Here is a 130,436-nt window from a genome sequence, read left to right as displayed (position 1 = left end):
CACAGAAAGGCCCCGGCCAGGTGGTGGAATCGAGCTTACAGAAGATATATATACAGAAATATCCTATCTAATATAAATAAATCGTTAATTGTTAAGCAGCTGTTCACTCTAGAGAAATCTAACCATATGACATGTTAAAAGTACCATCAAAGTAATACTCTGTGTGGAAAAATACAGCATGTCTGAAAGGTTACATAAGCCAGTATGGAGCTTTTCATTCAGTAAGTTCAGGTTGATACACAGAAGTAGCAGCGTCCTATTACTATAAATAACTTTGAATTCAGTGTTAGTTATAGTAATACAAATAACTATTTATAATTATTTATCATATTGTTTGAACCTCAGTTATTGCTCAGTTATTCAGCTTGGGTACTGTTATGATACAGCAGTTCTTTTCTCAAAGCAAAGAACTTTTAAATCTAACCACTAAATTCACACATGAAACAGAAGTAACTCTGGCCACCTTTTATGGGGTAAAACTTCCACAGCAGAGTGGAAGTACGTTTCTCACAAGACGAGACGCTACCCTCTGCATCCTGTCAGCCATCGTGTGCAAACAGAACACCTTAGACCTGTGGCGATAGCATGCAAGACTGCAACTTAAAAGCTCATTTAGACAGTAGCAACTTGTAATGTGTTACTGCAATGTCATGAGGGGTTTTGTGGTATGTTCATCGAAGCTTTAGATGTGTTTATTATCGTTATGTTTTGACTTCTGTTTGATTTTACTGCTGTTGGAATCATTTTAATTTTAAATTATTGCTAGGATTGAGATTTTTGGTTGATTCTAGTTTTTTGAAGGATTACATATTTGAGTCATGATTTCGTTTCTGTGGAATATGCAGCCCCTTCTTCCTTCTGTCTTTCTGTATCAGTTTTACTGTCCTCCTGTTCTATCTCAGTGAGTCTGTGTTAAGCTTCATGTTTTAATACTTCACTTTGATGCTCTGTGTTAGTTTTACTTCCTCCTTTGTGATTGTCCCAATTGTCTTCATCTGTGTTTAACTTCTTTCCCTTGTTTCTCATTCTCCAAGTTATCTATCCACCTGGGTTTCGCTGAGAAATCAGCCACACAGGGAACAAGACTGTTGATCATCTGTTAATCTGTTTCTCTCTGGTTAAAGTGGCAAAGTGAATGTCTTTGCCTCTTTTCATGACACGTTGGCTGCTGCTGTGACCCTTAATGACTCACGTGATTGCAGTTGACCTACTGTTGGTGATTTTCAGTCTGATGGATAGACTGCAGGGCCAGGTGCATCTCTCGGGTGTCAGGTCTTTGCTAGATTTAGTTTTTTTCATTTTTAAAGACTATTTTAAACTGTTAATCTGCTATATATGTTTTTAGGCCTGCTGTTTTTTTCCTTTGTCCTTCATTTGGGAGACTTCGCAAGTTTTCAGGCAATAGTCCTTTGGGAAAAATCCAAAGATTTTATGCAATGAAATGGTATTGGGCTGCTAATAATGAAGTGCCTGAAGATACCATTTAAAATTGTTTCTTTGCTGAGTTGTCTGCTATGTATAAGTATGTATATGACACAAAACTGTTTCATCGTTTGGGTTCGGTTCCTTTTTTATGCTTGAATGGTTCATAGGTCAGTGTTAAGCTTTCAGCAAAAAAACAAAAAAACCCCACCTAACCTCAAGGTTTTCTGTTTCAAAATGATACAAGAAAGTCTGGCTTCTTGGAGGCATAATATAAACAACTGAGAGGTGGCCTGTGACCTTTGCACAGTACTGTATGATTCATTTACAGGCTTTCATTTTTACTGCCAGAAATGCAGTTTGATTCGGTAAAACTACTTTTGTTTGTGAGCGCCTGCAAAATCACGTGTTTATCTGAACAAACTGGAACTTGAAACAATCTATGTGTTCATTTAAAAATAAAAAACATCTAAGGACTTGCACAGAGAACCACAGAATGAAGTTACACCCCAAGTATCAATATGCACAAACTGCTTCAGAGCAGATTTTATGTGCCTAAATGTACTGAGGATGTCTTTAAATCTTGAGAAAGAGGAATAAAATGTCATGGTGATAAAACTTATATTATGGTTGATGCTGTCTGTCAGTCTATACTATTTATTGCCACAGAGAATCGAAAACAGAAGTAATAGAAATTACTTTGCATTATCAGGAAATACATTTATAAAATGTAACCCATTAATCTTGGCCTTTGAAAAGATTTAAATCAACTTTTACTCAGGGTTTAATTAAGTCAAGCTTTCTTACTTCATAGAGGTGAATCCTACAATAGGTATAGTAGCACCAGACCCCGTAGGTAATGACAGACAGGTCAGTGTTAGTCAGTATTGCCAGGATTAAAAAGAAAGCAACCCTCCACCTGTGGCACACACTTCCTGAAAACCAGAGGCTGGGTGATCTTGGCTCGTTTTAATAGGAGTTTAAATTTTGCTTGCTGTGACTTTTTTCTTGTCATACTGACCACTCAAAGAAATTTTGACTATAAATCACATTCTAACCGTATCTTCATACAGCACTTCATAAACTATCCATAGCTAATTTAGACTCAATGGTTAACCTAACATCCATGACTTTGGACTCTGCAAAGAGGATAAAGTACCCGAAGAAAGCAGGCAAACAGGAACATGCAAACTCCCCACAGAACGTCCACATTGCGATTTTATCCAAAAGCTTCCTTCACTCACCACTCCACTAACACGCAGCCTGTGATTTTTAATCTACTCAAGAAAGAAACACACATAGTTTGCCAAAACACTTTGATTTATTCGTAAAATCTCCTGTTATTATTGAATGACAGTGTTTCTCAGAGATTAAAAGCTCATTTTGATCAAAAATAACACATCAATCTTTGGTGTCTCTCACATTTATTTTTTGCACTTTAAAAATACACAAGTTTTCCTTCTTTTTAAAATGTAAAAAATATAATCTTATTCAAAAGCCTGCAAATTAAAGCATGTTAAAAAAAAAAAAGAAATCAAGGTTTAGAGGAACTGTGGTGCTGAGTATCAAGTCATATATGGGTCACCAGATCCGATTCGATGGTTTGTCATCTTTATTTCTATGAGGTAGACCTCCCTAAATTTTTGGCACATCATTCACTGCTGGCAGGGTTACACCTACTGAGTATTAAAATCATCCTTTCTCAGTAAAAGCCAAAAAACTCTGCCTGAGTAGGATAATAATTCAGGTCGGAATTCAAAGTTCAGTGGACGGTTTCCTCGGTTTTGCCTCGTCCTCATTGCGCGGCACATGGAAGTCCACATATGGACACCATTTGCTGTTGAGACACACCAGTTTTTTCAGAGTGGCCGTCTTGACGATATTAAAGCCGGTTTCTCCTCCAAAGGTGCTGGGCTTCCAGTATTCAGGCGAGCAGATTGGGTTTCCAAGCAGGCCTTTCAGTGAAAAGGGAGCACCCATCTCCACCATGCTCTCTCCAAAAATGGCATTAGGACGGATTTTCTCTAGCATTATGCCTGGGTAAAACTCCAGGGCGTCTATGTCACCATAGAGCTCTTCTAAACCTCGGGCTATTTCAGTGTTGTCTGTTTGGAAACAGAAAAATGGCAGGAAATTACTGCAGTGGTTTCATTTAATTCTTGTGTTGCTATAAATGTAAAATAAAAAGAGTGATTTTCTGTTGCTGAACCAATTTTATGTACACTTACCATAGTCTTAATGCCAACAGTTTGAAACTAGTCAAACACTGATTTCATTAGCTACTGGTGCGTTCATTTAATTGTATATAAACATTCATACAAGCACGAAACCCTCAAAATCCACTGATTCTCCAGCAATCTACATGAGGCAACTCAAATTACTCAACATACACTAAATGGTTGTACTGTAAAATTTCAGGCACACATCTAAGTTAGTTTAAATAATTTTTTCATCCAGCACTATCAGCAGAATATTTCTGCTGCTTTGGTTTATAATTTATATTTTTCTTGTCAAAAAGTGTATCCTGCCTCTCACTCAGCTGGGACTACTGCAAAAGGTTTTATTAAAGAAGTTTCAAAAGTGAGTATTTGCTTATATAACACTTTTCTACTCTAGTTGAGCACTATATCCTTTTATAAGCACTTTCTTCTAAAGTGTTTTTTATCTAACACCCACATTTACACTTCAGTGAATGCAGGTTTCTTTCCCAAGGACACTTTGGCATGCAAACTGGAGAGTGGAGCAGCCAGGGATCAAACAACCAACCTTCTAATTATTAGATGAGCTGCTCTACCTCCTGAAGTACAGCCACCCCAACTACTAAGTATCACAATAGAATCAAATTATCATTCTATATGGGATGTGTGAATTTACTGATCATATGTTCAACACAGGAAAAATAAATATATCTAGTAATGCTGTGTGAAAATGCAGACAGTGCCTTGAAAAGCACAGTCCAGTGCTGTTTACACATATGTGCTATGCTGCTGTGTGGTTGACGAAAATGCATGCATACTGTATATTGCATTTTGTGTCACATATGTGTAATGAGTAACAAAAGGGGCATGCATGTGTTCATATTTCTTTAACTTACCAGTTAATTCACCAAAGGACGTGTAAGGCTTCAGGTTAAACCTCTTCCTATATTCATTGAAAGGCTGCACACGTGTAGCTCTGGATTCTCTGATGACCATTTCTGCAACTTTAAGCACCACTTGATGAGAGTTGTGACCTCCTCCTATCTAAAAGTGTGAATATAAGCCACAAAAATGTTTTTTCATGAGCAGTGAGTGACAAACTCTGCTGTTCCATGACAGCTTGCAACACATTCTCAGCCTTGCAACACACAGAAGTACTATACCACTTTGCATTAATCTAATGCTGCTAAAAGACATAACTTGATAGCATTATCACTAATCTCAATTTAGGAAGTAATTGAGAGTTATGAAATGTAGACGTTCAGTGTTTGTGAAAATGTATTGCACTGCATCATCTGTCATAAGTAGCTGCAGTTTCATAACACAGTGAGAACCGATGATTATTGTGATTTATCTTTATTTATAAAACGATAAAGTGTATGAGGCTGATGGTGCTGCTTTCTGTTAACTGATTGACAGCAGCAATGATAAAAATATACATGACCCGTTTCCCGTTTTCTGACTTCTATAATTCTGTTACCTGTCCTGCAATCTGTCGAGAGAATGCATCCACCAGCCTTTCCACCCCGTAATGCATCAGGAGGGAGGTGTTGTATAAAAACTGAGAGTATGGTATTTCTTCTCCCTCTATGACAATGCTGTCGGGCATCAGAGGGTGCCAGTGGTACAGGTGGCAGAACTCCAGGGCGATTCGATTGCTGTACTGGAAACGTGTATTGAAGAGCAGCTCTGGGTCAAACTTCAAGTCCAGCATGTAGCCACTCAGGTGCTGCACATACTCTTCTATTATAATGTTGATGATCTCACCTGAGGGAGAAATACAAAAATTAGCTTCGATTTGTGGAAAAATAATATTATTTATCTTCATGTTTAGTAATTAACGAAACACTGAAACAGTGAACAGTGTCAAATTCATAAGTGGTTTGTTGGTGAATAAATGGCGTCTTCTTGTGGTTTGAACAACAAAACAGTGATCGGCAGACACATCAAACAAAGCCAGAAAAAGAACAGCAACCGTGCACATGTAGTGATCGTGGCATCACCTTCTCAAAGCAGAGCACAAACCTTTAAATTTACAACCTCAAACTTCAAATCTCACAGCGCTAAGGCTGAAGCACTGCCATAAACAGGACACAGCAAATGACTTTAATAAACATTAAAATAACTCTTAGACCTGCCTTTTGTTGTATACTGAGAGTATATGGACATTTTTCTGATTTATGCCTCAGAATTGAATCAGAAAACACCCAAGCTCATATGTGGCCTTTTATCTTAATATACAGCGGGGAAAATAAGTATTTGACACATCAGCATTTTTATCAGTAAGGGGATTTCCAAGTGGACTATTGACACAACATTTCCACCAGATGTTGCCATCAAGCCAAATATTGAAGTCATACAATCAAATCAGAACATATAAGTATACAAGTTAAACCATAATAAATAAAGTGAAATGACACAGGGAATAAGTATTGAACACACTTTATTCAATACTTTGTAGAAAAGCCTTTGTTGGTGATTACAGCTTCTAGACGCCTCTTGTATGGATAGACCAGTCGTCTGCATTGCTCAGGAGTGATTCTGGCCCATTCTTCCACACAAACGGTCTTTAAATCTTGAAGGTTCCTTGGGCCTCTTTTATGAACTTTAATCTTCAGTTCTCTCCATAGATTTTCTATGGGATTTAGGTCAGGTGATTGACTGGGCCATTCAAGCAACTTGATTTTCTTTCTTTGAAACCACTTCATTGTTTCCTTGGCCTTGTGTTTGGGATCATTGTCTTGCTGAAATGTCCACCCTCTTTTCATTTTTAGCTTCCTGGTAGATGGCAGCAGATTTTTATCCAGAATGTCCCGGTACATCTCTCCATTCATCCTGCCTTCAATAATATGAAGTCTGCCAGTACCCCTTGCTGAAAAGCAGCCCCAAACCATGATGCTTCCACCCCCAAACTTGACTGTTGGTATGGTGTTCTTGGGGTGGTGAGCAGTGCCATTTCTTCTCCAAACATGGTGTGTAGAATGACTGCCAAAAAGTTCAATTTTGCTTTCATCTGACCATACTATAGTCGTCCAATAATCCACAGGCTTCTCCAAATGCTGTTGCGCAAATTTTAACCGAGCCTTGACATGCTTTTTGTTCAGCAATGGAGTCTTGCGTGGTGAGCGTGCATGGATGCCATGGCGGTTCAGTGCATTGCTTATAGTTTTCTTTGAAACAACAGTACCTGCTGATGCAAGGTCTTCCTGAAGTTCTGTCCGAGTGGTTCTTGGCTCTTGGAGAACCCTCCTGATTATTCTTTGGACTCCTCGGACAGGGATCTTGCGTGGAGCACCTGATCGTGGCAGGTTTATGGTGAACTGATGCACTTTCCATTTCCGGATAATGGCCCCCACAGTGCTCACAGGAACATTCAGCATTCTGGAAATGCACCTATAACCATTCCCATCAAAATGCTTTTCAACGATAAGATTACGAAGATCTTGAGAGAGTTCTTTGCTTTTACCCATCATGAAGTCTTTCCTGTGTGCCTTCTGGGTAATGAGGAGCCTTTATAGGCCATCAATTAGGACTAAAGCAGCTGATATCAATTAGTACTGATAGGGGACAGGATTTCTCTATCAATACTGACAGATTTCAGGTGATCTCCTGGCTTTCTATGTCATTTTGCCCCTTGTTATCTCCATGTATTCAATACTTATTCCCTGTGTCATTTCACTTTATTTATTGTGGTTTAACTTGTATACTTATATGTTCTGATTTGTTTGTATGACGTCAATATTTGGCTTGATGGCAACATCTGGTGGAAATGTTGTGTCAATGGTCCACTTGGAAATCCCCTTACTGATAAAAATGCTGATGTGTCAAATACTTATTTTCCCCGCTGTATGTGTATCATATGAAAAATGTACTGGCCAAGAGCCTGAAATATGTTTTGTGCTGAGTAACTGTTTTGGTGTGTGGCCCTTTCACTCAAGTAAAATCATAATCCTGCTCAGGTGATAAAATTGATGACACAATAATATTTCTATACATAATTTAAGGTATAAATTAGGTTTGACTTAACATTTTGACTTAATGTAGACAAGTGATAATTACTTTGCATAGTCCCTAAAATGACAAGCTAAAATATAACCTTTCATTCAAGTGCTTCATCCAGGCTGTACAGAATTGCATACTATTCAACTGATTCAATCATATTCAAGCAGAGCCATTTAGGACATTTAGCTATGAATGTCTGCAGAAAACTTCATATCAGTCTGTTTTACCAGCAGCGGTTCAACAATAGTCACAAACTGTAGCCAATTACCACTGTAGCCAAAAAGGAAACAAAAAAACAAAAGATATCAACTCACAGACAAGTAGCTGATAAAGATGTACAAAAAGTGAAAAGACTAGTGTTTTGAATTTACTGTGTTTCACTTACTTTGTGTGTTTCAGTCATTCTCTGATTAAATATTTACTTTTACTCACCAATAATGATGAGTCTGGCTGTCTGGAAAAGCTGCTCATCATCCCAGGTGGGATGTTCTGCCTTTAGGATGTCACAGACTCTGTTATGTTCCCGCAGCCATATGGTGGCATACATGGTTAGACCCGGCAGGATGCCAAATACCTCCTGACCGATGGCCAGACGCTTGTCTGCTGGGATGTTTTCAGGATACACCATGTGCACTGGGACCTCAGACACTGTAGGAGGGTACACCTCACCATTTACCAGCTGTGGGTGGAAGAAGAGTTAATTCCAGTGATTTCTTTATTATGTTTACCGACTATATTATAGAAATTAACATATACTAGTGGAATTCATGTAAAATAAAATTAAAAAACAAAAACAAAAATCTGATGGACTATATTTGTAAAGCAACAACATCAAGCTGTTAGATGAAGATGGGTAAAATAAAGAGGCTTCTTAAACTGTTCTGAAGACATGCTGATAAGGTGGCAGTGAAAAAATGGTCACCCATTGAAATTTTGTTTTAACCACTTACCACAGGCATCTAGAAAATGTTCTCACAAGTTAACATGCTAAAGGAAGTGCAAGCAATCTATATCTGACTCAGTGAACATATACAACACAGAGCTCTGGAGAGTTTTCTTAAAGATGAGGAGGTAAATTTGAATGTAGTATGTTACCCGTATTAGGTACCAACCCTTACAAGATATTGCTGAAACTTACAGGTATTACTTTTTTAAACATTTTACTTGAAAAATAAATATGACTGACTGGAGTTAATAAGTTCAGCATTTGGAAGAAATTTTTTGCTTGTCTGGTACATTAGATCAGATTAACTTCCAAGACTGTCGGTGGTCATGGTTCTCACGGTGACAGTGTAAATCTCATCTGTGATGTTATGCTCACTCTAACCACCTAAATTCAAAAGTGTAAGACTCAAAACCCAATGTCTAATTTTCTAACATATAAGGCTGACAGATTTTCACCTTAAAAAGGACGAGACTCAGAAATCTAAAAAATGTCTGAAAGACCTAAAGACATAAAAAGATAAAGCTTGACATGTTAGACAGCTCAGCTAATTTAGGTTAGGCCAACATTTCGGTTATATTGCCATCTTGTTGCTGTGGCATGGTCTTGATAGCACTTATAATTTTTCTGCTTTTTCATGTGGGTGAAGAAATTTTCTTTAAAAAAAATACACGTGTATGTGTGGACAAAGCTTCATTTTCTGGTGAGAACACCAAGTGAGCATTATATTCCTCATGCTTTCTGAAGGTCATTATCCTTAAAAATCTGAGGAAACTGGGCAAGTGGAAAACAGAAGAAGTGTCAGGCTCAAAAAACAAAAGTCATGTCCTTTAAAAACTAGGGGGAAAAAGAAAGGAAAAAAAATCCAACAAAGATCTAATACAGGACTATCCACTGTTTGCTGAAGCCTCATCAGAACTAGTCTCAGTGTGTGGCTGTCAAGAAGCCATTCTTAAAGGGAGGAAAGGCTGATCTATGCCAAACTGCCAAAGAACTGGACGGAATATCTGTGGCAACAGGTCGTATGGAGCAGTTACTGCTAATTAGAAGTTTTTGGTTCAAACCTTCGCCAATATGTATGGAGGAGGTCAGATGAGAGATACAACAAGTATCTACACCCCTCTGTAAAGCATGGTGGATGCTCTTTCATGGTCTGGGGCTCAACCAGTGGTTTTGGAGATTTCATGAAAATTGATGAAACTATGAACACAGAGATGTTCCACAATATGGAAACAATGGTATTCCTGTTCAAGTATTATTGGAAGTTAATTAAAAAACTAAGCTAAATAGGTTTTTGTTTTCATTCAAGTTTTTAAAAAAATCTTTTTTCTAAATGAAATTAAGTATTTAACTGTGAGTATATAACTATGAATGTATATGACAGTGTTTACAGGTTTGTAGATAGGTGTATGCGTTTAGCTAGTCATACTAATTATGTATGCAAGAAAGCTCAAGCACTTTCTTTTTTCTCTCTAACTTTTTATAAGGTTCTCCCTTTAGTGTTTATATGCAGCTATGTCAGACACACCTGATACTTCAGCTTTCCATCTTTATGAAGCCGAAGTTGATGTTGTCTCACAAGATCTTCTCCATAGATGTTGCTTGCGTCTACCTGTGTGGGTAAAAGAAAAAGAAAGAGGAAAAAAGGCTTACATTTGGTGTAATGAAATGATGTACAACACACATCTTTGTTATGTAGAATGTCAGAAACTCACACCATGCCCCAAACCCTTGGTGAAGCCCCCCTGAACTTTATGGTCTGTCTTGAAGAACTGGTGCGTGAAGTGTTGAGCCATAAAAGCAAACATCAAATTGGTTCCCTGAGGATTTGGCCTAAACTTCTGTCTCTTGAAAAACCTCTCAACTAAGACTTTGGCATCAGGAAGAACAGGTTTACCTGCAGAGAAAGAAACTCTTGAAGCTTTCCACAGAAACACAGTTATGTCTCTTTAGCTGTGTAGGTCTCACCTTTAGCACCCATAGGCAAAGGGCAGTCTTCAGGTATAGGAGGAAGGATCCGAGTGTAGTAGGAGATATTAGAGTAGGACTCCCAGTTAATGTATCCATATTTGGTATTGTAGGTGGGAGGGCTTGGAATAAGGTCACTCCTGACTTTAGGAATAAATGTCAAAGTCATAGGTAAAATGTCTTTATTAGATACATAAATTTAGCTTTATGAACTCTTCTTATATCTTGCAGGCTTTGTTATTTGCAGCTGTTTATCTGGAAATAGGAAATTGTCAAATCCCTATAACGTGAATTTTGAATGAGTTTTATGTGTCATGAGATTTTCTGGGACCTTCTCATTGGTAAAGGAATTATCTAAACATTTTATAGTCTGCTGACTGAGTAACTCATTTAAGAACGTTTATTTCACCTACCTGTCAACACTAATCTCATGAAGGTGTCTCGTAGGAAAGAGTTGTTTATCAGGCTCCAAAACCACGGGAAGTGAGTAAGGATGAAGTGAGTCACGGAAGGACTGGGTTTCAGCATGAGTCGAATTCTGGTCCAAAACTCCGCTACGCATAAAAAAATAAAAGTAAAAATAAAAAAAAACAAAAACAAAATTGTTTTTCATCCTTTAAATGCCAATTGTAAGCCATTTATAAATATATCACTAATGCCTGTATTAATGGGAAACAAATAAATGTATATGTATAACTTTTGTAACATTCGTTTTCTTTATTCATCACATGTAGCAGGTTTAGCCAAAAATCTATCTCTAAAACAACTTTCATAAAATCTAAGCAATGGGGTTGACATTTTGAAAATTGATGTTTCCGAATGTGACACATGCATGCCAACTAAAAACGTTGATAAATATCAGTAAGAATCGCTTAACAAACAGGTTTTGCATTTTGTTTCTTTCAGTGACTCTGACTTCCTCCCTTCACACAAAACCTAAACCTACTCATCTCAACCAAAAACAAATATTGAGAAGATGGTTTCTAAATGCAAAACATCAGCTCTTTTATCTAGTTACTCATGAGTGTTTCCTTTTGACTTATCTATCATAGCTGTGCACAGATAGGATTATCTAAACAAAACTAAGATAAAGGGTTAGCTGTGTACTCCAGATCAACTTGCTCAGTTTGTAAAAAAAATGTTGTACTCACGAATAGTGCAGTTGTCTCCATAAAAGCCAGTGCGAGTGCAGTCACATTTGAAACTGTCTGTACCAAATCGCACACACACTCCTGCATGTTGACAAGGGTAGTAGCAACAGGGATTCACTGCAAACAAGAAAAAAAATCAATGAATAACTTGAAATAAAAAAAAAAAAAGCTAAGCTAAATGATTCGTGGGGTGAGAGTGTGAGGGATACTTGGCTTATTAACATGAGGATATCTATATGAAGCAACGGTTGACATTCAAACAATTAAATGCATATACAGTGTTGTGAAAGATAAAGTTTTTGCATGACTCTATACAGATGGGGAAAATTAAGTGCATTAAAAGGTAACAGTAAGATGCTACTAATTACTGTAATTACTTCACTGTAGAGTAAAAATACCACTGAAACTTACAAATAAACCAGCAATTAATATCAGGGTTGGTGCATCTCAGATCTTAGTAGTGAGCAGTTTTGTACATGTACTGTAGGTATGTCTGTAGAAGACATGGAGTTACAATATTTGGATGTTTTTTTATTACACTAAACAAAAGTCTTTAAATTACGGTTAATTAATTCTGAGAAACGGAACTAGACTTGAGCTTTATCTGCACCTACATTCAAATAGCTTCAGAAAACCCACTGAATATGATTTTAAAAGCCCATTTTAATTAGGCACAGACAGTGTGAAAGTGCAGGATGAATTCAAATACAGCTGCATTTGTGCTTGTTAATGTATGCATGTCTCACTAAGCTTTTCACAGTCCTTAAGCTAAACATTTGCTGAACTCACTTCCCCAAAAATGTAACCAGAGGCATACAGCAAAAGAACCAAAAACAAAACATCAGTGAATTGGGGTGTCCTAGGACAATTAATAAAGGACAGAGTTTGCATTTAGCTTTTAACATAGAAAACATCCCATGTATGAACTGTGAAACTAAAGTTTGACTTAATGGTTTCTAAGCATATAATGTCTACGAATAAACCCAGCAACCTCACTGTGACTTTAACGCTTGCTGTAATATCGCTTCCTCCCCCCCCTTCCTGCTTGCAGAAGTTCAATGAGATAATATGACACTGAAGCATTTTTTCCTCATTAGTTGGAAATGAGTGGATAGTTAAGCATGTCTACCCTTGAATGAACAACAGATAGACTTAGGCGTATCAGTGTGACTTTGTCAAAAAAGTGTGAGGTGGCTCTACACTATTTTTAACAATAAAGTTATTAAAATACTTTAACAATTTACAAAAATACTGCACAGGAAGTATAACGCATTACTCCCGCATGAGTTTGGCAGCACAAAGAACTTCCCCTTAGGTCACAAGGAGGTTGTACCATGTAAATTCTAATGCTATGAGTTGTAAAAATCTACACAGTGGCAACAACATTAAATGTGCACACAATGATAGCGAAATGCGTTTTGTTAGTGCCATCGCTCTAAATGTCACCCTTTTCCCCAGTGTACTGGAGGAAAAAAGCAAGGTCTCCCCACGATCAATAAATTCATGTCCGAATAGTCAGTAATTTGCCCTGTGTACGTCTGTAAAGAAAATGCCCTTGTCTGAAACCAACAGGGGTCAACATTTGTGAGTTTAGGAAAAAGCCTTCTTTTCATCCCTCTGATCCAAAGTTGACCTAATTCATGATGGGTTATTAAATAATTCGTTTTTTCTTATGCATGGAAGCACATTCAAGATAAGAACATTTGGAGATTCCCTGTTTACTGTTGCTGACTATAGTAACTATGTTGCAAGAAGTTTAAATCTGTATGCCTTTGTTGACTTCCTTCCCAAATACCTTCCCTTATCTTGGCTTTCTAAACCATTTTTTCTTTCTTTCTTTGTGCAGAGTACCCTGCCAAATTTCACATGTGCATACAAAACCCTTCTCAACCATATATGAAACATACTAAACAGTGGAACTTAAAGCATTGTCAAGCTCTCAATAGTTCCTCCTGATCTGAAGCTCTCTCTGCACCCATCGTCTTCTGCTGTTGAATGAATGATGAATGAAAAAGGAAACAGATAATTTGCTAACCATCATGTGTGGGTAATGACTGTTACCATGCAACTGTGCTCTGCAGCACATCAATTAAAAGTCATGATAGAAGAATGGATGTTACTCAGAAATGCTGAGATACTTTCATAAATATTGTTTAATAAGCAAACCACTGGCAGAGAGAACACAATACGGGCAGCTTGAGATGTTTGTGAACAGCTGAAGTTTTGTGAGGTGTTACTTTCTGGCAGGAATACCAGGAGTATCAGTGCACTTTCCAATGTGAACTTTCCAGAGCCCTGCAGAGGAATGAATGGAAAAACTAATTTTGGGTCCCTCAGGCCCCAGCTTTGACTCTTTATGTGCTAAATGTTTAATCAGCAAATATTAGAGTTGGTTTGGTGGTTGCTAATATGCTTGATTAACCTTCATGTAGAAAATGAACAGACTAACACAACAAGAAACGATATGGGAGAAATGATTGTTTACTGAAAATCAAAAGGTCATCAGGATAATCAATCATCATGTCCCATGTTGTAATTAAAGAAACTGCTTACCAACACTTGAGTCACCAGCACATGATGAACTCTCCAGCAGCAGCAACAGCAGCAGGGTGATGAACACCCAGATGAAGATGCTAAATGCTACAGAAGATAATAATAATAATGACACTGAGTTGATGTTTTAAAAACGAGCATTAAGTTTAGATAATTTTAGAACTTACCTTTCATGCTGAGCTAAATAAGAGTCTAAATGTTCTATTACAGTGTTATTCTGCTCTTTCTAATATGTTTGAGAAACAGAGATAGGTTGCTGTCTTCATAACGTGCCATTGAGACCATGCTGATGCAGCTTCACTGGCTTTATAATTAACTATCGGGAAATGGGCGGTAACAAAGCATCCTCCACTTCCTCTATTTAGAATTTCATAGAAAACCCACAGTGTACCACTGGCTTCAAAGCTTTCTGATTGGACAGTCTTACACAGACTGGCAGAAATTCTAACTTCAAAAACTGAAATAGACCCTTTATATATATACATATGTGTGTGTATATATACACACACATATGTATATATATATACCGTTCAGATCAATGCCGTGAAACCAAACCGCTTTGAGAAAGTTTCAAGGTGTTATATCCCCACCTGCTGGTAAATTTTATTTAGCACCGCATTGTGTGAACTAACAGGGGACATTAGCTCTGTAAAATCAACGCATACTGTGTATACAACCTTAACACCGCATTACGTTTCATTTCAGTGACAATTATGATGCAAAACTGTAGTCAAGCCGCCATTGTTTTTTTTAATTAGCATACACAATTATTTGCACTTCCTGTTGTATGTTCTGTAGTCTAATTGCACCTATCAAAACATAAATAGCCTGCTAGAATTTGACAGCAAAATAGTTTGTTTTGTTTTGTTTTTTCTAAAAACTTGAATTTGGGTGCATAGTTACTTTGTTAGCTTAAGCAACCCTAATCCTAACCCAGGATGTTTCACTCACTGAAGTATGACTAGGAAACAGTGGAGTCACAGGGGTGTAGTTTGTGGAGTGGTTCGTGTGCTTCATAAAACTCATAATGAAACAGTGGTACACGTCTTCTGAAACTGCACCCACACAACAATCTTTTAGAAAGATAAGACAAACATTTTCATAACAAAGTTAGAACCATATCTTTGCTGGATAAATTTGTATTATTTGGTTTATTTGGTGCATAATTTGGTATTGTTTGCTCTTAAGGAGCTTAAAGGCAATGACACACTGTATTTATTTTATTTTATATATATTATGGTAAACATCAACATCCATTCAGGCAGGTTTTTAACCAAAAACCAAATACATTAATACATACGTACAGTACAGCCCCAAACATAAATAAAGTAGTTTACTCAGGTAAAAAGTTGATTCTTCAGTTGTTTTCACTTGTATTACCAGTAAAGAATTTAAGACTGCCTAATCATCATACATAAAAATAAAATACCAGAATATGGGCTTCTCCTAAACTTATTATTGGCCCTTGTGTTTAGATAAAGTTTGTGTTTCTTTTTAATTATTGTGAATACTTTAGTTGTCCGAGAAGTAAGAAATGATTATAAGGATCTACTATTGGATAAACATATGTATTGACAATACAAAATATAACTGCCATAAGTACAAGTAGTCTGCATATAATTAAAGGAAAGACTTCACTGACTTTACTGAATTCCATAAACGTTAATATTACATTTTTTGTCATTTTCTAATCAAAAACTTATTTTTAAAGTCAGAGTAAATTAAATCACACTTATAAAACAAATGTGTCAAAAATCACAGTCCTGGTAATTTTTATTTGGATGAAGGTCAAAATCTTTTGGGTTCTGCCAAATTTTTTCATGTGCATGAAACAAAAGGCTGCGACCTTAGAAAGTAAGAGCTGTGTTTATTTTTTGTAAGGCTGAGGTCACCAGTCTTACCATAAAGATGGGAACACTGTCACTGGTGTAGCCAGGTTTGAATCACTGGGGAAAAGGAAGGAAAGAAACAAATGCAGCTGAGTTTCCATTTTCCGATCTCGGATACCTTCCAGTTGAGATGCCATTTGAGCCAAACCTTTGTGAGATTTTAGCCTTTTGAAAGCACTTTTGTATAATTCCCTGCATACTGTAGCAATTTTAGAGCTAACCTGTTTGTAGTGTCCTTATTCAGATAAGTTTGATCTAGACTGAAGAATTCAGCTAAGTCTTTTACACTTTGCATACTTCTCTAATTGTGGTGTCTCGGAAGGAAGTTAATCAAATCTGTTGTAAAATGATAACGATATAAGCTATTTGTTAGCCTTATATCTAACATGTGCTCTGTAGCTGTAAATGCCTGCTAAAATCATACAGATACTTTATCCATTTTCTCCAAAATCCTCAGTGAAATTAATGTCGCTTTTTAATTTGTTATATTGTGATTGCATTAATCTAACTTATTGATTTAACTTGTTAAGTTAGAAGAATATTACTGTTTTCTAGTGATATATTTGTGTTTCCAAAAAGATTCCTGAAGGTCTACTTTAAAATGACCAGAGAATCAGACTTCTAAAAGTTGCAACAAAATAATTCAAAACAACAACAAAAGATGACATTTTAAAGTCTTCAAAGCTGGTTTTCCTTCACGAACTTAGTTACTTGTAGCGACTGTATGCCAATTTGGACAGTTATTATATTATTATTATTAAATTAATTAATGGGCACTGGAGAATAAAAATGTATAGAGTCACAAATCGAAACTTTTGCTGACTATGCCCAAAATAAGGTGTTTAAACTATTATTCCCCAGGAATTTAAACTTCTGCCTTCTTTGCTCTAGCTAAAATCTCCCATTTCAATTTAAAATGTTATGAGTGCTGTAAAAAGTCCACTTCATGTAGAATCTATTTTCCACTGTTGTTTTGATTACCTCAAAAATGGCACACATGCTAGATTTCCATATATAGTTTGTTGTCTTCTCTGCATTCGGTTGCTTTATTTTCTTCCCGAGTTCATCAAAAACAGCACTGTTCTGTAACCAAAATGAAAACACTAATTTTATATGAAATAATTTAATCCAGCTCATTCTGCTGCCTATATGTGGTGCTTTCTGAAAAAAATGCACAATTTAAAACAACTTATTGTTTAGAGGAAATCAGCGCACCTATTGTTTACAGTTGTCTGAGCAGGGTTTTTCACAGTTTTTCAGAGTTTAGCATCTTGATGCTTTGTAAGTGAAAACTGAGGATCACTCTTCAGCCAGCATTAAGCGTACAAACCAACCAACCAACGTCCGAGGCTTCAAACTGTATTTGGGTTCCATTCTGTTTCCTAGACATGATCGATATGAAGAAGAATGAGACGCATCAGGAACTAATTATCAAATCATCTTTTCCCGCCTTACAAGTGCCTGAAAAGGACCTATCTGCGCAGGTTGCCATGGAGATGTTGGCGCAGGCTGCAACCGAGGCTCGCTGCTTCCTACAGCATTCCTGGTAATTGAGATCAGATGCTCCTCTCAGTGGAACCTGGACTGGGAGTAACCTGGAAGCATTTATTTTATGGAGAAGATGTTTAGTTAAGCCTTGCTCCCGCTCTAAATGAGCCTCGGCCCAGCTCTGGTGATGAATACGATTGGTGAAAGCAGTGAAGGCTGGTTCCTGACTTCTTCCTTCCCCTGGTTCGGGTTACAGATTAGCAGACTTCCTGTCCAGTTGTGGAATAAGCCAAACCAACTGATGGAGAGGCAATAGGTGTATGGGCAATGGCATCATGTGTTATCTCAAATGGGATTTCTGACAGAGCCACACAGCATGGATCCTGAAAGTATCAACTTATTAGAAGAAGCAGCTGATTGCAAAGGAGGGCAGACCTCCTCTGGAGTCAGGTGGTGGTCCATATTAAGTTACTACATTACTTAAGTCGTCCAGCTGTACTAGTAACATTTTGTGTACAGTACAAACAGTACAGTACATTACTCATTGGACCAAATGGGCTGACATTAGCTAGTCACTAGCCAAATTGTGTTAAAAGAATAAATTTCAAAAATTAAAAAAATATTGTTTGCCAGCATCCTGTGAGGATCTAGCTGGTTTAAGTGCCAACGTGTAATTTCTTTATATGGTCAAAAAGTTTAAATGATCAGGTACAAAGAGCAGATTGAAATGAAAAAAACAAACAAACAGCTAATGTCAGTCTGTTATTCCAAAGGTTTGGGCATTTAAACAACACTTGGCTTCAAACAGTTCTTCATATAGGGCAAACCCCCCCCAAAAAAAACCCTTACTTTTTTACATTACATTCAGCTGCTGTTCTTATGAGCTCTCATAATTTGAACTTTCCTTTTGGTAATGAAAGACCTGAGCATATAAGCCAAACTGTCAATTTTCTGGTCGAGCTATGTCTCATTTATAGCCACGAACAAATAAGATCATGGATGGAAGTGTTCGAAATGAGCATTCTTCAGAGGGTGACTGGGCTCTCCCTTAGAGACAGGGTGAGGAACTCATTCATTTATTAGGGATTCACAGTACAGCCACAACTCCTCCACACTGAAAGTAGCCAGCTTTGGTGGTTTGGGCATGTCCTACAGGGAGGAGGCCCCAGGGTAGACCCGGAGTAGACACTCAGCAGAGATCTGGGAACAGCTCAGTGTTCCTCCAGATTAGCTCTGCCTAGGTTGCTGGATTAGACTAATACATGCATGGCTACCAGGTATTACTTGTAAAGCGTGTATTGTAGTCATACCACTGTCCTGCAGACAGTTGGATGCAGTTGGCATGAGAAAACAATTTACAAGTGAAACTGATGGAAATGTCATTATTTGTGCACGCTATATTCAAGCTATCCCCCGACAAGATGAAAAGTCAGGTGATCACCAAAGTAAAAATGTTTCATTTGAAAAGGGACATGTTGAAAAGTTTGAATTTGGACAAAAACTCGATAATGGTGTCTTCACTCGGAGCACAAAGAGGTACAAATATTAGGTCTACAAAGGGATAATAATTTTGCTCATTGTCTTGTATAATATATATTAATAATATGTAATAACCAAATGATGATGGAAGTTTTGTGTTTTGCTCTACTGCTATCAAGTGGTTCAAAGCAGCTGCTTTGATATATTTTCATGTAAAGCTGCAAATTGATTGAAATAGAAATGCTATATTTCTTTCCTATATAAGGATTTTATATGCATACAAAACATATCAACATTATTACTACCTAATGGTACTCGAGATAAATAGAAAGAGCCTGTCTCCTTTTAAAAATAGCGCTATACTGTAGAGATCATCTCTAACTGGGTCAGCATAGTTTCTCGTAAGTACTGTTTAGGTGGTCATAGTGCCGAGGCCTTTACACTACTTGTTACAAATGATCTGGGATCTGTGGGAGGGGCCAGATTTGGAGTCATTCATCAGCTGTCGACGAGCTGGCACAGTTCACCATAGAAAAACACAGTGTGCCCCCTCTGTAATGCAGCCACTCTGTAGTTAGACCACATTTTAAGTGTTTACACTTAGAGGCACACATGGTCGAGAAAATAAAAGCTTGCGTGCAAATTTGCCACTCTACCAGAAACTGTCTCAGAACTGGTAAATCTATAATGTGCCAACCATCTTTTTGTCTAAACTATCTCATCCCTGGCACCCTCTGCTTTACCACGCTCTTCTGCTCTTTATTCGCACTCATATGAAAACAAACTCTTTGGCAGTCCTGCTTGTGCTTCGGGTCATAGATCCTTTCCAATGCTCTCTGCTAAAACACCCCTCTGTTTCCTGCCCACCTCACCCTGTTCATCAGAGCATGAGCGTGCCCGCTGCCAGTCACCCCCACTTGACATGGCTCAAAAGTGCTGCCCTGCACCCGGGGCTGCTGGGATCAATAGAGCTTCAGGATATTGCAGTCGGCATCAAACTAAACACACAATGCATCCTGCACAAGTAATCTCCACGCTGAGTCTATTTGATGCGACAGTTTAAACACTTGAACTCAAAGCTCCCCTTTCGGGGGTGGTGGTGTTGAAGGAGGCTGGGTGGGCTGTGGTGGGGTGTGCATATGCTGACCTAAAGGGGTTTTCGTGATTAGGAGTCTCGTACACCTCTGATTGCTGCGGGTCACTGCAGGTGAGTACAAGTGGTCGGAAGGAAGTAATTTTCCTTCTGGAGCTGGTTACCTGATTGGGTAAGTAGCTGATCTCTGACACTGACCCAAGTCCTCTAACATATCTAGAGCTGAGCTGGAGCCTGTTTAGAGGCAAGATTTGGGGTAGATTAATATGTTGTGCTCATAAAATTAAAGATTTTGTAGATAATTGTCATATTTTTCCTGTTATTTTAGAGAACTATGGAATTATTGCACCTGAAGCAATTTAACTGAACTACATTAAAATACTTTTCTCCTGTTTGTTCTCAGTGAGTTGTTTTTTGTCATGAGTAGCTGTACATATGTTTGTTATTGTCAGCAGAGAAGACAACAAATAAAAAACAAACCCTTCAGGGAGGAGAGGGGTCAAATTCACGAAGTGGAGAAGTTGGATCCAGGTCAGAATCATCAAAAGATTAAAAATCCACAGCATCATGCTAATAGTTAGTCAAACCGTTTGAAATGTGAACCCAAAGCCTGATGACATCAACACTGTTTCTTTCACAAAATTTGAAAAGCTTCACCAGAGTGAGAGAAGATCAGTTCCTACACCCTGAAAATTACTGATCTTGACAGTAAAATAAGTACACAAGAGAAGTACCACAGATGACTCAATGGTAGAAAGAACAAAGTGTTAATTGAACACATGAGGATATGTAGCATGAACAGAACATGTTAGGCTAATTGAACACAGGTGTGAAGGACAACACAGGTAAGATTAGTTAGGCCTACGGTCACAAAGGAGGGAAAACGCTATGGAGACAGGAAGCAAAACCAACTTGGATACACGAAGCCCAATAATAATAATATAAAACAGGAAATTAATTGAAAGAATTCCAGCATCATGGCACACTGTCCATAATGAATAAAATAAACTTTTATTTTTAACAGAAGATTTCATGTACAGTAAATCCAGCAAATTCTAGCCTGTACTACTAATACTCAACATATATATTTTCACGAATATAATCTGAATGACAGTAGAGCTGTAGGTGTAAGCCTTGGGCAGTCTTGCATCAATCAGCATGAATTGTAGTCACAGCTTGTTGCACAGCTGCAAAGACGTCACAAAATTAACTCATTCACTGCCATTGACGTCTATAGCCGTCAATTGCAGTGAATGAGTCAATGTGTTTAACTCATTCACTGCCAATGGTTGGCAGTGAATGAGTTAAAAGAAAAAAAGTTTAAATTGCTACTTTTACTAATGCTATAAGATCTCTTGGTTGTAAATGAAATTTCACCACAAACCAATATGAGTTTGGGATAAACTTGTGATGTGTATATCTCTGCCTTTTGTCCCTGTTAGTCGGGTAAACCAGGTGCTCACTGGCTACTAGAGGGGTTTCTACTTTCACCTAGCAGAGGAAAAGGCTTTGGTCTCTTTCCTCCCTCCTGTAGTGGAATTGATCAGCTGCTTCCTGTCTGTAAATAAAGAGGCATACTGTAACCCACTTGATAAATATCAAGGAGAATACAGCAATCAGCTGAAAGCAATTTGCATGTCTGTGCTCAAGCCAGCGGCTCGTGATTTTCTCTCCTGTCATCTATCATAGACCACACGCTTGGGCCAAAATACACAATACTCCCAAATTGCTGTCATATGGAGTGCAAGGCCTGAAAAAAGCCCTTCATTTTTCCTTGTCTGTACTTCAAATAAACTTGTATTTGTTAAATAACTGGAGAGGGTTTTTTTCCTCCCCAGTGCAACTTTTCAGAGAGAGGGATGGTGTAATGTGCCATTTCCTTTGTTTGTTGAAAGCTTGGCTGCAGGACTGTAATCTAGATGGGTTTGATCTTAGAGTAGACACAGCCTGTTGAACAATGGTTGCTGCTGGATGTTAAGTCTTTAAACATAAAACTGACCTGCAACATTCACTAGCTGGATGGAGTATTGTCTTGGTCTTTCTTGTTTTATTCATGCATCGTCACATTTTCACTACTCATTGTGTAAAAAAAAAAAAAATCCCAAAACATAATTTTTCTCACATTTAAACAAACATATAAGGAGACTTCTAGCACTGGTTCCCAGTTTTCAATTTGAACTAATTTATCACGTTCCAAACGCTGCCCGACCTCATTAGGAGAGCAACTGGGGGTTAAAATGAGCAATGTTTACATAGGTGACTTCTTGCAGTTGTACGAATAAAGGCAAATCCACCACTGAACTGTTCTGAACACTTCACTTCAGCATCCTAGTCTTTGACCCAAATTTGGCACGCTTGACTTTAAATCACATGGTAGGCACTCCCTAAAATATACCCTGCTTAGTCAGATATTGCTGCACTAAACAGGATGTTATGAGTGGTGTCATATTTATGCGTTATATTACTTCATGTTCTTTATTTGTATTCTTTCTTTTTCTTAAAAAAGGGTCAGCATAGTGTTGGTGACAGTAGATGGATGCCTTAGTGTGGCCAGTGTGCATCTTACAGATGACTGGCCACCTCATATAGGGCACCAACATGCCACAGAACAGCTTTTTGTGCTGCACTAAAGAAGATTTAAACTATTTATTGAGCCTATCAGCCTGTTAGAAATGCTTGAATTCATAAACTGAGGAAATCATTGTGCCATAGATATCTCTTCTTGGTCAGTTTTCAAACTCTTTCTATCAGTCTGTGGCTTCTTCCTTTAACAGTGGGGGTGGTTTGGTGGTTAGCACTGTGCTTTTTGCCTGTAGTTTGCATGTTCTTCCTGTCTCCATGTTCTTTCCAGGTGCTCCAGCTTCCTCCCATAGTTCAAAGACATGCACAGGGTAACAGTAATGGCCTAAATTGGCTGTAGGTGTAAAAGTGACCGTGAATTGTTGCCTGTTTTCTATGTTAGCACTTCGACAGATTGGTGACCTGTCCAGGATGTGCCCTGCCTCTCACCTTATAACAGTTGGGACAGGCTCCAACTCCCATGTCACCCTGAAGTGGACAATCAATATTTTACGTTTTTCCAAGTCTTTTAGTTCAATACATGATGTTAATTTGTTAAATATGTTGACGAATGCTTGTAATTATTGAAATTTTAACATAGATGATTATTAAGCCATTTTTTAACCACGTTTTTATCTTTAGCAGCCATAAGTAAACATATAAACTACATTTCACAACTTCTCTGTTCGGTTGAGAAATTAGGGCTTTCCGCATTTACTCGGGGGTCACTCTGGTGACTACACAAGTAACCCTGTTGAACTGGTTAGTAGAGCAGATAAATCTTTTTCCAACAACATTTTAGAGCCCTGCTCTCACTCAAACTTCGGATATGTAACAATACTCACACAGAGTAGCAGAGTTTCTACAGAAACAAGATAAGAACCTACTGTTGCATTTAGGGCTCACTCCACCCTTCTCCAAACATTTTAAATTCGGCCAACATGCCAAGCAGAGCATCAATCATCCCTGTAATGTGACTTTGGCCCTGTTCTCTGTAATATCCAGATACAGAGAGTCACGAATCATGCTCACTGCATTGTGACTGCAGCTCACCCCAAAAGAATCACAGAAAACAGACAAAATCATTAAGCACAGATAACTGTCTCCTAAAGAAGAAAGTTTGCATGTTTAACTGGTTAATCCTATAATCAAAATGTATATCCTTGCTGTTTCAACAATGGCAGGAGAAATACAAAAGAAGTGATGCAACATGTAATACTGACTGTCTGTGTTTAGTCTTTAAACTGTGCTGCCAGCAAACAAATAAATGAAATCGATTTAGGAAGAAAATAACAAAAACAAAACAGTGTGCATGCAAGAGATGAACCACATGATCATTATCAATTTTCTACTTCAGTTTCATGTCATTAAAAAAATCTTAATGTTGTGACAAACAGTTGTAATTAGGTTCTTCTTCAAAAATCGGGCTCTGTATAAGAAAGATGGTCGATGTACAACAAGATAACTTTGGTTTAAGGTGACAAATTTTGTGGGGTTTTACAGCTTTGTGTGAGACTGCAACCACATCTTTAGTGAGATTAAAGAAAAGTCATTTAATTTAGTGTATCTCATAACATTTTACTCTACTACATAAACGCTACAATATAAAATTGGGAATTTCACCGATAATAACTAAAAGAAAATCATCATAACAAATTAAAACTTTATTTCAGATCTTCTGTTTAATGTGTTTCACTAAACAATCTACCAGTAAAGTGAAACTTTTGCAGGGAAAAGTATTAAATAGGAGTTTTACAGTGAAAAAACATATTCTCCATCATACGGGTTTAATTTAATCAGAATTCATGGACAACATAAGCAAACTACCCAGAACCGTCCTCTGATCCTGAGTCAAATGCTGCTGAATCCTTATTGGTGCACAAGAGTATTTGCCCTTTGCAAAAGTGAGACTCGCCCACTTCAAACCAATGTATAAAGACCGCAGACAAAACTGCAAAAACAAATATCTCTCATGTGAAATTACCACAGGGTGTAAGATTAGCACAATATATTTTGTTCGGGTACTGCAGGACTCCTTTCCTCAGACTCTGAGACAGTAAAAAGCATTCCTCACTCATAAACTTGCATGTGCACATTCGTCCTTCGACAAGAAGAATGACTCATACTAAAAATGCACTAAGACTCATATTTTGGAGACTGAGATGACCTTTTAGTGAATCGTATCAGATAAACAAAACTTCAATAGGCAAAACAATGTGTAATAGTATTAAGAATAGAGAAAAAAGGGCAAAACCAGACATATGGCAGACAGCTGTGCATTGTACATTAATAAATTATTCTGTTCAATAGACCAATCAGGGGTTTCATACATTTGTTTTGATATTAGAAAAGTTGGAAACTGAGAGAAAATATACATTACAGTTTCCTTTAAAAAAAACTGTTGAGAGCACAACTAGATCTTGTGTGGAAAACTTGGAAAAAAATGATTTATGTGCCAAGTGTGTGAGAATTGTCTATCTTTCATAACTTCATTGACTACAGGCCAGTACGTTACACAAGCATTGTTATTGGGTTATGACAAAAGGACCCCACCTCAATATCGGGTGCTTCCCAGCGTTCCTCACTTTAAATTAGACTTTGCCCTCATGTGAACCTTGCTGCACGTCCACTGCGAGTGGACAACAGACGTCATACGTTGTTGACATACTAGCTATAAAACAATCCTCTGGGGCCTACCGAGTCTAATGACTTTAGCATGTGCTGCAGTTTTTTTTTTTGTTATGGCATTACGCCGATTTCTTATTGTTTGTATAGTAGCAGTGGTGTGAAATCATTACATCCACAAAGCTGCACAGGATGCAACAGGTGACCCATCATCAGATGTTTGCATTGTCAAGAGGCTGCTGTGCATTTCTTTTTGCCAGATCTTCAAGGAGGAAATTCTGTACAGTGAGCGGGGGGTGGGGGGAGGCGAGGACAAAGAAATGAGAAGTCACATGTGTAAAATAAACTTGTTGCATAGTGCAAATTATTTTAACGCTCACTTCCTTTTCTCTCTCAGGTTGCCTCTAACAGCCTGTGGACTAATTTCTATGGAAAGAAGTAGTAGAAGATCATCAGCAGAAATCCAATCCAGTCTGACGTGTATGGTCGCTCCACAGCGCCTTGATGAAATGCCTCTGTTTTGCTCTCCTGCAGTGCCAAACATGCAAAATACTAACTTGGAAATGTGACCCACTTATTGCTGAAAAGAAAAACCATCTCCCAGCAACACTGACCACTAATGTGGGTTCTGATTTTTTGCTCGCCACACACATGATCAAGGATGCAAGCCAAGGTTTGCTAGTGAGCTGTAATGTGAGGTGACTAGCACATGTTATCTAACAGAAGAAAGCCAGTTTTAAGCATATACAGCATATACAGCATATACAGCATGCTCAGCATGATGTCACCCATGTTAGTGGCAATAGTGAAATCCCAATAAGAAGCCTTGAAATGAGATGAGTTCTGACTCAAAAAATGTTCATAATTTGCCAAATGGTCTTAATGCTCTATTCAGTATGACTAGCAACTAGAGTGTTTGCTGAGTTCAGAGAGCAAGCATTTTCAAATATTTTCAAAGGTTTCTCATGTGATGTCATGCGCACATTATTGAGATTTTTCCATGATAATGGACATGATATAGCCACTGGTTGCCAGGAAAAAAGTAACTTCCCAGTGAATCCCAACAGTGGTTCACTGCATTCGCTGGGCGAAATCAATTGCAAAGTAGCTCCTGGACCAAAAACCTCCTTGGCTTTGAGTGATAGCAAATTTACACTCTTTCCTGTAGTTTTTCATGTTTGTCTGCTAACACTCACTAAGTAATAGCTGATTGGTAGTAAAACCGGAAATGGAGAACCAATACAGTCACAAGGAGGTTTATGCTTGTGATAGTTGGGTCACTAGGGAAAGATATGGGTCACTGACCATCTTTAGGCCAGTGCCAACAGCTGCCATCAGCTTCCAGCAACCACTTGCAACTGGCGAGGTAGTTCTTGTTTTTTCCTCATTGCATCCTGCCAAATGACCATTGACCAGCTTTGATTCTACACTGTCATTATATTTGTCATGCCCAAAATGGCTGACATGTTTATGTCAAATGGTTGGCGCTCACATGTCTGCAAAAGCTCTATATAAACAAAAGGTTTTCTGCAGCCACAGGGCTCACCCCCTGGTGGCCACTGAAAACACTGCAGGTTTAAGGGACTTTAGTGTTGGCTTCAGTTTTCAGAAATAGTAGGTTTGTGCTTCGTTTATACTGTGCATGACTTTTTCCAGTAAATCATATTCGGCCAAATGGCAGAAGAAACAAAAGTTAGTATTGTCAGTGCATTCAAACAACTCTGTGACACTTTTCTTCTGGCTAATTAAAAGTAAAAGTAGTTTGCCTTTTAGTTTAGACAAGTGGCTAGCGTAGAAAATTACTAGTAAATAAGGACTAAATAAAACAAATGTTATTTATATTGAGACTGTTACAAAAAAACATTTTAACGGTTCATATATCATGTAAGCTTGCCGTCTACAAGCAATACAAAGGTGGTGTTGTGAGCCAGATAGCTAAATAAAAAGCCAGTTAGCTGCACAGCATGTAGGCAAGCTAATGCTGACAGTTTTGTCACCAGATTGACTTTGTTGTCATTACAGTCTACTTTCATATAGGTATTTGATGGTTTCTTAGTTGCTGGAAAACATACCTTTTTGGAAATGCAGGTAACAAATCTGTCATTAACCCCTGATGACTTTTTTTTGGTCTATATGTTGACTTTAGTTCTTGAACAGCAAACTAGACAAAATCTGTCATCTAAACTAAAAGACCCACTTTATTGCTTTTGAATCACAGCGTTCATCTGATTGCTCAAAATATTGACATTTTAAATGTTTGAAATTCATTAATGAGTTATTGTAGAAATATTAGTAAAATATTAGCAAAAATGACGATAAAACACACAGCTGCTGAGTAGATTATCAACACTGGCGATGCTGAAAATTTCAAAAGAAGTAAGATATACCACACATCAGGACAAACAGATGTTGGCAATCAGAATTCTGGAGTGCACCTTTATTCATATACAGGCTTATAATATTATAAGTAATATTTTTTTTTATGAAGTATTGCCTCATTTATTGCTAGTTTACAACATCTCTTTTCTTTTATCGCGACACTGTTTCAGTTGGGTGATATACAGAATTCAGTTTTTGGCTTCACACTAAGTAAACACTCCAGGAAGCATCATTGTTTGCCACTTCTCATTTCGAGGATGAAAATGGTCCTTTCAGATCATCTGTCAAACATCACTGTCTTTGATAAAAACCTCATAGTGTTCACATGGTCAGAAACTGGTCAAAACCCTCCAAAAACACGGTCACATTATCATTAAAGAACCTCTTTTCTCTTACAGCTTGACCAGCCCACTTCAAGCTGACCCTGCTCCATCTAGTAATTACAGTTAACGCAGAGAGCTTCTGAAGTGCATTACACTGACAATACAAACTGAGACAACCAGGGTTGCTTTTTAAGTGATCAATAAAAATTAAGAGTCATTGATTTTGTGGAAACCTTTACTTTTGTTCTGTTTGTTCCCCTCTCTGAAGGTGTTTGGAGTAAAATCTTATATATATATATATATATATATATATATATATATATATATATATATATATATATATATAAAAACACCCAGCACGCCCCTGCGGGCGGTTTTATCCTTCAAGCTCGGGTCCTCTACCAGAGGCCTGGGAGCTTGAGGGTCCTGCGCAGTATCTTAGCTGTTCCCAGGACTGCGCTCTTCTGGACAGAGATTTCCGATGTTGTTCCCGGGATCTGCTGGAGCCACTCGCCTAGCTTGGGAGTCACCGCACCTAGTGCTCCGATTACCACGGGGACCACCGTTACCTTCACCCTCCACATCCTCTCGAGCTCTTCTCTGAGCCCTTGGTATTTCTCCAGCTTCTCGTGTTCCTTCTTCCTGATATTGCTGTCATTCGGAACCGCTACATCGATCACTACGGCCGCCTTCTTCTGTTTGTCTACCACCACTATGTCCGGTTGGTTAGCCACCACCATTTTGTCCGTCTGTATCTGGAAGTCCCACAGGATCTTAGCTCGGTCATTCTCCACCACCCTTGGGGGCATCTCCCATTTTGATCTCGGGACTTCCAGCTTATACTCGACACAGATGTTCCTGTACACTATGCCGGCCACTTGGTTATGGCGTTCCATGTATGCCTTGCCTGCTAGCATCTTGCACCCTGCTGTTATGTGCTGGATTGTCTCTGGGGCATCTTTACACAGCCTGCACCTGGGGTCTTGCCTGGTGTGATAGACCCCAGCCTCTATGGATCTTGTGCTCAGAGCTTGTTCTTGTGCTGCCATGATTAGTGCCTCTGTGCTGTCTTTCAGTCCAGCTTTGTCCAGCCACTGGTAGGATTTCTGGATATCAGCCACCTCCTCTATCTGCCGGTGGTACATACCGTGCAGGGGCCTGTCCTTCCATGATGGTTCCTCGTCTCCCTCCTCTTTCTTGGGTTTCTGCTGCCTGAGGTATTCACTGAGCACTCGGTCAGTTGGGGCCATCTTCCCAATGTATTCTTGGATGTTCCTTGTCTCATCCTGGACTGTGGTGCTGACACTCACCAGTCCCCGGCCCCCTTCCTTCCGCTTATCGTACAGCCTCAGGGTGCTGGACTTGGGGTGAAACCCTCCATGCATGGTAAGGAGCTTTCTTGTCTTTATGTCAGTGGTTTCTATCTCCTCCTTTGGCCAGCTTATTACCCCAGCAGGGTATCTGATCACGGGCAGGGCGTATGTGTTGATGGCCCGGATCTTGTTCTTACCATTCAGCTGACTCCTCAGGACTTGCCTGACCCTCTGCAGGTACTTGGTGGTTGCAGCCTTTCTAGCGGCCTCTTCATGGTTCCCATTTGCCTGCGGGATCCCCAGGTACTTGTAACTGTCCTCTATGTCTGCAATGTTGCCTTCTGGTAGTTCAATCCCCTCAGTTCTGACTACCTTCCCTCTCTTTGTTACCATCCGACTACACTTCTCCAGTCCGAACGACATTCCAATGTCATTGCTGTATAGCCTGGTAGTGTGGATCAGTGAATCGATGTCTCGTTCACTCTTGGCATACAGCTTGATGTCATCCATGTACAGGAGGTGGCTGACAACTGCTCCGTTCCGTAGTCGGTATCCGTAGCCAGTCTTGTTAATGATCTCACTGAGGGGGTTCAGGCCTATGCAGAACAGCAGTGGGGACAGAGCATCTCCTTGGTAGATCCCGCACTTGATGGTAACTTGTGCTATGGGCTTGGAGTTGGCCTCTAGTGTTGTACGCCACATCCCCATTGAGTTCCTGATGAAGGCTCTTAGGGTCCCATTGATCTTGTACAATTCTAGGCATTCCAGTATCCAGCTGTGGGGCATTGAGTCATAGGCCTTCTTGTAATCAATCCAGGCAGTGCACAGGTTGGTCAGTCTGGTCTTGCAGTCTCGGCTGATTGTTCTGTCTACCAGTAGCTGGTGTTTTGCGCCTCTGGTATTCTTGCCAATTCCTTTCAGTGTTCCGCTCATGTATTGACCCATGTGCCTGTTCATCTTAGCCGATATGATACCTGACAGGAGCTTCCATGTAGTACTGAGGCAGGTTATTGGTCGGTAGTTGGAGGGGACCGGTCCCTTCTTGGGGTCCTTGGGGATCAGGACCGTCCGGCCTTCAGTTAGCCATTCCGGGTGTCTTTCGTTAACTAGCAGCTGGTTCATTTGTGCTGCCAGACGCTCGTGGAGTGCAGTCAGCTTCTTCAGCCAGTAGGCGTGAACCATGTCGGGCCCTGGTGCTGTCCAACTCTTCATACTGGAGACCCTTTCTTGGATATCTGCCACTGTGATGGTTACTGGACCCTGTTCAGGGAGGTCGCTGTGGTCTGCCCTCAGATCCACTAGCCACTGAGCATTGCCGTTATGGGTTGCATCCTTCTCCCATATGCTCTTCCAGTATTGTTCCGTCTCCAGCCTTGGTGGTGCTGTTCTCTTATTGTTCCCTTGCCACTGAGAGTACACCTTTGCTGGTTCTGTGGAGAACAGCTGGTTTATTCTCCTGCCTTCTATCTCTCTGGTGTACCTCCTCAAGCGGCTGGCCAAGGCTGTGAGTCTTTGCTTGGCAGTTTCCAAGGCCTCAGGTATGGACAGCTTGCTGTATTTCTTAGGCACCTTATTTGTCGCACCTTTCTGCAACTCCGTTAGTTGGCTAATATATATATATATATATATATATATATATATATATATATATATATATATATATATATATATATACACACACACATAGACAAAGGGATATATTTTTGACGTCGATGCTGTGAAATCTCTAGGGAACACATTACTTCAAGCACAGAAAGAAAGATAAAAGCATTTCAAACATTTAAAAGTATATTTTGTTATGAACATACATAAAGAGTACAAGTACCCAAATGGTAGTTAAACATCTGTCAACAAAACTTTCTTTCTACAGAAACTCAATTTTATATTGCCATGTATCAGGGGAGCTATTCATAAACCACATTTACTTATCAGCTTAGCCAATCAAACATGAATGTTTACATCATCATATTCACACAACAGCCAAGGCGTTAATCGTCCTCCATGACCTCAGGGAACCCTGAAGTGAACGTGGCAGTCGTAACATGTTGCCATTTTAACATATTTAGAAACAACATAAAACATCATATAAATGACTGCAGTTAAACAATAAAGCCTCTTAAGTATCCCTGTGGAGATGCAAGCAGAATGAGGTGTGTGATCGGTGCTGGTTGTCTGTTTGTCAGTAAGATTACGTAAAAACGACCAAGCTAAATTTCATGAAACTTACAGAAGAGGTGGAGCATAGCCAAAGGAAGAAACCATAAAATGTTGGCACTGCTTCAGTTCACTTTCTTTAAAGTGGACTTGGTAGAGGATGTGCTCTGCACGTCCCTTCATTGTTCAAATGTGTAAGTAAGCATAAGAATAGGTATCTGACTACCGATGCTTTTCAATCTTTTCCACAACGAGTACAGTACTGCAGAGTCCCTTAAATTCAAGTGTTTTTGTCTGTCATTCAGTTTGATTAAATTACCTCAGAGTTGCTGAGATTCAATCAAACTTTAATATTGTCTCTAAACTACTGCCAATTGGGCCAGTAACATTATATTTAATTTCCTGTGGTATTTCTCAGCCTAAAAATGTCAGTGCAGGTGACAAACATGGCAGCAGATCAACAGAAACCATCAGTCAGGGATTAAAAAAAGTCAAGAAAGAGCTGCCTCTCTAGTTTACTAAGTAGCACTGTGATGCTGGGAAACATGTCATCAGTACTAAGTTTAAGTGTTGGAAGTAAAACTGTTATTCTAAGCAATGAGGGGCTTTCTCAGCACCAAATCATGGGTTCACTGCAAGGCGCTGTAAAAATACTGTGTAGATTATTGGATCATTTTCTATCGTTGGTATCGGTGGAGGAGAAGCATCACAAAACCCCTTCTTTGGAGGAGACCAGTGCCAAATGCTTGAGGTGAACAAAGTTATATCAGCATGTTTCTTTTCTGACAGGCAATAGAAAGGTGTCCAAGAAAGAGCTGGAGAATTACTATCCTGCAGGGTATGAGTGAAACTTTGTGGTGGGACTGTTTAAGTCTGGGGGTATTTTCTCAGTGCTTTGCTTAGACATTTTTACAAAGTCTCCTTCATCACGATCAAGTGGTCTATTCTATGATGACATCCTCCGCCTTCTGCTTTGCATTACTGCAAAACATGATTCATATTAGTGCAAATATAAGATACCCCCAAAACAGTTTTAATACAACTTGAAGAGTAGTTGTTAACCTCACTGAACTATTTCTGGAGGAAATCATGTTTGTTAGAATATCCCCAAAATGTATGGCGTCACTTAAGTCTGTCATTAAGCAGAAGGACTTCATCTTTTCACTGAAACTTTTTAACTCACATAATAATAATACTTTTGTACCCCAACTGTATATTTTTATGAACAGTATTCACTTATTTGCTAAAGCGCTGAACATGCACTCTCTAAAAGTATGAATAGAAATCTTCTGGGGCTAATTATATGCTTTAAACTCTAAATAGACCTTAAATTTCTGTAGAGCAGCATTTCCTATATCCTATAGGATCACAAATAGATTTTTTTTCCCATTCTGATAATGCAAAAAAAAGTATACCACTTAAACCATTTTAGAAAAATTAAGAGAATTTCTACATGACTAATTATTACCACTGCAGACGTCATTAAACTCCTTACGTTGCAATCAACTCTTATACATGGAAGTGTGAAATCACTTCCATGTATAAGAGCTGATTGATGAAGTGGCCTCAAAGCTGTGACCTTTATATCCAAACGAAGAAATTCAGTTAATTAGCCGGTATTCGCTGTTTTTTTTTTTCTTTTTTTCTTGAATTAATGCGCTAAATCTACATTTTCCTGTGAGAAAGGAGGTCTGCTGGTCCAGCGTGCAGCATCACATCCTGTCTGACTAAACTGGGTGTAAACTCCGAGTCGAGGCGGGGAGGAACGGCAGAACTGTGAGACTGTATGGGAGGGTCACTAGAGCCACTGGTTTGTCCTGCAGAGTGAATGAAGTTGGATTATTATTATTATTTTGTGTTGAATGCAGAAAAACAGAAGGAAACCCTTGGGAGAACAAAAGAAACATGGTCCCCGGAATTATTTGGATATTTTACCTGTGATGTTTTGGAAAAACTTTCATCGGACGATGTTTTCTCTGCTTTTGGGAGGTTTTCTATGTATGAAGAATATGTTTTTATGTTCCCATAGGCCCTCTCGCCTCATTTTACTGCCTCCAATATTTATACCGTAGCTGGTAATTAACATAATCTTGCATTCGTGTTAATTTCGAGGAATGAAGGACAACACGAAGTCCGGATTGCCACCCAAACGCAGATTTTTTGGCAGTTTATGAATGCAGCTGTAATCACGCAGGGGAGCCTCAAGTACTTAAATGGGTCCATCATGAGAAAGAGACAATCAAGCTCCTTTATGTCTCAAGATCAGCTGCAGTTTCGGCACATTGTCTGTTATGAATAGACCGATCTCCAATTGAGCCTCTTCACGTTGAGATTTTTCGATTTTCGATTATACGGCTATTGAAATTAGGATGTGCCGCTTTTTTCTCTCTCTTAGCTTGGTGGCTTGGTTGCCTTTTTTTTGATTGACAGATGAAATTGACACTCGGGTTGCCTCTTATCAAGCGAAGCATTTCAATCTACCGCTAATTGCAGATATAGTGCCATCCTTTCTTTTCACTGCGTTTGATTGCATGGGAATACAGCCTCCTATCGTGCACAAGAGGAATGATCGATCATATATAGTTTTTCCCCTCCTAATTGCATCAAAATTTCTTTTGTTGCCAGGGTTTAAATGCAGGAGAAACTGTTATTCCTTGTTTTGGACCGGATATAGTGTGGGTTGGGGCAGAGATGCGTAATGCGCAGAGCAAGCTCCATCTCTTCTCCAAATAGGCAGCCTTCAAGATCCGAAAATGGTGAGTCACAAACATCTGGACGAGTTTGGTTTTCAACCTTTTCATTTCTTTGTCTTTCATTCACTCTCCACATTTTATTTATTTATTTTCGTAACGGGATAGAGTTAATTTGGCGGAAGCGCAGGTTTAATCGGGAGGAGATGAAGCGTAAAGACGCCAAAACTCAGTTTATTCACTTTCCTTTTGCGGTTGGAGTTCACACATTGCAACGGTTCTGGGCTGAGATACAGATTCATGTAATTTTATGAAACTTGAAATTGCATGTTGTATACAACATATACGGGTAAATTATTAGTAAATATACACAGAAATAGTTAGCACTCACTAGCTACCAGATCGAGTTTTTTTTTTTTTTTTGTTTTTGTTTTTTTATATCAATGTTTTTTCCTGGACTGGATCTTCATGTTGGCACCACGTCTCTGGTTAGGATTTACATATTTCACTGACGTTTTATTTTATTTTTAAATCTACAAGATGCAATGAAATTGTATTTGCTATAAAAGTGATTTATTTTATTTTATTTTAATTTATTTTATTTTATTTTGTTGTCTTTGCGCAGTCTAAATCGGAGGTGAAGAAGGAGTCTGGGGAGTCCAGCCCGTCGGAGGCCGCCTGCCTCTGCCCTCCTCCGGCGGCAAAGAACCAGTGCGCGAGCTGCGGCATGGAGATCCAAGACCGCTACCTGCTGAAGGTGCGAAATTAACCCATAATAAATCCTACAGTGAGAAGTAAGATTTGTTTTGTTTTTGTTTTCTTTATTTAAAGCGTAAGCTTCTCTTCACATCCCTGTCTTCAGGAAATCACTGATAATGACAGAAATGATCATCCTGCAAACGTTTCCTGAGGTTGCTGTCCATTTTTCTTCATGTCTGCTTTCTTTTCGAAAAAAATCCCAGTTAGTGTAGAATTCCACAGAAGACTGTACAGAACTGGTCAAATGCTTTTAGTTTTAGTTTTTTCTAACGCTGTTTAATTTCTAGTTGAGCATCTCGATTCAGAGAGCTATCGGAGTGTGATATGTCAGTGTGTGTGTGTGTGTGTGTGTGTGTGTGTGTGTGTGTTTGAATCTACTCAGGTCAACAACCTGAACTGGCACCTGGGCTGTCTGGAGTGTTCAGTGTGCAGAGCGTCTCTGCGCCAACACAGCAGCTGCTACGTTAAAAACAAAGAAATCTACTGCAAGCTCGATTATTTCAGGTAAGAGCTCTGATGTTTTACAACGACTGTAGTTTTCCAAAGCTGCCTGTAAGAGTCTTATAAGATTTACTTAAAATTTTAATATTTTTCTTAATATTTTCTTACTATTTTTTCTTAGAGCTTTTTCGACCGTTAAAAAAAATAAAAACTCCGATATGTAATTTGATAACAGTCACAGCACTGAAATGTGTTTATTTTTCTATAAGGCCCGAACTGAAACTTATTAATCATCAGTTATCGTTTATATGGGATTTATATTAAATTTGGCAATTATTGAAGAATGATGTATGATAATAAAATAACATTTAGTGAAGTGTAGGTCGCTTTTTTGCCTGGTCGATGAAAATCATTCAGAAAAATTAATACGACGATTTAACTGAGAATATCCAAAAACGTGTATTATTAATGAACAACACGGGGCAATATTTCCTCTTTACGGAAAAGAATACACAAATGAAAAATGTGTATTTCACTAAAAGCATAATGCTGATACAGATTATTTATCTTGCCATTTTTAACAGTACCCGCCTGTCTTATCATATCAATAGAAATCTACACAGCCAGACTCGTTGGGCATCTACATATCTTCAATTATTTGGGGAAAAAATACAAAAAATAATCTTTTAAAATGCTCAAAGGGTGGAAAGTTTTCCCTAAATGTTTTACATTTAATCCTTCATTTAATAGAGTAGAAAAAACTTCCCATAAAACATTATTGTGCTTATGTGATAAATTATTGCACCTAAATTAAATTAAGTTCTAGCTGTTTTTACAGCTCATTGATCTTTGCTCTCCAAGTTGATCTTTTGGTCTCACTATGATTTGGCTTCAAAGTCATAATTGGAAAAAAAAAACAAAACAAAAAAAACAGAATAAATCACCAGTAAAACAATGTTTTTAAAATAACTTCTTGTGTTTCTATCTGCTTACTCTCATAAAACCTAATGACCAAAAGCCTCCAGAGGAAAGAGCTTGATTACCAGCCGGCTGCCCTAAATGTCCCTTTCCATTTCAGTTAGTTTTGGCCTTTTGACTATTTGAAAATTTGATAGAAAACTGGAGAAATGTGCAAAATCAACAGTTTTACTGACTGATTTTGTGGTTCTTTCTAATGGAAGCAGTGGCTATTACTTTAATTTGAACTTCTTTTTATTGACTTTTTTAAAAATTCAATCATCTTGAGATGTAGCAGTCCATTGCCACTGCCTGCTCTCCCACATTCTCTTACCCAGCATCTCACACAAATCACTCAACGATAAAGAGGACACTTATTATCTTACACTCACTTATTCTTCAGTCCAGTTACTATAAACCGTGTGACTCACAGAAATCTCTGCGTAGGACATTTAGTTTCCAGTGGTGGGAGGAATGCCTCCACCTTTCACTTTTCACGGTTCCAGTTTTCCAAAATCTCACTGGCTTTTCTTTCTGCACCAGAAATGTTCATACACTCAGTGAGATCGTGTTGAATCACTGTTTTTGTCCCAGATTGTACCTTTCAGGCTAAATGCAGACTGTATTTGGTGGAGAAGCAATTTGTATTGTGTGTGCAATGTTTAATTACCCCAAACAGAGATGTTGGATCATGCTAAGATAAGTCATGTTCAAAACCTAAAGCTTTATTGAGAGCAGATGATGCAAGATCATATCAGTAATACGACTCCTCTGCACAGATGTTACACAAAACAGTAAAACTAATTATTTCATATTTTGCTGTTCTATTTAGTCCAACAGTTTTTTTAGTCTTTCTGTGTGTTAAAAAATTTAACAAATATATAATAGTTTGGTTGGACACCAGAATATCCCTTCTTGAACTCTGTAACCTGCAGCCAGCCTTCACCTGCTCGTGCCTTTCTTCTTCACAGTAGGTTCGGCACTAAGTGCGCCCAGTGTGGCCGACAGGTGTACGCCAGTGACTGGGTGCGAAGGGCTCGGGGCAGCGTGTACCACCTGGCCTGTTTCGCCTGTTTCTCCTGCAAGAGGCAGCTGTCGACCGGGGAGGAGTTCGGCCTGGTGGAGGGCAGGGTGCTTTGCCGCAGCCACTACGACATCATGCTGGACAATCTACGCAGAGCTGCAGAGAACGGTAACCCAACCAGTGAGAGTTAATCTCACAGACACCGAAGATGAATGTCTGAGGTTGGATTACCAGCTAAAAACTCTGGGGGGAAAGTACCTGTTAGTATTTAGGCACACTAGAAATGCAGATGTTTGATGACTGATGAATGGCAAAACTTTAATCATACATGATGTCCACGTGTGCAATTCTGAGGGATTTGTTTTTTGTTAATGAAACATTTTTGTGGTTTTTGACTGTTGGTCAAACACAACAACATATAAGAAGATTTTTATTCGGTCTGCACGGCTTAATGATGGACCTTTTCTGACTTTTTGTAAACTAAACAATCTGTAATTAGAGAGAAAAATCAGTCTTACTGATAGTTAGTCATCATCGATCCGTTTGTGGAATAAGATCACACAGGTCTTTTGGAGTGTTAATGGGTCCAAACATCGTTAAGAATCGGGCTGCAAGACTGGAGAACCAACATAGCTGACATGCTGGTTCAGTGGTTCAGATTTCGAACATATTTGTCATTAATTAAATAATTTGGAGTAAACCAAGTGGGCTTTTGAGGCCCCTGTGCAGTTATGACTTCACTTGTTTTGTAACCCAGCCTTGGTTTAAGCCTAAGTAACAGAAGGAGTAGTTCAAGCTCTAAAGCTCTTCTACTTCAGTTGCTCTCAAGCTATTCAGCCCCTTTTAACAGTGATATAATGCAAATAATCAGTTGGAAGGAACGTTTTTCTTGATGTTTTTGGATTTTGGATGCACCATTTTAACTGGTGTAAAGTTTCCGAATTGCTTTTGCTTTACTTTGACTATCTAAATTCCCTCCTGTTAATTTGTTGGACTAAAATTAAGTTGCGAGGGTCTGAAAACAGAGCGAGTGTAGAGGTTAAGAGAGCCTGGAAAGAAGGAAGAGACTTTACATGAAAGACAAATAGAGGAATAATTCCTTCATTTCTCACTCTGCTGTGCTCTCAGTGATTCAAACGTATCCCATAGTGGTGTAAATACTTTGGATAGTGCGGCTGCTGGCAAGAAAACATTTTAATTATGTTACTGAGTAAATCTTCCATTTTGTGACACTGTAATAAGATTTTCTTTTCCTTTAACTCGCTTTGTGTAACTATGCACTCTGATGACTGCATTTTAATTAGTGAATGATTACTGTGTCTATCTTAAGGCACAGGACTGACTCTGGAAGGAGCGCTACCTTCTGATCAGGACTGCCAACCAAAACCAGCCAAGAGGGCACGGACATCATTCACTGCAGAGCAGCTGCAGGTTAGCACCATTCTAATACGTGTGTGTCTACAGCACAGTGTTACTTGGCATTTCATGCCCTCTGTGTCTGGCTTTGTGTGTTTGCAGGTGATGCAGACTCAGTTTGCCCAGGACAACAACCCCGATGCTCAGACGCTGCAGAAACTGGCAGAAATGACGGGACTGAGCAGGCGAGTCATACAGGTAGGCAATGGTCAAATCTGGTGATACACTATATAGTTCAAGTTCTACTTTATATCAAACTAAAAAAAAAAGTTTTCGTGTAATATTAGCATGATAGAAAAGATCAGAAGGATGGTTTTTCTTTTTCAGGCTCCTGGAAACTGGTTAATAATCACACTTAATAACACAAAGTTGTGATTGTAACTTGATCTTTTGGGATCATAAGTTAAAGAAACTGAGGAATCAGGGTATAATATTATCTGTTTAGTATCCAGAGTTTTAAAAGGGTGATCCCATTATTCTTACATTAAAACTTCACATGCTAACAGACTCATACCTCACAATACTTTTCTTGCAATTTGCTCTGATGATGCTTTGTCTTATTATGATTTAATTTTTATCCAAACGTTTTTGATTTTAAGGGTTTCCAAAAGAAAAAGCAGACATCTTTGAGAAAGCTTTCCTTTCTTTTCACTGTTAGTGCTTTAAAAACATGACCCCTCTGGGAATGATTCCATTTCAACTCTAAGACCAATAAAACACAATTACAATTGTTGTACTTCACAGAGAAGCCAGTTTAAACACTAACACCATTAAGCTGCAGACTAAAACACTCACACATCAAACTGTTATCACCTGGCTTAGGTGAAGAAACTAATGGGGTGTGGTGAGGGGAATCTGAACCCGGGACCTGCTCGGCGTTGTTGTAGTGTTTGATCATATCCACCTGCTTTTTGCACGATCACATTATCAGTAATATTTTTTACAGGTTTGGTTTCAGAACTGCCGGGCGCGACACAAAAAGCAGCCGCCTCAGAGCAGCTTCTCTCAAAGCGCTCCGCTGTCCAGGATGCCCCCGTCGCTGCCAGAAGATATCCACTATTCACCGTTCAGCAGCCCAGACCGACCACACCTGCTGGCCCTGCATGGATACCTGGACAGTGAGTGTCAAGTCTTTAATCGTCTGCTAGTGCCATTTAATGCAGGGCCCTTTTTTCCACTGCTGGCAGGTGAACGTTCAGCTTTCAATGCTTAAATGTGACATTTTACCTCAATCTCTCTCTCTTATATCATAAACTATGCACAGGTGGAAGCCAATTTACTCAAGTCCAGCGCTTAAGTAGGAACTTGAAGCATGTAAGGAGGCTACTTCGTGCTTCCTTTAAGGAAGGAAAGTCATGAAAGATGTAATTATTTTACATGTGAAACAGATTGTGCATTAAAAATAGCAGTTTGCAGTGTTAAACCACCAGTAGTAGTTTAACAGTGATTATCATTAAATTATGTTGCATAGAGGAAGCTGTGTCATGTTATGGATCGATAATATTTGTGTCTCATTAAGTTCAGTTAACACTATTTTTAATGCAGGACTTAATTTTAACTATTACTTATTAGTGATTAGTGCAGTGATTAGTGCAGTGGATTGTTAAATGTGTCCATGTTTGATAAATAATAAGAATAAAAAGAAGAATATTTCTAGTGGTTTACGCAATCACCCACACACAAACAATTCCTGGTCTGAGACCTGGAGGAGACACAAATCACTCTGGGATCGTGCCAAATGAAATATGGGGAGCCATCCACTCTGGTGACCTCTTGTGAATAATGGCAAATTTCATGTTTGCAATATGAGTATTTACATGAGAGATAAACGGTGCTTTATTCTGGGGTGGAAGCTGAAAATTTCATAGAGTGTTGAAGCTCTAAGGGAAGCTTTAAAGTAATATGATGGAAACATTTGACTGCTAACATGGAAATTTGAAGGACTGTGAAGGAGGGATCCCCTGTCTGTTTCGTTTGTTTTTTCTCATCAGAATTTTGGTTTGATTTCTGGCAACAAAACAGAAAAATGTATTCATCAGACTTTCAGTCATTGCTGGTAAATTCCACTTGTGTTCATGGTACTTAAATGTTCACTGGAATCGCTTTGCACACAAGTTTTAAACTAGCTGAGCAAAAAACAAAACAAAAACAACTTTCTGTTCAAGCACCATGAAATAATATGTGGCTTAGAATATTGTTTAAACATTTGTACTAGAAAATAAGTTAAAAGAGAAAACTGTGCTAGTTTTTTAGCATTGTAAAGTAAAGAAAGTTTTTAGCCTGCACATCTTTGTGGTCACAAAAATTACTACATAAAAAATAACAAGGAGCCTAATTTCTTTCGTGTTCAACTGATTTTTAATATGTATTACTCTATTTGTGCACTGAACTTAAAGTGAATGTTAAAAAACACTAGCTATAAATATTTGCACCCAAAACAGCTTCGCATTTTAAAACAATGACAGACTTAAATGTTTGTTTTGAGTAAAAATTAAAAAAAAATCTTTCTGATTTTGAAATTTCTTTATATTTGCATATGTAAAATAGAAAACAATAGCAATAATAAAGAAATAAAGTTTAGAAATAATAACATTTAGGAATGGTGATGTAAAAACTGGATGCCAAAACTCAAGTCTCAAAACATGTTGTTTACAAAAGTGTAGGTTGGGAGAAGAAAGCTATAAATAACTAATCACTCCTGGGAGGATTTTACAGTTTAAACATCCACCCACCTCATCTCCACCCAGTCCAGGTTCTTCAGACTGACCACAGGACAAATTTGCTGGTGGGTGGAAGTTATTTGTGAACAGCTTGTGCAGAACGTTGCTGGTGACAAAACCAGCAACATTCACTGTACACTATGTAGGTATTTCATAGGTACAGATTACATCCAGTGAAGTTACACTTTTATAAAAATGCTGTAATAGTACAAGGTGTGCTTTATGGGTTTTAACACCCTATATGGGAATATTTTGTGATTTTGAAGTATTCACATTCACTCTGAGCCTTCTTCTCTGTGGTTTATCTCATTATTTTGATGCTTTAAGTATTTATGTCAGTCATCAGTAGCATATTTCTTCATTATAATAACGTGGTCCTGTTGCTTGCCAAGCTCATGTTGTTTCTCTTTCTTTGTGCAGCTCATCCCTTCTCTGTCCTCGCTGCTCCGGGCCACTTGACCCACCCGTCCATCTCTTTACCACAGCTTCCCATCAGCCGCTGACTTGCTGTGTCTACTTTTCCACCGTCGACACTCTGATGATGTTGTGGAGGGAAAAAAATCCTTTGGGACGCCCTGTCAGCAATTTGCTCCGTTTGGAAGTCAAGTCCTCGGGTGACGGCAGGACCGCGTTTTTTAATCAGTCGGGTTTCTCATTGTGAGACTGCTGAGTAAACTGTGGTGAAGCCTTCAGGCTAACACAGGAGTAACTTTTTAATTTTGTCTTGTTTTTTTTTTTTATATAATGCAGAAGACCACTTTTATTTTATTTTCCTTTTTTTTCCACGGGACATGAAACATTGCATCAAGTTGGAAATGGTTTTCACTTTCAAACAAGATATTTTAATTGCTCCAACATGAGCTTAAAGAAAAGAAGAAAAGAGGAGTGGTTGTAGCAGTGTTACAGTAAAACCTCAGCATTTTTCTTTTTTACATTTTGTACTGGTGATGAGCACATTTGCAGCTTTATTGTTGTTTGTTGTTGTATTGTTGTCAGAAAATGGAAACTCTTATTTATTCAGAGCAAAACTTCACTTTTAAAAACGCACTTTTGAATGTGTCTTGAAATGGAAAAATTCAGTTACTGTACATTGTAAATACGGTCATGGTTTAATAAAATGTATCAGATCCCTTATGAAGGTTTTAGTGTTTGAATAATAGACAATCAGGCTGACTTGAAGAGCAAGGAGTAAAGTGTTTATACGTGTGTGTGTGTGTGTGTGTGTGTGTGTGTGTGTGTGTGTGTGTGTGTGTGTGTGTGTGTGTGTGTGTGTGTGTGTGTGTGGTTGAAAATGCAACAGCTTCTCGAAGATGGAGTAGAAAAATGTGATATTGTATGAGGACACTATTTTTACACTCAAAACCACTAAATCTAAAGGTCACCTGTCAGAGGCTAAGTACCTAAAGTAACCTGTTATTAAGAGCAATATCCCACGACAAACCTGCACATCATCTCCAATTTACACGCTGTACTTTACAGGAATTGTGATCAATCCCACTGCGAAAACGATTATAACCGTTTTCACTCAAAGCGTGGCCATCGATTGGGCAGTTTGTCGGCTTTTATGAGCTCTTCTAGCACAGATTATCTACAGCTGTTATACTGATTGACAGCACTTAAGGCGCCGTGATTGGCAAAGAGTGAATGGGATACTTCGAGCTAAAGCATATCGTTACATGTGTATTTTTCCAAACCGGATCAATGTGGGGGCTTTTTAACAGCAAATCCAAGAGTGCAGCACCTGTGCAATTTCACATTCCTGCTAAGGAAGACCCCTGTCAGGTTCTGTAGAGTTTAGCAAACCACATAAGAGATCACATGTGTGACCATGTGACCAGTATACAGTTAAAAAGAATAGGGTGCGTATTGATTTACTCGAGATTTTTTTATTGTATTAAACCAGTTTTCTGATGTGGTTTATAGATACAGATATATTTAGGATGGCATTAGCACGTTTTCAGATAAGTAGTAAGTTTTGAAGACCTACGGAAATTGAGCTAGCTGTTTACAACCAAAGTGAAAAGCTATTTTCTGTGCATAAAGAATGATCCATTTAAAGGACAAATGCACAGTATATAACTGTTTATTTTGATTCCTAGTTTGCATTTTATCTCATGAAATGAAATAGCTATTTGCACAAAAATCCAGAAACACCGGGATCAGTGAACTGACATACTTTCCATTGACGGTAGTCTTCCTCCTGTTGCTTGTAAAAAAGAAGCAGGAAAGTCCATTTGAGCCCCTGCTGCCTTTAAGCAGACAGCAGATAAACACACACACAATGGTTCCTTCATACTCCTCAGAGATTTAATTAAAGATGTCCATATGTTGGCTGGGCCAGGTGTGTTTGAGTGTCTATTTAGGTTGATTTTAATGTATATATGAGTGCTGTATTATCTCAGCGCTCTTGTTCTTTCCTAAACTTTGCGCTTAAATCAAACTTTCCTCTAATCAATCGCTTCCAATCAATTCAATCCAGGAGGAAACCTTTTCACTGACACGACGCTGCTCCTTGTGAAATCTCAGAACAAAAGCTGTCTTCATGCTGAGCAGAGATGATTATCAGGCTGACACAGCTTGGGCCACCTGCCAGCACTACACTGTAAAAACGCACATTTCTTCCCCTCTCAGACGCGAGCGCTTAAGGCAGCGTTTAGGCATGTCTCTCTCCATGCCAAGCATCCCTGAACGCTAAAGTCGACCCATTTTTGTCATGCTGTCATGCGTCCGCCTCTGTGATTGGCAGCCTCAAGTGGTTGCAGATGAAAGCGGGCCCCCCATGCTAATGAATAGGCCCCTGATTGCAGAGCTGCTCGCTCGCTGAATTACAGCGTCGGCCGCCTAATGAGCAGATACACTGCAGTGCCCCTCGTCTCCACGTATTCACATTTCTCTCCTTCACGCTGATGAGCGCTCCCCTGCGCAACAGTCAACAAAACCTCTGTGGAAGATTGCAACATGAGCCATCTTCATCAGCACCCTCCTCCTCCTCTAGTTTTTTTTATCAGACTGCCATATGCTGGCAGGGTCTTTTTTTGCGTGTGTTATTTTTCCTGCTTCACTAGATTATATTATTTGATTGCACTGAAGATGTTATACAAAGTAACTGAAAGGCTGATGAACATGATAATAGCTCAGTTCAGTTTAAATAAAGAAGCTAGATGTTTTGTGTTTTTTTCTTACTTCAGTGGTCTACAGTCAAATGCATTACAAATAAATGTAGTCAAACTTTGCTAATTTTACAAGAAACTAAAAATGATGCTTAAAATTGTTGGTTGGCTCTGATTTCATGACATACACCTAAGTCAGTGAGTCAGTTCTTAATTGAAACCAGAAAAAACTCAAATACATTTTGACCACTGAAATTTGGCCAAAAAATTGCCAGCATAAGTCAAGGTAATTTTCATTTAATCATTCTTCCTTAACTATTTATCCAATTTCAATAAAACTCTATGAAGTATAAAACTGCATTTTCAAATTTCAACATTTATCTCTACTTTTGACCTTTTGACCTCCTCTTTGACCCTGGATCTGACTGGGAAGTTCCATGTTTTTTTTTTAAGCATGTTAAAATATCCCACTAATAATAGTTCTCATTGAATGTACAAAACCTGAACCAATGAAATTGTACACTTACTGGCCACTTCATTAGGTACAGTAGTAGTACCTAATACCACAGTAATATGTCTCTTTTAGTGCTGTTCAATCGTTCGCTACAGCAAATATGACCTGCTGAAGTTCAAACTGAACATCAGAATGGGGATCAAAGGTTATTTATTTAATTTGAACGTGGGATGGTTGTTTATGCAAGGTGGGCAGGTCTGAGTATTTCAGAGTGTGCTGATTAACTGGGATTTTCCTGCACACCCATCTCTAGGTTTTGCAAATAATGGTCTGAAAAAGAGAAAATATCCCATGAGTAGAAGTTCTTTGGGGGAAAATTATGCCAGAGGAGAGAGTGGAAAGGCCTGGCTGCTTTAAACTGATAGGAAGGCACAGTAACTCAAATAACCAATGGTTACATGCACGGTATGCAGAAGTGCATAAACAACACATCAAACCCTGAGGCAGATGGGCTGCAGCAGCAAAAAAAAAAAAAAAACATACCTAGATCCACTCTTGTCTGCCAAGTACAGAAAACTGAGGCTGCAATATAGTTGCATCAAAACTGAACAATACAAGAAAATCATTGCCTGATCAAATCAGTCTCACTTTCTGCAGTGACATCGTAAGGTCAGTTTTGGCATAAACAATATGAAAGCACGGTATCAGTGGTTCAGGATGCTGGTGGTTTTTCATGCCACACTTTAGGTCTTTTAGTATCAACTAAGCTTGTTTAAATGATTTCCTGACCACGCCTATACCTTTGTAATTAGTGTACCCACTTCTGATGGCTGCTTCCAGCAGGATAACGCATCATATCACAAAGCCCAAATCATCTAAAACTGGTTTCTCATGTCACTGAGTTAATTGTGCTCAACCACCAGAGTCAAACTCAATCGAGTAGAGCACCTTTGGTATGTGGTGGAATGGGAAATTCATATACACCCAACCAAATGCAGCAGCTGTGTGAGGAATCTTTCCAGCACTCTCTTGAATCTGTGGCATGAAGAACTAATGCAGTTGTACTAGTAAAGTGTCCCTAATGAAGTTCCCGCTGAGTAAACCAATACTTGGTTGTGGAGACATCCGTGTGCATACATGAAACAGAGTGATGAAACTAACACATCTATTCAGTAATGTTCTGGGTAAAACTGAAACTGACATTTCTCCATGTCAGAGCATCCAAACTTGACAAAACCTCTTGATGTAGCCTGGCAGATCAGGCTCTAAACAAATTCAGTACAGTTTTGTTCAGCTGTCTTTTGATTTACTGCTATTTGCTAAGCCTTGTGTATCAGTTTTTAAAAACATGGAAGAAAAATGTACCCAAAGGTTTATTAGGGTCTTCTTTGCTTCTTTGAACCCTTGTCCTTAGTTACACATGAATGCAGATTCTCTGCTTAAGTTGTTCAGTCATGTATCCCTAATATCTTTATTAATGTTTTTTTTTCTGTTCTTCATGTACTTAGTCATGTAATTATTAACTCAATCCCAGAAGAAGGACATTTTTTCCAGTCATAGTTACTATGAGCAAAGAGTGTTTTTTTCTGATGTCCCTTATTCTGGAAGACAATTATTTTTTCCCACAGAAAGTCTTCTGTGACTCACAGTTGATGTCTATCTACAGCTTGGAGCAGCACGAGACTCTCCCAGTTAAAACATCAGCTAAGCATATTAAAAGATCATTCTGGTGTATTTCAATCAGATGTATTTCCCATTAAGGCTGCTACTTTGGCTCTAAAAGTCATTCTAACTTTGCTTCTCCTTCTCCACCATTCAGATCAGGGGTACTGAGGAGATGCAAGACAGGGCATCACAGCTTTGAGCTTTCATTATGTTCTTGATTCTTACATGAAGCTTTTAAAACCTTTGTTTTTAATTTTGACTCAGTATAAGTTAAATTCCTTACTTGCAAACATCTTACAAGACTCTTGACTATGCTGACATAATAAAATCAGACTATATCAACTGCGAATTTAATGTAAATGATGATTCCCAGTGTTCACATCTTACATGATAGGAATCTCCAGGTCCACAATGTCCCAAAGGTGACCAGATTGAGATGTGCTGGAAGGAAACATAAGAAGACAGATACACTGTGGTCATAAAGAGCTGGACATAACAGCAACAACACTCAACTAGGCTGGACAGTTTAAATGATGCTCAATAGGTACCAAGAGGCTCAAAAAGTTCCAAGTAAATACCCCCTCCACGAATGCTTCCACATCCCTCACATGCTTTCATTTTGTTAACGCTGAGCGACTATCTGGATGTTACAGCAAACGTAAGACTCTCCAGAACATGTGTTTTTCCAATCGTCTATTGTCCAATTTTGTTAAGCCCCAGTGAATAGCTTCAGTTTCCTGTTATTAGCTGACAAGAGTGGCACATACTGTGGTTTTCTGCTGCTGCAGCCGATCTGCTTCAAGGTTTGTTTGGAGATGCTGTTCTTCATGTCTCTTTTGTAACAAGTGGTTATTCAATTTAATGTTTCCTTCTACAACTGGAAGATTGACTGGTGATTGACTGATTTATGTCAACTAGCCTTTGCTATGCTAAAATGTAGCCTTTCTTACATTTTAGCATAAGAAGCTTCAAATTAAGTTTCTATTATGTTGACAGTTTACTTTATTTATATAGCAATTATCATGTTTAAACTTTCCTTTTAAGCTAATGTTAGCTTAAGCAGCTAATCAGCTATAATTGAGAAGATACTTCATCATGTGACTTTTTTTGTATTTATTTATTTTCAGTTATGCATTATGTTAGGTTTTTTGTTATATTTTTTATATAATAACAGTTTATATTCTTATTATTTATTATCAGTTTTGTCAATAACATTACAAGGAAAACAGGTTTGGTAGCTACTCCGCTGCTAGCTACATTTATTGCAAAGTTTCAGTTGTAAACCTATTGATACTGCTCAGCCTTAGCATAGTTGGGTGTTATCAAAAGTGTTGCAGAGTGTCTAAGAGCCCCAATATCTTTTAAAGATTGAAACTTATGATCACCTTTTAGATTAGATTAGCTTTTATTACCTGCAACCAGGGCTGCTATGGCGGGGAAAAAATATAAGAATTTAAAAATTTGAAAACATTTTACAGGCCTTTCTAGAACCTAGATCTGGTTATAATAACCTTCTCTTTCTTTCTTTTCTTTTCTTTTCTCATCTTTTGCAGTCCTCCAGCTGTCAGCCAAACAGCAATGACTTTGCTAATTTCCTCCCAAAAACAGGTGTTTATTTGCAGAGGCCTCACTTGTAAATGTAATGTCATCAACCATCAACAATTTCATCTTTTTTTATTCTAAGACTCTAAATGTGTACCTCAAAAGTGGATTATTTGAGGCTTCAGAGCTAGACCACGTCGACAAACAGCATGATGGTTAACACTACACCAGTGAGCATTTTTAGGTGAAATGTCCTTTCTTTAGGAAAACTGGACCACAGTGAATTTACTTTATGGCTTAGAGTGTTTTGTTTAAATATAGATACTGCACAGCCCTACCATTTAACCCTGGCTATAAAAGCACTGCACAACTGTATTTGGTATCGTGTTTCCAAACAAAGTCAAAACAAAGCAACAGGAATTTATTTGACTCTGGATTTTGGGCCGTTGCATAGTGCGCTGTAGAAAGTCATAGAAATAAACAAAGAACCTTTTTTTGTGTGTGTAACCGATAACTCTTACAGTAGCACATGAGAGCAGGGGCCCTGACGAAAGGCAAGGAAATAGCTGAAACTTATGATTCACTTCACCCAGGCTGACGGCCAACCACGCACCATGCAAAAATAAACATAGGACTCCACAGCAGGTTCCCAGATAGTGTTTACTTTGGGGAAATGACAACTGGTTTTGAAACATCACTGCACTTAAGTTTGATTTATGAGAAGCTGGAGCAGATTCTGAATCAATCTCCTGAGACTGATATGCCTAGGTGTTGCATGTCATATAAAGACAGTGGCACTAAAGCACACCTGAAGGCTGAGAATGCTGTTGAATTACTACATTTCACCCTATCAGATGGAGACTAGCTTAAATCAAATGATTCTGTATATCATGTAGCTTCCTCCATTTCCACAGGTTCACAGACACATTCAGAAATTTCAAATTCTCCTATAATTCAGTCCTGGACAAATATTAAATACATAAAGTAAAGAAGAAGTCACTTTAGTGTATTACAATAAAGATCTAAATGTTTTTAATCTCTGCACAACCATTTCCATGTCAGTTATGTGGCGTATGGCTGCTAATGATGGCTGTTTAAAAGTTGTTAGAGCAGTGATTCCCCAAGTGTGGTCTGTCGGCCCCTTGTGGGCGATGAAGGTACTGCACTTTAAAATTACAGATTATTGTTTTAATGGAGATTCCCAAATAAGTGAATTGATAAAAACACAAAGAAGAAAGTGCTTCATTTTCAGCTCAGAGGTGATCAGAGAAAGGTTTTGTTGGATACCATGAAATTTTCAGACTTTAAAATGGGCCAGAGTGACCAGTGGGCTTAATGCTGTTTCCTCCCCTTTAACAAAAAAACCCCAAACTTTACGAAAGTACACCCAGTACACTTATTTGTGTGTCTTGTAGTAGTACACTTAAAGGTTTGATCATATAAAGTCTATCACCAGTTAGAATAATTTATCAGTCTCATGGTAATGGCCTGATAACGATATAGGAAAGACAACATGAAAAAGTTATATTTGTTTCGTATCCAGTTCGAGCTTCTGCCATACTGGAATGAGATGCCTGCTAAGGCTAAAGTTGTCCTTATTCCAGGCCATGGGATATCAAAAGCATGAGGACAACATGTGCAATCACTTTATACGTTATTTATAGGTTATATTGGCTGTAGTCTAATTTAAAGTCTGCAAGTTAAGAACCAGTTTTTCCATTTTTTCTCCAGTTTTTCAGCATTGTGAGCTAAACAGAAACATCACATAAATCATTACCCTTATCAAAAGATGTTGTGTCTTGAGCTTAAACTTGTCTTGAACTTTTGTATATTTTGACATGAAAATGGGAAATAGTTTAAGTGATTTATTTAAACTTGTGCAAACCTACATGGGATAAAGCAAATAAGGCCAATTTATAGTAAGCTTGAAAGTCAATATTTGGTATGCTCACTTTTATGGACACTCTCAGGTAGGCCTTCTTGGAATTTTGCTAGTTAGTCTTGAAGGCCTCTTGAAGAAGAAGCTTTTTTATGTCGACTGCTTTTTGTTCCGTTTTCTGTCAAGCTGATCCTACACTGCTTCAGGGATGTTGCGCTCTGGGCTCTGGGGACGCTGATCTATGACTGACAGTATTGCCACCAGCACGGCTTTTACTGCGAAAGTATGCTGATCAGATTATTCATAATTCCATTAAATTTGACAAGATCCTCCAACACCACTGTCTGAAATACAGACCCAACCCATGACAGAGGCTAGCTCACAGATGGCTTTAGACACTCCCCTGACCTGGACTGGACCTATGTCAGGGATTTGCTGTATTTCTCCCAATATTTCTCAAGGAAAGGACTTTTAGATGCTTTTCATCTGCTGTAGATAGCGTTTTTGAAGCCTACAACCTCCATTTGTCATATTTACTTAATTTTTCAAGGAGACACTGAACATGCTGAGATATCCTTAGAATACTTAAAGTTATCCTCAAGTTGTCTGTTGTGTGTAGACACATCACTGGTTCATCCCTTGAGTTATAGGTTCCCTTTTTGTGCTTGAATGATTTATAAATCATTTCTAAGTAACTTAAACATAATTCCCCTGAAAATGGTCAAATACAAAGACTGGACTGAAAAATGAGTGAACAAGCAGCCGGTGCCTTTCAGAAAGCCTAGAGACCTACAGCTCAAGACCGCTTTAAAAAATTACAAGAACGTCTGGGTCATAAAGAAATCAGGAGTAGCTCAAGGGTTTTGCACTTTATTGGAATATAAATCTTTATTTCTATATAACGTTTCATTTTCATACCATGTCTCTTCATAATTCAAGTAACTTGTGTCTGAAAATTTGAGCTTTAAAAATACTTAAGTTCTCTGCTGTAGTATGTGTTTTAAGCCACATGATGTCGCTGTATCCTTGCTATGTCTTGCTTTTGTGCTTGTGAGAATCAGTTTTACGGCTTTTCCCCTTTGACTAAGGAACAAAGATCCCACACATACATCAGAAAAATGTAACGAATATCAACACAAGTGTATTTGTACAACATGTATGCATCCAGTTGTATTACATTATAATGTAGTGACACTGTAATACAGACACACTTGTCCTGCAGTTAAGACTGCATTCAGTTTAAGTTAATATCCATTTGTTTGATTCATTCTGGGCCAAGATGGACAGCTTTAAGTCATTAATGTTACTGTGCCTGCAGCCTGTAGAAACAGACAGGTTATAGGTGACTTTTACGGTTAGCTTAGAAACGGCACAAAAGAAAGTTTCCACCGTGAGCTGTCCCAGAATGTAGCTGGCCAATGCAGACGAGTGCTGGCCGGGGATGGCTGCAGTGAGATGTAATTCATACAGCACTAAATCAGGTCACTGTCACTGAGAGCTCTGATCTTCTTGGCATGATAAAGCCCAAAGAAATCAAAAGTCATACATGTTTTCAACAGTAACAAGGGATTATATGCTCTAAGATGGAAATAGAGGGCTGAGAGACAATTCACCCTTATAAAATGGTGCCTGTGCGTGTTGATGTGGGTGTGGGTGTCTGTGAGTGTGTAAATAAAAGCCAGGTTTCCAGTTCATCCACAACTACGCCCTGCATTTCTTTGTGTATTTCTCAGGGGTCTTCACTTTCTTTTCATTCTTTCTCTTCATTGTTCCCGTTTCCTCTCGTTTCTTCCCATCCTGGCTGGCCGTCCTCAGGTGAAGCCTTCTCACATCACTCTAAAGCCATTGTGTCTGCTCTCAATACAACCACTGTGGAAAGAGACAGGTCAGATTCAAGTCTGAGGAAGCTATTGTGAGGACAAATATAGAAGTAAAGGCCAAATTTTCTGCTGGGCAGGACTGGCTTGTTTTTTATGTAACAATATTGAGTGAATGCAACTTTTTTCCCCCAACAACCTATTACATTTGTTCTCTTTTGAACGATTTTTTCTGCCATATTCATCTTAGATATACTTATATTACCTGAAAAAAGCAGGTTAAACTATAAACTATACTGACAGTAGCAGTACAGTTTTTCCTCAAATGAAAGGACACATTGATTTAAACTCATGTGCACCTCTGTATTTTTTCAGTCCTCCACAAGGTGTCATATTGCATCCTCTCCTTTGTTGTTGTGGGATTGGTTACATGACTGGCTCCTCCCCAGCCAGGATAGCTGATCCTCTACAGCCGGACTCACCTGTGAAAGCTGCTCCAGCAACAACAATCACTCTCACCATCAGCGACAAGAAGAGACCAACTGAACAACTGAGCTCCAGGTAAATACTGTTTTTGTCCCTTTCCTCTGTTTCTGTTCATCAATTTACAGCTCAGAGTAGCTGAATAGGGAACACATTTTCTGGATGATGTAAAGCTCTCAAGGACTTGAAATTTACTAGAACGTCATTGCTGTTCTTCTTAAATAACTCTGTGACGAGGAAAGAGTGATGATGCTTGGTATCCAGCACTTGTATTTCAAACACAGTGTTTCTTTAGTAGAACAGAAACATGATTGGTAATATTTCCTGCTTGAATGTTCAACAGAAACCTGGAAAAGGGAGACAAAAGATGACAAAAAATGTTACAGGGTGATCCAAGTGACTTTTTAAGTTTTTCAGGATCTCAAGAAAATCATTTATTGTTACATTTTTGGCAATCGTTTAGTAGAAAGTCATAAAACTCAGAGTTGTTTCAGATCTATCAAATCCAACAAGACAAATCAAATGGCTGATCTTGCTGGATTAATCATGTGACTTTAAGAACCAATAGGTGTGCACTGTCTGTTTTCCTAACCATTGTTGTCTATTCTGAAGTACTTTCTGTTTTTTCCTTTTGGGTGATTTTGAGAACAAAATAAGACAGAAGTGGCCATGACAGCCTGTTCATGTATCAATCTACTAATATTTTTATTTTATTTTCTTGATGGGAAATCATCTCAAAAGGAAACTAGTTATAACCTAGTAAATAGTGACTCCATTCTTTGAACAATGCCTAATGACATACTACCTTAAGATATGACAGGGTGCCTTGACTTTTAGCCCTTTCAGAGTTTTCTGGTGTATGATAGGCATAAAAAACCTCTAGGTGTGTTTTTGTCTTCCTTATTGATCCTTATTGAATGTATCTAACTATCTGTGTAGTGGACACCATGGCATCTGCTCTCTCTGTGCGCTCAGTGCGGCAGCCCTCCTTCTCCAACATCTCTGTGAGGGGCAGTGGACGCAGCATCCGCTCCAAACCCTCTGTCTCCAATCTTTCCTCGATCGCCACTCTGTCGCGCTCCCTCTCTCTGGGCAATGGCCTCAACGTGCTGGGCTCCAGCCTCTCCAATGGCCTCAGCGTCAGCGAGAAGGAGACCATGCAGGGCCTGAACGACAGGCTGGCCAACTACCTGGACAAGGTGCGGTCACTGGAGAAATCCAATGCTGAGCTGGAGGTGAAGATCAAGCAGCTTATGCTGGACAGAGCTCCAAAAGGGTACGACATTGAGGGGATGATGGCACAGGCCCATGCCATTGGACAGGAGGTCAGTGTCTAGTGCTTTAGACTATACAATTCATTTTAAGACTTCCTGTCTTGAGAAAAAAATAATAATATTTGTGCGTGATGTTCTGTCATGAATTCTCTAATTTAAAGTGCAGTTTTGGTGGAAGAACTCAACTTAACAAATTAATATTTAACTAGACACATTAAAACTACACATAATTTTAACTTGCTGTGCATTGTGTTCTTTCACTTAGGTGAGAAAGAAGACACTGGAGAATGCCCGTATAATGCTGGAGATTGATAATGCCAAGCTGGCGGCTGATGACTTCAGGGTCAAGTGAGTGTCACACTGCAGTCTTTTCCCTGGCTGTGAGTGTTCACATGGGAGCGCCAGACTGCAAAACAGTATGAATAAATGACCTTTCTGTCAGGGGCCAAAATAAATGCCTTATTCCCACGGTGGGTGCTCCAGTACCAAACAATGGCAACATTAGTTAGAGGGGAATATGATAGATGGTGCAGGCCAGAAAGAGAATCGTCCCCTTACGGAGATTCTACAGTTGGTAAGGTGAAGCTAAAGGTGACAGAGTCAGGAAATACCTGCTGCTGGTGTTTTTCACAGTGTGTTGATAGTATGTTTTGTGGTCTAATGTGAGGGAGTAATATGTCAGCTGACAGTGATTCATGTTATTTACAGCAAAGTGAGTGTGGACCTTAATAACTTTGAGCTTTGCAGGAGTTTGCATGCGATTTTTCACATTTGTGCATCCATTCCTGAGTGGCCTCAGTGCCAAATTCACAGAAGAGTTACTAATTAGCTCCAGCTGCCTTTATCAGGTGCCTGTTAATCAAAGTGTCAACACTCCTAACACCAGTATCCACACGAAGGAGTTAACAGGCTGTAAATCTGCTATTTAATGTTGTAAAGTTGGATATTTTAATGTAGAAGTTCATGGGAACTGATTTTCTTTAAGAGCTAGTTGCCTCCTGAGGTACTTGAGGAAAAATGAAAATAGCGTGGAAGTGTCACTTCTGGTACTTGTTCAAAAGTCTTTTTCTTTATGCAGAAGCAGGAATATTTTTGATCTATAGGTACAGAAAGATTGTATTAAATAATCTGCAGTATTTTCAGATCTCATGAAAATGAGTATTTTTCAATAATGTACACAAAAGGTACAAACCTGGCCTAAAATTGCACATGTTTACTGATGACCTCCTTTTCTCTTAGCATGAACTTGTGAGAATTTACAGGGAATCGTGTTGGGATATTTTCCACATGTACAGACAGCAGGAAGTAGCCACTTCAGACACATTGACACAACTAGAAATGCTCTATGCACCATAGGTAACGTGGTTACTTGGATATAGTGTACAGGAAGAGCTGGCAGGTTAAAAGTAATTTCTGTGATTACTTTCTGCATTTACCCCCATTTCCTCAAGAAATTTTAGCTTTTCCCAGAATGTTGTGGTAATGTATGTGTGCATTCTTACTGATTTGCCTGGCTGACTTGCCACAAAATTGTGGTACATATTTCTATATATGAAATCTCTTCAACACAACACATGGGTCTTTTGGAAATAAAGTCACAGCTGTTATTCTGTTGATTGCTCATATCCAACCTGACTACATCAGATATTTCTGTTCTCAAGTGCAGAGCTACAGCACAAGTGTGAAAGTTCATTTATTTGATTTAATCTTGTCTTTAATGCTGTTTTTTTTTAAATGCAGATGGGAGGCAGAGGCCACCTTGTGCCAGTCAGTGGAGAGGGACTGTCAGGCTCTGAGGAGAGCAAAGTCAGACCACGACCAGATCATCGCCACTCTCCGAGGAGACCTGGACAGCCTGAAGGAGGAGCTCTACTTCCTCAAGAAGAATCACCAGGAGGTGAGACTGCTGCCAAAACGAAGGTTACAAGAGGTTAAACAGTGTTTACATATCCATTATTATTATCTTCTTCACAAGACACAAGTTCATATAAACTAGTTCTCTGCCAGGTCAGTTTGTGTTTTCTCCCACAAGGTTTAAACAGTGTCCGGTGTCTGAAATACGATAATATAAGTACAGGGACACACCCTTCATCTTTGTAACCAGACTGCTTCAAGATAACGAGGTAACTCCAATGTACACAAAGCAGGAGTGTTTGAGCCCAGTCATCGCAACAGTCTGTGTGTGTTTAGGCAGTCAGGTGTGGTGTCCAGGATGTAGACTGAATTTTACACAGAGGGAATTTTTTATTTTGTCTTAAAAATGTATAAAATTTGACTGACTGTAATTAGAGTGTTATCATAACTGTACAGCGCAGCTTTTTTATTTTGTTATTTTTCAACACATCTAATTTTTCTTAAATCGAGAATTAAAAAACAAAACAAAATTCATAATTGTTGCAGCCAGTAAGAACTACAAAACCCAAGAGGTGTTGATGCAGCTACCATATAAATGTCTCAGAAATTAATTTGTAGCAAAGGTGAAGTAGATGAAGCCTTCTGACACACAACCTGTGGTTGCACTCTTTTAGGCAGCTACAGTGATCACTCATTTAAACTTTAATTATCTTGTGAGCTTTATGAACAATACAGTAATAACTTTTAATTCACGGTGGGATTCTTTCTTTAAAAAACCTTATTATATTTGGCTAGTCCTCTGAAGATTATCACTTGGCACTGGCTTTTTCTTGAGGCTTCATATGTTGTGAATAAAAACTTTACAACTACTGTAAAGATTTAAAGGAAGTGAGAAATGGTAGCGTAAAATAGTTATCGGAGAGCTGTGAAGTTTCTGTGATATGAAAACTGAGCTGATTTTGTGGGATTACTCCTGCACATGTAGCTGATGTTATTATGGGTGTCAAAGTAGGAAGGCGAGAATTAAAATTCCAGAACAACTATTTTGCACAGCTCTTAACTAAACAAAGAGCAGCAGGTCAGGTGCTGAAAGTACAACTCATCTGGGGAAATGCACGAGGAAGGACACGGCCATGAGAGAGGATGTGATAAAGGGCAAGGGATGAATGAGACAACACATATATATGCAGAGGATAACGAGGAACAAGCAACAGGTGTGAGAACAGCTGCATCTAATTACAGGTGACAGGCAAATAGAACTGAATACACGACAAACCACCAAAATGAAACAGGAAGAAACGGAACACGGAAAGAGAAACTCAGACATGACACAAAGACAGAAAGATAAACAAGCACCAAAACAAGACTGACTTCACAAGAAGTCACAGGGAACACAGGGGAGACGTGTAAAGCTAATTTAACAAAGTACATTAGAGTTTTGATTGACTCTAACCTACATCTGCTGTAACAATAGGTTAGCTCATTGAAAACAAACAGCCAATTAGGCAACATGGATGATGTTAAAGCAGGTTTACCAGCTCTCGCGCTGATGGCATGACTTTCACCTTCAGTCTCACGCTGCTGAAACAGTCTCACACCAGTTAAAAGGAAGCCTCAAAGCTCCTCCTTTATTAAAACAAACAAACAAAACAAGCAGACAACAGGTTTTTTCCATCTGAACATCAGACCTTTTTCTAAATTTCAGCTCTGGTCCCTGAACATCTCAGTTTACAAGCTTAATCCACCAGAGGCATTTAATGGTTTTCATTTAATATAGCAGCTCTTTTAGCACACAACTTCTTTTTGTTTGCTCAATGTCTCTATCAAAAGGCAGTACTAAGTGTAGTAAAACCACTTGAAGTTGAAGTTGGTGGATTAATAGGTGGACATCAAAATATTTCTGTTATAACCATGATTTACATTACAGTGCATCTACAGTAAGATGCTGCTTTTTCTCTCCATTCCTTCTTTAAATGTCTGCAGGAAATGAACTCCCTGAAGGCCCGTTTGGACAATGAGCAGGTGAACGTGGAGGTGGATGCGGCTCAAAGTCCTGATCTTGGGGCCATCTTGGCTGAACTCAGGGTCCAATATGAGGGCATTGTTCGCAAGAACAAGGAGGAGGCCGAGTCTTGGTACCTGAAGAAGGTGTGTAACTGCACAAACCAGCTCTTGTTCTTCTGTCTTTTCCCCACAGTAAATAAATATGTAGGACTGCTTTCTTTCATCTCTGCAATATTGTAAAAATTACAATTTATCCTATCCTAACAAACTAGATGCATTGGTTACAGCTAGTCGGGACTATTGCCATTCCTTTTTATCAGCATGTCCTAAAAACTCCCTGAAAAGCTGTCAGTTGGTCCAAACGAGTAGAGAAAGAGAGAAAGCGAGGGATCATATTTGTCCCTTGTTTGTTCACCGGCTTCCTGTTAAGCTCATCATTTAATTTAAAATCCTCCTTCTTGCATAGAAAGTCTTGAAGGGTCAGTCCACATAACATCTTAAAGACCTTAATGCATTATATTATCCCATCAGAGCGCTTCACTCTCAGACTGCAGGCCTACGTCTGGTTCCCAGAGTTTCTCAAAATAGAACTGGAAGCAAAGCCTTCAGCTACCAGAACCACCTCCCTAACTAGGTTCAATGATATACTAATTAGGCTTCAAACTTTCACTTTTGGCTTATAGTTAGCGCTGCATCAGGTTGACCTGAAACATTGCTTAGTTAACCAGCTTAGGCAGCTAGAAAGTAATCAAGTACTTCACCTCTTGTTACTCATCGAGCATTTTTATGCTACTACATTAATTTTCTTTTCCCTTCCCTTCTCTGTCATCACCAAATCAGTTTTAGCAGATAACTGCTCCGCCCTGATCTTGGTTCTGGTTTCTTCCTGTTAAAGCACGTTCGTCCTCTTCAAGGTCTCCAAGTCATAAGGGATTGCCTGATTTTGGGGGTTCTCTACCTAATGTTGTCGGGTCTTTACTTTACAGTATGAAGCACCCTGAGTTGAGTGCTGTGTTGAATTGTTTTGAATGTTATGTTTTTATGTGTTTACAGTTAGAGGCAGTACAGTCGGAGGTCAAAGAAAGCAACGAGGCTTTGCGTTGTGCCCAAAGTGAGCTCAGTGAGAGGCGGCGTTTCCTTCAGGCTCTAGAAGTTGAGCTTGAAAGCGTTCGTAAACAGGTACAGTACAGTTTGTTCATATACATTTGAATGACTACTTATCTTCTTCAGCGGTGAGGTTTCCGTGAGACGGAGACATTAGAAACCCTGTATGAGGGCACATGAATGACTGGTCCTCACCCCATCCTCACATCCTCCCCCGCACACTTGTCGAGACTAGCTATAGGTAACAGCTACCTTCTTTTTGTCAGTTAAGAGCTGCTGCTGTATAGATACAATGTACACAGCAGGTTAATAATGTTTCCACAATCAATCAGTGTGACAAGACACAAAAACCTGGTGTTTTGTCTCCACTTCCAGTGAACTCAGTAATAATGTACAGCATGCAGACATGTTCACTGGAGGCAAATGTAGCTTTCAGATATTTGCTCAGCCTGATCACACAGTAATGAATGCAGACGTATTATAGTGCTGACAGGAAAACTTCTTAATAGGTAAAATTACAAAGCAGCAGTTTTTGACTGATTTTCTGACAGTGGTGACACTCTTTATGGTCCGTGTGAACAGTGAGTTAATATGGAGGCTTTACCGTTTTATCCTCACTGTGTTTACCTCCATCCTCAAAGTTTCTACTGTTGCATGAAGACCATACAGCCCGTTAGAGCAGGAGTATCAGACTATAAATTTACAACTTAATATTTTTTTTGCCATTCCCAAAATTAAGACTGCTATACTACTTTTTGAAATGTGAAAACCTTTAACAAAGCCAAACCTTTAACACAGCTTTGATCCTTCTTTATGTTTTAATTGATTCATTTTAGTCTCCTAAAGATTTACTTCCTGGTGCTGAGCATCCTTTACAGTAACGGCTTCATTTCAGCTTCTTATAGCCAGTGCCTCATTTTAGCTATTTGCACTACTGATGAGATTTAGCAGTTAAAGATTTAAAGAAAGTCAGAAAATCAAGAATAACGTGTCATTTTAAAATTTTCTGACTGTCGGAAATCACTGTGTACACAATCGATGACAATTTAAATGCCATTAAGAGCAACAAAAAAAATGTTCATGCAGTTTTAAATATTTAAATGGCTGTTTTGTTATTTTGTTATTTGTGATTCCTCTGTAATTAATTCCCCAAAAGGCAAGTCTATTCTACTTTCACCCTAAGCCAGCACCCTCATTATTGATGCTTCATCTTTAGAGCACAGACATTAGAGCATTAATTATTTCACTTTAATAAAAAATATATATATTTTAATATCAGAGTGAGCAGTCCCATCTTAAGTAAGCAAAGGACGACATTTTAGACAACTAACTCAAAATTTGATTATTGTTCCCAAAGACATTATGTGTTTTTAACCATGCATGCTCAGACTGTTATCTGTGCTTCTCAGGATGAAGCTGTTCCTTAAACGCAGTTCTTGATGACATATAGCGAAGGAGGCGACCTGTCTGAATATTCAAGCCAGCTTTAGTAATTATTAGAGATGGACCGATCCGATATTACGTATCGGTATCGGTCCGATACTGACCTAAATGACTGGATCGGATATCGGAGAAAAATAAAAAATGTAATCCGATCCATTAAATATCACGAAAGCACCTCACAAAACTTGCAACATGCCGTAACTCACCTCAGAACGTTAGCACGTTGGAGCAGTATGCATCACGTGATAGAGCGGCTGTGGCATGCGGGACCTGTGGTCTGCATGTGGAGCTTCGCTAGCAACCCGGCATTTCATCTCCGATAAAGTTATCCCGAGAGAAGTAAAGCAAGTGTGTAAGTCCATCTCTGAATGTTTGTAAAGCATTCCCGCGTTAAGCTTAACAAACGACTGCCTCTCGCTCTCCGGCTGCTACTTCAATCATGAAACTGCTTAACGATCAGCTGATCGGCTTTTCTGTCGGGAGTCCGTGACTCTAGTTTGCTTTTGGCCCACTTTGCACCAGAAAGAGGAAACCAGCGGCTGAACAACAGCAGCACGTTTAAGCTTGATAAGCTATTGTTAGAATGTATTTAATATTACTTTCTACTCCAGGATCTTTTTCTACGTAGCTGACGCTGGTAACTGTGCAGGGGCGGATCTAGCAAAGTTTACCCAGGGGGGCCGATAGGGCATGAACAGGGAAAAGGGGGCACAAAGACATACTTTTCTTTCTTATTCTCATTTAAAATGTCTAGCTTTTAATAAATAATTATCTGACACCCAAAGTTTTAATTTGATGTAAAATGAATAGAAGTCAATTACTGTATATAGTAACTATTAAGTCTAATATATATACCCTAGTAAGCTATAGTACTTTTTCCTTTGGGAAGGTACCATCTGTGCAGTCTGCAATTTTGTTGAAGAAAGATGTTGAATCTATTTAATATTTCTTGAAAAATAATTGATTTCTGTGCATTTTTTTTTTTTCACACTGCATCAAATTAAGGTTGATTACGTCGATTAAGCATCATGAGGTGGAGCGTGAGGGGTGGTTCCCTATTTTTTATTTATTTATTTTTATTGTTGCTGGGAGTTGGAACTCTATTAGTTAGGTTGCTTAATATTTACGCTAAGTACTCTTTAAAATACCAGAATAGGGAGGATGGTGTAGGTTTAAGTTTATTAGATTGATCAGTATTGCTGAACTATGAAATATTATTTTTTGCATACAGGTATAACAGAATAGCTTTAGTGTAGTTGTTGTTTTAAACTTGAGTATGAACTTATACAAAATGCAGCAAGATATTTAAAAAACAGTTTTGTTGATTAAAAAACACTATATCGGATTCATATCGGTATCGGCAGATATCCAAATTTATGATATCGGTATCGGACATAAAAAAGTGGTATCGTGCCATCTCTAGTAATTATGTAACACAGAGGAGAATATGTTATCTGTTGTGGCTATTCAGCATCAGTATGCTGTGTTTACAGGTTAGCGTGTTAGAGGGAAATCTCGGAGAATCGGGACACAAGTACTCTGTGGACATGGACCGTCTTCAGGCCATTCTGACACAGCTGGAGGATGAGCTGTCTCAGCTGCGTTTGGACATGCAGCGCAACAAGACTGACTACGAGCAGCTACTACGCATCAAGCAGAACCTGGAGATGGAGATCGCCACCTACAGGAGGCTGCTGGAAGGAGAGGACATGTAAGCAAGTAGAAAAACAAATCTAAGCCTAAGGGATGCACAGTCCCAAAATAACAACAGTCACAGGACCAGTTCCTTTTCAAATGCATATTTTTTTACTTGAATATTATCAAAAAAACAAATGACTCTTGTAGTTATTCATACTTTCTACAAGAAGGAGGCATTTGTACATTTATTAGTCTTCGAATTAAAGGACTTGTTCTCCATTTTGGGACATATGTGCATTTTGTTTTTAGCAGAAATAAGATTATCATGTCCGTCCAGTAAATTTAACCACAGTTTGTTTTAGATGAGCATAGATTAGAAACAGGGGTCGCATTTACACGGAAAAATCAGCGTACCAGGAATCTCAAGTTTATTAACACCTTATATTTTATTTGGTTATTTACTTTTGCACATACGTTTGTATAGACTAAACTTTGGACAGAGTTAAAATTAAGCTACCCAGAAGCAACTGTAGCATCATATTCAGTTCACTATGATTGTTCATATCAGAGTTATTATAGCTTTGTGCTTTCTAGTTAGTATTTTTATTTCATATTTGAGTTTTTGTTTTTAAACTAGTTTCTTCTTAGTTTGTTTTCAGAGTTGATTTACTTATTTTCAGTTTAGTTTTCAGAATTTGAAAATGTTTAGTTTTTGTTTAGTTGTTATTAGTTTCATTGTTTTGTTTTAGTCTTTTTAATTACTGTATGGAGGGCATGTCTCTGAGACCAAATTTAGAAAAATCAGTGCAGGTAATTTAATAAAAACACATAACTTTTTAAAAGCAACTGACCGATGGTCAGACTCTCAATAAAAATGTGCATCAATGCCTCATCAAGCAAGGTGTAATAACATTTTTACTACACTAAGCATAAATGTTTCAGTTAGTTAAAACATTTTTAATCATTAACTAAAATGTTTTTTCTTTTAGTTTGTACTTTAGTTTTAATAAACAAGCTTAATGACCTTAAATGGTATGAATATTAGTGACAAGGTGTAATAAATGATACCCATAACTACAGTGAAAAAAAGAATAAATATAAAATGCAATAAATAATTAGACAAAAGAAAACATGGGAACAAAGTGTTTTTTCCCACAATGCAGAACTGTATTTGCTTGAACCTGCTTTCTGCTTTGCCTTCACTGATTATAATTTTGTCCTACAGGGTGAAAGAAACTCCCCCTCCACCTCTTAAAAGTAAGTTCAGATTATTAAATTTAACAAATCTGTTGCAAATCTGAGCGTGTCATCTGTAAGTTTAGGTTGGATAATGCTAGTCTGGGAGAAGCACTTGAAATCCAACAAGTTTTCTGAGCCAGAGTTGACATGCTTTAAAACTGCTGAATTTAAACCAGAGATATAAAGGCTGTCGACGGTTTGTGTTAAATTGTGATCGTGACACTCGTTGCAGATGTCCACTTGTCAGCCATTTAATACAACGCACCAACTAAAAATGTGATCTACAAGAGAACTCTAGAGAACTTTACAAGAGAATAGAATAGATATTTATCCACGGTGTCTGCTGCTGTCTGTGCTCCAAACATTTGAGAATTTATGCGACTTGGGACAGAGTGACATAAATTCAAGGCTCGATGCAGATGTTCGTGTTTCTGAAAATGTTTTGTGACTCACTGCGGCACACTGTCACACTACAATCCACCAATTTCAATGCATTTTAAGGCCAACTTAACTGGATATTATCGCTTGCAGAGGTGGGACGTCTTGTCACTATTATGGAGTCCCTCTGAGCAACACACTCTTATTTGGTAAAATTTTAGTAAAGCTTTGCTTGGACAAATAATTAGAGTTCGGAGCTTCGTTTTCACCTCATTGGTGATGAAATGTACATCACTCAAATGCAACCAATGTAAAAAAGGAAGGCTTACTCATCAGCAGTTTCTGCAGCTTATCCTCAAGCAGGCATGATCGAGGCCACAGAATCTATTTTTACACACTTGAATACAGGTGTGCCTCGAAACTTTGGTGCGCTCTGGGCAAAAAAAAGTTTGAAAACCATTGTTGAATGGTATCCAGTGTCATACCAGAGGCCAGAATTCATCACTACTGCAAAAGGGTCCCATGTTTCAGTACAGGCTTCTATAGGAAGTCAGTATAAAAAGAACTTGAGTGCTGTTGTCCTTTATGTCTGTTACAGTCTTCTCTTGTAAAGCTGGGTAATTTTAGTCATCTTAAATTCTTCCAGTAGGCCAACAATGCAGGAAAATCTGATCCTTTCCTTTGCTATTCAAACTCTTTTGTGAACATGTGTTCACTTGATACTCACACGGGATCATAAAAAAATCAAAATAGTACATGACTCACTCGGGGAAAGTAGGAATCCCTTTTCTCGGGGTCAGTGTGGCTTCGTAGCCTCAATATAAACTTCTTGAGTATAGCACTGTTGTTACACTGTTAATGACACTTTCTGTGGCTTTAGATTAGCAGCATTAGTGTGACTAACCATTGTTCGCTCCTGTGTTACAGAAGACCCCGATGTGAGGACTAGGAAGATTGTGAAAGTCGTCACTCAAACAATGATCAATGGCAAAGTAGTCGATGAGTCCAGCGAGGTGGAGGAGATCGAGGAACGCAAAAAATGAACCAAAGTGCATCAGTACGGAAGCAATGTTTCATAAAGCATTAGCTGACTGTGGATCAAATTATTGTTTTCTTTATTTACTTTATTTAATCACAGATAATATTAGCCCTGTGAGGTTTAAATAATGGCTCCAGCTGTGACCATACAGCTGTATTTTGGAGATATATAAAAAGATCTTCTTTCCTATATAATAGTCTTACATAATAATAGTTTATACACATCACTTAAAATTACTTTTTTGTTCCCACGATTGCAAAGAATATGAAAAAAGAAGCAAAAATGGCATATTCTTCTACCGTAGGGTTAGGGTTGTGGTGATCAGCAGTGATGAATAAGACATCACAAGATTATCACATGTTATTGTCAGTGTATTGGAACAAGGCTGACCAGATTCTTCTTCTTCAATACTAAAATAAGTCTGACTAAAGATTTATAATTGCTTCCACACTTCTGAGGGTTACAGTCAGTTTAGAAAATGATGCACTGTGATGGTCTTTGTTGTGCTTTTCAGTCTTTAAATCAAATCCATGAAGTTTAATTTTCTTAAAATGTCTTTGAAAAGGTCAACCCATTTTTAATGCAACTTCTCGTCACTATTTTCTAAAATAAAATGGAATTACTGATATATCCTAGTTCTGCAGCATGAAAGATTTTCACATATTTTTAGAAATTATTAATTAAGACCCGGTTATGCAAATAATATACATAAAATGTTCTTTTTCCAGTATCATCACAGGTGGCAAAAGTATTCTTTATGTAAATAGAAGTACAGAAGCCTGTGTTTAAAAAGTACTCCGGTAAAAGTGCAGGCTCTGAGATGTACTAAAAGTACTTTTAGAGGATATTTCTACCAGCGATTTTTGTGCAAAGCTAACTGAAGCTTGTAGTAATAATAATCATCATCATCATAAAATTATGTTAGTATGTGAGACTACAAACAAAATTCCAATCTGTATTCCAATTCTAATGAATGTAGTCAGCTTGAATCTGTTATGTAGGACACATCATCATCTGCCTAAAATCAAATTTGCTACACTGGATGTAACCCAATTTGACCATGAACACAACAGTCCAACACTGGTCCAACACACTGCCTCACTGTAAATCCATCAGCGTAACACTGAAAAATCTGAATTAGTTAGTTTACCTCAGTGTGTTTCGCAGGATGTTTCAAAAAATATGAAAGTGTATAATTTATCAGAACACATCATAAACAGACCCACTGTTTGATTAAAAATGATACTATAAAACATGATAGTAACAGTTTACAATTTTCAAATATCACTGAGCAGTCCTTACCTTTAAATATAACCCCTGTTCTTCCTATTCTGTCCTGTCTTTCTTACGTCGTTCTCCATCTCTGGGCAGCTTTAGCTAGCACACACACTGCCCGCAAACAGTTTGTGTTGATATTTGTTGAGCTGTTAGAAAAGTTTCTTTTGAAATTATCTGCCACAGCATGTTATTCCCGTTATGCTGTCATAGATGACTTTGCTCAAATTGCATTAAAATGAAACATCCAGGAAAAAACATGATCATGTATTTTTGCGGTTTCCAATATTTTAAAGGTTTAATATATGTGAAAAGTGAAAATGAAAGTATTTCCTAAACTTTAAATCCTTTCTTTTGATCATCACTGGAGGCTAAATGTGTTTAAATATTTGTCTTAACTGTGCCAATAATGTCATTCATAAAGTGACTGTACCAACTCTGTTATTGTGTGATAGTTTCACTGTGAAAAACTACTGAAAGTATTGTTATGTACTTTTAATATCCAAATAAACATTTTAACCAAAGCGGCTTTACAGTGCCAATAAAACTCAGTGATTAAAATGTGTTTTGTGTTCTGGGTTTGTTTCAAACAGAAACCTTGACTCATACTCAGAGAACAAAAACGAAATGTGATTCTGCACCTACAGAGCAGAAACTACCAAACCTGAATCCAGCAGTGTCGGGTAACAACCTTTGTGTGTGTGTTTCTGTGAGTTTGTGTTCACATTAAAGTGAAAATTTACAAAAAAGATGGCAGAGCAAGCTCCTGCAGTGTTTAATGTGGTCTGCTGTGGTGGTGTATGAAAAAGTCAGATGTCAATGCAGAAACAAAGAGCCTACAGTCAAAGTGCAACAGGTGGAACAGGTAAGAATCGTATCAGAGTTTGTTTTGGGCTTTTTTGCTGTATGTGCGACTCGAGTAAAAGATACTTGGGTGTCTACCCAGAGGATTCGTCTTTGTTTTTGTGTGGTTTTTTTTACTGGGAAATGTTCCTCCTTTTGTTTCCTTGTGAAAACAAAGTGCTCCGTGTGCAGTCAGGATGTCATTTGGGGATTTCAGCCACTTTGAGTTTTTGTTGTCTGGTCGCTGAAGGATTTTATCTTTCTTAGAGGTGTTTGTGTGTTGAGGGAGGAGGCTTCATTTAAATACTGAATACATTTCAAAAATGTGTGTTCTTGGGATGACTCTAATATAGGAACACTGAGGACCAGGCAGTTGGGACACAAAGTAATGAATAGTCAGGATTGCTGGCAGGTGTGCAGCAGGGGTGTTTCCAGGCTTGTTAAAAAAAGGCTGGCGTGGGGGACATTGAGGAAACTGTTAAAACCAAATAAAATCAGTTCAGTGAGTTGTATTTGCACACACCAACTGCTGCCATAAACGTGCATTAAGATTAACATGGCACCTAAACCGAAGCACAACATTTAATGGAGACCTATCAAAGCTAAAATGCAGCCTGGTTAGAACAGTAAATGTGATTAACTTATTCTGATGTTAGAGGCGATCGTGGCTCAAGAGTTGGGCGGTCGCCCTGTAATCGGAAGGTTGCCGGTTCGAGCCCCGGCTTGGACAGTCTCAGTTGTTGTGTCCTTCACCCGTTGCCTACTGGTGGTGGTCAGAGGGCCCAGTTGCGCCAGTGTCCGGCAGCCTTGCCTCTGTCAGTGTGCCCCAGGGTGGCTGTGGCTACAATGTAGCTTGCCGTCACCAGTGTGAGTGGGTGGATGACTGGTTGTGTAAAGCACTTTGGGGTCCTTAGGGACTAGTAAAGGCTTTACTAGTCAGGCCGCTTAACTTACTGAGTGTTAATAATGTCTTACCGTTTGCAAAGTAAAGGAGGGGAGGAGGAGTAGGCTGTGGACCAAACCATGAGGCAGAGCCCACTTTAAAAAAATGAATTTGTTTGAACAGTTTGAATAATTAACCAATAGTATTCAGCTCATTCAGTGTTATTGTATACATTTACAACCATTCACTGAGGAGAACAATCATTTTTTTTGATGGGGAACCTTTTGATCTCACCCATAATTTCCACTTGCCTCCACTCACATGTCAACACATTTTTGCCTGGAGGCTGCTCCCTTCTGTACCTGGTTTGTTCGGTGTAACCATTTCTGTTTTCATTTTGTATTTTTGCAGTCTAGCTGAGCATTTCTTGGACATAAAAACTCAAATTCAAACTGCTTAAATAGCTCTGTTATGACCAAGAACTCTGGGGACTGAGTTGGCTTCCCACAGGGGCAGTGTCTGTCTTCTTGTCTTGTAAATAGTGAGTTATTTAACCCACATTGACTGTTGTGGCTCAGTGTGTGGTGTGGGTTTTGTGTGGGTAGAGGTGATGTGTTAAATGGGATTCAGTCCAGAACATTGAAGCAGCCCCCTTAAAGCTCCCCAGACTGAAAAAAACCTTTTAATTAAAACCTGCTGTGACACCTCTGCTCTATGTTCTACATATGGACTGTCCTCAGTTTTCCTTTATTTTTAATGACATGTTTTGGATGGACCAGTGTTCTTTTGTTAAAATGTAGAGATTTCTTCTGTCCTTTAGATGATTATTCACAGCTGCTCTATGACAGAGGGGGTTCTAGGATTCCAGTCAAAGAAAATAAACCACCAGCTCTCCTATAAAAACCACTGGATGTGATTGTTGCAGTGTGTTTGGCATCCTCATCTAATTCCTCTCCTGTCAAGCTTCTGGAGAGCAGGAGTCATCTTTTAATTCAGTGTTGGGAGCATTCTTATTCACCCAGGCATCGCCCATAAAACCCTCACACAGCCTTGACAGTCCTGTGGTCTTGTAGAGACACAACACTGAACTTCACCTGATCTAAATACATTCTCTGTTTTCTTCTCTCCACACTGTCTGGGCATGACAGATAATCTTTACCAAGTCATAAGCAATTTAACTTGTTTTCAATGTAAGGCTATGTAAATAGTTAGTTAAACTGAGTGTCATTGATAATATGGCTGCCATTTTACTTCCTAACCCAGTGATAGAGTAAGCAGGTTAATATCACTCAACTAACTAAACAAATCCTTACTTACAATATAATTAGAGGACTTAGTGAATATGAATAGGTTATGTATTTCAAAGTATGGATAAACCATAAAAGATTGTATAATAAGTACAAATAAGTTTGTTGTATAATGCAAAAGTAGTTCTAAGTAAAAGAATAAAACTAAATAGTTACATAAATGTGGCAATATTTTTATAAGTTTAAATACATATAATAACAATTAGCTATCTGGAATAAATATCCATGTAAGTAAATATAGTTATAAAGTTATAAGTATTTAATAAAAGAGCTAAAGAGTCATAATATGTTGTGTATATTGCTGAAAAAGCTGAAGATAATGGACAAACGTTAAAACATATAATTATATACTATGATATACTATGAATAAAGTAGCTGAGACCAAACTGAGCTAAACACTGACAGTGTGACTGGATGAAAAACATCCTCTACATGAAAATAAAACATCAGAATAAGAGTTGTGTTTATGATGAATCAGTCTGACAGGCCTGTGGAGATGTCAGCTACTGTCCTGAAGTCTGCTGCAGCTGTTTGAATGTCTGTTCAGCAGCCCTGTGACACTCATGCTCCCTCTCACATCGTCATGAAGTCTCACAGTCTAATGTCTTCCTTGTTCAGGCAGCTTGTCACCACATGGAGCCACACTGCACAACACACAACCTACTGTAAGTTCAAACTATAGAAAGCTATGATATTTACTAGTTTCTATAATTATAATACAGTTGACTCTAACTAGAAATTATATAAATACTTGTGCCTTATATTAAGGTTGTTTATATTCATCTGTTTATATTGTATGTTTTAAATCATGGAAGAACATTCAGTTCATTCTGTGAATACCTGAGGCAGTAATCCAGAAATCGAGACAAACTCCAGCTCACATTTAGTGCAGTTTCATGTCAGTGTGAATTTTCTGTATGTTATCACTCCTGTGAGAAAGCACACATCGGCAGAATCTGCTGTCTTAAAGCGAAGCCTGTAAAGCATGCTGGTATTTTGTCACCTTGATGAGAAACTAGTGAACTCCAGACATAGACCTTTAAGCGTTTAATAACTTTTAGTTCATCCAATCAGGATACACAGAAGAATTACAGGGTCACAGAAGAGACAACACAAAGATAAAACTGTCAACACCCATTTTTTCTAATGAGGGGAAAGATAATAGAGAGGATGGAAACACCTCGCTGTTTGTTTCACTTTCTTTTCTTTTCTTCTCTTTCTTTTCTTTTCTGTATGATTGAAAATCATCACATGTTTGGAAAGTGAAAACCGGAGGGCCCATATCTTGTAGGCATATAGAAGAATTGGATTGGTGATTGTACTTCCTTGAATGATGTTGCTGTTGAAGAGCGCCCTCCTGTGGTGAAAAGTAGAGTGTACATGCAATTGAAAAGCAGAAAACACAGAAGCCATTTAGTTCATTATTACACTATAACTATTATTGTGTTGATTTGTATGGGAAATTGCAACCCAGTTTTTCCATATTTAATATAGAAACAATTTGCATTGTGCCACAATATGGCACATTAACACAAATACTGTGTCGGGAAAATAATGAATAAATAGCTAAGAAATATGTATTACAGTGAGCTTTATTTATGGTTATCTGTGATTTAAGTGATTAAAATCAGTCCATAGTCAACATCTTAGTTGATGTTATCCGTGGTGGACTGGCTTTATACAGGAATAAATAATGTATGACTTTTAAATTTACCTTTTATTTTGTTCAGTCTATTGGGGAATTTAAAGGGGCGTTTTGACACATAAATGTGTGTTTCTGGCATAATGAGACCTGTAGGCACTGACCCAAACTGAAATCTGGTGACATCCTGACATAGAAATGCTTCGTCACCAAGAAGAAAGGAAGGACTCGTGGACCATTGTACTGCAGAAACGAGTTCCTTACCAGACCAAAAACATTTATTCTAGCGCCTCTGATGGCCTATGTTAGGTATTAACATTGCCATCCACACAACCACAGAAAAAAACGTTGGCCAGCGTCCATTAAATATTTGTGTCCATGGGTCTATAACTTCAGTGGAGGCCTTTCCAGGATTTACAAAGAGCTTGTTGGGGTCCCAGAAATATTTTAGGTTTTCTAATTTTTTTTAGGCAAATACTATCCAGATATTTTTTTTTCAAAGGCTGATCCTAGCTTTACTGGTCATATGCCTCAGAGCGCATGCGTGACGGTTTCACCTTTTGGTGACCTGTTAATGCATCCTGAAAAAACAATCTTGGACACTACAGCCGCGCAACACTAAAACTTAATTGCATCATGTAAGTTTGCTGTTACTGAAACACACAGTGCTCTTATTTACTTTTTTTTGTCAGCTTTCCATATTTAAAGCTTTAAATTTAGAGTAAAAATGTGTAAAAAAAAAAAAAAGTTACCTAGCTATAGTACGACACTTGCTAGCTAAGCAAGCTAATAAACTTGAAAGATTTCCACGTGAAAGTTATTTTTATCCGTTTACATAAATATATTTGTTTATAGCACGAGACATTAAGTTAGTTGGTGTGATGTAAGATACCGAGGTACAGACATGTTACCTGTAACTCCGCTTCTTTGTGTGCACAGGCCAGAAAAGGACAACTCTCCCCAGACTGAAGTCTTCCCTGCTATCAGATTTAAAGCTCTTGACTATGTTTTTGAGGTGAGCTTGTTCATTTTACCCGGAGTATTTCTCTAAAAGCTTGTTGTTCTGATTCTTTGTGTGTGTATTTCAGGCCAGCACCAGTCTGAAAGTCATGATGAACCTGCTGGCTCTGCCAACACCTTACCTGACAGGTGCCAGTGACCTGTATCCACATAGTGGAAAGCTGCTTGAAGACACCTACAGGAAACCGTGGGTCAGAGGTATTAAAAAAACAACAACTTAAGTTTGTAGAGCGGGGATGTAAGTGGACCAGACTAGTGAAAATCTCATTTCTGTTAGTGCAAAGAAGTTTGACTGCATATTTAATCCTAATATAAGAAAAAGATGTGCAACTTCAATAGTACATTTCAGTTTTTATATATGATAAAGAAATGCTGCCATAGTTAATGAAAGAAATCTGTCAGCATGACTCTTTGGGCTTTGTAATAAATCAACGTGTAAAATTACTAAAGTAATTTTGAAAGTACTTAAGCAATCATAAAAAACCAGTAATAGTGTGTTGATGATACAGGTAATCTTCACATGCCTGCCATATGAGTTAATTTGCTTATATTATTATTCCCTTGACAGGACAGGTGATCTCCACTTGCAGACTTAATGTCGGTGGCTCTGTCCTTGATAATCTGAGAGAAAAAAATCCACCAGTAAATTCAACAGAAAGGTTCTCCTGTTTAAAAACACAATCCATTCACTGAATTTTGTATTTGTGGAGAGATATCATAAATACTTGTTACTTTTCAGATTTGATGTGAAAGATGAGGTGGAGGTGATACCCAGCTCTAATCCTGACTCACTTCAGGATTTAGATGAAGATTTGTATGGTTCCCTTTTAAAAGACTCACAGACTGATGGTCCATGTCAGGAATCGTTTTTTAAGCAGACACCTGACGCGATCACGGATAAGAGTGAAGGTGAACCATTTCTGTATACTACAATAAAGTTGTAATTCTAATCTTCTTAAGGAAATCAGTTATGTTTAGTAAAACATGTTTGTGTTCTGTGAAAGACCTCTTCTTGCCAGAAGAGCTCATTCCAGTCGATCACCTGGCAGAGTTTAAGAGACATTTGCCTACACTGAGAGTCAAGTTGTCCAGATTGAGGATGCTTCCTGTAGCTGACCCGCTGCTGAGCTCATCAGGAAATTCCATCTCAGAAGACAACATGTTCAGGTGCATTTTAAAACCTGCAAATGAACAACCTTTGTGTGTTTATGGCCCCACTAACCATCATCTTAAACCTGTTGGATTGTAGCTGTTTCAAGCACTGTGCATCTTATGAAAAACCGGCAGATGTGGACACCACTAATGTTCAGACATGCGTAGACATTCAAGAGGAGTTTGTTAAACAGCCACTCACGAACGGAGAGGTAACTAATCCTTATAAACATGAGACTATTTGCTCAGTTTATTGTTAATAGTTTTTTCTCTGTAGTTGCTGCTGTTGCCTGCTGTAGTGGAGACTCTTCAGCTGAGCACAGAAAAGTTCACAAGGTTTTCAAACATCTACAGTCATGTGAATGTTTCCACTGAGCTGATGGACGAGGAGATTCCAGTCCTAGATGTGCTTCGAAAAGGTGACAAAGACCAAAATCCTTTAAGATGAAATAAAAAATATTTTTTTAAACACTATTAAAAGATAAACTGATATATTTGACTTTTCTTCAGCTTCCCTTTCAAATCCTTCAGTGGATATTTCCAAGTTTGATGTACCAGATGAAGCCAGTGAAGAAACCAAGATGAATGGAGGCCTGATTGAGTCAGATTTTGCAGGTACAGAGAGCTTAGATAAAAACTGTAACTTGTTGGTTATACTTTTCATCCAATAATAGAGAAATATACAGAGGCTACATCAGGCACACCATGTCTCTTCGATTGTTTGAGGTGTCTAATTCTCTTTCAATGTAAGTTTTAGTTTACTGTGTCTTTAAGGATGTGCGGTGCTTCCCACTGAAATGGAGCTGGAGTTGACTCTCAACCCGACTCCCCTGAAAAGTCAAACTGACATCTGTCTGTCCACCTCTGAGCTCAAGAAGGAAGAGATGTCTCCTTGTTGCAGAATGTGAGTAATGTCAGGTTGAGCTGCTAACTAAACAGTTCTGATAGGTTTTTTTTGTTTGTTTGTTTACTTTCACTGATTTCACATTAACTGAACAAACATGATGCACACATAGAGATGTCATCTGTAAGTCATCTGGATTAACATTCTTATAAACTGCTACAGCATGATGAGAAAATATGAGTGATTCCCATTTTATGGTAATTGGAGAAGCTTTTGAAACAATAATGATTTTCATCTAGATCTTTGGTGTCGCCGAGAGCTCAGAAAGAGATGAAGGCGGTGCTTTGGAAGGCAGAGAAGCACCTGAACTTTGTGGTCGGCTTTCTGTTGTCAGGTAATTTTGTAATTAAAGGAAGACTCCACAAATTTTCCACATTAAATACTCAACACTGATTAACAGTGGAAAAGTGCCAAAGCCTCCACTGGCTCTTTAGAAACCACTTTGTTCACTGTGACAGTTTTGCTAAAGTGACTTTGGGGGAATCAGCAGGGGGAACAAAAGCCATTAAGTTTAAATCATATGAGTACACATTTTGTTTTTATTATGCAAAATTTGGGGTGAATCTGCTGCAGCACTTCTGACTAAGAGGACTTTAAAACTCACTGAGGTGCTGCAGTGCTTTGGCATCAATAGTTAAAAGGCTGATGTTTTTGGAGACCACAAGATGTCACTGTGGCCCCAAAACATCTTGGTCTTCAACCACCCATCTACTTAAACATTTCTGATGGGTTTGCAGCTCTAAATGGAGTCTCAAATTGGATGTAGAGACTTAAAACGTAATGTATCACAATCTAGGGACAGGGGTTGACAAAATGTGACTGTTTACCATGCAGAGAAAGTCAATTCAAATGAATGTTGCTATCATGAAAACTCTGGGGTGCATGTTTTTGTGTCATGATTGGACTTAAAGTGAGATTTTTTTTGTTTTGTTTTTTTGTTTCTAATCTATCACATTTACAGACGTACTGAACACAGAAATCTCTGAACTGTGTCACTAAATTGCTGTATTTCCTACAGAGCCTCAAATGTATGAACCAGCTGTTGACTTCCAGCCTCTGTGGGAAGCCTTAAAAGTTATCAAACTAGAGAAAGAAAGTTTCATAAGCGCTGCTGACAAACTGCAGTCCGAGATGGAGACGGAAGTCCCGCAGTTATCTTTGTGCTGCTGCTGCGACTTCACAGAGAGTATGAAGTCTGATCTTCCCTCCATCAGAGAGGAAACTGGAGAAGACTTAAGTAAACTGCCACCTGAACATGTGGAGGGTGAGTGTTTTTGGTTTTTAGATGTGCATGAGTCCATGTGTAGCTGTATTAAACATATGTAGATAATTAATTACTAAGCTATCGGTTTACTGACACTTTTCCGCATCCATTTCTTGGAAGCAGCAGTCTGAGTAGAGATACCCAGACTTCACTCTCCCCAGCCACCTCCTCCATCTCTTTCAAGGACACACCAAAATGTTCCCATCTAGCTGAGAGACGTAATGTCTCCACATGTACTGGGTCTGCTTGGGCATTTGCTGGCTAAACATGCCCGAAATATCTCATCTAGGTGGTATCCTGAAAGGATTCTATGCCAGAACCTCCTCTGCTTGCTCCTTTTGATGCAGAGCAGTAATCAGTCTCAGGTGGGGCTCAGACCCCTTTAGGAATTATCCACTCTGTGGTGGTTGGTGGTTTGCATGATAGTTTTTGTCCATCACTGTTTTTTGGCAGCTCACCCGGAGCTGGTTTAAATGCCGAAATGCCAGTCAAAACCAGGTTAATTGTTTCAGGTGTTTTGGGTTTTTTTTTAGTTGAAGTGCAAAAATTATTTATATTAAGTATCATCAGATCTCATCTATTTTCCTTCTATTCTGGTTTCAGTCGACTCCTTTCTATTGAGCACCACAGCTGAAACTCTTCTCCAAAAGAAACCCACTGATGATTCATCTCTGAATGCCTCCCAGATGCCTGCGTTCAACACAGTGAATAAAGATGTCAAACCAGCTCCTGTCACCACCAAATATGATATTGGTGGCAAGAAGTTTTCAGAAGTTGCAAGCTGGTCTTCAGCTCATGAAAAAGGCATCAGCAGACAAGGACATGACTGTCAGATGGAGCTGAGTGCAAAGATTTCTGAGGAGGCTGTCGCCTCCACACTGAATACTAGAGATGATGACAGAGGTTTGCTGTTGGCAAGAAATCCACCAGAGCTGGACCTTGACCCCCTGGCCACCTTCATGATGCTTAGGTCTCAGCAGATCGCTCCTGTTTCTGCATCACCTCAGAGCTCAGGCAGCACTGCAGGTACACTATGCTTACTATCTGTTCTTGCATAGTCTGAAGGTGATTTATGCTTTTGCAGCTTTATTTTCAAACATTGTTCTCTGAACTTAAGACCAGAATGTTTGTATCTATTATGTGAAAAATGTAAAGGAAGTATTATAGTCAAAGTCTCCACAGGAAAACCGTGTGTAGCCACAGATCCCTACACTTCCCACAAAAGAAAACAAAACGCATCAATGCACTGTAAAGCTCTTAGATTCTTCATGTTAGATTCCTCAGTAATCATCATAATTTCTTCAGCTAATCTTTTAATCCCGATAAGTTTATAAACTTCTGCTCATCCAACTCACATAAAGAGGGCATTGTTTCTAAGAAGGCTCTAAAGCTCTCAGGTAAGCTGATTTTTTTTTTAATAGTTAAAAACCCTAACAGATCCAATAAATTTACCCTTGACCTGAACTTTCTTGCTATGACTCCAGATGTACGCCTGTAAAAACTAATGTAGCCTAATAAAAACATGTTTTACCTAAGCTCATCCTTTTATTTATCAGCACATGAGGTGAACCACCAAGCACTATTATCAGAGCTGCAGCCTTCTCCAGTGCAGAGTCAAACACTGGACGTGAGGCCAGGAAATTCAAACAGAGAGGAAGAACCTGCTAATCAGTGGATGGGTCAACTCAGTGGAAAATCACAGCAAAGACGGGACAGCAAAGTAGTTAAGATCAAACCTACAGGTGCGACACAAGTTATCAGAGTGAAGTAAAGTTACAAATATCCACACCTTACGTTCACATTTGAGTTTCAGTCAAGTAATTCCACACTTTTACAAATGTATCATTAGCAGCAATTTAATGGAGACCTGAAAGCCAGGCGCCTCCATAATTTTTTCATAGGGGTGGCCCTATTGGGGCTACTAAAAATATTGGGGTCACAGACCAAAAACAGAATTTCCAATATAGGTTACTTGAAAAATATGACAAAAAGAGACAGGTCTTGACAGGAGGGACCACATGGGGGGCCAGCAAAGTTTGGGAGTCAGGCTGCTTGACTGCATTTCTCATTGACCAGACTGTAGTAGGGTCTGTTTGGAAAGCATGGTGGTTCAGATGGTGTTTTAAATTAGTGTTTTAAACCCTGTGCAGACAGCCAGCAGCGAGCCTACTGTGAGCTGCTGGCCTTCGCTCAGCCTTGTCTGAGCTCTGCCAGACAGCTGGGGCTCAACTTCCCAGGGTGTGGAGACTTCAGCAGCCTGGCACCAGACCAAACTCACTTCCTTCTCAAACAACAGGAGAGGGCACTCTGCAGGGCCCCTGCACAGACTGCAGAACTGATCAAAGGTAGGAAATGCCATGTTAATGTTTTAATTTGCATGTTGTTGTATTAATGTATTAAACCTAGATTTGACAGAAGTAAATTATCTACTCCCTCTCCCACTGTGTTGCAGATCAGGAAGCGCTTTTCAACCTTGCAGCTCTGATTCATGTGCTGGTGACATTTAAGGAGCTGCTGCTGAAGTGCGACCTCAGTACGGGTTTGGGTGAGATGAACTACTGTCACACAAGCACCCAACCTTTAAAGTTTATTAAGTTAGTTCAAAATGCTGCAGTTGTAAAGGTGGGAAAAATCTAATTGTAATAAATTAAAAGTTCAAACAGTTAACTGAAAGTAAATTTTATAATTGTGCTATTTTTATTATAACGTAGTATGATATTGTTTTTACTTTCATATAAGTAACGACTTTGTCGAGCCAGTAGGAGAGAACCTGGGTAAGATACAGAAATATCCCCTGTAAATATTCTAAAACAGTACGATAGAAATTATGCAATCATGTGGGATCCCATCACTCAAAACTGGAAGCTGGAATTTCCAAAATCTTAACTTTAGTTTCAGTGTCTACACTGAGGTTTTAACCAAACAGATGCCATGTTGTGAGATTTTTAACCTGGTGTTCTTGGACAACAGAGTACCTGACAAAGGCAGCTAAGGGATGTGCAGAGCAGAGTCTGCAGCAGCTGCTGAAGAGGCTGCACATCATCCTCTACCTCACTCAGAAAAACCAGGAGTCCAGCCTCAAACTGCAGGAGCTCCAGCACCTGGTGGCTGAGTGGCTGAACAGCAGTAAAGGACAGAACAGCACAGATAAAGTCAGTATTGTGTAATCAATCATATACTTCTATAAGCTAAATATGATATTCGTTAAAGTCATAAATCCTTATGTGAAAAACACTTGATAAGAGTTGCTTATTTACCTTTGTGCAGATTCTTGTTATCGTATCAGTTCACTGTGATAGCAGCAGATCAACAATAATCAACAGCTTGAACCAGGTGACAGGTAAGCAGCTCACTGATCATTTCAGTCATTTCAGTCAAAGGTTATTAAACTAAAAAATATTCAAAGAAAAATTAAATGCTGCAAAACATGCAGAAATAAGACAAACAGGTGACTGTCATTGTGTCATAGAGTTAATTATATTTGTGTTTTTTTGTTGTTGTTTGAGGCGCAACTGCAGTTTGTCCAGAGCAGGACAAGATAAAGCTCAATGGTGCAAGCGTAGTCAGCAGGTAAAAGTGTATCATAGTTCATTCATCTAGGCCTGTGTGATACATTGGTATATAGAGATATGAAGTCATATATAATTACATGATATTGTAGAGACACAATAAAGCTGTGCTTGAGGTCCCATCCCCTGCTTTCCAAGTTATTTTTTTTAATTAACATACATTCTTTATTTTATTTTATTGTTTCTGAAAGATTTGAAAAGCGTATTTTCAGTTTCAAATGGTAAATAATATCTATTTTATTATTTTATATTTTGGCAATAGCAAAATGTATACATCTCATAGCTATATTTTCAGATTAGGAGCCATTCATCACACTGTCTTGAGTATAAGTAAACACATTGTTGTCACACCTCTATCCTTTTTACAGCATGCATGATAGTGTGTGCGTGGTGGTGTATGAACAGGATATTGGCCCCGACTTCCCTTGGACCTGTTTCTCTCTAGTCGTGGAGTACGACCATCCGGGCCAGTCTCCATGGTCTGCAATCTGTAGGGAGAGGAGCATCAGCCACCTAACGTTCAACACCACCGTCTCTGATGCAGGTCAGCTGCCACCAAATTCCACGTATTCATATTATTGTTGATATGTTCGCTTAAATGCTTTTAAATGTGCTTGTTTCCCTAAAGAGAATATCTTGTGGTGCCTGAAGGACAACGTGCCGTATGTGTTGTTTGTGACGGAGGGACTTATTAACTATCCGCTGCTACTGCAAATGCTTGAGTCAGAGTGAGTTTTCCTCCTCATCCAGACAAGTAAAAACAACTGTGTTCAAGTATCGAGTATTATGACCAGCCTTTACATCAGAATAATTTTTAAATGTTTTACATCTGAGTAGCTGAGATGAAAAAATAGTAAAAATAACTAACATCAGGTTACATATCACATAATCTAATATAAGAAGTTTTAATTTAAAGTTAAACAGAAAACTACAGCCAGATTTTAATAACAGTTAATGCAGAGTAGTATGTAAGCGCATGAATGAAAAAGGAACAGTGCATCATGGCAAAGCCCCATCAGCCTAAATCCATTGTAGGGTAATTAACCCTTTAAGACCTACCATAGAACCAAGTCCGCCAGAGCTTATCTTTATATTTTTACACGCAGTAGTGCCATTTTTGAGAGCATTTCAAGTTGCTATACATCAATACAACCGTTATAGCCCAAATTGTAATAATATGTATGCATTAAGTCCATAGTAACTACATAAATTGCAAAAAAATGCAATAAACTACAAAAAATTGAAAATTGTTTTTGGTTTTTTACATATATTTCTAGTTAAAGAAATTTAAGAGGTTTATCCCTCACAACTGTAAATACAAAAAAGTTGCACAAAATAGTTTCCAACAACAGGAAATTAAATTCATAGTCATAGTCAATTTTTATATACTGCAGGAAAAATGAAAATAAATATTATAATCCAAATTTTTGCAAAGCTATATGTGGAAGGAAACCATGACCCAGGGCAAGCTGATGGCATAAGATGTAAGTACAACTCCTCTGGTTTCATATGCAAAAAAAATTATTGCGGTAGCTTACGTGGTTCCGGTTCTACAGGGATTTAAAAATAGTTAAGCAAAACGGAACGTGCCTGCTCCAACCGGTTTTAAAGGGTTAAAGGAGGACTCAGAGTCACCTGATCAAGCCTATAACTATATGCTTTAAGCCTAATCTTGAAAGTAGGAGCTGGCCCCACGGAAAAATGAAGACTCTGCCTCCAATTGTACTTTTAAATATCCTTGTAAGCCTTGTAAGTAAGCCTGCAGTCTGAGTGCTGTTGTAGTCATCACAGAGTTTACTCATATCATGGATGGAGGAAACTTATTTTCTAGTTCTGCTGTATCACTTTTGACATTTTAACAGATAATTATAACTCTGACAGCTAAAAATCAATCAATCAATATGCTGCCTCTGCCTTGGACTTTCCTGACCTTCAGACAGCATTTTTTTTAGCATTTTTACCTGACCTCCCAGTCCTGACGAGAGCACTGTTTGATCATTTGGTGAAACATGTCTGTCACAGGTTTAATGTGATGGTGCTGGAGAGGAGCCACTGTCCCTCCCTGAAGAGGCTCGGAGGGATCCACAATTACACTCTCATCACAGTGGATGAAAGCACCGCCATCGTAATTCAGGTATCAGGAAACACATAAACACTTCATCTTTGTGAGGAAACTTCACGTAATACGGTGGTAGCTGTAAATTTTAAAGCACATCTAATAACAGTAGACTCCACAAATGTGGGAAAGGAAACATTTTTCTTTACACATCTCAGGCTCTTCATGGTTTGTAAATGTCTGTGATAAAATAAAAATCCGATGTCTGACAGTGTTTTTAAGGGAACTGGTAACATGTGTTTCACTTAGGTATGGAAGCTTTTTTCTAATGCTGAGAAAAAATGTACATGGAATTTAAACTGGTAAGTTATTGTGATGAAATTTTTGAGATACTTAACTCAAAATTTTGAGTTTTTAAGTTGAAATTTCAACATGCATAACTCAAATTTTTGACTTACAGACAAAATCAGTGATAAAAGTGTGCTTCCATACTTAGTTTTATGGTTTCAGCTTTTTAAACATCTTGGTTTTAGCCAATTTGTTTTAGATCCCACTCTCACCACTTGACGACCATCTTGATACACTTCTGGGCAGTTATTTTGAAGCATTATGTAACTTTCATTTCAGTCCAATCAGTCCTCATAAAGACAATATACACAGTTAGACTTGTTATGGGGGCGGATTTCCTCTGCGTTTAGTCCCAATGCTCTAATGAGTCTCTTAAGTGAAAATGCTGACCAATAAACTCTGCAACTACTTAAAGAAAAACACACACTTTTTTGCTGTGTGTGTGTGTGTGTGTGTGTGTGTGTGTGTGTGTGTAGGAGCAGGATGAACTATGTCAAGAGCGAGCCAGTGAGGGAGTGGTGATGAGGCTGACTGCTCTCTCTCTTCAGTACAGCTGCTGCTGGCTCATCCTTCATTGTCCAGAAGGTCAGGGAGGAAGGTGGGTGTCCACATATACTTAACCCTACACCCTCACTTGGAGAGTGTATTTAACTTTGAACCAAGTATTGACCCTAAAACCTGATGATTTTGTCTTCCAAAAGGGTCCTTATTTATCTCCCCTAAACAGTAGTAGTATATGAGAAGGCTTGATTTTGTGTGTGTGCAGATTTTCCAGTGAGGCCTTCAGCAACTTGGTGCTAGTCTATTCATCTCTGGTGCTATTGAGAATGAAGTCTGAGGATTTGGATGTGAAGGTAGAACATAAGTGGTGCCCCTCTCTGTAACAGATCATTATTATGATTATCATCTTCATTCAAGTCAAATTAATATCCTTTCAGGATATTGAAGACATTTCACCAATATTTTAAACAAAAAGACCAAAAGTAATAAAAAAGAATAAACAACAGTAGGATACAGGCATTTCTGTACATCGTCTTGCAGGTGCTGTTAGTGTCAGATGTATTGGAAATGGCAAAGTCCATCAGTCAGATCTGCTTCCACAGCCTGATGTCCAGTGACAGAGACCCTGTCAGCTTCTTGAACAGAGACTGGCTGACTGTGATGCCCTCACAGGTGAAACTCATATCCCCAAATCAAAGCTATTCATACAGAAAGGTCTAGAATAAATTGCACTGTTTTCAGTGATGAATTAAAGCAGTGTTTTGACTCTATTCTTAAGAGCATGTGGATACATTTTTTTCTATGGTTAATTATAAGCTGGTCCAGTTGTAATCAAGAGGGATAACTGGACAGCATACAGTTAGAAAATACAGGTTCTGTGTAGATTTGTTTTTGTATTTCTGTAGTCACATTGCAGAAAACAGTGGTTGGAGACCAAGATATTTTATTATTAACTGTGATAATTAATACTGATAAATCAGGGAAAAATGCCATCTACATAGACAGAAATTCACAGTAAACAGAATTTTTTTTCATTAACTACTTATACTGAGAGACCAGTCAGGACCTCATAGGTTTGAAACAGAAATTATTCCATAAATGGTTGTGAAGTTTCAAAGAGACAAAAACTAAATGCACCTTTTACAACTGTCTTATGTCTGCTGTGTGATTTTATTTTTTTTATTTTTTTATGAATCAAAATCTATTACATGTCTTGTCATTGATTGCATTTCTTTTTTTTCCCATTTGCTTCCTCCAGGAAGAAGAATGTTTGTCACAGTTCCCTTGCATTAACCCCCTGGTTGGACAGCTGATGCTGAGCAGAGTGCCATCCTTTGAGTGGCTCCTGGGGGCCTCATTGTGTCAGCTGAAGGAGCTGCTTCCTGAGGTGCCACATAAAGTGCTAAAGGTGATCATGTGCTGTAAATATGTTTGTATTTGGAACACTTGTTTTACAAAAGCTTATTACTTTACACAGAAGTACAAATTACAAATAAAAATAAACAGAGTTCCGGGCGCCGGTTTAGCTCAATGCGTTGAGCAGGTGACCATATGCCATACGGCTAAGAGCAGCCAGCCCGGGTTTGAGTCCGACCCGTGGCCCTTTGCCGCATGTCTTCCCCTCTCTCTGCCCCCGCTTTCCTGTCCTTTCTTCACTGTGTCTATCAAATAAAGCTGAAAAAGTCCCCAAAATATTTAGAAAATAAATACATTAAAAAACCGAGTTGTTAAGAAATTAAATTTGATTTTTTCCCTCCTTCTCTTCCGAGTTTAGCTCTTCAGTGACACGACCTCCCTGTATCCACTGGCAGCAGATCCAAAAGACCGTCAAACTTTGACCACTGAGACAAACCAACAAAGCAGCCCACAGACTCACACTGGGGATTATGAATGCATGAAGTCCCCCCATCCAGACCTTCTCTGTAGCAACCAGAACACCAGCTTCCTGTTCGAGAGTCCACAGGAGAGCTTCTACCCAATATTCGAGGATGGCAACTCAGATTTAAAACTTGACCTGAGTGATACTTTTGGCAGTTCAGATGTTTGTTTCCAGGGAAGCTGGAACATCAATGATCCATGGAGAGAGGATGGGAAGATCTCTGGCTGGAGGAGCATAGCTGGAGCAGTGGGGAGGGTTGTTGAAAGATCAGTCAATGAGTGGACACGCAAGACTCCGCTAAACGATTACACCACTTCTTCACACCCTGCTGACAGCCCACTCAAACTGGACTCTACCTTCAGTTACAGTACCAACCTGCAGCAGCCAGCCAGCCCCCAAACGTCCACATACCCTACACTCTACAAGGACTTTAATCCTCCCAGTCAGCACATCACCTACAGTCTTAGCACACCTACAGGTATCCTGTGGGGTCATGATCACGTTGGGGGAGGGATGACATCACTTTCAGCCAACTATGGCTCCAGATGCTGGGCAGGACAGGAGAGGAAGAGGAACAGAGAGGCTGCAGGCTTGATTGGATCAGGTGAAAAATAGAAATAGAAGCTGTTCAGGTCTTTAGCACAATACTAGCTGTTGACACAACCTTTGATTCTATACTTACGTTGCCATGGTTCCCTGTAGTTTTTGTGGAAGATGTCTGTGTCTGTAAATACTCATCAAAATCTCTCTGAGCAGCAGTAAAACTGAAAAGTGCAACACAAGCTGCAAATGGAGACCATTTGCCTTCAGAGTAAAAGTTGTTTCAAAAAGGTGGAGCTTTTACTTTGAAAGTGAATGTAGTTTGTATAGTTGACCATTCACAAGTTTACAATGGCAGGAAAATGCAACAAAGTATAAAGTACATTGTGCATTCTACACCATGGTCCTCAAACTTGCACAGAGAACAAACAACTTTTATTGTCTGGCATACTAACCTGAATTTTATGCTGGTGATGTGAGCTGAGTCACTTTTACTTCAAGAGTCAATAGTTTCCAAGCCTGAAGACAGCACATCAGGTGAGGAGCAAGACGAGGAGCATGCTCAGAATCTTTTTTTTTTTAACCTTTTTTGTTGTTGTTGCTTTACAACTAAAGCAACAACAAAAAAAGTCCACTATATACAGAAAAACAAGACCCCTCTAAATCATGACAAACTATGGCAACGTTCATAATGCCGTGCTACTCCCGGTGAGACTGTCAGCGTGGAGTTCTGCTGTGACATCCCCAAGTCTCTGAGAATAAACATTCAGCAATTTTAACTTTCTCGATTTTCCTCCCAGGTCCTTTATCTACATCTTATAATTAAAAATTTAGTTGACTAGTCACACGAGAACCAGCAAACAAGTATAAGTGCGCATAACAGGAGTTGTGTTGGGTGATCTAATTTATAGATCCCATGTTCAGAGCTGCACGAGAAAATGATCCTGAACAGAGTTTGTGGTTGGAAATGCACATTATAGTCTCCGTTTTCTTATTTTGCAGGTAAACGTTTAGGTGCTAACATAGCCCATTTGTTCTTACTTTATTTTTTTTGTTGTTGTTTTTTTTACATTTGCAGTGTTGTCACCATCGAAGAAGGGAAGGCTGAACTATGAGAGGGTGCCCGGCAGAGGTGATGGACAGACGAGGCTTAGATTGTTTTAGAAAAGAATGGGAGAAGGAATAAAAAATATTAAAATGCATTAAAACATTAAAAGTTCAGTCATGGCATAGTTTGCGGTGGGGGGGTTTTCTTCTCAGATTACATTTTTAGTTTTTCACCTAAAAGTCTACATTTTAAATGTTTATAAGCAATTGTGATTTTCTGAATTCCTTTTTTGTCACCGAAAATACTGTTAATGTTTAAAAAAGGAGGAACAGTTAATTTTATTAAAGTTCAAAGCAATATCATATGATTTTTGTATTATTTCAATCTAAACTATTGTTTATTGTATAAATTTGTTTTGCACTTTTTCATGTTATAGTATTACCTATTTTAAGCTGTTTTACAGGACACGCTGCTCCTTTTCTATTTATAATTATCTATTTGTAATTTATCAAAATTCAAAATTTGTTTGATGATTTTTTTGTAAGTGTCCCTGAAGTTTCCCAGGCTGGTATAGAAACAGACAATGATTAGTACTAATAACATGGTAGCATTTTAAATTGATTAACGCCTTAAATCTGCTTACAACTACATTATAATGTGTTATAAATGATTATATGTTTAAATACTGCTAAGTAACAAGGAGAAGGTGTTGGCAGGTTCTTCTTACAAAACAAGATTAAGCATAATTATAATTATCTGCACATGTTTGCTGTGCCCCCTCCCCATACTGAGCATGCTCAATTGAGGAAAAACAAATTGTGATTTATGGCTGGAGGAATGGGATGGAGGGTGTTTCCCAGTTAACCTGATAAAGTCTCTTTTTAGCAGCTCCAATGGCAGGGCTTCTTTTTTTATATATATAATTTAGTGAAGCAATCCCCTTATCGTGCTCTCTCAGCATGTGGAGAGAGTGCTTATCTTCACGAGCCAGCAGAGTGAAGCCAGCTCCCTCAGGAATGATCCCCAGACAAAGACGACCCCAGGGACATCGACTCCAAGCCTCCCTGCCTCTGGACAGCCATATCAAGCACTGACTACCACCATCAATAACCCACCACTTTCTTTTTTTTTTTTTTTTAATGTATCCCTCTCCCTACGTGTCCGTCTCCCTGGCTGCTGCCTGCTTAGAAGCAGTGGACAAACAAAGAGAGAAATGGTTTGTTTTTTTAATGGCACAGGAACAAAAGCAGTCAGCAGGGTGGTCAAAGGAGTCCCCCTATGAAGGCGAGGCAAACAGTAGCCTAATGGTGCAGTAATGGTCCCTGACTACACTGGAGCCCTGCACTGAATGGGACAGGAGATATATTGTGGGAAGGAGCAGGCTGTTTAAACCAAAGCATCCTTTAGTCTGGCTCCTATTTTGGCTTCAGCTGTAAAGGTCACACTGTTATCTTTAATCACAGCCTGCAATTAAGAGTCACCTGTGAGTTTTCTGTTTTAAAGAAGAGATGAAGCCCCAGCAGAAGCACCTTTATAGTTGGATAGTGATTACAGATAAGGTCGGGGGGCTTTTGGGCACAAAAAGCAGCACCTCAAAATGCTGAGTAAAATGAAAATGACACAAGCGCCATGAAACAAATCAACAAATAATGATTCGCATGGTAAGAATAAAATTTTCTGAAGTATAAGTAATGTGTTGGTATTTGATAATCCAAATGTAGATTTATCTTGTAGTTTATCACCTGGTTCTAGTTTTAATATATAAGGTTTATTACATTTTCATTATATTCTGGGATTCCTGTTCTAAAAAAAAAAAAAAAAAAAACACAATCTAAAAAGCCGGTGCTGAGTTTTGCACAGGGTTCTTATAACATAATTTTTTAAGGCAAATACATTTGAAAATAAAGTGAATTTAAGATTAGGATTTTTTTTTTTTAATTTAAAAAAAACTGCCTCCGGGAAACAGTTCGTGAAATAATAACTAGTCAGTCAGTGATCATCAAGATAACAATTTAGTCATGTGTCAGTTCAAGTCAAGTCACACTTTGACAAACCTTGAATCATTGACTTAGCAATCCACTGCACACATGGTGTCACAGTTGTGCTAAAATTATAATTGTATAAGATAACATTGTATGAATGTTAGCTTATACTGAACGATCTAAATTGTTTAAACTAATGATGCTGTAGAGGATAACCAAAATGCTACATGAATGTCCATCTGTACAAAATGTGGTTCCAGTCCTTCAGTTTTCAGGGTGTTGTCCCACAAAAATGGACCTTTCCAGGTAGAATGGGTTGCTTTAGTTGATAAAAAATGATAAAGTTTACCACTATATGCCTCCTGATGATTAACAAAAATGTATTTAAGGCTAAGCAAAACTAAGCCCCAATCAACAAGGCTACTTAAAGTTTGCTTTGTTTTACATTTCTGATGAAAACCCCTCACATGGTACCAACTGTCGAAATGAGATGGTGCTCAGGTAAAATTAAAAGGAACAGTGCATCAACTTGCAAGGGACAAACTCCAAAAATAAAACGCTTGATTATGTGGTTTTTGTCAGCTGTTTGAACGACGGCATCAGCAGGACGTATTACGTTATATATACTAGTATACATGTAGTTAAAAATGTTAAGTATCCAAACAGCTCAGACTTAATTTACTGTAATTTCTCCGAACTTTGGCAGTGTTGTAACAGTGTAGGAAGAAGTAATGCAATTTGGTCTACTCCTAAAAAAAGATCCAGTGTTTGGGGTCCTTAGGGAGTAGTGAGACGCTATACAAATACAGGTCATTTACCATTTACAACATTTGTTTTTATATGAATTCTGCAGTGACTTCTGGCTTAGATTTTCTCTGCAGAACCCCCTGAAAAAACACAAGATGCTGCTTCATTCAGTTGAATTTATTTTACGAGTTTGCCCTCATTCTGCTCCCAGATGATGATGATTTACAGCAGGTACACTCCGCCATCAAACCACCACACAGAGAAGTGAGTCTGCAGACCTGGAGTGGAGGCTGGACGGAGGCAGCGAGCAGCGGCGCCTGGCCTGCAGGTGCAGCCTCTTGGACGTGCAGCGGGGTCTCATGAATGCCCGATTCAGAAAACGGCCCCCATCGGGCCTGTTCTCCAGGCCCGGGGCTAATCCCGGCCCCTAATCGGATTATGTAAATTCCTACTCCACACAGAGACTTTTATGGAAGGCTGCGTCTTTGAAACAACACTTGAAGGGTGTAAAAAGAACAGTGACAATTGGTTAAACTAGATGTGTTTTTCTGTCTGAACGAAGGTTGAAAGTGGGAGGCAGAGGAAGGGGGTGAGATGGGGGAGTGAGGAGTGGCTGCAGAGAGGTGAGTTAGACGCTGTGCTCTCCGTGTTTCCGCTCTAATTTATGTGTGGCCCCTTGGAATGGCTCAACAAGATTACCGTAGTCATAACAAAACCCATATTGTCCGACTGTCAATCTGGATATGGTATTTTTACCTTTTGTGGCCCAATCAGGCCGGATTCAAAGCAGAGCAGCCACTGATATCAAGGTCTTTTCCTCGGTGGAGGGGACGGTGGGTTGTCCATGCCTAATGTCAGAGAAGCAGAAAGGAATAAGTGTCCACAGCAGTAAGAGAAGGATCAGAGAGATGAACGTCTCAGTTTCACTTCAATAGGAATTTATTTGTCACCTTTAGCGCTAACCTTCAAGGATTAAATGAGCAATGAATCATAAAAGCAGCACAAATAGTCATTTAAAGAGCTGTTAAATCATAAAAGCGGCAGAAAGGCCCCCACAAAAAAGACAAATCATTTAAACACAGCAGCATCATAAACACACACACACTTGTTCCAAGTGACAGAAAAAGGAGGAGTTACGTGTTTTAACAATCACACCAACCTCACACAATGCACGCAGCAGCTCCACGACAGCACACGTCAGACAATGGAGCTTGCGCTGCTATAAAAATGTGGGATGCGAGCACTCGGCACTCTCATCCCTCCCTCCTTCTCTGTGGCTCTCCCCTCTCCTCACTTGGAGCTCAGTGAGCATGAGGAGACGCGTCTAAGTGGACCTTCACACTGGTCTCCAGGACACGTCAATGACAAAGGAACCTCTGCCTCTGAGATTTCTGCACATTTCCCACACACAGGTACAGGTGAGACATTTACTTCATTCTCTAGGATTTTCCCTCCTCCGAGGCAATATTTCCAATTATAGTAGCATAGTAGATGTTTAATGTGCTGTAATTTATAGTTGATAGCTGCAGATATTTGTTATCAAAATATTAAGTGCAAAAGAAGTTTAATAAATAGATTCTAATGTAGCTTAAAATACCATCTGTTAATGATTTAAAGGCTTCATCACTTGCAAATGGTAAACACTGCAGAAGAACTTGATGTGTCACTTGTGCCAGCCAAAAAAAACTCTTGAATATGCCTTTAAATATGAAGAAAAACACAAAGGCTGCGTATTGCAGAAATAGGTAGCAAATGAATCAATTATGATAAATGCTTTTGGGGGGTTTAAAACAGTTTGCAAATTTCACCATGCTCCTGGTGCCTCCACCTTCCTCCTATCACTCCCCAGCGCTGATGATTTCTTTATTTATTTTAAAGCTTTTTTCTGTTTTGCATTGAGTTTGGAATCAAAAACTCAAAATAAACATAAATTACTCTCATATCTTGTATTAAGTGGCCTAACATTGTGTCACTTGTTGCAGCTGAGCTCAGCACCATGACCAGAAAGGTGTTCACCAACACGAGGGAGCGTTGGCGCCAGCACAACGTCAACACTGCCTTTGCCGAGCTCCGCAAGCTCATCCCCACCCATCCTCCGGAGAAGAAGCTGAGCAAGAACGAGATCCTGCGCCTGGCCATGCGCTACATCAACTTCCTAGTCCAGCTGCTGGAGAGCCAGAGCGGCCAGCCGGCCGGCCACTCCCCCACCGCCCTGCTCACCTTTCTCAGAGGCAACATGGAGCAGCTGCACTCCCCTCCTCACCCCTGGGCCCTGACCAGTGACACGGAGGCTCCGTCGCCCGGATCCAGCTGTGACAGCTCTGAGGCCTGGTAGAGCCACAGCTCATCTAACAGAAGCAACTCTGGAGTGAACTTTTGGACCCTTTCTTTCTTCCCCGGGGTTTCTGCTCTGATCTGGTCCTCTGTAAAGACTGTTGTGTGTCTGCCTTCAGGGCAGAGTGTGTGATAGTCAAACGTGGCTGAAAAGTGAGCACCGTCTCTGTGTTGAAGTTATGAAATATAATTTGCAGGTGAAATTGATTTGTGTTCTGCATGGGTGTGTAAAAACCTGGATGTACTATTCCTCTCGTGTCTTTATGTTAATATTCCTTGTTGCCGGCCCGCCTTGAACTAATTTCGTTTTGCAGTATCGGGGTGTTTTGCCAACGAGGAAAAATGGAAGGGATTAAGGAATTTCTCATTCCGAGCAAAAGATTGAATAAGGAATTTGAATAGATAATGGTTCAGCCAAGACTGCAAATAATCTCAAAATAACCAAGGGCACTTTTTCCCCACTAGTCGACATGCTACCCCCGTCCTCCGAGAGAAGACTACATGTGACCTTTCTTTTCAATTATCAAGGTTATACCACTTCACAAAACTCAATCCTAAGAAAGCCTTCCCCCCCTTTTCTCATCCCTTTCACACAACAGCGTCAGTATTTGTTACTAGTCAGGTTGGATTTTGGCAAAACTGACAATCTTCTTTCAGTAACTGTACACAAATCTCTTCGCTGTGTTTTCACTTGGTCATTTTTTGTACAATACGCATGTCATATAGCCAAAGATGATGATAATAATAATAATAAGTTGATTGTCTCCTGTTAAGAGTGTGCCGATGATCTTCTGATACCTCTTTTGTAAGTTATTTTGGTTTGTTTGTGAATATAAGGTATGTTATTTATTTGAACTATTTATTTAATAAATGATTTGTTACCTTCTGAATTGTTAAGTATGAGTAATTGTTTCACTAAAGTGTTTCAAAGCCCCCAGTAAGCAAATATTGAATCACATAGACATAGATACATTTTATTATTTTAACCTATTATAGAAAAGGGGATCTGGACGATAGTTTCAGTCTGACATTTACTCCAGGTGCTGATATGAAATCTAATCTTTCAGGATGGTTCAGTAAAAACAACAATCCTGGTTGAAAAGTAGTTTTTAAATTGTAGCGTCGTCTGTGTGACCACTGAAATTTAAGTTTATTCAGATAATGCAACAAATGAACTGCTCAGAGGAGTTACAAAGATTATCCACACTTCTGCCCATCTTTCCCCAGGTGTGTATCAATGCAGCTAACCAAAAATTTAATTGCATACTTTTAGATAATAAACTCCATCTTTTAACTAATTTACTTTGCCATTTCAAACTTTTGTTTTTTTTTATCCAACAGTTTTATTTTCAAAGCTAGTTGTTTCACCCATCCACCCTCCGTGTTTAAATGATTTATGCACTTCTTTTAGCTATCAGTAATTTTGTTTTTACATTTTGTTTCCTTTTTTTGTTTTATTCATGCTAATATTAAGTAATCTCTGGGATATTTGTAACCCTGCTTGGTAATCACTATTCTAAACTGGTAGAGGAAGCAGGAAAGTGGACACTCCGACAAAAAGGTCAATTTGTGGGTTGAGGTAAAAAAATAAAAATAAACATAAAAAATAAACACCCAAACACTCAAAAAACCCAAAAAATAACCTATAGTTAACAATAACCAATAAATATACTATATATAATTTCATATAGATAGATATATAGTTTTTTACAATGTAAGTTGCCTTTTCAGAGTTGCTGTGAATGGAACAAACTCATACAATGCACAGTAAATAGTGACATGTGGAGTGGAATAGTTAAGTTGTTTCACGCTATGTCAGAAACACAGCTGATGGGAAATTAAGAGCAAATCTGCTGCTCTTTGTTCTTGCTCAGTAAGCCCAGAGACATTTGCTTTCAGCAGCGCCCGTGATGACCGTGTGGACACAAAACTGACCTCTGCTCTCTGTCTACTGACCAGAGGCCTGAGGGATGAGTGCTCTATGTGACCGCTTAACTTGCAACCCCTGAGGTCAGAGGTCGCTCTGGAGTCAACCACTGTCGAGATGACCAGAGTGCAAATTCCGCTCTTGCTCGCTCTCTCTTATTTTTTTAAAGGATAGCATCACTCTGTTGCTTCATAAGGTATTTAGCAGCCCTTATTTTTACTGCTGCCAATTAATAATTAGGCCTTTTTTTAATTATCAGAATAGCTGCAGATCAATTTTTAGTCAGCAAACCTATTAATGGATTATTTCTTTCACCTCTAGCTACAATATCAACAGTCTTCTTGTTTGGCAGCCGGTTAAACTGAGGTCAGACATTTACATGTCTAATCGCCTATTGTGACTACAGAAAATGGGCCCCGTTTTCAGGCAAGAGGCAGCAACTAACTGAGCTGCAGAGTAAACACTGAGTCGGTTTTAGGCGCTTTCACCCCGGCTGTTAAACTCCGGCTAATGGTGTGTAAACGGAGCAGAGGGCAGCTGGACACAGTGACTGCAGGCCTGTGGGAAGTGACAGGTGACTCTTTGTGATGCTGCAGTAATACTAAATGAATTCTATGGTAGAGGCAGAATGACAAATATTTCAATCAAACATTATGGCTCACCTATAACATGAATTTAGGAAGTGTTTACTGCTTGAGCAATTTAACAGGAAATTGAGAAACTTTCTGGTAAAATGCAAAAAAGATTAAAATAACAGGGGACTCCTCAGTGGGCTGAACTTTTTGGTGAAAATCATCATGATGTTTCATAATTCAGTCATCTGACACTGGAGGAAGGCGTGTGAAGCCTTTTCCGTACAGGCTGTAAGGCTGTGAAAAAGCATTTTGTTGAACCACCTTATTTACAGAAAACGCCTAAGCAGTGTGAGCATAACTCTGACCTCAACTTTCCACAAGGATTATGAAACCATGCACTGAGAAATAATAACAAATCTGTACGCTTCTCATTCCCTCCACCAAGTATATTTGCCTGATTGACTATTCTCTCCCAAGTATGTGGGCAATCGTCTATTGAGAGCACATTTCCTTATCAGCGTCTAGCACACTGTCTGAATCCGTTATCACAATGGGCCAGATCAGTGCAGGCAGCCCCTCGCTCTCTCGGCTGAGGCGCCCATGAAAAAGAATTTCTGGAGTTGGGTGCCAACCGATAGGCCCTGAGCTCTTTATCCCCTTAAAGCCAATTCACACTCTGCATGTTTAAATATCTCAGCTCAACCCCTGCCCTCCCACTCCCATCACGCACTCGAACCCCTCCTCCTCCCCCTGCACCTTCCTCTCGCTCTCTCTCTTACCCTTCCGAGTCCAAGCATAGAATTGCGAAGCTGCCGACCTGCAGCACGGGTGGGTGGCTGGGTGGGATGCAGGTGCAGGGCTGGTTGGATAGTGAGAGGAGGGGAGTCTTCCATTGTTGGGCTGGACAGCACCCTCTCTCCTCTGGAGCACCCTCTGATGGGGGAGCCCACTGACAATCACACATCCTAATCTGATTATGCAAATGTCTACTTCAAAAAGCATTGCGCTGTAACCCCTTACCCTGTGGTGGGAAGACAGAGCAAGGAAGGAAGAAGTGGAAGCAGTAGGAATGTAAACAGGAAATGGTAGATTGTTGAGTTCCAGAGAAAATTAAATATGAAGGCAAAAGCACAGTTAGGGGCTCAGTGATTCTGCTGGTTAATCACTCATTGATCACTCACTCTCACACATCCACTGCACCACCAGGGGAGGTCTAAGGTTGAAAACAGTACACACTCGCACACTGAATGGCCAGTGACTGCCTCAGCAGGGCATTGAATCCAATATTCAAATGCTTATTGTTTTTCCAGACGCTCCTGAATCCAGCGTCAAAAGGAATCTACAATGTTAATGAGGGGGACAAAGTACCCAGAGTTAAGATTTACACGCCCAAACAGTCAGCGGTGACATTTCCCAAGAACAACAACGATTCCTGAAGGCGTGGCTGACAACTCTTGCGACCCTTCTGGCCTCAGCAGGTTTCTGAAATCAGCTGCCTCTTTCTGCTCCTGGATATCTTTCTACTACGAGTCTTTAAAATGTTGGGAGACGTGTAGTTATACACTGTAGTACTTTCAGCTAAGTGCTAATGGTATAAAATTCATTGTCGTAGTGTATCATGTTGACATGCACACGTGCCTCTTATCCAAATATGGACTGGAGGCACAAGTGAATATTGTCAGATCAGAAAGTATTTGGTCAAAAACCAAAGTTGAAACTCAAACATAATAATATAAGGATCTGAGTTAGTTCTTGGAGAGCTAAAACTTTACCTATTTTCTTAACTACTTGTTGTGTTGGTAGCCTGGACCGTCCCCCAACTGACGTTTGGAGAGAGACAGGATGTAACCTGGACAGGTCACAGGCAATGATGGGGTTAATTTGGAGTCACTAAACAAAGACAAAGAACACACAAACTTGCAGAGATGCTGGAACTAACCACTAGTTTTAAGCTAGGGATGCACCGATGCAACATTTTCCTAGGGCAGATATTAAACTCTAGCTTCCATAATCCAGATTTACATCGTAGATGTAGCAGTAAGTAGTGAAGAAGGCCGTGCAGAGACTTTATGTGACGTAGGAGGCTTTTTTAAAAAGGGAAGCGATCAGAAGTATGAGTAATCATATTACTAACTCAAGTTCCACATAAGGTGTGGGAGTTATGTATAAGCCTATATAACTGAAATTTCTACTGAAATTTCCAATTCACTCTACCTCTACTATACTAACAACCACAAACTGGTGCTCTGAAAACTTTTATCATTTCCTAGTGTATTTCTCCTATTTATTTGTTTCATTTTTTCCAGCACTGTCAAATTTACGGTTATTATGTTTTAACGCATGGTGAAATAAGACATGGTTCATAAAAAGGAAGTGAGTCAAGGTTCAGATTTATTTACTTAATAATCATCTTTTCTTATATACTTTTAAAAAAGGATCAGACCACAGCTGGTTTTCCTGCTGACATTCAGACACCATGGATCTGCGTCTCTCTGCCTGCATCCTGCTGGTACTTTGTGCGACATGGAGTGCAAACGGAGGGAACATTTTGGTGTGGTACACTGATGGCAGCCACTGGATAAACATGAAGCCTGTTCTGGAGACGCTGGTTGACAGGGGACACCAGGTGACTGTACTGGTCCCGAGCTCGTCATTATACATGAACACCAATGAGCCATCCCGCTTTCACTACGAGCCCTTCAACGTATCTTTCTCAAAAGATGCCCTGCAAGATTTTTTAGAAGAATTCCTTCGATTCTCCATGTATGAAATTGATTATATGAACTACTGGGAGATCTACATCAGATTCAGTGAAATAATCAAGACTCAAATGCAGTTTTCTATCCAGTATTTGGACGGTGTGGTGAAATCAGAAGTCGTCATGAAGAAGTTGAAAGAGGGAAATTACGACCTTCTCTTCGCTGATCCAATCTATCGTGGCAGTGACTTGGTAGCAGATATTTTGGGGATCCCGCTCATTTTCTCCTTGCGCTTCTCCTTAGCTAATAACTGGGAGAGGCATTGTGGTCAGATGCCTGCTCCACCATCCTTTGTTCCCGGTGCCATGAGCAAACTCTGATGTCAAAGGTGAGCAAATAGGCACTAAGCACTGATAAAAAAAAAAAAAATTGAAATCTGCTAATACTATAAATACAGTGTTTTATATTTCATCAGATCTGATTAAGAAAATATGTCTTCAATGAAATATTGGTGATACATTGATGTCCATTACTTATGCATTGCAACAGGAACTCCCACCAGTGCCTGTGAGTTGATGAGTAAAGCAGACATCTGGTTAATTCGAACCTACTGGGATTTTGAATTCCCTCGTCCTTTCCTCCCCAACTTCAAATATGTTGGTGGGATCCACTGCAGACCTGCTAAACCTTTACGAGGTAAGGACACTCAACTATTACCATCTGATTAATCATTACATCACAGAATATTCCTGCCAGGAGCAGTGAAGCCATCAAAATTTTGAACAAAAATGCAAAAACAGTTGGCTGTTGGTGGGATAATATTCGACTTGTTACAGGATCTGGAGGAATTTGTGCAGAGTTCTGGAGATGATGGCATTGTGATCTTCACTTTAGGATCCATGATCATCAACGTCACCAAGGAGAAGGCCAACATGATAGCCTCAGGCCTCGCTCAGATCCCACAAAAGGTCAGAGGATAATCTTTGTGCTAGCTGTAATCAATTTGTGTAAAGTATGGAGTAGTTTTTCATGTTTCAGATAACTGCATTAATTAATGACATTACAGATTGGACGTTTCAAGTTCCCCTCCCTTATGGGAACATGCCAACTTAAGTTTGTTTTGTTTTTTTAAATTCAGAGTGTGCAAATTCTTTGTCACCAACTTGATACACTGTGATACACCAACAAAAACACCACAGTACACCAACAACACAGTGTAAGCTTAGAAATGTTTCACCATTTACAGGTGCTGTGGAGATACAGGGGAGAAAAACCAGCAACTTTGGGTGCCAACACTCGAATATATGACTGGATCCCTCAGAATGACCTCCTGGGTAAGTAAAGTTGGTACTCATGGATATGGGCTTGGGTGGGCAGAAATTGTACTAGTGAAATGAGATGCTGGAAAGATTGCAAATTTAACAGTACCACTGCCAACCAAATTATTTTTTTTCTCAAAACCTTTACTTAATTTTAATTCTTAAAGCCACTTGAGGCTTATTTCACAACATTAAATGTGTTTTTGGAAGCTGTGAGCACTTTTTATAACACAAGGAAACAATTTAAAGACTGAGAATTTTCTGACATACTATCCTGATAACTTATTACTTCTTGTGCAAACCTGCTATGTTGATTAGGTTGTGATTTTCTCTCTCTCTCTCTCTCTCTCTCTCTCTCTCTCTTCTTCTGTTGCACTATAGAGTACTACAGTGCTAAAATCCCCTGTTCCGGATAATTAAATGCTCCTGTTGTCCAAATGTAAAAAACTAACTTTCAATGTCACATGGTTATTTGGCATGTGTTAGGTCACCCTAAAACTAGAGCTTTCATCACTCATGGAGGCACAAATGGGATTTACGAAGCCATCTACCACGGAGTTCCCATGGTGGGCATCCCAATGTTCGGTGACCAGCCAGACAACATGGTCCATATGAAGGCTAAAGGAGCTGCAGTTATTCTCAATTTGAACTTCATAACAACGGAAGCGCTTAGAGACGCAATCAACACAGTCATCAATGACAAATCGTGAGTTCTCTGAACTATCTGCACTTTGGATTAAGTACTGAAAGCATAGACTGTAAAACAAAAAAAGCATTCAAAGAAAGGATGAATGTAGGTTCAGAGTCTGAAAAGTGAAGTCTGCCTCTGCAGAAATCCATACAAGAGGATATACAAGCCTATAGCTCTTTCAACACAAAACGCTCCTAAATTATGGTCACATTTAAAATAAAACAGATGTCAACACTTTAGGACATGGCTACTTTGCGTCATTACCCTATGAATGTGCAGTAACCTCAGATTCTCAGTTAGTCATGCTCAAGTCAAGGCTTCAAAATAGGATTTCACTAATCTGTTATTTGTCATATGGGCAATTTTATTTTTTTATGTACAGTAAATGATTGAAGCTGATTTTTTTTCTTTTTTCAAAAACCTATATCCACATTCACAGGTACAAAGAAAATGCTATGCGGCTGTCCAGCATCCACCACGACAGACCCATCAGTGCTCTGGAAGAGGCAGTATTCTGGATCGAGTTCACACTGAGAAACAAAGGGGCCAAGCACCTGAGGGTCCAGGCCCATGAACTCACCTGGTACCAGTATCTCAGCCTGGATGTCCTGGGCTTCTTCTTCACCATAGTTCTACTCATCATATTCATCTTCATCAAGACCTGCAGTTTCTGCTGGCACAGGTGTTGTGTCAGGAGAGGAAAGACAAAAAGGAAGGCTGAATAACAACTAAACTGAAACGGTGCTGTGAATGTTGGACTGGGGTAATATTTGTTACCAGCATGAAACTTTCTTTCATATATGTTGAATTTCCCTTCATCTTCTCCTTTATGCACCACCACTAATGACTTTAACAGATGCACTAATTTGCGTAACAGAACCTGAAGTTGATCTGACATTAAAAAGCAAATACTGATTGGCTGTGGGTTTGTTTTTTTTTTGTTTGGAAAAAACACTAACGTCAGATTGAATTCAGTATATTCAAATTTGTTTTTGTTTTTTAATGCATAAAGAAATATTTTCCTAAAAAGCATTTCATTATTTATGCATATATTTTATTTACTCTTTTCCCTTTTTTTTTTTAAATTTTTTAAATTTTTTTATTAATCAATTCAATCTAGGAACTGTGACAATCAACATCTTCATCAATAAATCTGATATCTGGATCATGATTCTGTGGAATTTAAAGTCAGATTTCACTGTATGATAATGATTTATCTTTATGTGGATCAAATTAACTCAACAATGAGATGATACTCTGTAAGGATTTTGTAATAACAAATAAAACATTTGCATGGTGGTGACCCATCACTCTCTTGAATGGATCATTATGATGTATTCAGCTGTGAGCTTGTTGCGGGTTAGCTTTTAACCACTGATGTATCCATCACCATCCCATGGAGCAGCTGTAGTAAACAGGAAGACATCTGAAGATTTTCTTACTGGTTACAAAAAAAGCAACCTACATTTTACTGTCCAAAACATTTATGCAATAGATGTGTCAATTTAATGTGAAATAGAGCCAGCAGTACTTTCACAACTTGTGAGTAGATACAGCATTAACTCTGCCCTGGAAGATGTAGGAAATACAATGGAGAGGCAGAGGAAGTACCAGTGTTGTAGTCAATGGGACAGCATGCAATGAATGAAAACCTTGAAGGAGACCCTCATCACCACTAGAGTCTCCCAGAAAGACACCATGCTCATTTCCTATCAAAAAACAAAAAACCCAAACACGATAGCTCTTCAAGAGTAAAATAAATCAATGATTAATAACATTCTTGTAGACTGATAGAAGAGGCTGATATCTATGAATATGTAAGTGTTAATAACAGTCCAAACATGTTTCAAAATGTTTTTGAGAGATCTTTCATATAAAAAATATGATTAAGCTATTTGATTATCTTAGTTGCAAATCCTTTAATATTTGTTACTACTCCAACAAAAATTGCGAGTAGCTACATCAAGACTTTTTCCAGTTGCCATGTGGTGGTCAAAGTTGTAGGCAAACTTTGGTTAGGCACATTACAAATAGTAGAGTTAAGATTGTTGAATTGAAATTTGTTAAGACTGAGAGATATAAAGTGAGATTACTTTTGTATGCATGTTCTTGCCAAATCACTTTTGTCTCAAACATTACTGTATATTTTTACACTTCTGCCCAGAAACGACTCATAATCAATTAATTCCGACTCTGCGGGACAAGACCACATGAGCATGATGCCGTTTCAATATCTGTTTCTCTCAGTCAGGTAATTGTGTTTGGCATGTTGTATCTTGTATCTTATCACCTTATATAAAAGGTGAGGTCAGGGGGGGAATTTCATTGACAAGCACTCAGAGTGCCGTCTTCAGATGTGACAAACGTGCATGCTTGTGGTTTCAAATATCCAGGTGGTTTCGTATCTTTTTCTTGTGTATCAAAGTTTAGTGAGGATTGTAACTGACAGATGTGAAAATGGCTGTGTATTAATAAATATAAAAAAGAAGCTGAAAGGTAAATTTGATTAAACACAAGTATGTTTTAAGGCTGTATCCAGTTAGAATGGAGTCAGGACTCATGAAACTCAACAGGATCTTTTGGACCTCTCTTATTAAAGTGAGTTCAGTTCAATTCAGTTTTATTTAAATAGTGCCAAATCACAACAGCAGTTGCCTCAGGGCACTTCAACTTCATTCTTCACATTCTCCTCAAAAAATCTGGAGAGATCATCACACAGACTGTATAAAAAACTTTTTATTAATTCCTTTATTTTACCAGATATGTCTTGAATGATAACTCTCCATCACCTTTTAAATATTGGCTTAACCTTGAACCTCAACACTGGCAGAGTCAAATCATCAATGGGGTTACAGCTTGTTTGAATTCTAACAATCCTGACTCCTTTGTGTTTCAGTGGCATGCATGGAAACAGTTGCACAGGCACCCACAACTTCCTCAGATTATGCAACAGTGTCCAAGCCTATACAGTTGAAATGACCATTGTTTTACATTACTTCACTCCGTCTCTACCCGACTAACAACAACGTCGAGCTCTGACATTTTTACTAATTTCTTAGTGGATTTCTCATACCGGATCAGTCCTGCTTTTTTCAGTACTGTCAACTTTATTCCCATTAACTTTTAACCCATTGTGAAATGAGCAATACTGTACAGAAGAAGTGAGTCAGAGTTTAACTTTGAGTTAATAATTATCTTTCCTGTGATACTTCTACAAAGGATCAGACCACAGCTGGTTTTCCTGCTGACATTCAGACACCATGGATCTGCGTCTCACTGCCTGCGTCCTGATGGTACTTTGTGCGACATGGAGTGCAAACGGAGGGAACATTTTGGTGTGGTACACCGAAGGCAGCCACTGGATAAACATGAAGCCTGTTCTGGAGATGCTGGTTGACAGGGGACACCAGGTGACTGTACTGACCCCGAGCTCGTCAATGTACATGAACACCAATGAACCTTCCCGCTTTCACTATGAGCCCTTCAACGTCTCTTTCTCATTGGAGGCTATGGAAGAGTTTCTAGAAGAGTTCCTCCGATTCTCCATATACGAGATTGATTATATGAACTACTTGGAGCTCTACATCAGATTCATTGACATAATGAAAACTGACCTGCAGTTTTCTATCCAGTATTTGGACGGTGTGGTGAAATCAGAAGCCGCCATGAAGAAATTGAAAGAAGGAAAGTACGACCTTCTCTTGGCTGACCCCCTCTACCCTGGCAGTGACTTGGTAGCAGATATTTTGGGGATCCCACTCGTCTTCTCTTTGCGCTTCTCCTTAGCTAATAACTGGGAGAGGCATTGTGGTCAGATGCCTGCTCCACCATCCTTTGTTCCCGGTGCCATGAGCAAACTCACAGATAAGATGGACTTCTCAGAGAGAGTGTGGAACTTTCTCTTCTACACTCTCCAAGACATCATGATTGATCACACTTTTTGGAACGTATTAGACAGATATTACTCTGATGTCAAAGGTGAGCAAATAGGCGTAAAGCACTGATTTATAAAACTATTTAAAACTTGCTAAAGATTTAAACGCAGTTTTTTAAATATCCCATCAGATCTGATTAAGAAAATATGCCTTGTATGAACTATTGGTGATATGTCCTTTACTTATGCATTGCAACAGGAACTCCCACCAGTGCCTGTGAGTTGATGAGTAAAGCAGACATCTGGTTAATTCGAACCTACTGGGATTTTGAATTCCCTCGTCCTTTCCTCCCCAACTTCAAATATGTTGGTGGGATCCACTGCAGACCTGCTAAACCTTTACCAGAGGTAAGGACACTCAACTATTACCATCTGATTAATCATTACATCACAGAATATTCCTGCCAGGAGCAGTGAAGCCATCAAAATTTTGAACAAAAATGAGAAAACAGCTGGTTGGCTGGTGGTGGGCTAATATTTGACTTGTTACAGGATCTGGAGGAATTTGTGCAGAGTTCTGGAGATGATGGCATTGTGATCTTCACTTTAGGATCCATGATCAACAACGTCACCAAGGAGAAGGCAAACATGATAGCTTCAGGCCTCGCTCAGATCCCACAAAAGTTAAGTTTTCTTTAAGGACAAGTGTCCTCTTTTTTGGAAATCAAAATATGGTCACCTTAGACTACTAGGACTACCAAAACTACCATTTCTACCATCTCAAATTTTACATCACTCAGTTTTTCCTGCGAAAAGTCAGATTTTGTCTGTTTGTCTGTTGTTTGTCTGATGATTTCTAATGACAAGTCTTGAGATGTCCCCTACCCTTCAAGTCTTGAAAAATTGCATTACAATATAAAACTAGCATACAAAACCCCCCCAATCATGTTAGCAAATATCTTACTGTTTATAGGTGCTGTGGAGATATAGAGGAGAAAAGCCAGAAACTTTGGGTGGCAACACTAAAATATATGACTGGATCCCTCAGAATGACCTCCTGGGTAAGTAATGTGGGTACCAATCACAGATGAATAACGGATCAATAGATGATGGGCAGTATAGAAACATTGATTCCATCAAAACTTATCTTAGTGAAAACAGATTCCACAACGATGGCAAATTTTCACTGCACACTGAACATAATTTTTTCTACAAAAGTTTTTAAAAGCCTAGAGCTTATTTTGCCACATTCAACACTAAATGTTTTATTGGAGGCTGTGAGCATTTGTTATATTAAAAACAAGGAGAACTGAATGAAATATGATTTTCTCACAGATTAAATCATGATTACAAGTTGCACGCTGCGCTAAACTACTTTGTTTAGTTCATTTTCTCAAAGCTGTTCCACTTTAACAGATGTCTGGACATGCAAGTTAAATTTCAACTTAAATCACTTCTTCACATATATTGACATTCCCAAGTAGTCCAAGTGTGTAATAAGTAATTAAATGTTTAATGGTTTGTTTAATGGTTATTTGGCATGTCTTATGTCACCTTAAAACTAAAGCTAAGTACTTGTCCAGGTTTAGTGAAACCTTTTTGCTGTCCAAGTGTGAAAAACTTACTCCAGATCTTTCATGGTTATTTGACATGTCTTAGGTCACCCTAAAGCTAGAGCTTTCATCACCCATGGAGGCACAAACGGGATTTATGAAGCCATCTACCATGGCGTTCCCATTGTGGGCATCCCCATGTTTGCTGACCAGCCAGACAACATGGTCCATATGAAAGAAAAAGGAGCTGCAGTTATTCTCAACTTGAACTTCATGACGTCTGAAGGTCTTAGAGACGCAATCAACACAGTCATCAACTACAAATCGTGAGTTCTTTGAACTATCTGTATACTTTGGATTAGGATTTGAAAGTATAGATTTTATAGCAAAGATGAGTGTGGGCTCAAGAGTATGAAAAGTATGAAGGCCAAGCATAACATACCTTAAACCAGAATTATTTGCAATTTCAAGTCACAGTGATCAACCTACACTGAACACAATCTGGTCTTGGTTTCTCATTCGTTTATTTATTTTTTTTAATTGATTTGCAGCATGTTTTGGGGTGCTTTACAGAGCCTTTGCGAGGCTTTTTTTTTTTCATAAATGTAAGTTGTTATGCTGTACCTTACTAAAACCACTGAGCCCTTTATTGTCACTGGAATGTGCATGTATTAATTTAGCAAGACAAAAAAAAGGTTTAAATGTTCTGGCAACACTTTATAACACAAACTACAAATATGGTGCAAGTACGCTGTACTTATGTGCATTTTGTGTTAAGTCAGGTTTTTGCAGGATATAATGAAAGAAGTACACTGTAAGTACCCTGTACTTTCTGGAATGCAAACCATATTATGGAGTCACCAGCGAAACAATGAAACAATTACAATGAATGTAGCACCCACAACTAAGGCACAAGTAGCCTACCAAGTCAGGTTTTTGCAGGAAATAATAAAATAATTACATTGTTAGACTACAAGTACCCTGTAATTAAGTGCAATTTTTTGTGCAACATTTTTTAGTTACACCATAACACAACCCGTGCCCCAGAAAGCACAGGATATTTCCAGTGTACTTGTTTTATTGTTTCTTGCAAAAACCTAAATTGTTGCCTGCAAATTGCACATAAGTGCAGGGTACTTATACGCTGGTCGTGTTAAAAAGTTTTAGCAACCCTTTTGTACTTTGTTTTAATTTGCTGTTAAACCTCTTTTACACTGATGGAATAGTAGAAAACACCAAGAATACCCATTCACACAATCAAATTCGTTTCACTTAAATCTGCAACAAACTAAAGTTATTTCCATGTCTCTTATTAGGCTTTGAGACCATGACATTTAACGTTTGGAGTTTAAGCTCTAACGTGCAGCCATCTCCTTAGAAATAAACAGCAGCACCGAGACTGCACAAAGTGATTAAATTATTAACTGGAGTTGAGGGCTCTTTACAATAAATTTCAAGATTAATGATTTTCTGTACCATTAATCTCTCGCCTCATTTAACTGTTTATTCTTGCAGTTTTATGTTCTTTAGAGATTAATTTTAAGACTTTTATCATCATCTGATAGCATCTCTGACTGGACTAGGTGGCAATGAAAGGGATCATTTCATACAGAAGCAGAGTCACATGTCCCATAAAACACCTCTTTTTGTGTGAGCGCACACAGAGCCTGAAATTGAGAGCTTTACATAGAAAGATGATAAAGACAGTAATCACAAGTCACTGAATGTACATGCCCTTGGGTTCTCAGGGCCATGCTCAGGTTCACACTTCAAAACAAGATTTCACTAATCAGTGGTTGATGTCACAGTGCCAACTTCTATATTTTATGTACAAACTATTGTTTTTCTGCTTCATAGGAGAATTCAAAAGACAGATTTACAGCATATCATAAAGTACGGTGGCCCCTAGAGACAAAGCACGTACAAAATCCAAAACACTTACAAAATCCAAAACACGTACAAAATCCAAAACACTTACAAAATCCAAAACACTAACAAAATCCAAAACACGTGCAAACTCCAAAACACATGCAAACTCCAAAACACATGCAAACTCCAAAACATACAAAATCCAAAACACTTACAAAATCCAAAACACATGCAAATTCCAAAACACAACGGAAATGCTCCAGGACGCTAGGGGCAGTGTTGAGCTTTCTTTTACCTAGTAACTACACAAGCCAGGAAGTACCAATGACCGGATTTGGGCTGTATCCCAATTCAGGGTCTGCAGCCTTAAAGGCCGCATTTTAAGGCCGATTACGTCACAGCGACACGACGAAGGCTGTCCCAGTTCAAAGGCTGCTCGAAATGCGGCCCTCAAATGCGTCCTTCATTTCCCTGAATTTTAAGGATTTTGGTGTAGCCTTCATGGCCCAACATATCCCAGACTTCATAGCGTGGCAGTCGGTGTGGATAATTTTGTCGAAAAAAACGGCGGAAGCGGAGCGGCCGAAGAGTAAACTTTCAGAAGTAAGTACTGAATATTATGTCACTTATTTATGCGCGAATGTTTTTATAATGGAGAACATTAAAACATTACTGTTGGCCACATGTCGGGAAAGTTATGTGACATTAGCGATGTTTGTACTAACTTGGTTTTAAAGCCTTTACTTCAAAATATACGCTGTTCAATAGTTGACTTTAATCTTACAGAGAATGTGATGATTTTATGGATAATTAAAGTCAGTCATATATCCACAAACACAACAAGCTGAAAGTCAGTGATGCTGCTCGGTTTGTAGTCCTGAATATCACGGCACAAGCAGGATTCACTGCACTGTTAATGTTAGCTATGTTGTATTGCTGCCTCTGTTCGGTGGTGTCGAGCCAAACGCACTTTAACGTGTGTTTGAACGAGCTGACGGTTCACTCGTTAAGCTGAAAGAAAGATGCTTTAATCACAGGAGTCACACATGTGTCCACTGCACCATCTGGGAACTCTTCTTGTTTACCACTGTAATAACACAAATACTAAATCCTCCTTCTCTTGTGCTGTTTTGTAGCAGTGTATACACCTGAGACTATCACCTGTCTGTCCGTCCTGCACTCTCTCTCTTTTTCTTTCTCTCTGATTGTGGAATAAAAGTATGAACATGTAGTTATAAGTTACACTTGTGTTTGAATCCTGCAGCTTATCACACATTTGATTTCCATGTGTGACAACTGCAAGTGTCCAGAGTGAGGACAGACTGAGGGACCCACTGCTGCACATCATCTGTGAGGCTTTGCACCCCTGATGATCCACCAGGACAAACTCAGCAGTGTGTGAGGAAGAGGAGGAAGAAGAGCCAGCAGCAGCTGACAGATGGAGATAATAGACAGACTGTTCCCTGTTTGTGAAGGACTGCTAGGAAAGTTTAACATAACTAATTGTCTGTCCTAAATCAGTCTTATTAGGTTATGTTCAAATAATTTTATCATTCCAGTGTTTTCAGTGTGGGAGAAAGTACTCAGGGCCTTCAAGTTACACACCATGAAAGGCAGCAACAAGTTTAATGTTCAGAAACCTAAAGTCTGTATCAGCAGCAGAATGGACCTAAAAATAAATGTTTGTTCCAGTTCTATGAAGCTTTGAGTATTTTGGATTAGTAGTACTGCTGTGTTTGTTGCATCATATTGCTGTAATTGTTTATATGCTTTATATATTCTGAGGTAAGTTGATCTATATTGTTACATCATATTCTATAAGGATGTTATGTGTTTGTATACTTTCTGCCCAGTTTGACCCATTTAGCAGAAGTCAGTCTGTTTAAGGCTCTGATATCTATTCTGTATGACTTAAAGCAGTTATGACATGGTCATGGTCCATAAAGGAATATTTAATATGTCAGTCTACTCTTCATTCAGAAACAGTTTTCACAGCTCGTACATTTTCTTTTTATAAATATATGTAAACAATGAGCCAAATTTAGTAATGCCAACATACTGAAGGAACAACATTTGTCTCTTATATAGATTAGATTAGATTAGATTAGATAGAACTTTATTAATCCCTCGGGTGGGTTCCTCTGGGAAATTCGATTTCCAAAAAAGCACAGCACCGACAGAAGTTACAGAATATTATATATATATATATACACACACACACACACACACACACACACACACACACACATATATAAATACAGAGACAATATAAATAAAATATACGAAGGGGATAAATAGAATAAATAGGAATAAAAAATAAAAATACAAGTGAATGAATTGCACATTTCAAGTATTGAGGTCTATTGCACTGTTGACTATTTACAAAAGTATTGCACAAAAGGTATTGCACAGTGAGGTGAAGAGGCACTACAGCTTAGTTGTTCCCCCCTCCTTTGTCCTCCTGTTTCCCCTCCCTCTCCCCTCCAGAGAGGAGTTAAACAGTTTGATGGCGTGTGGGACAAAGGAGTTTTTAAGTCTGTTGGTTCTTGTCTTGGGGAGAAGCAACCTGTCACTGAACAGACTCTTCTGGTTGTTAATGGCCGTGTGCAGAGGATGCCCAGCATTGTTCATAATGTCCATCAGTTTCTTTAATGTCCTTTTCTCTGCCACTGTCACCAGAGTGTCCAGCTTCATGCCGACCACAGAGCTAGCCCTCCTGATCAGTTTTTCCAGCCTGGATGAGTCCTTCTTTGCTGTGCTGCTCCCCCAGCACACCACAGCATAGAAAAGTACTCCAGCAACCACCGACTGGTAAAACATCCTCAGGAGCTTCCTGCAGATGTTAAAAGACCTCAGCCTCCTGAGGAAGTACAGTCGGCTTTGGGCTTTTTTGTACAGGTGCTCTGTGTTGCATGACCAGTCCAGTTTATTGTCCACCCACAGCCCGAGGTACTTGTACTTGTTGACCACCTCCACCTCCTCCCCCTCTATCTGAACCGGCAGTGGACCTGCTCTAGACCTCCCGAAGTCCACAACCAGTTCCTTAGTCTTTGAGGTGTTGAGTTGCAGGTGGTTTGTGTGACTCCATGCGACAAAGTTCCTCACCAGACTTCTGTACTCCTCTTCCTGATCATCCCAGATACACCCCATGATGGCTGTGTCGTCTGCAAACTTCTGAATGTGGCATAATTCAGAGTTGTAGCAGAAGTCAGAGGTGTACAGGGTGAAGAGAAGAGGGGACAGCACAGTTCCCTGTGGTGCTCCTGTGCTGCTGACCACAGTGTCAGACGTGATGTCCTTCAGCCTGACGTACTGTGGTCTGTCGGTGAGGTAGTCGGAGATCCAAGCGACCAGGCAGGGGTCCACCTCCATCCTGTTCAGTTTTTCCTGAAGCATATATATGCATATATATGCAGTTTTTCCTGAAGCATATATGATACACCTATATATGCACTGTCAAAGATACTTGTCTTTGAGTGAAGATTTAAGGTGATAAGACATAAATAACTGCAACTTGAATCTGTACTGAGGCTCAGTATTTGACACAGAGTTCATGTTCACTGCTGTAATAGCTAATAATGATTAATATAATAACTATAATATTGGCCATATTATATTTACATTACCAAAGTGATATGACTTTAGTCTCATGAACAACATTAGCTAATTGTTATTTACTAACTAATGTTAAATGACTGTTCAGTACAGAAATGAAGCCCAAAAATCATGTTTTACTGTCCTGTGGTCTCAGCCTCAGATACTTATCAAATCACACAAAGCTCTTGCAGAAACAAACAAACGAACAAAATATGTTCTCCTTCATTTCTGTCAAACAAAGTTGTATAACACGTTTTCAGCGGTTAGTATCATGGTTGCTAGGCAACCTGGGCAGTGTGACGGAGACTATACCGTCCCATACAGCCCAACAAACTTGCCGTTTATTTTGCAAATCGAGCTCAACACTGCCCCTAGCGTCCAGGAGCACTTCCATTGTGATTTGGAGTTTGCAAGTGTTTTGGATTTTGTAAGTGTTTTGGAGTTTGTAAGTGTTTTGGATTTTGTACGTGTTTTGGATTTTGTACGTGTTTTGGAGTTTGCATGTGTTTTGGATTTTGTACGTGTTTTGGATTTTGCATGTGTTTTGGATTTTGCATGTGTTTTGGATTTTGTAAGTGTTTTGGATTTTGCATGTGTTTTGGATTTTGTAAGTGTTTTGGATTTTGTAAGTGTTTCGGATTTTGTACGTGTTTTGGATTTTGCATGTGTTTTGGATTTTGTAAGTGTTTTGGATTTTGCATGTGTTTTGGAGTTTGTGCATGATATTTGGAATTTGTAAGTGTTTTTGGAGTTTGTACACCGGGGCCACCGTAATAAAGGTCTAATGAGCATAAAAGTTCAAGTACCACAAAGTTGTTGTTTTTTTAAATGTATCTCTTTATTTGAATTTTTTGATACAAAACAACAACAAACAACAAAAACAACACAATAATGTCACGGTTCTGGGTCAGTATTGACCCAGCATTCTGAGTTCTGATCTATTTTGAATGAACGTTTTGTTTCTCTGGTGTTTTGTTGATGATGATTATTATTGTTTGAGTTCTATGTGTTATATTCGGTATGCCTGCTTATGAGTCTGCGTCTGTGTCTCTGTCGTGTGCTTCCTGTTTTATTTTGTAGTTCTGTGTCCTATGTCAGTGCGTTCAGCTTTGTGCTCTCCCTGTCTCGTCAGTGTAATCAGCGTCAGCCGTGTCTCCCAGCTGTTTCCTCTTCGCTCCGTTCACCTCTTGTATTTAGTGTCTGTGTCTTCCCCTACTCGGTGTTGTGTCGTTAACGTCTGTTCATCCTCTTACCTTCTCCATGCTGTGTGTTTGTCATGTTCCAGTTCTCCAGCACCACTGTTTGTAAGTTTTTGTTCAGTTTTGTGACTCATAGTTTGAGGAGTTTTTCCAGCAATAAAGCTGCGTTTTCAGTTTAAGTCCTGTCTCCAAGAGTCCTGCGTATTGGGTCCACCACTCCTGCCTGCCTGCCACACAGTCAACCATGACAAATAAGCAGTCTGAGACATGTAAAAGGAAAACTAATAGAGTATGGTAAATAATTGGGTCTACCAGCCATTTACACATTTGTCCTGACAAACCCAACCTGCCATTGGAATGGGGCTGCCCCTCTCACTATAGTTTTCCTCAGATCATCAGGTAAGTAATCACTGGAGGGCGCCATATATCCAAAAAAAGTGTCACTTCAATTCAGTCTCTGCCTCTGCTCTGGCCCCAATCTGTAACAACCACCTATTGCCACCATCCCTCGTGAACTCGTGTATATGGGAGTCCACGAGGGATGGGTATTACATGTTTTTAGGATTTATTTTTTTTTAAACATAACACTATTCTAAGCTTTAGTGACCTGTCTTCTTTGTATAATTTGTATTATTATAACTTGTATCATTTCTTCCGCTATTGTCAAATAAGACACTGTGCATCTTCTATCTTGCCAGAGTTTCCAAGTCAGCCCCCTAAGCAATGGTAGGAAGAATTATTTGAGCTGAAGTCTCACAGTAAGGCTCTTATAACACAAAAAAGGGCGATCGTGGCTCAAAGAGTTGGCATTTCGTCTTGTAACCGGAAGGTTGCCGGTTCGAGCCCCGGCTATGACAGTCTCGGCGTTGTGTCCTTGGGCAAGACACTTCACCTACCGCCTACTGGTGATGGCCAGAGGAGCCCATCGCGCGATATGGCAGCCTCGCCTCTGTCAGTCTGCCCCAGGGCAGCTGTGGCTACAACTGTAGCTTGCCTCCACCAGTGTGTGAATGTGAGAGTGAATGAATAGTGGAATTGTACAGCGCTTTGAGGGCCCCGAAAAGTGCTATATAAATGCAATCCATTATTATTATTATTAAATACCTTAATTAAGACATGGGGCAATTACTGAACCCCCCCCAAAAAAAAAAAAAAAGTTGGGAACAGGACCTGGGCCTTAAGTTTGGGAAAGATTACTGGGACAAAGTAATTGACAGAATTCATACCTCGTCCTCATGTGCAAGACTCTCTCTTATTCAGTTTAAGACGGTGTACAGATTGCACTTCTCAAGATCTAAACTTTTTGCAATGGGTACCACCTCATAAAATATATGGCTCTTAAAGTAGCATGCTTATGACCGACATTAAAGTACAGTAGTATAGGCCTATTTAACACCTACATACAGTTTACACAAGACAATTTTATGTCTTATATGAATATTATTTATTTTAACTTTCATAAACAAGATGTGACGAGTGATAATATAACAACTGTACTGCATCAAAACATTCACAGCAGGTGGGATATCCAATCTTTAAGTGATTACCTGATGAATCCTGCTTCTGGGTCCAAACTACTCTGCATTTATTAAAGCGGTTTTAATGCTTTTTATTTTGTTCTATTTATTTTGAACAAGCCCCTAAAAACAGTCAGTGATCACTGTCGGCCTCTCTCGGTTTTTATTACTGCTAATCATTTTAAAGCTCAGTTTTTAAAACCTTATGATGTAACTACACCCCAGCCCATGCAGCAGAATATTAATGACTAACCTTGGATTGTGGATGGATTATCTCAGTTTTTCTCCTGACTGAAGTTTGGTCTGTTTACAGCATCCAGCCATTATTCGATTAAATTTGTTCCTAATCATCAGGAACTCTCGCGTCAACTTTTATCGAGTTGTAAAAAGTTAGCTATCATACTCCAGCTTCACTGAGTTTATGTTATGCTAACATAGCTGTGCAGCTAGCCACCGTGCAGCACATAATTACAGTGGGGCAAAAAAGTATTTAGTCAACCACCGATTGTACAAGTTCCCCCACTTAAAATGATGACAGAGGTCAGTAATTTGCACCAGAGGTACACTTCAACTGTGAGAGACAGAATGTGAAAAAAAAATCCATGAATCCACATGGTAGGATTTGTAAAGAATTTATTTGTAAATTAGGGTGGAAAATAAGTATTTGGTCACCTCAAACATGGAAAATCTCTGGCTCTCACAGACCTGTAACGTCTTCTGTAAGAAGCTTTTCTGTCCCCCACTCGTTACCTGTATGAATGGCACCTGTTTGAACTCATCATCTGTATAAAAGACACCTGTCCACAGCCTCAAACATTCAGACTCCAAACTCCGCCATGGCCAAGACCAAAGAGCTTTCGAAGGACACCAGGAAAAGTATTGTAGACCTGCACCAGACTGGGAAGAGTGAATCTACAATAGGCAAGCAGCTTGGTGTGAAAAAATCAACTGTGGGAGCAATCATCAGAAAATGGAAGACATACAAGACCACTGATAATCTCCCTCGATCTGGGGCTCCACGCAAGATCTCATCCCGTGGGGTCAAAATGATCATGAGAACGGTGAGCAAAGATCCCAGAACCACACGGGGGGACCTGGTGAATGACCTGCAGAGAGCTGGGACCAAAGTAACAAAGGTCACCATCAGTAACACACTACAACGGCAGGGAATCAAATCCCGCAGTGCCAGACGTGTTCCGCTGCTGAAGCCAGTGCATGTCCAGGCCTGTCTGAAGTTTGCCAGAGAGCACATGGATGATACAGCAGAGGATTGGGAGAATGTCATGTGGTCAGATGAAACCAAAGTAGAACTTTTTGGTATAAACTCAACTCGTCGTGTTTGGAGGAAGAAGAATACTGAGTTGCATCCCAAGAACACCATACCTACTGTGAAGCATGGGGGTGGAAACATCATGCTATGGGGCTGTTTTTCTGCCAAGGGGACAGGACGACTGATCCGTGTTAAGGACAGAATGAATGGGGCCATGTATCGTGAGATTTTGAGCCAAAACCTCCTTCCATCAGTGAGAACTTTGAAGATGAAACGAGGCTGGGTCTTCCAACATGACAATGATCCAAAACACACCGCCCGGGCAACAAAGGAGTGGCTCCGTAAGAAGCATTTGAAAGTCCTGGAGTGGCCTAGCCAGTCTCCAGACCTCAACCCCATAGAAAATCTGTGGCGGGAGTTGAAAGTCCGTGTTGCTCGGCGACAGCCCCAAAACATCACTGCTCTCGAGAAGATCTGCATGGAGGAATGGGCCAAAATACCAGCTACTGTGTGTGCAAACCTGGTAAAGACCTATAGTAAACGTTTGACCTCTGTTATTGCCAACAAAGGTTATGTTACAAAGTATTGAGTTGTATTTTTGTTATTGACCAAATACTTATTTTCCACCCTGATTTACGAATAAATTCTTTACAAATCCTACCATGTGAATTCATGGATTTTTTTTTCACATTCTGTCTCTCACAGTTGAAGTGTACCTCTGGTGCAAATTACTGACCTCTGTCATCATTTTAGGTGGGGGAACTTGCACAATCGGTGGCTGACTAAATACTTTTTTGCCCCACTGTATATACCAGCTAGCCCAACTTCAGTAACCCTACAAACGCCACTGCTGTTTATTTTTCAGTCTTCATTTATGTTGGAAGTGATAGCAGAGCTGTACATTTTATCTTTTGCTGTTGCGGTTAAGCTGCCGGAATTATAGCTTCACGACCCTCCTTTGTGGTTCATGCTTATCGAAGTTCAGTTTGCTCTCCATGACGTTTCAGCTGACAACATGAATTACTATCGTGTGGTGGCCTCGCTGGATCCGCTGTCCACCCGCTGTGTGATGACCCTCCATGATGATGATGGTGATCCCCCCCACCCAAGGGAAATACACCCCTCTCAAGGCACTGCTGCTGTGGTGCTACTCCCTCTCCGATGCAGAGCTTGCTGATAAACTCCCTCTCTCAGGCCTGGGTGATGGTACAGCTCTCAAGCTCATGGAGGGCATGCTGCCCTTGCTAGGAACGGATGACGTTGGATTCCTCTTTCTCAGACAGTTTCCGTTGCGAGGTGACCTCGCCAACTCCCCACTGCTGGCCGCAAAGGATTACCATTCACTCGCAGAAGAAGCAGGTTGCCTTCTCCTGGCTACCAAGAGCTTCGGCATCCAGGTGATAGTTCCCGACTCACCAACGGCATCTCCCGCGCCACGGATTCTCCAACTCATCGATTGTGGCTAGGATTGTGGCACTGCGGAAAAGGGCTGTGTTTTTACCATCAGTGCCGTTCCATCTTTGCAGTTTTAAGGCCCAGGGAAACGAGCCTGCCAGCGCTCTGTAGTTGCCGTGACCGCTGGCGATAAGGAAAGGCTGCTCTTCACACAGGACTCGCGGTTGGAGAGACGTTTTCTGGTTCACTCCGGCTCACAGAAGAGCCTCGGGAGTCAACCCGAAAACGTCGGGAGCCTCCACAATGGCACATTATTTAATCTTAAAAAAATTGGAGCTTTCCCATGTACCACCAGAGAGAACCCAAGTACTACTAGTGGTACGCATACCACAGTTTGAGAAAGACTGATCTAGACTATCTAAAATATACCCCGACATTCCTGACCTGTGTAACAGTGGCAACACATCCACCTCGTATTTAACTCATGTGTTTTTTACCTGCACAACACTTCAGTTATACAGGACTTTTTATTTTGCACTGCTCTCTCCTGTTTTGAGTGTTACACTCAAGCCTTGCCTATTTTTTATTTATTTATTTATTTTTTTGGATTGGACATTTGGATCAGGACTGGTTATCAGCTGTTCACTAGTTCTCAAAAATTGTAATTGCCTGAACTGTAATGAGGTATATCTTTGTATCATTTGGTACTTATTTTATTAGCCCTGATATGTCAAGCTACATGTAAAAATTCTATAAATAAAGAGGAAAAAATAATAAAAATGTAACAATTCAGATTATGTTTTTTAATTCATATACACATTCACAGGTACAAAGAAAATGCTATGCAGCTGTCCAGCATCCACCACGACAGACCCATGAGTGCTCTGGAAGAGGCAGTATTCTGGATTGAATTCACACTGAGAAATAAAGGGGCCAAGCACTTGAGGGTCCAGGCCCATGAGCTCACCTGGTACCAGTATCACAGCCTGGATGTCCTGGGCTTCTTCCTCACTATAGTTCTACTTCTCATATTCATCTTCATCAAGACCTGCAGTTTCTGTTTGAACAGGTGTTGTGTCAGGAAAGAAAAAAAGAAAAGGAAGGCTAAATAACAGACTGAACTGAAACAGAGATGTGGGACCAGTGCAGTATTTGTTACTTACATGAGATTTTCTTTCATGTATGTTTAGTTTCCCACCATCTTATTCTTTATGTATCACCACTGATTATTTTAACTAATTACAAGTGTGTTAATTTGCATAAATGTACCTGAATTTAATCTGACATTAAAAACCAAATGCTGATTGGCTGTTGAGTATATTTTTTTAAGAAAAGAAAATTCATTCTATGCCTTTAGCTGAGTAACACAAGTTTCTCTTTTAGTAATCTAGGCATACATCCATGCCATCAACAGTTATATAGATATAAAAGGTTCAAATTAAAATTTTACATAAATTATGTTATTATGAATTATGAGGAAAAACAAAAAAAACACTAAATCATGTTATGAAAGAGGTTGATACAAGCTGATACATTTGGATGACAAAACTTCGTAAACATTTCCTTTGTATGAACATGTTGAAAAGTACAGGAATAAGTTTTTACTTAAAGTGCTGCGGTGTCCTAAAACTCAATTTTCCATTTTTTTTGACGATAGTTCAGAATATGAAAAGGAAAAAAAATTAATATGAAAAAGCAACCACTACATCCTGGTGTCCTGAACACGATGTAATGTAATGTGGCTATATACAGTATCTCACAAAAGTGAGTACACCCCTCTCATTTTTTAAATTTTATTATATGTTTTCATGGGTACAACACTAAAGATATGACACTTTGACACAATGTAAAGTAGTCAGTGTACAGCTTGTATAACAGTATAAATTTGCTCAAAATAACTCAACATAGAGCCATTGATGTCTAAACCGGAACTAAACTGGAGTCCGCTTCCACTCCTCCATTATGACATCATGGAGCTGGTAGATGTTAGAGACCTTGTGCTCCTCCACCTCCCATTTGAGGATGCCCCACAGATGTTCAATAGGGTTTAAGATTGTAGACATGGTTGGGCAGTCAAGTACCTTTAACCTCAGTTTATTTAACAGGGCACTGTTTTGGGGGGGAATCATTCTCTGCTTCAGTATGTCACAGTACATTAGCATTCATGGTTACCTCAATTAACTGTAGCTCCTCAGTGCCAGCAGCACTCTTGCAGCCCCAAACAATGGCATCCCACCACCATGCTTGACTGGAGGCAAGCCACACTGTCTTTGTACTCCTCACCTGGTTTCTGCCACACACCCCTGACACCATCTGAACCAAATAAGTTTGTCTTGGTTTCATCAGATCACAGGTAATCCATGCTCTTAGCCTGCTTTTCTTCAGCAAACTGTTTGCAGGCTTTGTTGTGCATTATCTTTAGAAGAGGCTTCCTTCTCGGACAATGACCATTTGATGCAGTGTGTGGCATATGGTCTGAACACTGACAGGCTGACCCTCCATGCCTTCAACCTCTACAGCAATGCTGACAGCACTCATACAGCTATTTTCTAAAGGCAACCTCTAGATATGATGCTGAGCACGTGCACTCAACTTCTTTGGTTAACCATGGTGAGGTTTGTTCTGGGTGGAACCTGTACTCTTAAACTGCCTTATGGTCTTGACCACTGTGCTGCTTCTCAGTTTCAGGGTGTTGGAAATATTCTTATAGTCTAGGCCATCTTTATGTAGAGCAGTGTTGGGTAAGTTACTTTAAAATAGTAACTTAGTTACATTACTAGTTACTTCTCTCAAAAGTAACTCAGTTACTTCAAGTTACTCGTTACTTTCAAAGTAACTAGTTACTAGGGAAAGTAACTTTGGTTTTACTCATAATTCTCTTGTTAATGTATTGCTTCCATAACTTTGCCAGTCTTCTAGCTTGCTTACTTGCCACAAGTGCACTGTGCCACCTACCAATAGAAAGGAAAAGATAATGTGCATATTTCCACTAGAGAAATCCCACGCCTGGACCGTCATTGACTGCTGCCATGATTCTAGCCTACGTCACAGCGTCATGTGCGCCTTTTACATCAACACAAAAACTGCAGTCGTGGTGCTTTGATTGTACTCAGAACTCGGAAATTCTGCCTTCTGAATAGGAAGATGTAGGTAACACCAGACTGCAGATGAGCTGCATACAGGGCTGGACTGGGACAGAAAATTGTCCCGGGCATTTTGACTAGAGACCGGCCCACCATTATAGGAAAAATCATAAAGCCTTTGAATGAAAATAAACACTGTTGTGACAGTGATGTACACTGTTCTGATGGTATATATGCATCAATCTATCAATCGTTTGTTGTAAGATTCAGATAATTATTTTTTAAAAGATAGACATTTTAAATGAGAATAAGAAAGAAAAGTATTTCTTTGTGCCCCCCTCTCCCTGTTAATGCCCTACATGGCCCCCTGGCAACACTTTGCTAGACCCGCCCCTGCACAGTTACCAGCTGTCAGCTACGTAGAAAAGGATCCTGGTGTTATTTGTCTCTCAGAAACAGTTCATAACTTCAACTCATTCATGTTAACTAAAAGGTAAACCTGTTTCTCCATCACCTGTTCAGCTCTGATGATTCAGTAAGGACATCTCCTGGTTTCATCTTCATGTTTCCCTCTCACCAGATAACCAAACCGATATCATGACCAGCAGCTTTTTTGCAGCTGTGGCTCCAGCAAACATCAGCTGATACTAGAAATTAATATTAAATAAATTCTAACAACAGCTGATCAAGCTTAAAAGTGCTGCTGTTGTTTAGCGCGACATCCGCTGGTTTCCTCTTTCGGCGCAAAGTGAGTGATAAACAAACAAGAGAGCCGATCAGCTGATCACTGATCAGTTTTCATGATTGAAGTAGAAACGGGAGAGGGAGGGGGAGAATGAAAGAAGAAGAGGCAGCTGTGCAGCAAAGACACAGAATAACTCCAGCTTTGTGCCTTTTTCATTGCAGCTGAATTACGGGACAAACTGTTCCTTTTCACCTCAATAAGAAACGCGTAATATTTTCTCTGAATACCAGACGGGATGGTTGGCAACTCTAATAACTTATGAACAAAATAAAGTGCAACATCATTAACTTCATAGCACCATCCAGCTGTATAGAAACTCCGTCATGCTAGCTAGCACGCAGTACGGAAAAAGTCAGCACAACAAAAATAAACTCCACCTAAACTCGGTTTATATCTGACCCAGAGAGACTGCAGGTCATAACTTCTTACCTGAAGTTCAGTTCACACTTGGACCGGCGGCCGCCTCGGGTCTCTTTTCCTTCTGCGTCCCTTTTCCTTCATCCACCTGCTGCCTCCACCACTTGCTAATGTTACTGAATCTGTGGAAGCTCCGCGATAGCCACCACACGAAGTAACGAGTAACGAGCCAATCTAAATCCCAGTAACGAGTAACGCGTTCCTGATTTTGGCATAATAACTAGTTACCGTGCTCGTTACCACAATAATAACGTAGTTACTGTAACGCGTTACTTAATAACGCGTTAGTCCCAACACTGATGTAGAGTAACAATTCTTTTTTTTTCAGATCCTCAGAGAAGTCTTTGCCATGTTGTGCCATGTTAGACTTCCAGTGACCAGTATGAGAGAGTGTGAGAGCAATAACACCAAATTCAACACACATGTTCACCATTTGCACCTGAGACATTGTAACACTAACAGGTCACATGAAACCTGGAAAGGAAAATAGCTAATTGGGCACAACTTTTGTTGCCATGGGTTTAGGCAATAATGGCTGTGTGTTGAGTTATATAAAGGTGACAGCAAATTTACACTGTTGAACAAGCTCTACACTGACTACTTTGCATTGTATCGAAGTGTCATATCTTCAGTGTTTTGTTCCATTAAAAAAATATATACAGTGAGATACTGTCAGCTGAAGTTGAAATAGGGCCGGTGTTCTAGATTAATTGGCATTGTAAATTAACTGGTGACGGTCAAAGAAATGGGTTTATGTATTTATTTGTCGGGTGGTTTGCCATGTGTCTTTTTTTTTTAGTTTTGAGGTTAGAGATTTAGAGATTTTTAGTTTTAAAGCCAAGTTAAGAATATTCATAGTTTAATTTCCAAAATCTACTGACGTATCACATAGCAGCTGGGGCAGTCTCAAATGGAGTTTAGTCCACTACTACCACCTGTGGCCAAGTGCCATACTACTACCAGATTAACTAGTGACCATCTGCACCTGGTTCTATGACCACCTTGAGTAGAGGCTGAGTGGCTGCACTTAAACCTGGTGCATTCAGATCTACCCATAAACACGTTGAAAGATGCAATGCTAGCAATTTGGATTGTCAACACTTAAACCAATCATTGAGCAAAGACAACAGGGATAATTTTTTCTGTGTATTAAGCCTGGGTAACATTTGTAGTCGCCTTCTGTACAGGGGAAGTCCATGCACAGTCCTTGTACGACTTTCCACAGCAGGTGCATTCAATAAGAAAGAAAATTTAGATTGTCAGAATCATTCATCTAAAGTCGGGCTGTTGAGTGAAGCAACTAACGATGATCCTCTAATCGCCTGAGCCAAGATAGATGGCAGACCAACTGTCTGCCATCTATAATCCAGTTTTGAGTTCCCTCCCCAGACACCTTAACGCCCACTCACATCCTGGGCCATCTGACCTCAGGAATTTGCATGATAAGGTGGGGCCAGGTTTCACAATGAGCTCACCCGAAATCCTGGCTGATTGGGACCCACACCCAGTTTCACACCTTGGCTAAGGGGATTAGAGGATCATCAGGGGGTCCTTTTGTCCCTCTGTGGGGGGATACTCCCACTAGGTTTAAATCTGAGACTCTCCACCATTTGACCTTAGAATGGAAGAAGCTTCGTGGATGAGAGGTGAAACGTCTTCAAGCAACTTAAAGAAGTCCAGACACTTTTCTTTGCAAGCTCCTTTGACTACGATGACCTGGATGACTGAGAACCTTCAGAGACACAATCACAGACAGAATTGAGTAAATGTTCATCTTAACTGAGTTCAGAATTATCTTTCATAAAATACTTTCACCAAAGGATCAGACCACAGCTGATGATCTGCTGACATTCAGACACCATGGAGCTGCATCTCTCTGCCTGCATCCTGTTGGTACTTTGTGTGATATGGAGTGCAAACGGGGGAAATATTTTGGTCCTCCTCAGATTATGCAACAGTGTACAAGCCTATACAGTTGAAATGACCATTGTTTTGCATTACTTCACTCCGTCTCTACCCGACTAACGATAACATCGAGCTCTGACATTTTTAATAATTTCTTAGTGGATTTCTCATACCGGTTCAGTCCTGCTTTTTTCAGTCCTGTCAACTTTATTCCCATGAACTTTATTCCAATAAACTTTATTCCCATAAACGTGAAGTTTACCTTTGAGTTAATAATTATCTTTCCTGTGATACTTCTACAAAGGATCAGACCACAGCTGGTTATCCTGCTGACATTCAGACACCATGGAGCTGCGTCTCTCTGCCTGCGTCCTGATGGTACTTTGTGCAACATCGTGTGCAAATGGAGGAAATATTTTGGTGTGGTACGCCGATGCCAGCCACTGGATAAACATGAAACCTGTTCTGGAGACGCTGGTTGACAGGGGACACCAGGTAACTGTACTGATTCCGAGCTCGTCAGTATACATGAACACCAATGAACCCACCCGCTTTCACTATGAGCCCTTCAATGTCTCTTTCTCATTGGAGGCTTATAAGAAGCTTCTAGAAGACTTCCTCCAATTCTCCATATACGAGATTGATTATATGAATTACTGGAAGATCTACATCAGATACATTAACATTTCAAAGACAAACCTTCAGTACAATATCCAGTATTTGGACGGTGTGGTGAAATCAGAAGCCATTATGAAGAAGTTGAAAGAGGGAAATTATGACCTTCTCTTGGCTGACCCCTGGAAAGCTGGCAGTGACTTAGTAGCAGATATTTTGGGGATCCCACTCATCTTCTCCTTGCGCTTCTCCTTAGCTAATAACTGGGAGAGGCATTGTGGTCAGATGCCTGCTCCACCATCCTTTGTTCCCGGTGCCATGAGCAAACTCACAGATAAGATGGACTTCTCAGAGAGAGTGTGGAACTTTCTCTTCTACGCTCTCCAAGACATCGTGATTGATCACATTTTTTGGAACGTATTAGACAGATATTACTCTGATGTCAAAGGTGAGCAAATAGGCGTAAAGCACTGATTTAAAAAATATTTAAAATTTGCTAATAATGTACACACAGTGTTTTAAAATTTTCTGATTAAGAAAATATGATCTCTTGCATAAACTATTGGTGATATGTTAATGTTTTTGGAACGTATTAGACAGATATTACTCTGATGTCAAAGGTGAGCAAATAGGCTGATTTAAAAAAACTATTTGAAATCTGCTAATAATGCAAACGCAGTGTTTTAATATCCCATCAGATCTGATTAAGAAAACATGATGCCTTGTATAAACTATTGGTGATACATTGATGTCCATTACTTATGCATTGCAACAGGAACTCCCACCAGTGCCTGTGAGTTGATGAGTAAAGCAGATATCTGGTTAATCCGAACCTACTGGGATTTTGAATTCCCTCGTCCTTTCCTCCCCAACTTCAAATATGTTGGTGGGATCCACTGCAGACCTGCTAAACCTTTACCGGAGGTAAGGACACTCAACTATTACCATCTAATTAATCATTACAGAATAATTGTGCCAGGAGCAGTGAAACCATCAAAATGTTGAACAAAAATAATTTAAAAAAACAGCTGGTTGTTGGCTGTGGGATAATATTCGACTTGTTACAGGATCTGGAGGAATTTGTGCAGAGTTCTGGAGATGATGGCATTGTGATCTTCACTTTAGGATCCGTAATCTACAACGTCACCAAGAAGAAGGCAAACATGATAGCCTCAGGCCTCGCTCAGATCCCACAAAAGGTCAGAGGATAATCTTTGTTTCAGCTGTAATTAATTTTCTGCAAAGCATGGAGTCGTTTTTCATGTTTCAGAGTGCTCTACTTCTGACTACCAGAACTACCAAAACTACATGTTTTAATGAGATTGCAGACTTTGGACATTTTAGGCTGCATGTTTGTGAGAATCAGCCATCTCCAATTTTACATCCATCACGCACTGCCGCTCAAACTCCACTCACACTCGCTCCTCTTCGACCGCTCACTCTCAAATTCCACTCACGCTGCCACACACAGGAATCTCAGGAAGGGTCCACCAACAGGTCCGGGAAATCTATTTAAAGAAACAACGGTTAGTTAAAGACAGACAACTTTAAAACAGAGCAGAGAGCATGAACTATGCGGGTTCAACGTTTCAGCAATGAGGTGCTCAGAGCCCTACCCTTAAATAGCGCCAGAGTGATCAGGACAGATCAGCAGGAGGTGGTGGCAATAAACCCAGGTGTGAAAGGTGCGAGCCAAAGGCAAGAGCCCAGTAACTCTGAACTCTGCCCAGGCAAGCAGGAGACAGTAGGGAGGAAAGAGAGAGAGAAACAAAAACCCAACCTGTAACCAGTGTGGGCCAGCCAGAGAGACACCGGGACCGTGACAATTCCTTTGACTGTTCACAGCAAGCACCACCCTTAAATTTAACTCCAGGCCTTTTATCTGCTTAATTGATAATGACATAACAAAGGAATTGCCCACACCTCATGATGAAATGGCCCTTTAGTCCAATTACTTTTGGTCCCCTTAAAAAAAGAGCATGGCACATGTTAAGGAGCTAAACACTCCTAAAACCTTCATCCAATTTGAATGTAGATACCTATCTGAGAGTCTACAGATTATGTCGATGTAAATGATATAACTACAAATAGAACAGGTTTCAGTAAACAGGTAAAAAGAAAAAAAAACTTGCATCAATCTTGTAAATACATATATAAATCTAACTTTAAAATAAAATCTAAAATTAGCATTCAAAGAGTTTTATACCCAAATCACTCCGATTATGCAGCTTTAGATGACAGGTAGAAAACAGCTGACTAGAAACACATACTGCAGTTTTATTTTCCCATAATATTTTGTGATATATTGCCTAAAGTGTGGCTGTAAGTATACTACAGCAGAAAACAAACAAATCATGTAAGCTAAGAAATATGTTACCTTTTATAGGTGGTGTGGAGGTACATAGGAGAAAAACCAGAAACCTTGAGTGCCAACACTAGAATATATGACTGGATCCCTCAGAACGACCTCCTGGGTACGTAAACTTGGCACTAAACACAGATTTTCTTAAAACTGCAATGACATAAATTAAACGCACATTCAACATGAAATGCAAGCTGTGAGCATTCTGTTTATTAACAAAAGGAAAAATTGATCAATTATACTTTTCTAACAGACACCCTGTGCAAATCTAATCTGTTGCACTAAAAGATTAGTTGAATGCACATAAGTATTAGAACGTGCAAATCAATTTCAACTCAGCACTTATGCCGGGTTATTGAAATTCTCCTGTTGTTCACGTGAAAAACTAACTTTCAATGTCACATGGTTATTTGGCATGTGTTAGGTCACCCTAAAACTAGAGCTTTCATCACTCATGGAGGCACAAATGGGATTTATGAAGCCATCTACCACGGAGTACCCATGGTGGGCATACCCATGTTTCTTGACCAGCCAGACAACATGATCCATATGAAGGAAAAAGGAGCTGCAGTTATTCTCAATTTGAACTACGTGACAGCTGAGGATCTAAGAGATGCAGTCAACACAGTCATCGATGATAAATCGTGAGTTCTCTGAACTATCTGCACTTTAAATTAGGCACTGGAAACAGGCTTTAAAGGGAAAAAATGTAGCAGGGTCAGAGTATGAAACGTGAAGAATTTACCTTGAACCCCTTTTTCTTGGAGCCAGCTAACACAAGAAAGCCTTGCTGAGCTGAACTTTAATGACCTGTGTAAACAATTTTTTATGGTCTCATAGCTTTTTGATTAATACTGCATGATATTCATTTTTACAATTTTTTTTCTCATTTATATACACATTCACAGGTACAAAGAAAATGCTATGCGGTTGGCCAGCATCCACCACGACAGACCCATGAGTGCTTTGGAAGAGGCAGTATTCTGGATTGAGTTCACACTGAAAAACAAAGGGGCCAAGCACTTGAGGGTCCAGGCCCATGAGCTCACCTGGTACCAGTATCACAGCCTGGATGTCTTGGGCTTCATCCTCACTATAGCTCTACTCCTCATATTCATCTTCATAAAGACCTGCAGTTTCTGTCTGCACAGGTGCTGTGTCAGGAGAGGAAAGACCAAAAGGAAGGCTGAATAACAACTGAAAAAGGTGCTGAGTGTGTTGTGCCGGGGCAATATTTGTTACCTACATGAGACTTTCTTTCATGTATGTTGAGTTTCCCACCATCTTATTCTTTATGCATCACCACTGATTACTTTAACTGAAGACAGGTGTACCGATTTGCAGAAGTGTACCTGAAGTTAATCTCACATTAAAAACAGAATGCTGATTGGCTGTTGAGTTTTGCTTTTTTAAGAAAGGAAAACACAAAATTCATTCTATGCCTTTACTTGAGTACTGCTCATGAAAAGTCACCACTGTGGGTCCTCTTGGCACTACATGTGGTCAACATTTATACAAATATGGAAGATGGGCTCCAAATTGAACTTTAACATACAGAACTCATTAACATAAATGTTAATGTGATTGTGGCTCAAGAGTTGGGAGGTCATCTTGTAATTTGAAGGTTGCCGGTTCGAGCCCTGGCTGGGACAGTTTCGGTGTTTGTGTCTTTGGGCAAGACGCTTCACCCGTTGCCTACTGGTGGTGGTCAGAGGGCCCGGTGGCGCCAATGTCCGGCAGCCTCGCCCCTGTCAGTGCGCCCCAGGGTGGCTGTGGCTACAATGTAGTTTGCCATCACCAGTGTGTGAATGTGTGCGTGAAGGGGTGGATGACTGGATGTGTAAAGCGCTTTGGGGTCCTTAGGGACTAGTAAAGCGCTATACAAATACAGGCCATTTACCATTTATATTAACAAAAAACAAACTGCCCTCCGTGTCCTGAACGAGGTTTACACAAAATAATACATTTGAATCACAGCTAGTATTTGTTCCCCCTCCCCCCACATGAACTGTACAGGAATAATTTTATTTCCATAATTTTTTCAATTTTCCATCTTCTTTGACTTTCCACAACATCAGCTCCATACAGGCAGTAGCATCTTCTGCAGTGTCATGGCCACAAACTAAGGGGTATAAAAATAATCTTTTATTGGTGAGTGACTCAATGTAGCATGCTCTCTGCCCTGAAAGGTGTAGGAAATATAATGGAGAGTCAGAAGAAGTACTGGCCTTCTATTCAAAGGGACAGCAAACAGTGGATGAAACACCTTTATGGTAGCCCCGTCATCACCACTAGATCCTCCCAGAACGACACCATGTTCAGTTCAGGAGAAAATAACACTGGAGCAGCTTTCCATCACTGCACACAGCTCTTCAAGAATAAAATGAATCAATGATCCTTGAATAATAGATCTTTTTTGACTGCTACCTGTTAATAACTGTTCATATATGTTTTCTAAGGTAGCTTTTTGTGAGAGACTTTATATACAAAACAATTGCTGTATGTGATTTGCTTAATTAGGTCACAGCAAATAGTGACTTTTTATTTCTACTTCAAGACAGGGATTGGTAGTTACATTACACTGAGACTTTACGGTAATGTGCTGCCACCTGGTGGTAAAAGCTTTAGATAAAAATTTGGTTCAGGTAATTACAAATAGTATAATTAAGATGGAAAAAATAAAATACTTTTAGAGGACATCAGAGAGAAATAAAGTGAGATTACTGTATCATGACATTTCAACCCTTTTGTCCAAAAATGACTTATGACAAATTAAATTCAGGGTATACAAGACAAGACAAGCAGACCATGACGAATTTTCAATATCTGTTGGTCTCTGTCAACTATGTGTTTGAAATACACCATATGGAAAAGAAATAGTAAAAACTTATGATTTATATGTTATATTGGTTTAGTAAGTATCCAAAACATACAAGTTTCATTTATATAATTTTTCAAGGCATCTTATATCTGTTTTCACTCTTGTATGCTTTTCATACAAGTTTCACACAAGACAGATACAAACTTTATAAGATTTATATATATCTTTTCTATATGGGACACTACCCATCAAAAGTTTTGAAACACCTCAATTGTCCAGCTATTTATTCCAATTTATGTAATTCAAATCCAATGAATAGGTTGAAATGGTACAAAGGTAAGTGTTGAACTGCCAAAGGTTAAAAAAAAAAGGAAGAAAGGTTTCCCTTGATCTCTTTTTTGACTTCAATTGTTTGTTTCTACTATGCTTTCATTTCAGACTGCAATGTGACATTAAACAGCATGATTTTCAATAGAAAACTGGAATAATTGGGGTGTTCTAAAACTGGTAGTTTTTTAAGAAGACACAGTGGTGTATAGTATCTCATCAAATCGAATGCCTCAGAAGTTTGTATAGCTAACATTTTTGTATTTTCACAACAGCTGACCTCTGACCTTAATGCTGAGGGCACTGGGGTAAAAATGCGTGTTTTAAAAATCTTTCATTGATTAATCTAAAAAGACAAAGGAAGTCCTTGCAGTCCCCATGTGCTGCTCATAGGGGTCTGATTATTGGGATTCAATACCCGTTGCCGCGAACTTGTATAAGCTGCAAAATTTCTAGGCGAATCCTGTTGAATACTTTGAGTATATGATAAATAGAAAACATAACATTTAAAAAAATAAGTGTAACAAAAAACAAAAAGGTCCCAAATGGTATGTTCACAACCAATCAGATGTTTTGTACTTTATTTTACAAACGCCTTCCATGGTTCTGGTTCAAAACAGACATCCAGATGATTTTGTGTTAATTATTTGCACATTAAAGTCTACTGAGGACTGCAACTGGAAGATGTGAAATAAGCTGTGAAAAACTTAAAAAGAAAAAAGAATACATTTTTAAAAAAGGAAGTGAAGAAGTCACCTTGAGTAAACAGAGGTCTTTTTCCAGGCAGTGTCCAATTAGAATCGTGTCAGCATTTATGAAGCCCAACAGCATCTCCTGGACATCTCTTAGAGAACCATGGTGACCCTTCACACCCTCCTCACTAACACCTGAAAATCTGGCCAAGTAAGTTGTCACACGGGTTCTAAGCAGAGCTGCATAATATGCGTTATAAAGCAAAACCTTACCATCTTTGAAATACTGACTAAACCTTGCACTTGGTGTTGACCAAATTTTCAATAGACAGAAAGATTTTCAGACTTCTGCCACACTTCTGTAGTGACAGAGCGAGTTGGTATAGTTTATGTAGTGCACAGAGAAAGATGAGGGGTATATTATCACATTACCTGGTGCTATAGTCAATGACATCATTTTCAGGTTTAATCCAAGGTGTCATATAGAATTAGCTGACTCGAGTTGACCGTTACTCTGGATAACTCCAAACCATGAATGGTTTAAAACTACAAAGGTAAACATATGTTTTCATTGCAAACTGATTAAAACAAAAATCAAACTTCAGACATCTTTTTCCACACCAACAAGTTCTGACATAAAGCCCATGGGCACAAGAGTTAAAGGTAGAGTATATAATGAGGTGAGCTGAAGTGTCATACAGCAATCCTACACACATCAACAATCCTGCTGTGTTGTGCATGTGTCACAAGATATACTTAATATTATACTTAATTAATAATGCCTCCCGGAACCAGAGGCAGACAGAGAAAGACCTGGGTCATCCGCAGCCACCCTAGGGTACTAGGTTAGAAATCAGTCTTGTTTCTCAGTACAGTCAACTTTACTGTGACTACCTTTTAACCCATTGTGATAGCACAGACAGATATGAGTCAGAGTTCAGATTTATTGAGTTAATAATTATCTTTCCTGATATACTTTCACCAAAGAATCAGACCACGGGTAGTTTTCCTGCTGACATTCAGACACCATGGATCTGCGTCTCTCTGCCTGCATCCTGCTGGTACTTTGTGCAACATCGTGTGCAAATGGGGGAAATATTTTGGTGTGTACACTGATGGCAGCCACTGGATAAACATGAAGCCTGTTCTAGAGACGCTGGTTGACAGGGGACACCAGGTAACTGTACTGGTCCCAAGCTCATCAATGTACATGAAAACCAATGAACCTGCCCGCTTTCACTATGAGCCCTTCAACGCCTCTTTCTCATTGGAGACTATAGAAGATTTTTTGGAAGAGCTCCTCCAATTCGTATTATACGAGTTGGATTATATGAACTACTGGGAGATCTTCACCAGATCCGTTAAATATGTGAACACACACATTCAGATTTCTTTTCAGTATTTGGATGGTGTGGTGAAATCAGAAGTCATCATGAAGAAGTTGAAAGAGGGAAATTACGATCTTCTCTTGGCGGACCCCGTCAAAGCTGGCAGTGACTTAGTAGCAGATATTTTGGGGATCCCACTCATCTTGTCCTTTCGCAGCTCCCCAGTTAATAACTGGGAGAGGCATTGTGGTCAGATGCCTGCTCCACCATCCTTTGTTCCCGGTGCCATGAGCAAACTCACAGATAAGATGGACTTCTCAGAGAGAGTGTGGAACTTTCTCTTCTACGCTCTCCAAGACATCGTGATTGATCACACTTTTTGGAACGTATTAGACAGATATTACTCTGATGTCAAAGGTGAGCAAATAGGCGTGAAGCACTGATTTAAAAAAATATTTAAAATTTGCTAATAATGTAAACACAGTGTTTTAAAATTTTCTGATTAAGAAAATATGATCTCTTGCATAAACTATTGGTGATACATTGATGTCCATTACTTATGCACTGCAACAGGAACTCCCACCAGTGCCTGTGAGTTGATGAGTAAAGCAGACATCTGGTTAATCCGAACCTACTGGGATTTTGAATTCCCTCGTCCTTCCCCCCCCCCCAACTTCAAATATGTTGGTGGGATCCACTGCAGACCTGCTAAACCTTTACCGGAGGTAAGGACACTCAACTATTACCATCTGATTAATCATTACATCACAGAATATTCCTGCCAGGAGCAGTGAAGCCATCAAAATGTTGAACAAAAATGAGAAAACAGCTGATTGGCTGGCAGTGGGATAATATTTGACTTGTTACAGGATCTGGAGGAATTTGTGCAGAGTTCTGGAGAAGATTGCATTGTGATCTTCACTTTAGGATCTGATAGGTTTGTAGCTTGAACCTATTCGCTGGAACGTTGAAGACAATATAATTACACAGCAAAAGCATTGAACACCAAGTAGACAAAGTTCTTTGTGTTACTCAACAATACAAAACCTAATAGGATCCCTGATCAACAACATCACCAAGGAGAAGGCAAACATGATAGCCTCAGGCCTCGCTCAGATCCCACAAAAGGTCAGAGGATAATCTTTGTTTCAGCTGTAATAAACTTGTGCAAAGCATGGAGTAGTTTTACATGATTCAGATAACCAGTTTCAGAGTGCTCTACCTCTGACTACCAGAACTACAAAAACTAGTTTTTTTAAATTACATTGCAGACTGTGGACATTTCAACGTGCAAGTGTTCAATTTCCATGTTATTTCCACAATATTTATGTTCGTTTTCCTAATACAGAGTGCGAAAAATCAGATCAACAGCTGATGATTTCCAATGACAGGTCAACCCTGATGCACCCGCCAGGGGGGAGAGCGGCGGGGTCGGGGGATGCGGGTCCCCCGCGGAGGGAGGGAGGGGTGGAGGGAGGAGGTCGGGGTCGCGAGAGCCCCCCCGAGGGGATGGGACGGGATGGGAAGGGAGGGCGGGGCCGGGGGATGCGGGTCCCCCGCCGAGGGAGGGAGGGAGGGAGGGAGGAGGTCGGGGTCGTGAGATCCCCCGAGGGGATGGGACGGGATGGGAGAGAGAGAGAGAGAGAGAGAGAGAGAGAGAGAGACGTGAGTTTGACAGAGAGCACACGTGCAAGCGCGGACGATAAAGTCTTGTAAAAGGTGGCCGAGAAACACCCCAGCGAAAGCACAGCGCGTCGCGCGGCGAGATGGTAAGAGCGTGGATGGCGGGTACAAAGCGCGTCTGGGTTACAGGTTACAGAGGCGGTGTCCGGGCGCGTGCCGTACAACAACAACAACGACAACAACGGCGACAAGGTGCCAACGAGAAAGAAGAAGACGAAGAAGACAATGTCACGCACTAGACCGTGGGAGCCAAAGAGCACTAAGGTCGGTACAGGCGGATCGCAATCGCCGGCGGTGTCATCGTCGTCCTCCTCCTCCTCCTCCCGCTCACCATCACCATCGCCGTCGCAATCGCCATCGCCAGCGCGTTTGGCGTACGCGGCGTGGTCGGCTCCGGTGGCTCCGTTGTTGCGACCGGCCACGTTTCGCTATCGAGGGCTAGGGGTCGAGGATGACCAAGAGCAGCAGCGGCGGCAGCAGCGGCGGCAGCAGCGGCGGCAGCGGCGGCGGCAGCGGCGACGGCAGCGGCGACGGCGGCAGCAGCGGCGGCAGCAGCAGCAGCTACAGGAGAACTTGGAGGAGGACGAGAGCGAGGAAGAGGAGCAAGAGGCCGAGGGGGACGACAACGACGACCCGACGGCCTGAACGCTCGCAGACGAGGAGCGCCACTCGGAGGAGCAGGAGGACGAGAGCGAGGAAGAGGAGCAAGAGGCCAAGGGGGACGACGACGACGACCCGACGGCCCGAACGCTCGCAGACGAGGAGCGCCACTTGGAGGATCAGGAGGACGAGAGTGATGGGGTGGCGGACCATAGGTATTTCGCGGAAGAGGATCACGGTTACGAAATGGCGTCGCAACTCTGCCAGGACGGCGGCTCGCAAGGCGAGTCGAACCGCCGAGAGGGAGAGGAAGAAGCAGGCGCCGAACCGGGGCGTGGGACTCGGGAGGTTTGGCGAGAGGACGACACCGGCCATGCTGCAGTTGGCGTTCATGATCTTGGGCGCGATCGCGGCCGCGGCGCTGTCGGTGAAACTCGTGACGCAGATGTAGCCGACGATTATGACTACGACGATGACGAAGAAGACAAAGACTATGAAGAAGAAGAAGACGTCCTCGCCGATGATTATAACGATGACTATGAAGAAGAAGACAAAGATTATGAAGAAGAAGAAGAAGAAGAATTAGAAGAAGAAGAATTAGAAGAAGAAG

The 130,436-nt window shown here is 39.5% G+C and overlaps 7 protein-coding genes and 2 pseudogenes across 13 annotated transcripts; 8 read left to right on the top strand and 1 right to left on the bottom strand.

Moving 5' to 3' along the window:
• Positions 1–2,762: 2,762 nt before the first annotated feature.
• Positions 2,763–14,509, bottom strand: ptgs1 (prostaglandin-endoperoxide synthase 1). The gene is made up of 11 exons (XM_086312969.1): positions 14,405–14,509; positions 14,238–14,324; positions 11,685–11,801; positions 10,947–11,087; positions 10,534–10,677; positions 10,281–10,462; positions 10,094–10,177; positions 8,055–8,301; positions 5,101–5,387; positions 4,517–4,664; positions 2,763–3,527 (listed from the first exon to the last, which is right to left on the bottom strand). The coding sequence occupies exons 1-11, from the start codon at positions 14,409–14,411 to the stop codon at positions 3,178–3,180; spliced, it is 1,794 nt and encodes a 597-aa protein (XP_086169095.1). The 5' UTR covers positions 14,412–14,509; the 3' UTR covers positions 2,763–3,177.
• Positions 14,510–33,183: 18,674 nt separating this feature from the next.
• On the top strand, positions 33,184–42,673 carry lhx6b (LIM homeobox 6b). 2 transcript variants are annotated; one of them, XM_086312968.1, is made up of 8 exons: positions 33,184–34,295; positions 34,855–34,986; positions 35,371–35,492; positions 37,361–37,578; positions 38,741–38,841; positions 38,929–39,024; positions 39,773–39,944; positions 41,967–42,673. In XM_086312968.1, exons 1-8 carry the CDS (start codon positions 34,293–34,295, stop codon positions 42,047–42,049), a joined length of 927 nt encoding a protein of 308 aa, XP_086169094.1. In that variant the 5' UTR covers positions 33,184–34,292; the 3' UTR covers positions 42,050–42,673. The 2 variants fall into 2 exon arrangements, with proteins under 2 accessions (XP_086169094.1, XP_086169093.1); XM_086312967.1 differs by having other exon boundaries at positions 37,358–37,578.
• Positions 42,674–52,425: 9,752 nt separating this feature from the next.
• Positions 52,426–66,291, top strand: krt1-c5 (keratin, type 1, gene c5). Its single transcript, XM_086315162.1, has 9 exons — positions 52,426–52,574; positions 53,436–53,821; positions 54,036–54,118; positions 55,511–55,667; positions 57,608–57,772; positions 58,682–58,807; positions 61,669–61,886; positions 63,039–63,070; positions 64,358–66,291. The coding sequence occupies exons 2-9, from the start codon at positions 53,444–53,446 to the stop codon at positions 64,471–64,473; spliced, it is 1,275 nt and encodes a 424-aa protein (XP_086171288.1). The 5' UTR covers positions 52,426–52,574; positions 53,436–53,443; the 3' UTR covers positions 64,474–66,291.
• A 4,502-nt stretch (positions 66,292–70,793) lies between these two features.
• Positions 70,794–85,482, top strand: shoc1 (shortage in chiasmata 1). 3 transcript variants are annotated; one of them, XM_086315159.1, is made up of 28 exons: positions 70,794–71,057; positions 71,359–71,434; positions 71,508–71,637; positions 72,008–72,098; positions 72,179–72,348; positions 72,444–72,606; positions 72,689–72,803; positions 72,869–73,010; positions 73,102–73,206; positions 73,366–73,495; positions 73,735–73,829; positions 74,514–74,759; positions 75,363–75,785; positions 76,316–76,501; positions 76,910–77,104; positions 77,212–77,304; positions 77,730–77,911; positions 78,027–78,099; positions 78,266–78,329; positions 78,697–78,872; positions 78,957–79,056; positions 80,351–80,462; positions 81,215–81,330; positions 81,499–81,586; positions 81,774–81,905; positions 82,492–82,641; positions 83,008–83,716; positions 84,731–85,482. In XM_086315159.1, coding segments are annotated over exons 1-28 (4,350 nt in total). In that variant the 5' UTR covers positions 70,794–71,055; the 3' UTR covers positions 84,817–85,482. The 3 variants fall into 3 exon arrangements, with proteins under 3 accessions (XP_086171285.1, XP_086171284.1, XP_086171287.1); XM_086315158.1 differs by having other exon boundaries at positions 81,209–81,330; positions 84,731–85,481; XM_086315161.1 differs by lacking the exons at positions 70,794–71,057; positions 71,359–71,434; positions 71,508–71,637; ... (1 more) ...; positions 72,179–72,348; positions 72,444–72,606 and having other exon boundaries at positions 72,713–72,803; positions 72,855–73,010; positions 81,209–81,330; positions 84,731–85,481.
• A 3,181-nt stretch (positions 85,483–88,663) lies between these two features.
• Positions 88,664–90,643, top strand: tal2 (T-cell acute lymphocytic leukemia 2). Of its 2 annotated transcripts, none has more exons than XM_086312965.1 (2): positions 88,664–88,847; positions 89,412–90,643. In XM_086312965.1, exons 1-2 carry the CDS (start codon positions 88,664–88,666, stop codon positions 89,762–89,764), a joined length of 537 nt encoding a protein of 178 aa, XP_086169091.1. In that variant the 3' UTR covers positions 89,765–90,643. The 2 variants fall into 2 exon arrangements, with proteins under 2 accessions (XP_086169091.1, XP_086169092.1); XM_086312966.1 differs by having other exon boundaries at positions 88,712–88,841.
• Positions 90,644–94,733: 4,090 nt separating this feature from the next.
• On the top strand, positions 94,734–98,739 carry LOC147317813 (UDP-glucuronosyltransferase 2A2-like; annotated as a pseudogene). Its single transcript, XR_015131886.1, has 7 exons — positions 94,734–95,352; positions 95,440–95,660; positions 95,724–95,725; positions 95,801–95,932; positions 96,211–96,298; positions 96,770–96,989; positions 97,414–98,739. The product of XR_015131886.1 is annotated as a UDP-glucuronosyltransferase 2A2-like (transcript).
• A 1,464-nt stretch (positions 98,740–100,203) lies between these two features.
• LOC147317812 (UDP-glucuronosyltransferase 2A2-like) lies at positions 100,204–114,564 on the top strand. The gene is made up of 6 exons (XM_086315157.1): positions 100,204–100,952; positions 101,108–101,256; positions 101,401–101,532; positions 101,822–101,909; positions 102,508–102,727; positions 114,075–114,564. Exons 1-6 carry the CDS (start codon positions 100,235–100,237, stop codon positions 114,358–114,360), a joined length of 1,593 nt encoding a protein of 530 aa, XP_086171283.1. The 5' UTR covers positions 100,204–100,234; the 3' UTR covers positions 114,361–114,564.
• A 5,131-nt stretch (positions 114,565–119,695) lies between these two features.
• Positions 119,696–123,762, top strand: LOC147317811 (UDP-glucuronosyltransferase 2A2-like). Its single transcript, XM_086315156.1, has 6 exons — positions 119,696–120,461; positions 120,789–120,937; positions 121,081–121,212; positions 122,400–122,487; positions 122,800–123,019; positions 123,284–123,762. The coding sequence occupies exons 1-6, from the start codon at positions 119,744–119,746 to the stop codon at positions 123,567–123,569; spliced, it is 1,593 nt and encodes a 530-aa protein (XP_086171282.1). The 5' UTR covers positions 119,696–119,743; the 3' UTR covers positions 123,570–123,762.
• Positions 123,763–127,224: 3,462 nt separating this feature from the next.
• Positions 127,225–128,718, top strand: LOC147317810 (UDP-glucuronosyltransferase 2A2-like; annotated as a pseudogene). Its single transcript, XR_015131885.1, has 3 exons — positions 127,225–127,960; positions 128,117–128,268; positions 128,413–128,718. The product of XR_015131885.1 is annotated as a UDP-glucuronosyltransferase 2A2-like (transcript).
• The last annotated feature ends 1,718 nt before the right edge of the window (positions 128,719–130,436 follow it).

Source organism: Aulonocara sp. 'chitande type north' Nkhata Bay, linkage group LG12 (assembly GCF_057382095.1).
Source record: "Aulonocara sp. 'chitande type north' Nkhata Bay isolate Kocher_YH1m ecotype deep benthic linkage group LG12, A_spYH_male_GT1.1, whole genome shotgun sequence".
Classification (NCBI taxonomy): domain Eukaryota; kingdom Metazoa; phylum Chordata; class Actinopteri; order Cichliformes; family Cichlidae; genus Aulonocara; species Aulonocara sp. 'chitande type north' Nkhata Bay.
The sequence above is the reverse complement of the archived record's forward strand: the minus strand, read 5'-3'. Positions and strand labels throughout refer to the sequence as shown.

Coding starts and splice junctions, on each gene's coding strand:
- lhx6b (XM_086312967.1), top strand. Junction 37,579..38,740: donor ACGCAGAGCTGCAGAGAACG/GTAACCCAACCA, acceptor GTCTATCTTAAG/GCACAGGACTGACTCTGGAA. Junction 38,842..38,928: donor TCACTGCAGAGCAGCTGCAG/GTTAGCACCATT, acceptor GTGTGTTTGCAG/GTGATGCAGACTCAGTTTGC.
- LOC147317812 (XM_086315157.1), top strand. CDS start 100,235: ATGGATCTGCGTCTCACTGCCTGCGTCCTGATGGTACTTTGTGCGACA. Junction 101,533..101,821: donor TCGCTCAGATCCCACAAAAG/TTAAGTTTTCTT, acceptor TACTGTTTATAG/GTGCTGTGGAGATATAGAGG. Junction 101,910..102,507: donor CCCTCAGAATGACCTCCTGG/GTAAGTAATGTG, acceptor GACATGTCTTAG/GTCACCCTAAAGCTAGAGCT.
- tal2 (XM_086312965.1), top strand. CDS start 88,664: ATGCGAGCACTCGGCACTCTCATCCCTCCCTCCTTCTCTGTGGCTCTC. Junction 88,848..89,411: donor TTTCCCACACACAGGTACAG/GTGAGACATTTA, acceptor CACTTGTTGCAG/CTGAGCTCAGCACCATGACC.
- LOC147317811 (XM_086315156.1), top strand. CDS start 119,744: ATGGAGCTGCGTCTCTCTGCCTGCGTCCTGATGGTACTTTGTGCAACA. Junction 121,213..122,399: donor TCGCTCAGATCCCACAAAAG/GTCAGAGGATAA, acceptor TACCTTTTATAG/GTGGTGTGGAGGTACATAGG. Junction 123,020..123,283: donor ACAGTCATCGATGATAAATC/GTGAGTTCTCTG, acceptor ACACATTCACAG/GTACAAAGAAAATGCTATGC.
- ptgs1 (XM_086312969.1), bottom strand. Junction 11,088..11,684: donor TGGAGACAACTGCACTATTC/GTGAGTACAACA, acceptor TTTTATGCGTAG/CGGAGTTTTGGACCAGAATT. Junction 5,388..8,054: donor AGCCAGACTCATCATTATTG/GTGAGTAAAAGT, acceptor TTTCTCCCTCAG/GTGAGATCATCAACATTATA.
- krt1-c5 (XM_086315162.1), top strand. CDS start 53,444: ATGGCATCTGCTCTCTCTGTGCGCTCAGTGCGGCAGCCCTCCTTCTCC. Junction 53,822..54,035: donor CCCATGCCATTGGACAGGAG/GTCAGTGTCTAG, acceptor TCTTTCACTTAG/GTGAGAAAGAAGACACTGGA. Junction 57,773..58,681: donor AGTCTTGGTACCTGAAGAAG/GTGTGTAACTGC, acceptor ATGTGTTTACAG/TTAGAGGCAGTACAGTCGGA.
- shoc1 (XM_086315158.1), top strand. Junction 73,830..74,513: donor GGTCGGCTTTCTGTTGTCAG/GTAATTTTGTAA, acceptor TATTTCCTACAG/AGCCTCAAATGTATGAACCA. Junction 77,305..77,729: donor CGACCTCAGTACGGGTTTGG/GTGAGATGAACT, acceptor CTTGGACAACAG/AGTACCTGACAAAGGCAGCT.